This window comes from Ictidomys tridecemlineatus, chromosome 3 (assembly GCF_052094955.1).
Source record: "Ictidomys tridecemlineatus isolate mIctTri1 chromosome 3, mIctTri1.hap1, whole genome shotgun sequence".
NCBI lineage: Eukaryota > Metazoa > Chordata > Mammalia > Rodentia > Sciuridae > Ictidomys > Ictidomys tridecemlineatus.
In genome coordinates this window covers 52,321,897-52,443,792 of record NC_135479.1, presented here as the reverse complement: position 1 = coordinate 52,443,792, position 121,896 = coordinate 52,321,897, and the positions used below count along the sequence as shown (strand labels likewise).

At 48.6% G+C, this 121,896-nt stretch overlaps 6 protein-coding genes and 7 non-coding genes across 19 annotated transcripts; 8 read left to right on the top strand and 5 right to left on the bottom strand.

The window, feature by feature from the left end:
• The first annotated feature begins 1,452 nt into the window (after positions 1-1,452).
• Positions 1,453-5,272, top strand: Vamp2 (vesicle associated membrane protein 2). Its single transcript, XM_005332842.5, has 5 exons — positions 1,453-1,603; positions 2,120-2,240; positions 2,714-2,872; positions 2,952-3,003; positions 3,622-5,272. Coding segments are annotated over exons 1-5 (351 nt in total). The 5' UTR covers positions 1,453-1,601; the 3' UTR covers positions 3,639-5,272.
• Positions 5,273-8,797: 3,525 nt separating this feature from the next.
• Per1 (period circadian regulator 1) lies at positions 8,798-24,090 on the top strand. 4 transcript variants are annotated; one of them, XM_021731383.3, is made up of 23 exons: positions 8,798-8,913; positions 14,516-14,929; positions 15,057-15,155; positions 15,250-15,404; positions 15,499-15,620; positions 15,709-15,910; positions 16,062-16,113; positions 16,243-16,385; positions 16,772-16,850; positions 16,927-17,033; positions 17,208-17,361; positions 17,470-17,578; positions 17,666-17,797; positions 18,030-18,135; positions 18,240-18,405; positions 18,493-18,617; positions 18,853-19,032; positions 19,664-19,906; positions 20,796-21,406; positions 21,827-22,013; positions 22,203-22,392; positions 22,686-22,836; positions 23,208-24,090. In XM_021731383.3, the coding sequence occupies exons 2-23, from the start codon at positions 14,655-14,657 to the stop codon at positions 23,496-23,498; spliced, it is 3,879 nt and encodes a 1,292-aa protein (XP_021587058.1). In that variant the 5' UTR covers positions 8,798-8,913; positions 14,516-14,654; the 3' UTR covers positions 23,499-24,090. The 4 variants fall into 4 exon arrangements, with proteins under 4 accessions (XP_021587058.1, XP_013217209.1, XP_040125347.1 ...); XM_013361755.4 differs by having other exon boundaries at positions 18,234-18,405; XM_005332841.5 differs by lacking the exon at positions 8,798-8,913 and adding an exon at positions 12,893-13,045 and having other exon boundaries at positions 18,234-18,405.
• Positions 24,091-24,634: 544 nt separating this feature from the next.
• Trnat-agu (transfer RNA threonine (anticodon AGU)) lies at positions 24,635-24,708 on the top strand. Its single transcript has one exon. It is a non-coding gene; the product is annotated as a tRNA-Thr (tRNA).
• Positions 24,709-25,153: 445 nt separating this feature from the next.
• On the top strand, positions 25,154-25,235 carry Trnas-cga (transfer RNA serine (anticodon CGA)). Its single transcript has one exon. It is a non-coding gene; the product is annotated as a tRNA-Ser (tRNA).
• A 7,900-nt stretch (positions 25,236-33,135) lies between these two features.
• On the bottom strand, positions 33,136-33,206 carry Trnag-gcc (transfer RNA glycine (anticodon GCC)). The gene has a single exon. It is a non-coding gene; the product is annotated as a tRNA-Gly (tRNA).
• Positions 33,207-33,227: 21 nt separating this feature from the next.
• On the top strand, positions 33,228-38,314 carry Hes7 (hes family bHLH transcription factor 7). Its single transcript, XM_040269407.2, has 5 exons — positions 33,228-33,435; positions 33,800-33,866; positions 35,800-35,895; positions 36,509-36,596; positions 36,916-38,314. Exons 1-5 carry the CDS (start codon positions 33,374-33,376, stop codon positions 37,365-37,367), a joined length of 765 nt encoding a protein of 254 aa, XP_040125341.1. The 5' UTR covers positions 33,228-33,373; the 3' UTR covers positions 37,368-38,314.
• Positions 37,901-37,987, bottom strand: Trnar-ucu (transfer RNA arginine (anticodon UCU)). Its single transcript is given in 2 exon segments — positions 37,901-37,936; positions 37,951-37,987. It is a non-coding gene; the product is annotated as a tRNA-Arg (tRNA).
• A 186-nt stretch (positions 38,315-38,500) lies between the features above and the next one.
• Trnal-uag (transfer RNA leucine (anticodon UAG)) lies at positions 38,501-38,582 on the top strand. Its single transcript has one exon. It is a non-coding gene; the product is annotated as a tRNA-Leu (tRNA).
• A 436-nt stretch (positions 38,583-39,018) lies between these two features.
• Positions 39,019-39,090, bottom strand: Trnaq-cug (transfer RNA glutamine (anticodon CUG)). Its single transcript has one exon. It is a non-coding gene; the product is annotated as a tRNA-Gln (tRNA).
• Positions 39,091-39,576: 486 nt separating this feature from the next.
• On the bottom strand, positions 39,577-39,649 carry Trnak-uuu (transfer RNA lysine (anticodon UUU)). Its single transcript has one exon. It is a non-coding gene; the product is annotated as a tRNA-Lys (tRNA).
• A 299-nt stretch (positions 39,650-39,948) lies between these two features.
• Aloxe3 (arachidonate epidermal lipoxygenase 3) lies at positions 39,949-61,395 on the top strand. 2 transcript variants are annotated; one of them, XM_040269406.2, is made up of 16 exons: positions 39,949-40,261; positions 40,842-40,943; positions 41,508-41,712; positions 42,754-42,835; positions 43,356-43,475; positions 43,757-43,882; positions 46,753-46,856; positions 47,383-47,555; positions 48,328-48,471; positions 48,558-48,761; positions 48,855-48,941; positions 49,517-49,686; positions 50,271-50,392; positions 54,756-54,856; positions 55,404-55,574; positions 60,504-61,395. In XM_040269406.2, exons 1-16 carry the CDS (start codon positions 40,256-40,258, stop codon positions 60,681-60,683), a joined length of 2,097 nt encoding a protein of 698 aa, XP_040125340.1. In that variant the 5' UTR covers positions 39,949-40,255; the 3' UTR covers positions 60,684-61,395. The 2 variants fall into 2 exon arrangements, with proteins under 2 accessions (XP_040125340.1, XP_005332895.1); XM_005332838.4 differs by having other exon boundaries at positions 39,949-40,943.
• A 7,407-nt stretch (positions 61,396-68,802) lies between these two features.
• Positions 68,803-80,302, top strand: Alox12b (arachidonate 12-lipoxygenase, 12R type). The gene is made up of 15 exons (XM_005332837.4): positions 68,803-68,949; positions 69,912-70,116; positions 73,331-73,412; positions 73,548-73,640; positions 73,743-73,865; positions 74,163-74,266; positions 74,571-74,743; positions 74,967-75,110; positions 76,141-76,344; positions 76,536-76,622; positions 76,865-77,034; positions 77,477-77,598; positions 79,317-79,417; positions 79,759-79,929; positions 80,118-80,302. Exons 1-15 carry the CDS (start codon positions 68,803-68,805, stop codon positions 80,295-80,297), a joined length of 2,106 nt encoding a protein of 701 aa, XP_005332894.2. The 3' UTR covers positions 80,298-80,302.
• A 22,291-nt stretch (positions 80,303-102,593) lies between these two features.
• Alox15b (arachidonate 15-lipoxygenase type B) lies at positions 102,594-111,016 on the bottom strand. 3 transcript variants are annotated; one of them, XM_005332834.3, is made up of 14 exons: positions 110,870-111,016; positions 110,556-110,781; positions 110,250-110,331; positions 107,678-107,800; positions 107,293-107,396; positions 105,939-106,111; positions 105,573-105,719; positions 105,278-105,481; positions 104,225-104,311; positions 103,915-104,084; positions 103,633-103,754; positions 103,435-103,535; positions 103,186-103,356; positions 102,594-102,801 (listed from the first exon to the last, which is right to left on the bottom strand). In XM_005332834.3, exons 1-14 carry the CDS (start codon positions 111,014-111,016, stop codon positions 102,622-102,624), a joined length of 2,037 nt encoding a protein of 678 aa, XP_005332891.3. In that variant the 3' UTR covers positions 102,594-102,621. The 3 variants fall into 3 exon arrangements, with proteins under 3 accessions (XP_005332891.3, XP_077897399.1, XP_077897400.1); XM_078041273.1 differs by lacking the exon at positions 104,225-104,311; XM_078041274.1 differs by lacking the exons at positions 103,633-103,754; positions 104,225-104,311 and having other exon boundaries at positions 103,435-103,536; positions 103,929-104,084.
• Positions 111,017-121,896: the final 10,880 nt, after the last annotated feature.

The window sequence follows — 121,896 nt, the reverse complement described above, 5'->3', positions numbered from 1 at the left end:
ACAGCCCAAAATTATGTCAGTGCAAAAGGACCACGGACATGGCTGCTCCTGGGAGGCAGAAGGAGCAGACCGCATTTTAGATTTGGCTGAGCCCCGGCACCCAGCACATACACTAGCTGCTCACTCACCTCCCCCAGACAGCTGGGAAATGACACCTCTGGTGACAGAGCCAGTCCCTGGGCTTCTGCTGGGAGGGGGTGGGGCACTGCAGTGGAAGAAGAGCACAGATTCTGAAGCCCTGGAAAGCCTGGGTGGGGGAGGGAAGAAGCCAGCTCCTGTTTGGCTCAGAGATCAAGGCCACCAATCTTCCTCCCCAAGACTCCAGGGATGTAGTGAGTACCCCCCAACGCAGGGACACTAGGCCTCCTCCAAAATGCCTCCTTCACCCTGGCTTTGACCCACCAGTAACTCACTGGTTAAATCTTCTTTGAGAAGCTGGATGGGAGTATTACAGCTGCTGGGTCAGTTTAGAGGACCCAGATGGATGTCAGGGATGGACTAGGCCTGAAATAATCTCTTCCCATTACCCAGGTCAAATCATTGAACAAAGTTGATGTCTACACACATAGTTGCTCCAGAGAGAGGATGTCCAAGGTCACATCTGTGATTGGAATCCCCATGTAAAGTAGGATGTATAATCAGAGTATTGCAGGTGTTGCCCTTGCCCTCTCCTGCCTGGACAGTCTGGGAAAGAACTATGTGTTGGCTAGCCTGCAACCACTATGTGAAGCAGCCCTACGGGGCAGTCTCTGCCCTCCTCTCTGGATTCTTTAGCTTGCTGTACCTCAGTTACGTTTGCTCCAGCTTTGCTTACAGAATACCCTGGGTCTGAACTTTAACTTTGAGGATCCGCAGCTTTCACGGGCCTGCAGGCTCTCCTAGGAATTGGTTGGGGATAGGGTTTTAGTTCATACCCCTTAGTGGCCGAGTATCCCATATCTCCCTTGAGACATCTACTTGTCCTATGATGGGGTAGGATCAACTCCCACCACTCCACTCTACCCCAGCAACAGGGTCTCAGCTACACACATTTCCGGGCCACCTGCACTGGCCCTTTCTTATTTCCCATCCTCAGCCTATTCCAGGTGCTTGAAGTTGGTTACCAGGTGTTGGGAGACTTTGTGCTGTGAAGGGTGCATGCAGACTGGTTTACTGGATTCGCAGATGAGGGACGAAGTAGTTTAGGTGGAGGAGTGGGACCTATAGTATGTGAGGAGTGTGGTATGCCATACATAAGACACAGGTGGCAGAGGGCTTGGGAGCGGTTGAACTAGTGGTTAGACAAGGTGTGGCGGTGGGTTTAGGGGAGCCGCAACAGTCACCTGGGGGCTCTCGAGGGTGCTGAGGCAGGTGCGGGAGCCCCAGCAACACAAGACCCCCGCCCGCCGCGCCCTGCTCCGCCCCGCCCCCGCTCCCGATGTGTCTCCAGCCTAGCCCCGCCCCCTCCCGCAGTGCCCGGATGCGGGTGACGCGCGGCCGCCATCTTCCCGTCCCGGGCAGCCAGCGCCAGTCCGAGCCAGCGCGAGCCGCTGCCGCTGCTGCTGCTGCTGCTGCTGCTGCCATCACTGCCGCTGCCAAGTCCTCCGCCCGCTGCCCCCGCCATGTGAGTCGGCCGCCCGCCGCCCGCACCGCGCTGCCCGTGCCGGCCGCTGCCTTTGGAAACCGGCCGCGGGGAGTGCCGGGGTCCCACCCGCACCCTCCGCGCCCGGGGGCCCGGCTGGCTCCATGACTGCGCGCGGGCGGCCGGGGAGACAAGCGTCCCCGGCAGGCCCGCGCGGGCGATGGCCGCGGGAGGCAGCGGATCCCGCGTCCTCCCGCCTTGCCCCACCCCTGTCACCACGGCCTTCAGTCATTTCTGGTGGACCCCGGACTGTGACCGTGAGGTCGCCCTCATGTGACGGGCGGGGAAACTGAGGCCCGGAAGGGGGAGGGGGGGCTCGTTCAAGGTCACGCAGCTCTTCCGCGGCAGGGCGGGATAGAGACCGGTGATCCCATCGGGTGGCCTTCCTTCCGAAAAGGAGGACTGGAGGGACGATCCGTGGACAGGTGGATGGGCGGAGCCCTGACCGTCGTGCTAGCGGCCTCAGGCCCTGGGTCTTAATCCGTTCCTGCTCCTCAGGTCGGCTACTGCTGCCACCGCCCCCCCTGCGGCTCCAGCTGGGGAGGGTGGACCCCCTGCGCCCCCTCCAAACCTCACCAGTAACAGGAGACTGCAGCAGACCCAGGCCCAGGTGGATGAGGTGAGTGTGGGGGACGGGTGTCAAAGACAGTGGGTGAGACTGGGATTGGCAAACAGTTGTGGAGGGCCAATCTTGGTTTGAAAGCGATGACAGTCTATGGCCTGTGGTTTTTGAGTCAAAGACATACCATGCCCCATCCCTATCTCCCTGTCAGCACACACTTGGAAGGGTGCTAGCCTGGGGTGTGCCTGCCTGGGCAGGTGTGCTCTGATGATGGATAGCCTGCTTGAGGCTCCATAGATATAGGGTGTTGCTTTGACAGCTGAGATGTCTCTGGCTACCAGCACACCCCTGATGTATGCTCCTTGCATGTCCCCAGGTGTGCTAGGCATGTTCTGTGTGTGTCCTTGGCATGTTAGCCTGGCAGCATCGGGGTGCATGTACCATGTGTGGCACAGTGGGCATATGTTCGAGGAATGCCCTCGTTCAGGGGGGACTTGGCACACTCCTTGCCTCGTGGACCCCTCCCCCAGGTGGTGGACATTATGAGGGTGAATGTGGACAAGGTCCTGGAGCGGGACCAGAAGCTATCGGAACTGGATGACCGTGCAGATGCACTCCAGGCAGGGGCCTCCCAGTTTGAAACAAGTGCAGCCAAGCTCAAGCGCAAATACTGGTGGAAAAACCTCAAGGTAAACGAGGGGCAGGTAGGAGGACTGGGTATATGGGGGTATCATGGTTTATCTTACTGACATCCCTTCTTACCCCCAGATGATGATAATCTTGGGAGTGATTTGCGCCATCATCCTCATCATCATCATCGGTGAGTGGGGCAGGAGTGGCCAGGGCCCTTTCTCTGGAGAGATTTCCCCTGTGGATTCTGGGTTTTGAAGGTCATTAACCTAGTTTTGACTTTTCAACAAAAGACATATGTAGCTGCTAATTGCAGTTCTGGTTCATCTAGAGCTGAAAACCTTTGTGTTGTTTAGCCTTCACTTTGCCTGGATACGGGCAATTTCTAGTATGATTTTGAAAATAGGAAATCCGGTGGGTCCCCAGTATTCTATTGAGGACCCTTTGGGCCTAAGAGCCCAGTCTGGGAACTCTAGAACTGGGGAGAAGGAGATGGGAAAGGCCCAGAGACTTAAGATATGACCAGGAAGCCAGCTACCCCACTGTTTGAGAGCTTGTAATTTCAGAGGCCCACAGAATTAGGGGTCTTTGATTCTAAGACCATGCTATAGAGTTAAAGGGACTTTGGAACCCACCATCCAGAGCTTTTGCTTTATAGATGGAGATACTGAGGCCAAGAGAGGGGAAGGGACACCAAGCAGCTGGGGAGTGGAGTGGGGAGGATTGGAACAGGGCCAGGCCTGACACACTGCTTTCTTTCTCTTTCTCCCCTCTCCCTCTTCCTCCTTCTCTTACCCTCTCTCCACAGTTTACTTCAGCACTTAAATCCCTGAGGAGTCTGCCCTGCCTAGAGAAGGGCCTCTCCCCCACCCCCAGCCGTTCCTTCACCTCTCAGCCATATCTTTCAGCACCCTTCCCCTGGATCCGTGTGTGTGTGTCCGTGTGTGTGCCCCCTTGTAAATAGCCAGCTGTTATTTATACATATATAATATTATATATATTTGGTCTGTTTGTAGTTTTATTACTAGAAGATTTTTCCGGTTGTCCTTAATACCCCTTCCTGAGGTTCCCATCTCCGCTCTCTTCCTCTTCCCTTTCTTCCTGAACAGTCCCAAGTCCCTACATTTGCATCTGCTATGCAATAGTCCCTCTCTCCTTCTCCTTCCCTTGGATTTAACTGACCCTCTCCCCTCACCAGTCCCCCATGCAACACCCCAAAAGATAAAAAAGTACCTGTCCAATCCTCCCTAGGTGCATCTTTGCACCCTTTGGGAGGTTCTGAGACTGGCCCTACTTGGTCCTAAGAATCCCAAGGTCTTCTGGGAGCTTCCAGCATGTTACTTAGCATATCATTTGCATACTGACATCTCTTTAGGTTTCCTTCCATTTTTCTTCTCTCAACCTGTGTTTCTTTTTTACTGAGGAGTTAGTCCCCATTGGTCCTTGTATCACACTTTCATTTGCACGACATTACATGCAGGTGGTGGGGAGTCTGGGCTTTTGGGGAACCAGGCGGCCCTGGTCCCCAGTATTGCCCCCTCCTAGCCCCCTCTAGTCCAGTTTGCCTTCCCTATCCTAATTTTCCAATCCTCTTGTACCCTCCTCTCCCTCCCCCCAGCTGGTGTGTAAGTGTCTTGGAGTTCAGTGTGTTATGATGGACCAATAACTCTGCCACTTGGGGTCTCTCCCTACATTCCTGCTCCCCAATTTTCACGTGGGGCACGCAACTGACATTCCCAGGGGTCTCCCTCCTTCCCATCTGCCTGATCTGCCTCCTCCTCCCACCAGGAGAGTTGGGGGTTGGCAACAATCTGATCTCTTTTGGGAGGAGTGGCTACCAGTGTGTGTGGGGGGGTCATCACTGCCTTGGGGAGGAGTGGGACAGGGCAGAGAATCCCCCCAAATCCTGCCTGAAATCTCTGGCCTCATCCCTGCTGGAGGTTGGACTGAAACCTTCCTCCCCTGTTTGGGGGGTGTTGCCCCCATCACTGCCCAGCTCCTCTGACTGCCCCCCTGTATTCAGGGTGGGGGTATTAGTCACTGCCAATGTATGTATGGGACTTGCTGGATGATGGGGAATCCTTGCCCTTTTCTGGTGCTGTTGAGCCCCAGAGAGAGCTATCCCCTCATTGGGTGAAGTGATAGAGGATGGGTCTAATGTCTTTTTAAATGGCACAATTTTAGGGGTCTGAGGGTGCAGTCCCTTAGCCTGCCACTGGAGGGGGCCCCCAAACTCCCCATGCCCCCACCACCACTCCAGGTTTTCTGTGTGGAGGGGGAGCAGGGAGATCTAAATTGTGGTGTGAAAGGGTAGGAGAGATGCTGGGGGTGGGGGTGCTGTGTTCTAGACCCCCCATATTATCCCAGTGTCCCCTGCCTTCCCTCTTCCCCCATCCCGTGCCCCCAATTCTGTGGCGCATCCAGATTGTGAAAATGTACAATAAATGTGTAATGAGTAACCAGGTAGTGTCTGTATTTTTGTGTGTGTGTGTGTGTGTGTTGTTGTTTTTTTTTTTTTTTTCTCTCTCTCTGCTAAGGATTGAACCTAGGGCCTAGCACATGCTAGGCAAGTGCTCCAGTACTGAGCTGCATCTCCAGCCCTTTTTATTTTATTTCCAGACAGTCTGGGTAAATCACCCAGGCTGGCTTTGAACTCAAGGTCCCCTGTTGCAGATTCCGCAGATTCCCACAGACTCCGGAGTTACTGGGATTAATCCTTTGTTAACAAGTGAGAAGGATGTTGGATCTACAGGTGTAACTGGAAGCAGCTGGGCTTTGCAGGAGGCCCTGATCTTTAGCAATGCAAATTGTGATTCCTAAGGTGGCCAACAGAGGGGCATCAGGAATTGGTAATGGCTGCTGAACTTTTAAGTTCTGGGGTTCCCAGCTTACCCCTTCCCTTGCCTGGGGCGTGCTTTTGATGTTGGACTCCTTTGCCCTCTCCTAGATGTACTCTGTAGTTGCTCTCAGTGGTTATTCATTCCTAGGTCTGGAGTAGATGGTCATGTCGTGAATCATCTCTTTCCCCTTTGTGCTCAGCAGTATACCAGTGTCAAAGGGATTAATAAATACTTGATTTTGTCTGGTACTAGATATTGAACCCAGGGGTGCTTTACCACAGAGCTGCATTTCAGCCTTTTTTATATTTTGCAGGGACAAGGGATTAAACCCAGGGGTACTTAACCACTGAGTAACTCCAGCCCTTTATCTTATTTTGACACAGGTTCTTGCTAAATTGCTTAGGGCCTAAATTGCAAGGCTGGCCTTGAACTTTCAGTCCTCCTGCTTTAACCTGAGTTGCTGGGATTACAGACATGCCAGTACTCCCTGCTTTAGTTTTTTGAAACAGGGTCTAAATTGCTTAGGACCTCACTAAATTGGTGAGGCTAGTCTTGAACTTTGGATCTACTGCCTGAGCCTCCTAATGCTAAATACTTGTTGAATCAGCTCAGGAAGACCCAGATTTATGACACACAGCAAACTGTAGTATTGACACAGTACATATACATAGTATTGACATACTACATACAATAGATGATGTATAGCTCTTGAGCAATATTCCCAGCTCTTTTTTATTTTGAGATATGTTGTTGATAAATTTCTTTTTTTTAATATATATTTTTTAGTTATACATGGACACAATATCTTTATTTTGTTTATTTATTTTTATGTGGTGTTGAGGCTCAAACCCAGTACCTCACATGTGAGGGTCAAGCACTCTGCCACTGAGCCACACTCCAGCCCCTGTTGTCGATAAATTTCTGAGGCTGGCTTTAAATGATTCTCCTACCTCCTTAACTGCTGGGATTATAGGCATGGGCCACCATATCTGGCTCATGGATGCTTTTAAAGCCTCATGATCTACTGGCTGAGCTAGCTGGCCATCTTTAGAGCTGCTTTCAAAAACAGATTTTTAGAAGACACAAATTGGTGTGAATATACTTTATATACGACCAGATATATGAAAAATTGTGCTGTATATGTGTAATAAGAATTGTAATGCATTCTGTCATTTATTTTAAAAAACCAATAAAAATAGATTTTTAGGCCCTTTCTCTAGAGATTTTCATTATGTGTTTTCTTTTAATAATTTGTTTTTTAATTTCTTATTTGTTGATGGACCTTTACTTTTGTTTATTTGTATGCGGTGCTGAGAATTGAACCCAGTGCCTCAGGCATGCTAGGCAACTGCGCTACCGCTGAGCCACAACCCCAGCCCCTAGGTAGTTTTTAAAAAAATATGTATATATTTATTTTTTCCTGTACTGGGGAATGAACCCAGGGATGCTTACCCAGTGAGCCATGTCCCCAGCCCTATTATATTTTTTAATTTAGAGATAAGAGTCTCACTGAGTTGCTAAGTGCCTCGCTAATCTGCTGAGGTTGGCTTTGAACTGGTGATCCTCCTGCTTCAACCTCCCAAATTGTTGGGGTTACAAGTGTATACCACTGTGCTTGTTTGATAAGGTGGTTCTAAGAGGCTCAGGTAATTCTTGTAACTAGGTATACAGTCTACCTAAACTTCCACCTTACAATATGCTAAGATTTTGTGTATGTTAAAAGCATCTCCTTTGACCCAGTCATCCCATTCTTTGGTATATGCCCAAAGAAGTTTAAATCGGCATACTACAGTGAAGCAGCCACATCCATGTTTATAGCAGCTCAACACACAATAGCTATGCTTTGGAACCAACCTAGGTGCCCTTCAAAAGATGAACGGATAAGAAAATGTATATATACACAATAGAATATTACTCAGCCGTAAAGAAGAATGAAATTATGTATTTGCCAATAAATGGTTGGAACCAGAGACTATCATGTTAAGTGAAATAAGCCAATCCCTCCCCCCAAAAAGCTGAATGTTCTCTCTTGATATGTGGTTTCTAACATAACAATGGTGCGATAAGGTGGAGAATAGAAGTTCATTGGATTAGACAAAAGAGAATGAAGGGAAGAGAGGGAAAATGGGAATAGGAAAAAAAATAGAAGTAATCAGACATAGCTTTCTTAGGTTCATATATGACTACACAACCAGTGAGACTTCATATAATGTGCAATTACAAGAATGGGATTCTAATTACAATAAGTTATACTCCACGTATGTATGTCAAAACACTCTACTGTCATATATATAAAGAACAACAAAAGTCCTCCTGAATCCCTTGTAGATTTGTTTCCCTGGGCCCTAGAATATTCTTTCTTTGTGATTTCAGGGGCCTGACTTCAAATTTTAGCTCCACTGTTGGCTATCCTATTACTTCGTACAGATTATGTAATCTCTGAATCAGTCTTATTTGTGAGGAAGTGGGTAGCAAGTGTATTGGCCTCCTTGGTGTTTTTGAGAAGCGCTTGGCCTGGCTCACAGAAAATAATCGAGGCATCTGTAATGTTATTCGTTATCACCATGATGCAGCGGTGAGATCTAAAGACTGCTTCATCCTAGGGCTCGCGTCTTCCAATTTTGGGTAGTACCAGGGACATAGAGCCGCAGCTAAGCCCCAGTCACGCCAGGGCCTCTGTACAAACTGTCCCACCTACGCCATCACCGCTTACATCTGCGCCTGCGTGCAGGTCACGCTCGATGCGCCTGCGCACACAGTCTTGGGTAAATGTCGTCAAGGAAAATCCCCAGTTTCTGGGTAAACAAGTTGCCGCGTGAGATCTCCAGCACGTGTCACCTACATCTCCACGACCTCAGCCTATGAGAAAGTTTGGAGGGCCGGACTGGCGTTTGCGTCAACCGATATGGGTAGGTCGCGGGTTGTTGTTACAGCCAATAGAAATTCCGGAAACGGATGGAGGTGTGGCTTCCGGTCAGTCTCCCAATCAACGCACAGAGGCTGTCCCTCCCGCACGTGGATCTATCACTACCGGTTGTCACGCTGACCAATGGGAAGACGACGGCGGCTGAAAATTCCAATGGAGGCTTTGCGAGGGCGGGGCGGCTGCACGCGGCGCGGGGCATGGGTCGGTGTCTCTGAGCCAATAAGATGGGGAGGGCGTGGTATCCCTGGCGGTGGGAGGGCCTGGTGAAGCCAGTGTAATCGCTACCTCACGTCCCACTGGTGAAGAAATTTGGATTCTGCGTGCGCTTCGAGCGGTGAGTACCCCGGGGGTGGAGAGAAATGAGGAACAGACTATATGTGTTTTTCTGGAATGGTGTGTTCGGTCAGAAGGGGTATAGTGGAGTGGAGGGATCTTGCAAATGCATGACTGTCGCTCTGGGAGGTCTTATGGTTGTGGACAATAGAGACCGCGAACTCGGCTTAGGACATGGGTGGGAGTTACTAACATCAGTTCCCTCCACCACCCTAGGGTACCTAGACTCGACTGTCAGGGAAGGGTGCCCAGAAGCTCTCAGCGACTCGATGGAAAGGAAGCCCCTTTTCCGGGGGAGGTATGGGGATGGTACCCCTGAGAATTGATGGGGAATGTTCCAGTGCATGACTGCGGTTTGGATAGGTGCCTTCAGCACTTGAAAGAGGCAGAGAAGAGGTTTTGAGGCTGGAGGGAGGTCCTGATAGGGCGGATGGGAGGGTACCCAAGGGCTGGCCTGGGATTTGAGAAAGGGTGCTGTGCTGATTAGTGTGACCTAGAGCCAGTCTCATCATACAGTGGTTGTCTTTCTCATGTGTCGAGGGGAGAATTTGGGTGTAGGAGCCATCCCTGGGAACAGAGGTGGGGCAGCAATTGTTGGGTTATGAGAGGAGGACAAATTAGGGGTTTGTGCAGATTGGCTGTACGTGCACAGATCCTCCTGAGCCGCCTGAAGTGGGGAGGCACCAAGAGCTTGCTCTAGTTAGTGTCTGTACAAATAACAAGGCCTATGGTAATGTGGCCTGGAGTAAGGTGGAAAAATGAGGAAGTGAGGTTCCTAGGAAACCTTTGAGGGGAGACTACTGGCTTGATCTCAGCATGGGAAAATGGGATACAAAAAGTGTGTGGGGAGTGTAAACAATGTTTGGCGATTGAACCTAAGGGGAAGAAGGGGTTAGATGGAATCTGTGTTCCAGGCACCAAACTTAGCTGGATATTTGAGAGGCCCAGGTTTGTCATTTTTTGCTGGAATGCAGCTTAGAGGTTGAATAACACCTCACAGGTTCAGAGGGTAAGACGTCAGAAAGACCAGCCATCATTTAGAGCTCAGACTTGAACCCTGAGCTGAGACCGGGCTGGGAATGTGGCTCAAGCGGTAGCGCGCTCACCTAACATGCGTATGGCCCGGGTTCGATCCTCAGCACCACATACCAACAAAGATGTTGTGTCCTCTGAGAACTAAAAATAAATATTAAAAAAAATTCTCTCTCACTCTTTCTTTAAAAAAAAAAAAAAGAGGCTGAGACCATGTTATAAGGCAGAAAATTAGACAAGTTTAATAAATTCTTAGTGGTCCCCCCATAAAAATGGAGGTAATAATGCCTATTTTTTTTTACAAGACTTTAATAAAAAAACTCAACAAAAATATATAACCAAGCATTTTATATAATGCATAATAATACCTATTTCACAGGGTTTTTTTTGGGGGGATTAAATGAGATTAATGCATGTATAGTGCTCAGTACAAGGCCTGGGTCATTTTTTTTTTTTTTAATATAGCTTAAAAAATGGCTGTAGGGTGACAAAACAACTGTGACAGGGTGAGATTTATGTGAATGTTGTGACTGGGAATTATTCTCATGTTTTTCTGCAAGTTTTGATGACTCCCCATTTCCCTTCTTCCTGGTTCTTCTGGTCTTCAGGCACCAGCCCAAATTTCTTCATTCCTCCCTGTCCTTCTTCCAAGATCCAGGCCCCAGACTGGGCTACTTGCTCTGTCCCAGTTTGATTTCCTCATCCTAGACCCATTCACCTCCTTGCCCCTCCTCCCTCTCCTTCTCCCCGCCCCCTACCCTGCTGCCATAGTAACAAGAGATTCGGGCTCCGAAGGGGACCTCTGGGAGGGAGCAAAGGTGCGTCTTCTCTCGCAGAACTTGGGCCTCCACTTCTCCGCCCTGGCTCTTTGGTACTGGGCCAGCAGCAGCGTGTAGTTTGGGAGAGGGGGAAAGCCAGTGCCAGGAGCTGTTAGGAGCGAGCTGAGGGGCCAGCAGATGCGAGTTCCAAAAGGAGAGCCAGGCGTGGGGGCGGGGAAGGGGGACCCCCTCCTCCTAAAGCTCTCTCCAGGAATCCCTGGCTTTGGGACAGGACCGCTGTCGTTGGGTTGGGGGAGGCGTCCAGGCTGAGTGTATGTCCTGGGCCAACAGCCAAGAGAACACGATGTTCCCAAGTGCGCTAGCCGCCGCCCTCTTGGGCTGGCCGCCTCCCAAACCGCTGCCTTTCCAGCCTCCCTGCCCCACATTCCCCAGCTGCTTCGCCCCGCCCCCTTCCTCCGCTTTGACGTCACCGCTGTCTCCCGCCCCCTCTTCTCCATTGACGGCAGCAGAGCCTGGTTGCTGTGGGGACCGCGAGGCAGGACAACCGGGGCCTTGGGAGCAGGTGGGGGCTGCTGGAGCGCTGGATCCTTTCGTCTATGCAAAATACAGATGTGGAGGTGGAGGTGGGCGAGCAAGAACTGCCTGGGTCAGGGGAGATCATACCTAAATCCCTGAAGAGAGCTGGAGAGGGAGAAAATTGTTTTCATAGAAGAGGATCTGAAAATGAGACAAGGGCAGGGACACAGTAGGGGCGGGTATGTTGGGGGGAGGCAGGACCATTTTCAAGAAGAGGAGGCTGAGAATCCAGGATCCTGTATCCTTTGTTTTCTGTGTTTTCCTGTCTTGGTTTTTCTGGGTTATTTTATAACAGCCCTGTGTCCCAGCTTTCCCTCTAGAGGCCTTGCCCTCACCCCTCAATGGGAAACACCATTGTTAAGAAAAGCTTAGGCCACGTGACAGGGAGGGGTGTGCATCCACAGCTGATTATGTCAGTAGTTGCGTGGGGGCCTCTTCACTTGCTACCCACGTTTCCAGGGAGTCCTAAGAGGGACTACTCATCACAGTGCTGGATGGAGGGGCTGTGTAAGAACAGCTTTCCTGGACCCAGACTGGCACTTTATTTCCCCAATCAAGTCCCTGTTCTCTTTTTTAGCACTCAGTACTCTGCTCTTTCCTTCTTTAAAAAAAAAAAAAAAAAAAAAAGTAGCTCCACTTCTCAGGTTCCTTCACCACCTCCCACATTTATATCCTTAGAAACAAAAATTATATTTATTGATCACCTACCATGTGTCAAATCCTTTCCTGGGTGATGGAGGATACAGCAATTGAGATGGATGAGATCCCTGTTAGGCTCCTGTATCTTGGCTTTCTCTTTTTCAAGTAGTGGGGATATGAATTGATTGCCACCCCACCTTTCTCTGTCGAGGGCTCTAGCTATTCTCTTTTAACCTCTACTCCCCCTTCATCTCTCTGTTGCCCTGGCTTCCTGGCCCCCCACTTTGGGGGCAGCCCTAAATGTGGGTGGCTGTATCCTCTGAAGAAGCACTAGTCACCATGTAGGCTGCCTGGAGACCTTTTCTCTGATTGGTTATGAAAACACCTGCCATTGTTTCCATTCACAATTCCTATTGGCTCTGGCTGCCCCTAGCGTTGTTGGCATCCTCCCTCCACCCACTCATCCCCCAGTCACACGTGGACCCTCAATTGACCTCCTCCCAGGATTTGGATTGTCAGAGGAAGGGGTTGGTTCATTATGTATGATGACAAGATTGAGGAGGAGAACCCAGGAAAGGCCAAGCGGGGTTTCTCTCTCCCCTTCCTCTCAGGGTCCAGCCAGCTCATCTAGCTTCATTCAGGTCCCAGGGTCTACATTCTCATCTCGGGGCAGGCCAAGATATTTTGCTGGTTAATCCAGCAAAAGTAGACATCTCTTGAGTACCTACCTACTGTGGCTTGGAGGCATTTTCCCTGAAGAGAGACAGCTTACTTCCTCTTATTTCCTTCCTTTATTCACTGTGCAAAGCGTTCTGCATCCATTGGCTGGGCCGTGTCTGGGGCCCTTCAGCCCAGCTCCAGCACCCAGGTCCACGTGCGCCGGTGTGTGTGACACAGCCCTGACCTCAGTGGGGGCCAGTAGCCAATCAGGGGCCGGGAAGAGATACCCAGCCAATCGGGGGTGGGGCCGACAGCTCTGCGGGCAGGGGGCCAATGAGGGGCAGTGCCTGGCATTATGCAACCCGCCTCCTAGCCTAGCGGAGGTTCTACTCCGCAGAGGGCTGAAACAGCAGCGGGCAGGCAGCTGGAAGGCGCTCGCACCGCCAGGTAGGAATCTCCGTCGTCGCCACCCTGGCTAGTCTCTGTTCTCTGGCTAGTCTCTGTTCTCGAGTCAGGCCGCCGCCACTTCCAATCTGATAGGACACTCAACCCGGGCACTCAGCACAACAGCAGTCCACTCTCCTTGTGGCTGTTCGCTGGGACCTAGGTGCTCCTCTCAACCCTACACCGGGTGTCCACACTCCTGACCCTTTCATATTATCTCCACCTTTGCTCCCCGGTCCCAGCCACCCCAACCCCACAACAGAACCTCAGTGGGCATGTCCCATGTCTCCTTTCTTATCATACAGGGCTCCCCAGGTTTGCCTTGGCCCCAGGACCTCTTCAGGCTTTTGGAGCTCTTTGCCCTCCCCCTTCCAATCCCTGGCCTCGAGCCGGCCGTGATGTCAGCCCGCTTCAGGCTGGAACATCCCGTTCCCGGTGCTAGTTCCTGCTGTTAGCCAAAGCCTTCCCTTTTCTTCTGGCGCTCAGAAAATGCTCGGGATGGGGGTGTGGTTGGACGGGGAGCCTTGGAAGAACTATCTGTTGGCTGTTTAGCGTCCCCTGCTCCAGGCTTGGAATGCAGGGAGGGGGAGGGGCGGTTGGAAAAGTAGGGAACTGAGGGGAGAGGATTCCTGGGTCCTTGATAATGGCAGGTGCCGGCTTCAGTCCGGCGGTCCGGAGGGGGGTCAGGAGCCAGAGAAAGAAAGGATGTACCGTAGTGACCATAGTGACTGGGATTCAGGCGCTAGCCAGGTTGGTGGGCTTTTTCGCAAAGGGGCGGAGGCGGTTGTGTTCGATTCTAGGGAGGCCTGGACCAGCCCCTGGAATCTCTCTAGGCCATTCCTGTTCATCGGGCTATCCGGGGACTTGGGTTATTTTAGGGTGGGCGACCCCCGGCTGTGACCACCAGTGGGGGAGTGGGTCGTTCCCTCACTTCTGCGGGGGGATATGGGGGAGGGTCGCCCCTCCCTCGCTCCCTTGGTCCCTCCAGCAACCGCTGAGCTCAGCGGCTGACGTCGGTTTCCCTGGCGACCGAGGCGGCGGAAGCGCGTGGTGGGGCCGTGCACTTCGGTGCGCATGTGCAGCGGGAGTAGTGCCGCCCCCGGATAAAATTAGCCCGGAAGCCTAAATTTAGGAGGCGTTCGGCTCGTTTTCTAGCTCTGCGGTCTTGGAGTCCCAGACCGACTTGGAACTTGATGGGAACTTGGGAATGGGAAAGGTCCAGGTATTGGTCCATAGCCATAGGTCTGTCTAGTCGACTGCTCAGGCTCTGTTTACCCACGCCATAATGGCTAGGGAAGTGGAGCGTAGTCTTGACTCTTTCCACCTGTAGCACCCGTATGGGGATAGGAAACAGAAATATCTTGCCCGCCCCCATTGGGAGCCCCAGGCAGGGGAGGGTCGCATAATGTCAGAATTCTATGATGTTAATAGTCCAGCTTTCTCCAAACCTTTCTTCCGGTTCTTCCCCTTCAGGTACTGGCTGTGAACGAACTTCTCAAACTTCAGAAACACTTCTTCCACCTCACTCACAAGCCAGGCCTCAAGGCCACCTTGTTCAACCGTTGTGGCCTCTGCACCTTCCCTGTTCTCCTGTCCTTCCCATGGCCCAGACATGAGTGATCCCCTAGAAGAGGCTGATGGGGGAAGGGACCCCAGGCCCGGCGAATCCTTTCGTCCTGGGGGAGTCCCATCCCCTGGACCCCCACAGCACCGGCCTTGCCCAGGCCCCAATCTGGCTGATGACACTGATGCCAATAGCAATGGCTCAAGTGGCAATGAGTCCAATGGGCATGAATCCAGGGGTGCATCTCAACGGAGTTCACATAGCTCCTCCTCTGGCAATGGCAAGGACTCGGCCCTTCTGGAGACCACTGAGAGCAGCAAGAGGTATGTATGTATTTTTGTGTGCTGCAAAATCTGGGAGTATTTTGTGAATGAACTGAGGTAGGTAATAAAGGCTTCATGCTGCTACTAGTCACCTGCCCCTCATTTGGGGCTGTTGCTTCTCCTCCAGCACAAACTCTCAGAGCCCATCCCCACCCAGCAGTTCCATTGCCTACAGCCTCCTGAGTGCCAGCTCAGAGCAGGACAACCCATCTACCAGTGGCTGCAGGTTTGTGAGGGTGAAGGCTGGGGGAGAGATCTGGAGGCCTGGGCCACACTCTTGGACTAATTTCTTTCCCACTCCTTTCCCATGGGCCCTGCAGCAGTGAACAGTCAGCTCGGGCAAGGACTCAGAAGGAACTCATGACTGCACTTCGGGAGCTCAAGCTTCGACTACCACCAGAGCGTCGGGGCAAAGGCCGTTCTGGGACCCTGGCCACACTACAGTATGCACTGGCTTGTGTCAAGCAGGTGCAGGGTGAGTGATGTTTCTTAGGAGGAAATGCCAGGGCTTAGGTCATTGTGGAGGATCAGTCTTCTTACTGAACCACACATGTGCTTTCACCTTGCAGCCAACCAGGAATACTACCAGCAGTGGAGTCTGGAGGAGGGTGAGCCATGTGCCATGGACATATCCACTTACACCCTGGAGGAGCTGGAGCACATCACATCTGAGTATACACTTCGCAACCAGGTCTGTAGTAGCCTAACTCCTCTATCCAATACACTCCCATCCCACTCCCACAGCTCCTAATCCGTTCTTATTCTCACCCTCCTGCTAGGATACCTTCTCGGTGGCTGTCTCCTTCCTGACAGGCCGAATTGTATACATTTCGGAGCAGGCAGGAGTTCTGCTGCGTTGCAAGCGGGATGTATTTCGGGGTGCCCGCTTCTCAGAGCTCCTGGCTCCCCAGGATGTGGGTGTCTTCTATGGCTCCACGGCCCCATCTCGTCTACCCACTTGGGGCACTGGGGCCTCTGCAGGTGAGGTGCCCATGTGCTTGTGGGGAGGGATGAGCAGCCCCAGGATGCTTTTGCTGGGAGGGTCAGGGGACCCAAGCTTTCCCATGATGGGTTCTTCTTAGCCCAGGTAAGAGATAGGAAATGTGCTCAGTGCTTTTCTCATCTGTCCCAGGTTCAGGCGTCAAGGATTTTACCCAGGAGAAGTCTGTTTTCTGCCGTATCAGGTAGGTGTGGCAAGTAGTAGTAGGCTTCTCTTTCCTAATCCTCCCCATATCTTTGCTGTGTGGGCCATGACTTTGAGGGGCCAGTGACTTTCCATTGCAAGTCCCTAACACTTTTCTCTACTTTGCTAGAGGAGGTCCTGACAGAGATCCAGGGCCTCGGTATCAACCATTCCGCCTAACTCCATATGTGACCAAGATCCGGGTCTCAGATGGGGCCCCTGCGCAGCCGTGCTGCTTGCTCATTGCAGAACGCATCCACTCGGGTTATGAAGGTAGGTGGGCCAGGTCCCTAGCCTGGTGGGGAGTAGGAGGAAGGGTTTTTCTCTAGGCTGTGGGTAGGATACAGGATGTAGGACTGGGAGGGCACCAGCCAGGTCTTTAGAAATTTGGAACAGAAGGTGGTGTTATTAGGAGAGGGGTTGACTCTTTTTTGGGTGTTGGGTTGGATAAGGGCTTTGAGCTGGGGCAGAGTGAAGAAGCTTTGGTGGTTTTCAGTGTTATTACTAGTACAAGGCACAAGAATGGCCCAGAGCCTTTTAATGGGCCATAGCCCCTGGAGCTAACTGCCAGGAGGCCATCCTGGCCCCAGGTAGAGAGGAGGGCTGAGGAGCTGGACCATTCTGGATGAAGCCCAACTGCAACACATTCTGTGCCACAGCTCCCCGTATCCCCCCTGACAAGAGGATTTTCACCACACGTCACACACCAAGCTGCCTCTTCCAGGACGTGGATGAAAGGTAGGGTCAGCACCTAGATGGAAGGGTGTGGCTAGGTCTGAGGTCATAGCTATTCTGACACCTCTTCCCATTGCAGGGCTGCTCCGCTGCTGGGCTACCTACCCCAGGACCTCCTGGGGGCCCCAGTGCTTTTGTTCCTGCATCCCGAGGACAGACCACTCATGCTGGCCATCCATAAGAAGAGTAAGTTTTTCTCAGCGTGTTCTCCTCTCCTGGCTATCTCTTGGGCTTTTTCACTGCTCTCATGGTGGTATCTCATGGATGCCTTGGTCTCTTGGATCTCCAGTGGGGTGGCCCATTACCTTGCTCATCTCTCCCTCCCACTAACCACCCCACCTCATTTGTCACTCCCATTAGTCCTACAGCTGGCAGGCCAACCCTTTGACCACTCCCCTATTCGCTTCTGTGCCCGTAATGGGGAGTACGTCACCATGGACACCAGCTGGGCTGGCTTCGTGCACCCCTGGAGCCGTAAGGTGGCCTTTGTGTTGGGCCGCCACAAAGTACGCACGTGAGTGGGTCATTGAGATAACTTTGGCGGTGGGGAAGTGTGGGAGGAGGCAGGGCTGAAGACTGGACTGGGGACACACGTCTGGACTCAACTTTCTGAATTCCTCAGGGGACCCCTGAATGAGGATGTGTTCACTCCTCCGGCTCCCAGTCCAACTCTGTCCCTGGACTCTGATATCCAGGAGCTCTCAGAGCAGATCCATCGGCTACTGTTGCAGGTAAGAGCTGAAGAGAGGGGCTTGAGAGGCATGAAGAGGGTGGGAAGCAGACCATAGATATCTAACCTGTCCTTCTCTCTGCCATAGCCTGTGCACAGCTCCAGCCCCACAGGACTCTGTGGAGTTGGCCCCTTGATGTCCCCAGGCCCTCTCCACAGCCCTGGCTCTTCCAGTGATAGCAATGGCGGTGATGCTGAGGGGCCTGGACCACCTGTTCCAGTGAGTGACCATCTCCAGTTCACCTAATTGCCTGATCTCCTGTCCTTGGAGTCAGCATTGCCGTATCCAGAGCTTTCCCTTATGCCCTACTCCCTCTTGCTTCCTTCCTTTCTTTGTCTGTTCGTGTCCAGGCCTCATGCTTTTTTCACTGACACCTTTTATTTTATTTCATCCTTGGTTTTTGGCACTAGGTAGGTACCCTAGTATGCCCACTGCTCTGCTATGCCCACAGGTGACTTTCCAGCAGATCTGTAAGGATGTGCATCTGGTGAAGCACCAGGGGCAGCAGCTTTTCATTGAGTCCCGGGCCCGGCCTCTACCCCAGCCTCGCCTCCCTGGTGAGTTGGTGGTACTATGGGTAGGGGTGAGGAGTGAGACCTGAGGATCCCCTCTCCCTCACCACAGACCCGTTTACCTTTTTCTCTCCTTGTGCCAGCTACAGGCACATTCAAGACCAAGGCCCTTCCTTGCCAGACCCCAGACCCAGAGCTGGAGGCAGCCCCTGCTCTGACCCAGGCTCCACCACCCTTGGTCCCTGAGGAGGCTGAGAGGAAAGAAGCCTCCAGCTGTTCCTATCAGCAGATCAACTGCCTAGACAGCATCCTCAGGTAAGGCCTGTCTGGCACCTTCCCCCTCAGCCCTTGGTCTGCCCCACCCAGGCCTTGCCCTGATGTCCCTCCTGCATCCATCCACAGGTACCTGGAAAGCTGCAACATCCCCAGCACAACCAAGCGTAAATGCGCTTCCTCCTCCTCCTATACTGCCTCCTCAGCCTCTGATGATGACAAGCAGAGGACAGTCCCCATAGGGGCCAAGAAAGGTAATGACCCAGTACATGCCCAGCTCCCATTGCCCTGTCGTGGCCCAGTGGTCCTGGGTCTCTACACTTCTGCCTTGGGGGCCCCCACCTCGCTCTGCCCTACCCTGCCCTCTTCCTTTGCCTCCTGATCTTCAAACTCCTCCTTATTGTCCCTCTGTCTCCCTCCTCCCTGGGAACCCCTCTTCTGACCTCCCAGTGGGGTGGGGGTGGTAACCAGTGCCATCTCTCTGCACAGATCCATCATCAGCAGTGCTGTCTGGGGAGGGGGCCGCTCCACGGAAGGAGCCAGTGGTGGGAAGCACCTTGAGCCCGCTCGCCCTGGCCAATAAGGCGGAGAGCGTGGTGTCCGTGACCAGTCAGTGTAGCTTCAGCTCCACCATCGTCCATGTGGGAGACAAGAAGCCCCCGGAGTCGGGTATGGGCGTGGAGTGAGGGGGGCATTGCCTGGGCTCCACTTGATCCCCCACCCCGTTTCCCACTTCCTTTTCCCTGCCCTTCTCCCTCCATTCCCAGTGGAGAGAAGAAGGCCTCCCTCTTAGCTTGGGGCTCCTGCTGCTTATTTTCCACCAGCCCCCTGCTACTTCCCCTCCCTTATTCTGCTTTCTTTTTTTTACTGTCAGTTGAAATAAAAATATGGAATGTGGAAGGGGGTTTAGCCTCAGGGTACTGACCACAGAGGTCTGAGGCAAGGAATGTTGAAGTTCCCTAAAGGGCCTTTAAGTATTGACTTTAAAAATGTATGAAGAAAGGGCAAGGGGTGGGTTTCATTTCCACCAAGCTGTGATGATGTCATCCCTAGGGGTTCCTGGCACAGTAGTGGCCACTGGAAGGGATTGAATATCTCTCTGTCCTGGAACAACTTTGCATGGAGAGGTTGGCCTTTGGCCAGCCCTCAGCCGAGAGATGGCCAGGAGATGCACATGGGCCCAGGCTTGGCTAGGGTAGAAGGCCGGGGTGGGTGGGGTCATTGCACAGGGAGGGTGTGATGTGGATGTGTTGCCCCCTGAGATGGTTCTGATGTCCCTTCTCCATCTCACTTTCCTTAGACATCATCATGATGGAGGAACTGCCTGGCCTAGCTCCAGGCCCAACCCCCAGCCCGGCCCCCAGCCCCACAGTAGCCCCTGACCCAGCCCCAGATGCCTACCGCCCAGTGGGCCTGACCAAGGCCGTGCTGTCCCTGCACACACAGAAGGAAGAGCAAGCCTTCCTCAACCGCTTCCGAGACCTTGGCAGGCTGCGTGGACTTGACAACTCTTCCACGGCCCCCTCGGCCCCTGGCGAGCGAGGTAGTCACCTGGGGCTTCCCTGAGCTGCCCTCAGCCCAGACTAGGGCCAGACGGTTGCATGGTGGGCATTGAGGGAGATGTGCCTGCTCCAGGGACCCAGGCTGGTGCTGCCTTCACCACCAGGGCCCTGTCTAGGGACAGGCCCCTCGCTAGCCTCTCCCCCTTAGGCTGGGGTTCCGGGCTGCAGCCAGAGGAGGGCAACCTGGGGGGCTGGCACTGAGACAGGAGGGCAGAGGTGCTCTGTTCCAGGTAAGCTACTTTAGGCCTAACCTGGGGGCAGGGGCAGGAAGTATGCTCACCTAGGTCTCAGATGTTGCTGATCAAGAGATCTGCGTAGACTCTGGGCCAACTCCCAGTGGGGTTGGAGCTTCAAGGGCAGATGAAGGGCAGCCCTTCCAGGGGCCTGAGGGAGGTCCTGTGCAGATGGATACAGGACTGAGGGCTCAGTCCTGGGGTTTCCCACCCATCTCTTCACTCCACTGCAAGCCAGACAGCACAGCCTCAACTGGCAGGAGGAGGACCTAGGCTGGCAATGCCTGCGGGATTTTGGCAAATGGACTGGAGCTGCCTTCCTTTTCGTCTGTGGACCTACTCTGCCTCCTCCCATCTGCCAGTGTGCCTCTGTCCTTTGCACATCCCCATCTTGACCCCTCATGTAACCTTGCCTTTCCCTGGCTCCTTTCTCAATAAACCCCCCTCTCCCTGGCTCCTGTGATTCTTCCCTGAAGGTGCCCCTACCTCCTGAGTCCCTTCTGTTCTGTCATGCCTGAGAAGCTCTTTCTGGGGCCTTTCCCTGCCCTCTCCCTGATCAATGTGTCAGGGCAGTGGGAGTGGCAGGGGCACTAACTGCCAGGCTGAGGCACTCACTAACCCTAGTCTTTCCCCACAGGCTGCCACCATGGCCCAGCACCCCCCAGCCGCCGACACCACTGCCGATCCAAAGCCAAGCGCTCACGCCACCACCAGACCCCACGGGCCGAAGCCCCCTGCTATGTCTCCCACCCCTCACCTGTGCCCCCCTCTGGCCCCTGGCCCCCTCCTCCAGCCACCACTCCCTTCCCAGCAGTGGTCCAGCCTTACCCACTCCCAGTGTTCTCCCCACGGGAAAGTCCCCAGCCTATTCCTCCTGCTCCCACATCTGTGCCCTCTGCCACTTTCCCTACCCCCTTAGTAACTCCAATGGTGGCCTTGGTGCTCCCTAACTATCTGTTCCCGACTACATCTAGCTATCCCTTTGGGGTACCTCAGACACCAGCTGAGGGGCCTCCTACCCCTGCCTCCCACTCACCCTCCCCATCCCTGCCCCCACTTCCTCCCAGTCCCCCACGCCGCCCAGACTCCCCACTGTTCAACTCAAGATGCAGTTCCCCACTCCAGCTCAATCTGCTGCAACTTGAGGAGCCCCCCCGTCCTGAGGGGGGCACTGTTGCAGGGGGTCCTGGGAGCAGTGCTGGGCTCCCACCTCCTAGTGAGGAGGCCGCTGAGCCTGAAGCCAGATTGGTGAGCTTTCACCCCATATGCCCTGCTACCAGTCCCCGACCCTTAGCCCTTGCCCCTCTTCCCCCTGGTGCTACTTCCTGCCCTAGTGGGCTGGTGTCTCGGCTTCTTGGAGATGGGAGACGGGTAGGAAATCCTAGCTGAATTTCTGAATGAGGCAGAAATGGGCTGCCACCCCCATGAAGGGACAGTCTTGTCTCTCTGACAGGTGGTGAGGACATCTCAATAAGTGCTGAAAGGGCATTTGCCACTTGGAAAGGGTCTGGTGTCACATCCCTACTCTTTGTTAGCTTTCCTGTCTCAGTTTGGCCCTGTGTCATGGAATGGGGAGCAGAACTCTTGGTTGGATGTTCCTCCTCTGGCCCCTCCAGTAGAAGCAGTTGAAGGGAAGCCCAGGTGCTAACCCCTTAACCCCTCCTTCAGGTGGAGGTAACTGAATCCTCCAATCAGGATGCACTCTCTGGCTCCAGTGATCTGTTGGAACTGCTACTGCAAGAGGACTCGCGTTCTGGTACAGGCTCTGCAGCCTCAGGCTCCCTTGGCTCTGGCTTGGGCTCTGGATCAGGTTCAGGCTCCCATGAGGGTGGCAGCACCTCAGCCAGCATCACCCGTGAGTGCCCACCTTCCAACACCTCTGGGATTAGGACAGTAACTGGGGAGTTGGTAAACCAGGTCTCATCTAGGCTGAGCTTGCCAAGGACAGTGGGCTGAGTGTGTGACCTTTGAGGGTGGTATGATGAGACCCTGGGTTGGACATGATGACTAGACTGGCTCCACTGGCCTGCCCCCTACCCCATAGGCAGCAGTCAGAGCAGCCACACAAGCAAGTACTTCGGCAGCATTGACTCTTCGGAAGCTGAAGCTGGAGCTGCTCAGGCCAGGGCTGAGCCTGGGGACCAGGTCATTAAGTATGTGCTCCAGGATCCCATCTGGCTGCTTATGGCCAATGCTGACCAACGTGTTATGATGACCTACCAGGTGCCCTCCAGGTGAGTTTCAGAGGCCACTTCAGCATCCCTCTCAGAGGTAATAGAGAGACTGGCTTTCCTTCATTGCCCAGAAAACTTGGGGTTCCCTTTCCTGGAATGGCTCCGACTTGGATGTTCCCATACTACCCTCAGTCCCTTCTTTCAACCTGAGAGCAGGTTGACTGAACTTGGAAGGTACCTGTGGTTCAGGAGAGGAGCAGAAGACTGTGGGTGGGGGCTTTGGTAGAGGAAAAACATCAACTGGTCCTGGCCTGGATCCCAGCGTCTGCCTTCTGAAACCTTTCCTTGTGCAGGGACATGGCATCTGTGCTAAAGCAGGACCGAGAGCGGCTCCGAGCCATGCAGAAGCAGCAGCCTCGGTTCTCAGAGGACCAGCGGCGGGAACTGGGTGCTGTGCACTCCTGGGTCCGCAAGGGACAGTTGCCTCGGGCCCTTGATGTGATGGTGAGAGAAAAAAAAATGAGCTCATGTTCAAGGGATAGAGGCTAAGGGCTATCCTTAGTGTCCTTGGATCATTGATTCTGAAGGATGTTAATCCCACTAAATTTGCTGCCAAGTTATATGGTATTAGACCACATGAGCTTTTGCAGAACCTTTCTGAACCCCTCCCATGCTAACGTACATTGTAACTGTCCCATGGGGAGTCTGGGTGGAGTGCAAAAGGCATTTTCCAAGCTTGTTGGATCCCAGGTGCATCCCAGGACTGGTTTCTTGGGAGCACCTTTTGGGAAGTACCATAGGGTTGAGTGGGAAATTGGGCTGTTGATTAGCAGTGAGGACTCTGCTTAACTCACTTATCCCTTTCTCCTTCCAAGGCCTGTGTGGACTGTGGTAGCAGCTCCCAAGACCCTGGCCACTCTGATGACCCACTTTTCTCGGAGCTGGATGGACTGGGGCTGGAGCCCATGGAGGAGGGTGGAGGCGAGGGTGGCAGCAGTGGTGGTGGTGGTGATGGTGATGGTGGCATTGGTGAGGGTGGCGAGGAGGCCCAGGCCCAAGTTGAGGCCAAGGTCTCAAGCTCTCAGGACTCTGCCATGGAGGAGGAGGAACAAGGTGGGAGCTCGTCCAGTCCAGCCTTATGTGCAGCAGAAAATGGCACCAGCTAAACTCCATTTTGGGGCCACTTCCTGGAGTCCATGCAAGGCATCCTTCTTCAATGTTACAATTCTCAGAACTCAGATGTGGCTGGACCAACCAATAGAAAACTGCCCCAGCTTCTCCCACTTTAGGGAGTGGGACCCCCATCACCAGCCTGGGATCCAAAGGCTGCCTCTGGCTTCTTAGTGAACAGAGGGTGGAACTTTTCAGGCCAGCCAAGAGGAGGGTCACCTCCCACCCCTGGTGGAGGCCCTTCTGGATAAGGTTGCTGACCCGCTGCTGAAATGGGCTCGCCAAATCCCAGCTGAGCCTGAGTCCCAGTCCCGAGGTTTGGGGCTGCACTTATTTATTGGGGGAGACAGCTCTCTCTCCCACCTCCTCCCTAAGTGGGGGGAGGGGAGCCTGGGGCCCAAGGAGGACCCAGGGGTTTGAACCCCTAGCTGCTCCAGGGTGGGGGAGGTTGGTGGACCATGGAGTCCCTGGTGCTGCCCCTCAGGTGGGACCCAGGCGTTCTCAGCTCTACCCTCTACCAATGGCATTTGTGTTTTTGATATTGTGTCTGTTATTATTTTTTTAATACAAAAAGAAAGAAAACAAAAACCCAGGACTTTGTGAAATGAAGTTTGGGGTTTGGGTGAGGGGAGGAATGTGTCTGCTTCCAGGAGGGTTGCAGTGAGGGTGGCCACTTCCATCTCACGCCACTGTATGAACCTGTTCCTCTCTCCTGCACATACCTTCATTTGAAAGGCCCTACTGAGACAGCTAAATCTGCACCTAACTCAGAACTCTCCACTCACCTCTACCATTACTTACGCTGGGTTTGTCCTGGAAGGGGGCGGGGAGAGAGATGTAAAAGGACCTGGGCAAGCTTCAACCATGGGTCATGGTGTTAGGGGCAGGAGGAATCGCTCTTAACTCCGCGGTGTCCTGAGGCAGTAGAGAGTTTAACTTTTAGTATCTTGGTCATCACACAGGAGATTAGATAACTAAGGCACATGGTGTAAGGTACCCATTCAAGGAGGGTGGAGCGGGGCTCAACCTGAAAAAGAAATCACTGGAATTCCATTAAAGTAGGGAGTGGTTCACCACGTGCTGGAGTCCACTAACACCTGATCTATCACGAGGCATGACCCATGTTCTGGGTGGCGCCGTGGCTTAGCTGGTTAAAGCGCCTGTCTAGTAAACAGGAGATCCTGGGTTCGAATCCCAGCGGTGCCTGACCTATGAGTGCGTGGTATATTATTGCTGCGATGATAATGAATAACCCCGGTCTTGCAAACACCTTTCTGTCAAGAGATTCTTCTTCTTACCAAGTCTTTGGGATTCTGTTCCCGTGCACTTTTAGTGTGTATTTAGAGGCTAAAACACTCTTCGCCTTCGAAATCCATAATCCCGTGGCCCTCTCGTCCCATTATCTTCCCCCAAGGACGTGGGGCACAACTCTGACTTGGGCTTGTTTTGTTGAGGACATAACTGGCTGCAGGAGGGGAGGCAGGTCAAGGGAAGCTACCGCTGCAACCCCTATGGTAACTTGGTCAAGGCGGGAATCTGCTCCTCAGCCTGGGCGCACGCGCGCAGTCATCTCCAGCCAGAGGGACTGGGCAGGCAGGAGGCGGGCACGTTGATAGGCAGCTATAGTTGCGCAGGGCCGAGGCCGCACGCGGCTGTGATGGCCGAGTGGTTAAGGCGTTGGACTCGAAATCCAATGGGGTCTCCCCGCGCAGGTTCGAATCCTGCTCACAGCGTTGGTAGTTTTGGCAGTGGGTATAGCCTCCTCTAAAGGAGGTAACTAGTTTGTTTTCTAGGCCTTTCCTTCCCTTGAAGAAGGTTCCCAAAGTCTTGAGAAGATCACAGGTAATCAACCCCGGACCAGCCTGCCAGCGCCCTCTTCCGAGGCTCAGCCTCCTACCGACCTGCAAAAGCCTTTTTATGGACTATTTCGATTCATAATTCAATTTTCGATTTCTTGGCTGCTACTAAGCAATTAGATTACATTTCCCTAATCCTTTCAGCCTCCTTCTGATCTATACGACTATTTCATTTCTTCTCTCACTACAGCCCACGATTCTCTTCGTCTCTCTTCGGCTTTAGCTCCCGTGTCACTGAGAAGATAAAGCATTCTGAACAATTTCCCACGGACATCCTCAACCCCGCTACTTACCTACCCACTTGCCTAAGCCTGACCACAGACTTCCTTTCCCTCTCGGACCTGGAGAAGAATCCTTCCACTGAACTATGGAACCTCTAGACCTATTAGATTTCCCATCCTCTTGGGCCCACTCAAGAACATTGTTTTTTTTTTCCCTATACCATCAAATTTCCCTCTCTCCTGGATTTTCCTACCAGACATTGTAATTTCTCTCATTTAGAACAAGCAAGACAACAAAAACCATCTACTGAGACTTAAACGTGTCCCCCAGAAGTGCACGTGTTGGGACCTCAGTCCCCAATTTCACATGTTGATTGGAGGTGGGGTCTTTGGGAGGTAATTAGGATTAGAGAAGGTCATGAGATTGGGGTCCCAACAGTGACATTAGTAGCTTTATAAAAAAAGGAAGAGAACCATCGCGGCCTAGGAGCACACTTGCTCACTTGCTGTCTCACCATATAATGGCCCTCATCAGATTGCCCAGCAGATGCCAATGCCACACTCTTGCACTTCCCAGCCTCCAAAACCATGAGCTAAATAAAACTTTATAAATTATCCAGTCCGTGTTATTGAAGGATAGTAACAGAAAACAGACTCTATCTTGTCGCCACACGCTCCTCCAACTACCACTTAATTTCTCTGCTCCTCTCTGCAACAAGCATAATAAGATATACTGTCTCCAGCCTTCCATTCTACTGTGAGCCCTCTCCAACCAGGTGTTCTTTCCTACACCAAGGCTTCCCTGGTTAGTGTTACTTACCAAATGACCATCACATTGCTAAATCCATCCATCTCTAAACTAGTTAGCAACACTTGATACAGATGCCTCTCTCTTTTCTTGGGGTGCTAGGAACTGAAGCCAGCCCTTGCACACACTAGGGGAGTGCTAAAGCAACAGCCCCAGTCCTCTCTTTTAGTAATACCCTCTTCTCTGGCCTTGTAGGCCGCCACACCCCTCTGACATTCCTTCTTCACTAGCAGCTTGATCACAGCCTCCTTTGCTGGTTTCTAGTCATCTGCATCTGTAAATGTTTGATTCCAAGGCTCAATCTTTCAACTGCATCTTTTCTCTACCTGTACTCACTACCTTGATGATCTCCAGGCCTGTGGCTAAATCATCCCACATTTGCATCTCTAGCTCCAGAACGCTCCCCTGACTTACAGATGCTCTGTCCCATATACTTAGATATCTAGTAGGAACCACAAATTTAAAATGTGTAAATTCCACTCCTGGCCTTCTCCCCAAAAGCTGCTTCATCCGTAGTAGTCTTTCCATTTGAAATTCCAATCCCTCCACTGGTTAGACTAAAATCTCCATAATCATCCGATTTCTTCTTTTTCTCACACTCCACATTTAATCAGTTTTCAGTTTCTTTTCAAAATGTGTCAAAAATCTGACTACTTGTCACTACATTCACCACTCTGCCCTGGTCCAAATCATTCTCCATTCTCACTTAGATTATTGCAAGATCAGCTAAATTATTTTCTGATTTCCATTCTTATCCCTAGTTACATGATGGTGTGTTTGTAACACATTAGGCAGAGAGGTTGATCCTTATAAAAAATAAATAAGATTCTGTCATTCCTCTCCTAACTTCCCAATGGTGATGTCAATGTGAATTAATGGTTTTAATGTGCACATAGATATAGAAATAAATACACACACACACACACACACACACACACAAACACACACACACATATTCACACGTTCCCTAGCTCTGAACACTGAATGAGTCTAGAAGCAATCATACACCAGTAGCAATGAGCACACCAAGAGCCTCCATCTTAGCTACCAAATACTGTTCTCTACTAAAATGAATTTGGAGAAAAGGTTGATTCCAGCCCTGGGTCTGGAGAATTATAAGATTATTTTGAAACATTTTGTTGCAACAGAAAGCAAAGAAGTGCTCAAAGAATAAATATCAAAAAGATACAGTATCAAGGGGCTAAAGCAGGCTGGGTCCCACCTGAAATCCCAGGAATTTCAGCAATCCCAGTGACTGGGAAGTTTGAGGCAGGAGAATAACAAGTTCATAGGCCAGCCTGAGCAATTTAGCAAGACTCTTAGCAACTTAAACCCTTTCTCAAAATAAAAAATAAAGTGGTCTGTGGATATAGTTCAGGGGTATAGTGTCCCTGGTTTCAATCTCCAGCACTAAAAAAAGAAAAGAAAAAATGTTAGGGTTCTTTTGTAGAAGGGGACTCTTCACAGCTTCTGCCCCTTGTCTGCCTGGGTCTCCTCTCTTAGTTTTTTTATTTGTTTTGGTACTGGGGGTTGAAAGCAGGGTGCTGCACCAATGAGCTATATCCCCCAGCCCTCTCTCTTTCTTTCCCTCCCTTCCTTCCTTCCTTTCTTCCTTCCTTCCTTCCTTCCTTCCTTCCTTCCTTCCTTCCTTTCTTTCTGGTACCAAAGATCAAACCCAGTGCCTCAGAAATGTAGGCAAGCTCTCTACCACTGAGCTACAACTACTGTACGATCCCTGGTGCTTTTACTTTTCATTTTGAGACAGGGTCTCTCTGAGTTGCCCAGAGTAGCCCAGAATTTACAATTCTCCTTTCTCAGCCTCCAGAGTAACTGGGATCACATGTAAACCCACCACACCCAGCTCTCCTCTTAGGTTTGACTCCTAAGGTAAGTAGAGAGTGACAGGACATCAAAAGTTTGCCTGGTGGGCTTTGAAATCTCTCTGGATTCAGCCCTTGGCTCAGGACACTAGTCCTTCTACTTCCCAGTCCCTACCCTCCAGACTCTCCTACCCAGGATCCAGGGGGTCCTAGGAAACTAGCCTTCCCTTTGAAGAACTGAAGAGGGAGGAGCAGAGCCCTGAAACCCAGGCTTGAGGAGAAGCACAGTAGGAGAGGGGAAGCTAGATCACTTCACCAGCTGTCTCTGTTCCTTCCCACCCTCTGCTGCCCCATCGCATGTGGGACTCCAGCTCTCTTCCCCAAGCCCCAGTGTAGCCCACTGTTGGAGGGCAGCCAGGGAAAGACCACTGTGTTTACAGACTTAGGCCCTTGCTAACAGAGCCATTAAAACCCACTTGGAAACACACCCTCCCCAACAGACACTCTCACACACATACATGCTGGGGACAGGAATAGGGGGCATCCTCAGAGGCCATGTCTGGACCTTACCCAGTCCATTCAACTCATTTCACCCTGCAGCAGCTCTAGGGTTTTTTTTTTTTTTTTTTTTTTTTTTTTTTTTTTTTTTTTTTTTTAGAGAGAGAGGAGAGAGAGAGAGAGAGAGAGAGAGAGAGAGAGAGAGAGAGAGAGAGAGAGAGAGAGAGAATTTTTTTAATATTTATTTTTTAGTTCTCGGAGGACACAATATCTTTGTTGGTATGTGGTGCTGAGGATCGAACCCTGGCCGCACGCATGCCAGGCGAGCACGCTACCGCTTGAGCCACATCCCCAGCCCAGCTCTAGGTTTTTAAAGATTTTTTTTTTTTTTTTTTTTTAGTTTTAGATGAACACAATACCTTTAATTATTTATTTTTTATTTTATTTTTTAAAGAGAACGAAAGAGAATTTTTAACTTTTATTTTTTAGTTTTTGGTGGACACAACATCCATTGTTTGTATGTGGTGCTGAGGATGGAACCCATGCCTCACATGTCTTGGCAAGTGCTCTACCACTGAGCTACAACCCCAGTTCCAGCTCTAGATTTTGAGGGCCTGAAATTTGCATAATAATAATAATAATAATGTATAAAAAGTAGCATTTAGAATAAAAAAGAGCACAACAAGCTACCAATTTAAAAGGCTAATAAATAGCTGGGAAATGGTGTGCTCCTGTCATCCCAGCTACTTGGAAGACTAAGGTGGTAGAATCGCTTGGACCCAAGAGTTAAAGATCAGCCTGGGCAATATACCAAGGCCCAGTATCAAAAATAATAATGAGCTGGGTGCAGTGACACATGCTTGTAATTTCAGCAGCTCAGGAGGCTGAGGCAGGAAGATCGAGAATTCAAAGCCATAGGGCCAAGGGGTGGGAGAGGAAGGGAGAGAATGGGGATTAGAAATGATGGTGGGATGTGATGAACATCATTATCCAAAGTACATGTACGAAGACAGAAATTGGTGTGAATATACTTTATATACAACCAAAGGTATGAAAAATTGTGTTCTATATGTATAATATGAATTATAATGCATTCTGCTATCATATGTTAAAAAAATAATAAATAAAAAGAATTCAAAGCCAGCCTTAGCAATTTAGCAAGACCCTAAGAACCTCCCTGTCTCAAAATAAATTATAAAAAAGGGCTGGGGATATGGCTTAGTGGTTAAGCACCCTGGGTTCAATCCCTGGTTATAACAACAACAACAACAACAACAACAACAATAGCAACAACAGCAAGGTGTGGTGATGCATGCCTATAACCTCAGCAACTTGGGAGGCTGAGGTAGGAAGATGGCAAGTTTGAAGACAGCTTGGGCAACTTTGCAAGACCCTGTCTCAAAATAAAAGATAAAAAGGGCTGGGGATGTAGCTTAGGGGTAAATTGTCCCTGGGTATGATGCCCAGTACCACATAAAAAAAAAAAAGATAATAAATTAAAAATAAAAGCTGACAAATTCTACAAAGTCCAGAAAAACAACTTACTTGTATTAATTAACTGTACCTCTATACTTTCCAAAGACTAGCTACTGCCTCTATGTATTTCAAATCTTGCTACTCCTCTAACTATCCAGGTACTTAGAGTGCTAAGAACTCTTTCATATCACATGTACCCAATGGCCCTGCACCCCACAGGCACAGATGACAGGAATATTCTGGAAGCCATTTCTACACCAGAGGTCTAGGCTAAAATAACAATGTGAGAATAACTACAAATCACAGAAACATAACCCAGGAAACTGCAAATCTGATGTTTGCCCACCTTATCTTCTCCATAACCAAAACTCCAAAATGTACACAGACACTCCAACACAATGGAGAGGATGCAATGGAGGGGCAGCTGGAGTAGAAAAAAGATTGGTCTTTACCACTTGCACTTAAAATATATGTTTGCAAAAATTTACAGAAGCCTATGACCTGGTGGACAGCTTGCTGGAGTGCTCCCAGAGTCTGTGTAAGTGAGCAATCCTGGATTTCATTAGTTTCATGGTGAATGGCATGTGCACTTGAAATTCTTGGTTGTATATTGCAAAGCAGTTGTCAGCCTGCTTAGAAAGCCATAGTCTCCTAAAGGGCTTGGAAGCTTATTTTTCTGCTTTTCAAAACGAGAATTTCATAACTTTTTTTTCTCAAACAATCTGTAGCACTTTGGATGCTGATGGGAATAATGCCGACCCCAGGGTTGTGAGTAGACCCAGTGGGGGTGGAGAAATCAGCCTGGGTAGCAGGGAAGACCCCCTCCCATAGTGAGGTGGGGGAGAGAGAGTATGGCAAATAGAAGAACAAGGGATCCAGTTAGGATGCCTTTTTTTTTTTTTTTCCCATTAGGGGGGTCTCATGTTGCCCAAGCTGCCCAAGAACTAGAGTACCTGGAACTATATATAGGCCTGCACAATTACAATCAGTTCAAAACAATTTTTTTAGTTGTCGTTGGACACAATATTTTTATTTTATTTACTTATTTTTATGTGATGCTGAGGATTGAACCCAGTGCCTCCCACGAGCTAGGCAAGCACTCTACTATTAAGCCACAACCCCAGCCCTCAAAAATGATCTTTTAAACATAAGTCGGAGAATATGCCTGTCCTGATGAAGATTCTCCACTGGCTCCCCATTGCACTTAGACTAAAACCCAAACCCTCTGGGAGCCTCCAAAATTCTGTTTGCTGGGCCATGCCTGACCCTCCCATATTATTTCTGCCACTCCCAAATTTTCTTTCCTAGGTTCTTTGGCCCTCTTTCTCTAGCTGCCTCGATCACAACACTTTCCTATCACAGGGACTTCGTATTTGCTGTTCCTTTTGCCTGGATTCATGGCCGGGTCAAATTATCACCTCTTCATAGAGGCTGTCTCTGACCACCTGTACAAAACTTAGCACCGCACTCTCATTACCAAAAATCGTCCTCCACTCCCCACAACTTTATAACCATCTGAATTATATTTTCTTCCTTCTTGATCATTTTCTCTCTCCTTGTCCCCCACTATAATGCAAGCCTCAGGGGAGCCCAGATCCAGTGGGCTCCCAATGCCCAACATAAGAGGCACTGTATAAATACAGGCTGAGTGAATGAATTATAGCAGCTGCGCTTATAGACATACAAATGCTCAGATTGTTTTACAGTTCCCTCCTGGGGCCACTGTCACAGCTCAGTGCTGAGAAGACAGTGTTGCTAGTTACTGACACCATCTAGACGGAGACTCAGACCTCTGCTTAGATGAAATATGCTGAAAGAGACAGGAGACAGAAAGCAGAGAAAAGAAACGGACCGAGAGAGACTGAGATAGACAAAGACCCGACCCAGACTCAAAGAACAGGAAACCTGGGCCCACAGAAGCCCCAGCAGCCGTGGGAGACACTGTCAGGAGGAGGGACGTGGAGGGAGGCGGCGGAAGGCGCTGGAAGGCGGGACGCGCTGGAATCGAGCGGAAAGCTAGCTCGGCTAGTCCCGGAGACCCGGGCCGCCCCTGGCCCGGCTCCCAAGTGGCCGCGGCAGGTGGCCGTGCGCCCGCCAGCCCGCCTGCTGGCGCGACGCGTGCGGGATCAAAGCAGCCGGGAAGGGGCGGGGCGGGGGGGTGTCAGGAACCTGGAGGTGCGAGCGAGCGAGCTTCCCGGGCCACCGCGGGAGCGTGGGAGCGCAGAGTCCCGGGAGGCTACAGAGATCTGGAGAGACGACGAGACATCCCGAAGAGACCCAGAGACAGGACGAGAGAATCCCAGAAACCCGAGAGAGACAGACACAGAGGCAGAGACCGGAGAGACCACGGAAGAACCCAAGAAATCGCTAAGAAACCTGAAAGAACGTGAGAGATCCAGAAATAGAGTCACCAAGAGGCACTCGGAGACCCGAAAGACAGCAAGAAAATTAAAAAAAAAAAAAAAAAAGGCTCGACTTCCCAGGGACACGGGAAAAGGAAGCATGTTTTAAAGAACAGGAAATAAAGCGAAAGGAAGAGAAGTGGGAAGAGGAGGAGGGCGGGGAGACCTCGTCCCCCCCGCCCCCCCCCCGCCCCCCCGCCGAGGGCCGCTTGGACCCCCGGGGTGGGGATCCGAGGGCCGGGTCCTTTCTCAGGGTCACGCCTGTGGAAGTGCAGGCCAGGGGAGGAGAAAGGGGTGTGGAGGCAGCAGGATCCCCAGTTGAGAGAAGGGAAGTATGAGGACGTGCGGAATTTGGGTCTAGAGAGTCAGAGGCTGCATTTAAATGTTCGGTAGAAAAGTTTAAAGAAATATGTTTTTTAGAGATATCATCAAATACATTCTTCCTTCCCCTTCGGAGACAGAGGAAAAGGAAAAAAGGAAACACTATGTATTGTGCTTTTTAGAAATATCAAATATCATCCTTCAGAGACAGAAGAAGGAAAATAAGTGCTATGCATTGGCCGGGAATCGAACCCGGGCCTCCCGCGTGGCAGGCGAGAATTCTACCACTGAACCACCAATGCAGACAGGAAAGCAGCTTGCGATCATCTTATTTGAGCTTGGAAAGATTGATGCAACTGTAAGCCCTGGGCTCATGGAAGGAGAGGCCCCTAATGGTTAACGTGGGTGGAACGCCAGGTCATTCTTCCTCCCGCCTGGATCCGGCCACCCGGCCATAAAACCAGTCCATATGGCCAGGGGCGGCCCCACACCCGGGTGCGAACAGCCCAGGGCCCCGAGCCTCGCGTGCAGGTGAGAAAAACTCAACCCGAGCCCAGGTTCCCAAGGAGGGGGGCGGCGGGGGCGGATGGGGCCATACATCTGCTTTCCCATTTGGCCCAGGTAGGGGGTTGTGGGGTGTACTGGGAGGTGGGGAGCCCTGATTCCAAATGGAAGCCCCCTTCTCAAGGTCTTGGCCCGTTCAGACTAGGACTTTGGTAAGACAGGCTCCGCGAAAATACCAAGATGTGGAGGGGCGCTGGAAAGGTTTGGAGGCAGCTCCACTTGTCTCTGATTCCACAGCTATCTTCCATCTCTATCAGTAACCCTGTCTTTCTGTGTCCTTGTCACTGTCACTCTTGTGATGGCTCATCAAATTTTTGATTTTTCTTCTCAGGTATTTCGTCCTGAAATCTCCAAGTGTTCACCGATCTTTCTGCAGAGGGTCATGTTCTTGGTTTGAGGTAGGTGTTGATTCTCTTTTTGTATCCTTTTCTTTCTTTTTTAGGAAAACTTCCTGCTCCCCTATAGTCAGGAGGGTCCTCCAGAAGCAGGCAACTCAGGCACACTTGTGTAAGGTGTCCGGGCAGTGAATTTAGTTTTAAACCAAATACTTGTAAGTGGAAAGATCTTAACTCCTCTCCATACTTTAAAGATTAAATTCTTTAAATAATAGATTTAACACTTTAAAGACTAGATTCTTCTTCTTTGAAGTCCATCTTCAGTCAAGGTATTTTTTCTCAGAGTACCTACTTCACTTTGTTTCTATAATGGCTGCTTTTCCACTAGATCTGCGGGATAAACTAGGCCTCTTGTTATATGAACTGTCCAAACCTAGATTAGTAGCCCTTGTGCACAATGAGGGCGCAAGATATTGGATAAGTGAATGTAATTGATTTAGAACAGAGCGCTTTTTCCACTCCCAGGCAGAGGCCCAGCACAGTTGGGTTGCTCTATGTATGAAGCAGGAAAGGTACTTGGGGGGGGGGGGAAGGTGTATAATATTCAGTTTGGAGGCTGAGAAGTGCTTTTATTTCAGTGCTAGTGGGGGTACAATGAGCCTACAGAAAGGCTGCAATTCTAGGAGAACTCCGAATTTCATCCTTAAGTGAGGTCTGTCCTTAATTACTTAAAACTCCCTCTACCCCTAATAGCCTCCTCCTTTCAGCTGGGTCCCGCCTCTTTATACAGCCTTATGGTCCTTATACCAGCCGGTGCCTCATTCCCCCATCACTTCCCACACTCCCAGGCCAGTTCCCCTCCCCCTTTCACTCCTAGTCTTTCCGGGAGCCTCGTGCCGGGGTCTTTCCCGGGTGGGATCTAGGTGCTGAAGGGGGCGGGGCCGTATTCTATCCCTCCTACCCGGGCGCTGCGGGATATAAGGATCCAGACAAGCAAAGACCCGGTCCGCGCCAGGGTCCGGAGGAGCAATGGTCACCCGGGATCGAGCAGAGAATAGGGACGGGCCCAAGGTGAGAGGCGGGAGGGGTGGGAGCAGAGGTCCTTGGTCTGGCCGGGGGAACCTGGGCACTGAAACAGTGGGTCGGTGGTGAGGCCGGGACATAGGGCTGAAATAGGAGAGGTGTCCAGGGGACCCAGGGACCCAGGAACTGGAAAGGAAGCTGCAAAGTGTGAAGGAGGTAGTGTCTGAGTAGGACCTGCGTGGGCGGCGGAAGGAGAGTTTTTGGGGTCTGGGTAACCTGGTCATTCAGCACCTTATGGCCTAAGGGAGTGGGAGGGGGCCAGATTTTCAATAAAACCAAGAGGATATAGTCAAGGGCTAAGGGTAGGAACAAAAAGAGAAGAGGATGGGCATTCTCCACTTAGGCCGCGAGCCAGGACTGTCTCAAGGCGGTCTTGGAGAGAAAGCCCTGGGTTTTTGTTCCAGAGGTTCGAGATCCGGTTGAAGATTTTAGGGTGAGCAAGTGGAGAAGGGTGACGGCCTAGACGGGTTTGAGGGAGAGGAGGAGGCGCGGTCGCGCTAGGTGTCTCCCTTTCTACACTCAGGGCCGCCAGCTCTGAGCCCCGCACCGTGCGGCCCACTTGCCTGGGCGCAAAGAGGGTCTCCAAAGTTCTCCACTGAGACAGAGACCGCACGAGATCGAGACGTAGAGAGAAAAGAGGAGAGACACAGAGAGGGGAGGAGGGAGGACGAGACTGAGAGGAGAATGCAGAAGATCCGGGAGAGAGAGGAGGCGAGCTACAGAAGCGGATCCTAGGGGCGTCGGGGTGGGGGCGGGGGGAGCGGAGGTGGAACGAATGGGCTCCGCCCTAGTCAATCTGGGATCCTGGGCAAGGGGTGGGAGGGGGCTCTCCCAGCGGCGGGATCCAGACGCCGGTGCGGCTGCGCTGAGTCTTGGTCCGGTGGGCCCGCTCTCCCTTTCCCGCTGGTCGCAGATGCTCAAGCCGCTTGTGGAGAAGCGGCGCCGGGACCGCATCAACCGCAGCCTGGAAGAGCTGAGGCTGCTACTGCTGGAGCGGACCCGGGACCAGGTCAGTCCCTCCACCAGTCCCGGACCCCCAAGCAACCCATTCCCGCGTCCCAGGGATTCCCACTGGGGTTGCGGGGGGGGGGGGCGCATAGGCTGGAATGGTGACCCTGGCCCCAAGACATCCTGACCCGAGCCCGGTCTTTGGAATCCTATCCCAGACACCCCCCACCCCCCACCCCGCCTCTCATTCTCAGAGGGCAATCTTCTTCGCCACCCCTCGGGTCTGTAAGTTTCCTTTCAAGTTCTGTGAATTTCGCTCCCAGGGTGGGTCAGTTTCACCTTCGGGTTTCTAAATGTCCCCTTTCCAAACATTCCCCAAATCAGCCAGCGTCAGTTCTACCGGTGGTTTTCACTCGCTGGGTTGCTCTTTCAAATCTCCTCACATATTGGGTATTGGTTCCATCCCCTGGGGCTGGACAGTTTCGTCTCAGGGTGGGACAGGACCATTCGTGGTCATCTCACTCCACATTCGGTCGCGCGTTCTATGGGCAGCGCGCAATTGCGTTCCGGGGGCACCCCCAGCTCCCGTATCCGCCCCTCCCTTCTTCCCCCTGCCACTTTCCCCCTCTCTCCCCACCCCTTTCTGTCTCTGCGCCCTCCCCTCCCGTCTGTAGAACCTCCGGAACCCGAAGCTGGAGAAAGCGGAAATACTGGAGTTCGCCGTGGGCTACTTGAGGGAGCGAAGCCGGGTGGAGTCCCCGGGTACAGCGCCGGGGTCGGGTAGCTGAGGGAGGGAGGGAGGACCTTTGGAGGCTCGGGACGGGGAAGCTGGGGAGGGCCCTGCGGTGGACGGTGGGCTTGGGGAGTGGCAGACTCTACTCCTAGGCGAGGTTAATAACACCCGCGCGTGTCTGTCTCTGTGTCTCTGTCATTTTCTCCCTCTGTACATCCATCTGGCTTCCTGTCTCTATGCGCCCGTCTGATCTCGGTATCTCTGCGCCCGCCCCTTCCCTCACCCCTGCTGGGCCCCTGCCCTGCCCGCCTGTCCTCCCGCCGGCCGCACCCGCCTCTGCGGCTCCAGGGATTCCCCGGTCCCCAGCCCAGGACGCCGAGGCGCTCGCCAGCTGCTACTTGTCCGGTTTCCGCGAGTGCCTGCTCCGCTTGGCGGCCTTTGCGCACGATGCCAGCCCGGCCGCCCGAGCCCAGCTCTTCTCCGCGCTGCACGGCTACCTGCGTCCCAAACCGCCCCGGCCCGAGACCGTAGATCCCAGGCCTCCAGCGCCGCGCCCACCGCAGGACCCCGCCGCACCAGCCCTTGGCCTGGCGCTACACCAGCGCCCCCCAGTGCACCAGGGCCCCCCTAGCCCGCGCTGCGCCTGGTCCCCATCCCTCTGCTCCCCCCGCGCCTGGGATTCCGGCGCGCCGGCGCCCCTCACCGGACTTCTGCCGCCGCCACCACCGCCTTACAAACAAGACGGGGCGCCCAAAGCCCCGCCACTCCCGCCGCCCGCTTTCTGGAGACCTTGGCCCTGAGCTTTTGGGGGTGGGGTGGGGGCGGGGGCTGGGGGAGGGGTAGAGACTCCAGCCGGAGGGCAGCAGAGGGACCCGGGCATCCGGGCGAGGTGTTGGGGAGGGCGGCGGGGCGCGCGGGCTCAGCGCGCGGGTGAAATGTGGTCTATATTAGAGTATCTATATAAATATATATTTCCCTGGTTCCTGTCCCTTTCCCTGCCCCCAACCCCGCGTCTAGGATTGTACCTTTCTAACCCCAGCCCAGCCCCAGCCCCTTCCCGAGTCCCTAGTGCATGGAATAAAATGATTATTAAATCCCGGTGTGTCCCGGAGCCGGGGGCCTGCCTTTATCTCGGCGTCCACGCCCACTTTCCCTTCCCTTCTGTTTCCCACCCCCAGTCCTACTCTCCAAGGCCCAAGCTCCGGGGTAGACAGGTAAGTAAAGAAGAGAGCAGAGCGGATACTGAGGTTGGAGCTGAGACCAAGACGAAAATGCAGATAGGGCAGGGGGAAAAGGTCGGACAGAGAGAAAAGAACAAACCTTGAAATAAAACCGACTCTGGTGGGATTCGAACCCACAACCTTTGAATCGCTCTTTCGTCACTAGAAGTCCAATGCGCTATCCATTGCGCCACAGAGCCACCTGGCGGGCGGTGGCGTCTCGTAGCTTACGGGTAGTAGCATGGGGGAAGGGGCAGAATGACAATGTTGTTGATAGGAAATTGGGCGGGGCGTGTTAGGAGCCTATGGTTAGGATCTCCGAGGCCAGCCGGGGAAAAGTATGTTGCTCAAGCACGTGCGCCAGGTGGGAGTGAGGGCGCACAAGTGTTCCAGAAACAGAGAGGGAAAGCCAACAAACAGGAGCGAGCAAACAAGTGCAGAGCTTCGGCTGCCGGCTTGGAAAGTGCTTCCAGCTCAGGTGCAGTCCAGTCCCACGTAGCCCCACTAAATAAACGTGTTTTGCTATACATTTCTGAGTCCCTGTCTTTTGGTTTGTATTGCCATTGTCACGATGCAGTTCAGAGGCTCGACGGTTCCCTGTTCTTGAGTTTTAAATGTGAAAAGGGAAACTAGTCAATTTAACGTTATCGTCTCCAGCCCCATTTTCCTTCTGCTCTCTTAGGAGGACAACGAAGACAACAAACTCCCATGCAGGTAGCGTGGCCGAGCGGTCTAAGGCGCTGGATTTAGGCTCCAGTCTCTTCGGAGGCGTGGGTTCGAATCCCACCGCTGCCAGGCCAGAGTTTTTCCCTTGAGCTTTATTCTCGTGAATGAGTGCCAAGAGCACACCAGTGGTGTGTAATTTTACAATGACCATCGAGGTGTTTTAACTGCTGACTGTTCTCTTTGGTTTCCGAAGCCGATAGTGGATATACATCCATACCCCAAGCCAAGATCTGACAGAAACTGTTTGTGTAAACCTGTATTTTATAGTTGGTCTTCATTTTGACATCGTCCCCAAGTATAACTATCTCAAGATTAATACGACTTCCAAAATATCTCAATATCCAGTAAGTTATCCTTGGATGTCTGTTATAGTGGCTGCAACTATCCTGTTTGAAGACTTCAGAGAAAGATCTTAAGTAGCTTCTCTCGGGTCGCACTAGAATGTCACTTACAAAATCAGCAAATAATACATCGGATGTAGTGGTATCAAACTTAAGAAAAGTTAAGGTTCCACCGAGATTTGAACTCGGATCGCTGGATTCAGAGTCCAGAGTGCTAACCATTACACCATGGAACCCCTCTTTTGGGCTCTTCTTCGAAGATTATATACATTACTTAACACCCTATTTTGTCATTTACGGAAGCCCGAACAACCGCTCCCGGTTACTGAGCATCTGAAATATTAATAAATATGTACTGTCAATGTCTAACGCTTAAGGCTGTACGAAAAAAGAAAAAATTTATTAAAAATGCATATTAAAATAAGAATCGGGAGATGGGGTTAAGTAAATATACTATTAAGATACTTCACCCTATTCTTTTTACTCTTTTTGATGTGGTTACTAAAAAATTTAAATATATGTTTGCGTAGCTTTTGCTACCTTCCCTCGGTCATTCGTTCGACTTTCTTGAAAATAAATCCCTGACCCACCTAACACCATTTCCTCTTAAAAGAAGGTACTGTATTTTCCTTTTTATCATGCTTTTGTTCAAAGGAGAACTGTTAATATATTAGCTGTATTCGAAAACAAACCTCACAGATGGGGGGAAAATAAATTTCAGACGCCCGAACAGGGACTTGAACCCTGGACCCTCAGATTAAAAGTCTGATGCTCTACCGACTGAGCTATCCGGGCTCTTGTGAGCAGTGCTTTCTCTTATCTACAAGAGGTTTCTGATACGAAAGCGCAGGCTTGTAGAACGGTTTAAGAACTGTGTGCTTTTAGGCAAAGGACCCTGACACCCACTTGGAGAAAATGGTTGCGGCGCACCAGCTGCTAATTGAACTTTTTTCACTTTCCTTCTTTAGAACGCTGTGAAGGCTGAAACTCCAGCAGGAGCTTCGCGGAGTCTGAAACCTTAGATGCCCGAACTGGCCGCGCGGGGCCGCTGCGGGCTACAGCCTTTCCTTCCCAAAAGGTTCCTCTCTGGCCCCTGTGACCTGCATCCTGGAAATCTCGGGCTCTCGGGCTCCCAGGCTCCCGCCCACCGGCGGCAATCTGAGGGCGAACCAGGAGCGAAAAGAATGCCACTTGAGCTCTTTAGATGCTGTGCCCTAGGACTCTATTTTATTCTCTCCATCGGCCCTTTTCCAAGGGAGAAACTGAGATCGGGTGTGCCAAAGGCTGGAGATAGGGCTGAGTGTGCGGAGAGTTGGAGAGCTTTTACTGACCTCCCCGTGGTGTACTGTGCTGGGATGAGTATGCGTCCCACCTGCAAGTGGCTATAGTCACGTGTGACTTATGACCGTAAGCGGCTCACCTGTGAATAGTGAGTGATTCACATAGATGATTCACGTGTAGGAATTCGGATCCTCTGTGCTCAGTTTTGTCTGGGAGATAGGAGAAAAGGGTCTTGGAGAAAATTGAGGAGCGGGTATATAAAGGCCTCAGGGATCAGTCAAGTCTCCTGAGTCCCAGGAGAAGAGCAATGTTCCAATGATACAGGCATCATCTCCTCCCTAACTTTGTTCCTCCCTCCCCAGTGGACCCAGGCTTCTGATATTCATCTGGGTGAGCCAGCCAGAGGGACCGGCTGTGCAAGCAAACAAATATTGGGGTGCAAGTCTGTGGGCGGGGAGAGGAAGTCCAATCCATCAGCCAGAATCTTCGGTGAGAGAGGAAAGCAGGTGCATCCCAGAGAGAGCTGGGACCTTCCTCAGGCCTATCCTTCCCTAGCCCCTAGCCCTCAGCATCCCACCCTGCCGCGACTGTTGGTCACCTCCTCCAGGCCATTTGCTGCTGTGTCCAGCGTTGCCTGGGCCATTCTTCCTTTCCTCCCACCATGGCAGTGTACCGCCTGTGTGTGACCACTGGTCCCTATCTGAAGGCAGGTACACTGGATAACATCTCTGCCACACTGGTGGGCACGTGTGGTGAGAGTCCGAAGCAGCGGCTGGATCGAGTGGGCAGGGACTTCGCCTCTGGATCGGTAAGTACAAAGGAGAAAGAGAAAAACCTCTGAGGGGAAGGGCCCCGCAGGCACCCTGAAGAAGGGGAGGGGATGGTTATCCCTGCTGGACTCTCCTGTTTTTGCTGAACTCGGGATGCTCGCCCTGACCTCTTTTCTGGGATGATAAACCTTACCTAGGCACTACGGTACAGAGGAAGGAGTACAGGCAGAGGTTTCCTGGCTCCTCCCATAATGGACAGTGGGCTTTGGGCAAGTCTCTTTCCCTCTCTGAGCCAGTTTTCCCTTCTCTAGAGCAGATCGCCTGCCTTCATCAGTCTCAAGGTTATTTGCTAGTGGCCTACGTTAGTGTGTCCCACCAACCAAGGTGGCTAGGGAAATCCAGTGCCAACTCTTCTCACACATTCCCTGCTTCTACCTGGATGAGGGGCTGCATTTTTCTCATTCACAAAGGAACTGCGTGGGTCAGCAGCAGCTCAGGTTTATAAGTTGGCATAAGCCGAGATGTGGATGCACCTTGCAGAGTGCAAGGTTGGCCTTACCAGTTACCTGCCTTTCACCAGCTTGCTCCCTTGGTCACTCCAGGTACAGAAGTACAAGGTGCGCTGCCCATCAGAGTTGGGCGAGATCTTGCTGCTGCGCCTTCACAAGGAGCGCTACGCTTTCTTCCGCAAGGACTCCTGGTACTGCAGCCGCATCTGTGTCACTGCCCCAGATGGTACCATTGTCCACTTCCCCTGTTATCAGTGGATTGAGGGCTACTGCACCATGGAACTGCGGCCAGGAACAGGTGGGCCAGAGAGTAGGGCTGCTCTGTACTCCAGAAAGCATCTTTTGGGATTAAGGGTGGTGGCTCCCTGTGTGCAGGATGTATGACATAGGGATGGGATTAGGAACTGTGCTTCCACGAAGATGTTTTCTGAAAAATGTGCTATTAATACTCTGAAATGCAAAGTCTTTCTGGGCAATATTTACTCCAGGCACACACAGACATACACTCTTACACACACACACACACACACACACACACACACACACACACACACACACACCCCTAAGCAATTTGTGTTCCACAGCCTCCATCTGCACTCTTAGATAATTCATCTGGAACCCAGAAGGAACTATCAAGCTAATTAGATTTCAATAGGTGGAGAAGCCCTGAATGTATAGACTGTAGCTGGAGAGTCCCAGTCCCCCATTTTTAGCTTTTCTAGAGTGAATGAATGAAATCCCTGAGAGGTGAGTTTGAATCCCTTGTTGAATTTGTGGGGTCTTTTCAAGGATATTGGGCTTGAGTCCCTCTTGACTCCAGAGCTGGCATCTCCACAGAGGAAACAGCAGGCTTGCTCTGTTTGTTGAGATGAGTGTCAAGGATGAGTGATGATATTCCAGGTCAAGGGTAGTTGAATGAACATGGCCTCATATACTTCACTATGAAATGCCATTCTTCCGTACAGTGCATCCATTAATCCACAAATATATTTGTTTATTAGTTGTTTCCCAAGTGCCTGTTATATGCATGGTGACTGAGGCCATGCCAGATGCTGTGAATACAAAAAAATGAATAGAGTGTGACCTGCCTTCAAAGAGACAACAGTCTAGAGATGATTTTTTTTTTAAAGGAAAAAGTTAGAAAAGTGTTATAATTTGGGGATGTAGTTGACTCAAATCCCTGATGAGTGCATGAAGAACATGGGAGCATTCCCCACTTAATGCACATGAAGATGGCTGTGAGATTGGTCTCAAGTGTTAGGAGGTGCAGGCTATGTTTGTAGGAGGAGGTGTTATTTGAAAAGAGACTTATAAGAAGAATAATTTTCATTCCCTGCAGCAAAAACTATTTGTCAAGACTCTCTTCCCCTTCTTCTGGATCACAGGAAACAGGAGCTCCAAGCCCGACAAGAATGCTACCGGTGAGGGTGGGCTAATTTGACTTTTTTGCCCGTCTGTATTCTGACTTCAGTTTTAATCAGATCGTTCCTAACTCTGACATGGGTTTTAACCTCAGGGGCCCAATTCTGATCAGGACCTCATTTAAATCTAACCCCAAGCCAGGCAAAGTGGCACTGGCTTATAATCCCAGCAATTACAGAAGCGGAGGCAGGAGGATTGCAAATTTGAGGCCAGCCTGAGCAAATTAGGGAAACAATGTCTCAAAAAAAAATAAAAATAAAGGACTTGGAATGTAGCCCAGTGGTAGAGCATGTGTTGAGCATGCTTGAGGCCCTGGGTTCAATCCCTAGCATTGGAAAAAAAAAAAAAATCCTATCCGGATCTGAAGCCCAGTGCCTTCATTGAGAAATTTCCAATTCTCTGTTGCTTGCCCCCAAAGTGAGTGGTTTCTGGAGTTTTAATCTGAAGTCATATTTTTAAAAACTCAAGCTTCTGTTTATCCCAAGTTTGATCTGCCACTTCTGGTCTTTCTCTGGGCAGCTGGAAGATCTATGCCCCTGGCTTCCCCCGAATGGTGGATGTCAGCAGCTTTGAGGAGATGGAGTCAGACAAGAAGTTTGCCTTAACCAAAACGACACCTTATGTAGAGCAGGAAGACAGGTGAGGGCCAGGGCTTGGGAAGGAGGTGGAGGGGTATGAAGTTGGGAGTATGGGGGCCGAGTGGCCTAGAAGGAGGAGTCTATAACAAATACAGTTTAATTCAAGTATCAGGAGCAGAGGGGGACCAGGGATGGGCCTGAGGGGTCTAGTAGAGAGGGCAAGGGAGGAGCCAGGAGTGAGGGGAGATGTGAGGTTAGGACTGAGTGAGGAAATTAAAGGGAATGGGTTACAAGTTCTACTGATTGGTTTCTGTCCTTCCTCCTCCCACCATCTCTTCACAGTCCTGGGAACCGTTACCTGCCTGGCTTCCCCATGAAAATTGACATCCCATCCCTGCTGCACATGGAGCCCAATATTCGATACTCAGCCACCAAGACCACCTCACTGATCTTCAATATCATCCCTGCGTGAGGCCACCGCCCTCTCTGCACTCCTGCTTGCTGTCCCTTCTGACCCACCCCTTTGATGCACATCTTGCATCTTTGCCCCAATACCTCTCCCTGCCCTCCATTTTCATCTCCCGCTGATCCCAGGCTCCCCCTACCTGTTCCCCACCTCCCTTTTCCTTATTTCTCAGTCTCCCCACTCTTTGCCACCTCTACCGCTCTCAGAGCACCTACTCTGAGTGTAGACTGAGGAATACTGGTGAGACCACTGAGCAGGACCCAGTCCTTAAGCTCTAAGTAGGTGGAGCCAGACCACCTCCAGCTCAGAACCCATAACCAACACTTTCTAGTTATGTGTCCTTGATTTCCACTTTAGTCTCTAAAGAATCTCCTCACTTGTAAAATGACAATAATGCTGGATGTGGTGACACACACCTGTAATCCCAGCTACTTGGGATGCTGAAGCTGGAGGATCATTTTTTCAAGGCCTCCTGGGATTGTGTCCTTACTGAGACACTTACTGAGATTGTGTTTCAAAATAAAATGAGAAAGGGCTGAGGACAGAACTCAGGCAGTAGAACACTTGCCTAGTATGTGCAAGGCCCTGGCTTCCATACCCAGGACCACAGGGGAGAAAATATTATCCCTACCTCATAGATTTTGAGGAGCATTAAGTAAGACATCCAGCATATAATAATCTCTCAATAGATTTTCCTTAGTAGTAGTATTCAGAGACAGCCTTTGGAGGGAGGAACTCACAGGGTCACTAAGGAGGCATTCATGCAGTTAATTAGCCATCAAAGGAGTCAGCAGTTTAAGTCAATAGCTGGAACTCTAAGTGTGATATGGCTGGAATCCAGTTAACCCTCTGGGTTCCTGGAGAGGAGAGGGGTCAGCTGAGTCTAGGCAGTTCCTTTTGGGAAAAGAGGTGGGATTGAAGCAGGCTGGGGAGAGAGATGAGGGGAGAATAGGTGGATCCTGCCAAACCTAGTTTGGGGACAATAAGCCAACAGCTTTGGCAGGAACTGGAGACTTAGCTGGTCACCTATGCAGGGGCTGTATGTGGCCTTCCAGAAAAGGCCAGGACAAGGAGCTGGGCCTCCATCTCTTGAACCTCTGTGTCCAGGATGATTCTTTATAAAAGCAATAGATGGAAGGGAGTGCAGAGGCGGGGGAGTGGACACTTTGGAGTGTGTGCAATGCTTGAAGTGTGTAGGCAGTGTGTCCTGACTTGGCCTTCAGGACAAGAACACCTTGAGAGTCCCAGTTAGGACTAGGGACCAGAGGAGCATCTGAGAAGGCAGAAAGAGTCCTTTTGTTGGTTCTCAGATATGCAGGTTTAGGCAGAAAAGGGTACAGGAATCCACTGGAAACACCATTCTGGGGCTCAGAGAAGGGTCAGAGGGACAAGGGAGCTTATGTTTTGCTCCATCCAGGAGTTTACAGGGAATTGAGCATGGGGTGACTTCAGAGTGTTGTGAAAGAAATTTGTGGCAGGCCCTAAGAAAGGAAAGATCTCTCTCTCTCTCTCTCTCTCTCTCTCTCTCTCTTCCTCCTTCTCTTTCTCGCTCTCTTTCTCTCCCTCCCTCCCTCTCTCCCTCTCTCCCTCTCTCCCTCCCTCCCTCCCTCCTTCCCTCTCTCCTTCCCCTTTATTTGCCTCCTTAGCCTCTACTTTCATGATTATCTTCCTGCCAGTTTTTTTCATCTTCTGGGTTTTGATTGGCAGGCTTTGAGCAAATATTTGTGGGATGAATGAGCAAGTGCTTAATGAGTCCAGGTGGTTATGAATCCCTCCTTCTCCTCTGCCTTCCCCAGTTGCTCATACTCTTTAGGGCACATTAATGTCCTTTTGTGGGCTAACTTATTGACTGATTGCCACATGCTAACCAGTTCCATGCTCCATTCCCTTTATTTTGGTTCAGTCCACTTGATGAGTGCTTATTAGAAGCTGGATATCTTGGGGCATACAGACTGAGTCTTGCCCTAAGACGCTCACAGTCTAATGGGGGTGAGATATATATCCCATCCCCTGACACACACTATGTTGATAATGAATGCAGGAGATAGTGGGTGTTTCGTGCAAGATCCAAGGCATATTTTGGGGAAGCTGAGTCAGGTAAGACTTCATAAGAACTTCACATCAGAGATGCACCTAGCAGAACAGATAGATCTCATAGTAGGTAGAGATGCAGGATATGGCTTTTTAGGAGAGGCCCAGCTTGAATGAAGCTCAGAGGCAGGGGAATTTAATCTCAAGCATTTCCCCCCCTGATTGTAAAATAATGTTTACTGTAAAAAAGAATTTAAACAGTATACACATTTACACAAAGTCCTCTCAGCTTGCCAATTCCACTTTTACTAGTCCATTGCAGAATGTTCATCTTTGAGCCAGGTGTGGTAGTCCATGCCTATAGTCCCAGATACTCAGGAGGCTGAGGCCAGAGGATCACGTAAGCTCAGGAGCTCAAGGCCTTGGCTGGCCTTGTCTAGTGCACAGAAAAAGCTGGAAAGGTTGATTGAAACTGACTGATGGGGAACTTCATGGACTACTCAGGCTTGACACTTGGAGCTTTGTTCTGTTGGCAGAGGGGGGCCAGTGAGGGTCTTGGACAAGATGGAAGGTTAAATAAAGTAGGCCAAAGTACCAGTGAGCATGACTTCTCTGTATCTGGGGCGAGGGCAACACTTTTGCATCCCTGCCAGGGATGTTTGCTTTTGAACCAGGTACCCCCCCAGGCTACAGAGCCTCACTGACACCTAGACTTTTTCCTCTCAAGCAGATTGTTAAGCACTTTCTACTCTGGGAAATGACTTTGTCAGTTCTCTCCAGGCAGGAACCCGGTGGCCCCCAACAGACCCCAGGCCTCACTCTCACCTTCCCCATCCTTAAGGTCCTTGGGCATGAAGATTCGAGGGCTACTGGACCGCAAGGGCTCCTGGAAAAAGCTGGATGACATCCACAAAATCTTCTGGTGCCACAAGACCTTCACCTCAGGTGTGCAGAGCTAGGCAGGGGATGCCCACCCTTCAATTTACCTCCCATTCAGACCTCTTCCTCCCCTTCCTGGGACACAGTCCTCTCCCAGTTCTCCCAGGGAGACTGCTGGATTCAAGTGGGAGAAACTCCTGGTTCCACTGATGGTATCCTCCAGATTCTCTTCTGAGGAGATAAGAATAGGGAAGTGAGAATAGAGGGACACTGTCTTCCCCAAATAGGTTCATGGTCATTTAGGAGTTCTGATCTTGATCAGGGGCACATAGTTCACTTCCTTACTCCTGCTACCAGGTGTTCTGAGCTTTGGGTTCAGAAAGTCTTAGGTTCAAATCCCTGCTCTACCATTCAAGTGGACAAGTCACTCCATCCCTCTGACCCTCTGTATCTAGCATTCAATTGAAGATGTAATTGTACCTACCTCATAGAGTCGCTGGAAGAAAAACCTAAGAATGAGCCAGGGCTGGGCAGGACCAGAACCTAGGGAAGTTGTTTTGAGACCTACTGGTCCCTTCTCTTGCTCCCCTAGAGTATGTCACAGAGCACTGGTGTGAGGACAACTTCTTCGGGTACCAGTACCTGAATGGCGTCAATCCTGTCATGCTCCATTGCCTTTCCAGCTTGCCCAGCAAGCTGCCAGTCACCAATGACATGGTGGCCCCCTTGCTGGGACCAGGCACCTGCCTGCAAACAGAGTTAGAGGTTGGTGAGGAACTTAGCAGTGGGCCTAATAAGTGGGACATGGGTGGGTTGCCATGATGGACAAAGGGTGTGTGTGTGGAGGGTAAGGTTGGGATGGCCTAGGCCTGTGAGCCTCAGCTTCTGCACAGCCCTGGGCCCTGCCCATTGTTCAAACAGAGCATATATGGACAAGAGCCAGATGGGCTTGGGATGGTTTGAGGACTGTTGGGGAACTCCAAGATCCCTGGTGTGAGAGAAAGCTGCTTTAGGACAGGTCAATGGCAGGGCCAACAGAGGTAGTTAAAATAATTATGAAGGACTAGGAGGTTCGAGAATGTAGGAGTAACAATGATTCAGTCTTTCTAGGGCAGCCAAGCCCTCAGGAATTGTCCAGAAGGTTAGAGACGACGTTGGTTATTTATTTATTTATTTTGAGTGTTGATTTGCTGTTATTGGATACACAGAGGTCAGACCTCAGAAGGGAATTACATCTGAGTTGAGAGAGTAGAAGGACCAGGTATGGTGGGGAGGAGGAGAGGATATTGGCTTGTCCAAGTCGAGAGGCCAGGTGAGAGATTGCTCAAAGACAGACTCATCTCGACCTCATTCCGAACATTCTGGGAAGGGTGCGGTACCCAGTTTAGGGCTACCCACTTGGCCGTAAGTGCAGGCACCAAGAATTACTGAGGCTGGAAATGGGGACATCAGCTCCTCCTTGAGGTGGGCAGAGAATGGAGAGGGAAGATGAGCACTGGTGGGGAGGATATGCTAAACCTTTGTGCGCCTTCTCCAGAGGGGGAACATCTTCCTAGCGGACTACTGGATCCTGGAGGAGGCCCCAGTCCATTGTCTAAATGGCCGCCAGCAGTATGTGGCAGCCCCGCTCTGCTTATTGTGGCTCAACCCCCAGGGGGCGCTGCTGCCCTTGGCCATCCAGGTGAGCCTGAGGGTGGGGCTTCGGAGGTTGGGGCCTCAGGGGGTGGACAGTCTGGAGTCTCGCCTCCTCTTTATTCTTGAGTGCAGCTCAGCCAGACCCCGGGGCCCAATAGCCCCATCTTTCTGCCCACTGACTCCGACTGGGACTGGCTGCTGGCCAAGACGTGGGTACGCAACTCTGAGTTCTTGGTGCACGAAAACAACACGCACTTTTTGTGCACGCATTTGTTGTGTGAGGCCTTCGCCATGGCTACGCTACGTCAGCTGCCACTCTGCCATCCGATCTATAAGGTCGGTAGCAAAGCTGGATTGGGACGAAGGGGGCGTGACCCGGGCGGCAGTTCCCCCTGATCTTTGGCTCACGTGACCTCTTTCCACTCGCAGCTCCTGCTTCCCCACACTCGCTACACACTGCAAGTGAACACCATCGCAAGGGCCACACTGCTCAACCCCGAAGGCCTGGTGGACAAGGTGCAGCCTCCCTGCCGCAGCTCTGAGGCCCCACCCTTGAGTATGCTTTGTCCCGCCCACAAGCTTTGTTCAGCCCCGAACCATTCCGCAACCGGGCTGGCGGCTTTCCACAAGCCCCGCCCCTCTGCGCCAGTCTCCAACTTGCCGGGTTCATAAACCGTCTGCGTTTGCCAATTCTCCCACGAAATCTCAAAGTGGAAGAAATAGCAGTGGGGATCTGGGGGGGGGGTCCCCACTAAGACTCCACCTCCACCCCAAACCACCGTTCTCTAGGTAGTACACCTCCAGCTCCAGCACTACCCTCATCTGATTGCGCTCAGTCAGGCTCTTAACCTCTCTATTAGGTCATATTTTTAGTTATCAAATATCTTACGATCTTCCCCCTGTAAGTAGCGAGGCTGCAACCTGGGCAGCTAGTGTCAGGGAGGCCCATCTGGATGCCTGATCTGTGGTTGTGGAGGGTTTGGCTAACCTCAGAAGCCCTTCCCTGGGTCAAGTCGCTAGCCCCATCTCATATGCAGGTCCTGGGGTGGGGTTTGGGCAAGCCTGAGAGCCAAACTGTTCTGTGTCTGCAGGTCACGTCCATCGGGAGGCGTGGTCTCCTCTACCTCATGAGCACAGGTCTGGCCCACTTCACCTACACCAATTTCTGCCTTCCCGATAGTCTGCGGGCCCGTGGCGTCCTGACCATCCCCAATTACTATTATCGAGACGATGGCCTGAAGATCTGGGCCGCCATTGAGAGGTGCGGTCCCAACCCATCAGCCCCTCCAGACCTAGCTCCTGGTGTCTGGGCAGTGTGGGGCCCCTGTGTGTTCCTTCCAGTTGAGACCCTTGGGGCTGGGGATTCCAGATATTTTCAGACTCCAGACTAGGGAGGAATTGGAATTGGGGTGCCTTGTGAAATGGCAGCTAGAAAGGTATTGAGTGTAGTGAATGCAGTGGATGAAGGGAAAGGGGGGGTGTCCAGAGGAGGAGTCAGAGATCAAGACTTTATCCAACAGCTCAGGATGGCTGTGACCTCCACACAGGCAGGCTCCCTCCCGAATGGTGAATGAGGAGGAGGATGCAACCTGAGGCTGTTGGTGCATTCTCCCCCAGGACCCTGTGCAGAAAGGAGGCCCAAAGCCTCTGTGACTTAGGACAGGAATGATATTTCAGGGAATACTGGGCACTCAGGACCCCACCGATCTCCCCCCAACCTGGGGGGGACTCTCATTGGACTCTGACAGCCTGCCTCTCCCTAGCCTAAACAACAGTGGACCTTGGTGTTCTGGCTAGGCTTGTGCCCAAGGTCACTTCAGAGACATCATCATCTCTTTCCTGCAGCTTTGTCTCAGAAATCGTGAGCTATTATTATCCCAGTGATGCGTCGGTGCAGCAGGACTCCGAGCTGCAGGCCTGGGTCGGTGAGATTTTTGCTCAGGCATTCCTGAACCGGGAGAGCTCAGGTATTCCTTGTCCGTTCCCATCCCCACCCCAAACCCCTACAGGTTCTTGATGATCCAGTTCTCCCTCTGGCTTCCCGGCTTCCATTAACAAATTCTTATTTATTACTGTCCCACTTAGCGGATGAGAAAATCGGTTCAGAGAAGCCTACAGAGGCAGAATTCTGATCCTTCCACCTTTATACAAACTCATCCATTCACTTTCACTTACTGAACTCTGAACTTTGTCAATGTGCAGCATGCAGTGGTAGGAGCCATCTCTGACTTAAAAGGATTCTTGAAACTTCTCTCATATCTTCTCATGCCTGTCCTGACAGGTGTTCCTTCCAACCACCAATGTCTCTTCATTTCCTGTGGCCACAAACTTCTTCATGGTGTGGGTTGGTCTTGTTGTTGCCTGACTCCTGACTGACATTTGTCACCTAACCTTAGCTGTCCCCTGTTTTCTGGCACTGCCTGAAAGGACTCTCAACCACCAACACCTTGGTGCCTCTCAACCTCCTTTCCTTAAACTCAATGCCAAGCAGATGCCCCCACACCACCCTAATTTCTTTAATCTTCTATTAGCTCCAGGGAGGTTATGGCCTCCTGACACTCCTACTTCTTCCTGAAATCTAGCAGTCTCCCCATCCCAGAATTTGGCTTGCCCTGGCTCTCTGACTTCTCTTTCTACCCCTCTGCGATGGAATGAGCTCTTCTCCTATTTCTCCTTTGTGACTGATTTTCAGAAATCCCATATTCCCTCTCTCTGAAGGACTTTTCTTTTTGGCATCCCACTGTTGCCCTTTATAGAGGAACTTCTGACCTTGCTTGGGTTAAAATGGTTCCAATGTCCATCCTTCAATTTTCTCAGCCCAGCCTGAGACTTCTCTCAGCAGGGTTGTAGCTTTCAGCTGGCTTACTGCTTCTGGTGGCCCCACAGTGGAGTTCCTATCTTTGGAGACCCAGGGAGGAGAGGTGGTCTCAGATCACCTTCATATGGAGAGAATAGCTGTTGCAGTTCTATCTGGGATGGGATGGGGCTTGGAGCTTCTTTTTTTCTTTGTGGTACTGGAGATTGAACTCAGGGTCTCACATGGTAGGCAAGTGCTCTAACACTGAGCTACATCCCCAGCCCCTGCTTTCTTTCTTTTTTTTTTTTTTAAACAATAACAACAGAATTTTTTTTCAAACATATAGCAATGTATAGTATAATCAGCATCCATTTACCCATTTGCCAGATTCAACAACATGATTTCTTATGAATCTGTTGCTTTTTGTTTATTGATGACTTCCAAAGTCACCCCACATCTAGTCCACATTCAAGTTTCCCTACCTGTCCAGTTTTCCCCCAGTTGATTCCATTGATTCAGGAATCAATCAAGGATCACATGGTACACATTTTGTTAGTTTTGCCTTTAAAGTTGTTTTTAACTCAGAAGGGCACCGCTTCCCCCTCTGCTTTTTTTTTTAAGAGAGAGAATTTTTTTAATATTTATTTTTCAGTGGACACAAATCTTTATTTTTATTTTATGTGATGCTGAGGATCGAACCCAGTACCCCCGCGCATGCCAGGCAAGCGCGTTACCACTTGAGCCACATCCCCAGCCCACCCCTCTGCTTTTTAAAATCATATGACATGGGCTCAGGGAAGAGCCCAGACTAGTTGTTCTGCCCAATGTCTCACCTTCCAAATTTCTCTCATGGTTTTCTCTTGATGTCATTTATCTTGTTCCTTTGTCTCCTGTGTTTTTTTGTAAACTGGAAGAAATACATAAAGGTTGTACATTTTTTGGCAAGAATATTTCTCAGGTGATGCTGTGTCCTCTGCATTGCATCATCCTGGGAGGTGCTTGATGTCAGATTGTCTCAGTGGTAGTGATGCCAACAGTGATTTCTAGGTTAAGGTGGTGACAGCCACATGTTACTTGGATTTTTTAAAAGGTGACCTTTCCTGGTGTTCTGCCAACCTAATGTTGATAGGAGTCATCCTGATCTGCTTCTCCACCCTACCTGGTGTTGTTTTTTTGTTTGGTTTTTGTTTTTCCTGTTTAAAAACTAGACCAAGTGGGCATGATGGTGCACACCTATAACTCCAGTGGCTCAGGAGGCTGAGGCAGGAGGATTGCAATTTGGGGGCCAGCCTGAGCAACTTAGCAAGGCCCTAAGCAACTTAATGAGACCTTGTTTCAAAATAAAAAGGACTGGGGATGTGGCTCAGTGGTTAAGCACCCCTGGATTCAATCCCTGGTAGCAAAAAAAAAAAAAAAAAAAAGTTTACAGGCAGAGGTATAGAGGTATAGTAACGCAGATACCCTGAGGCTGGAGCCTTTTGGTGTTTTTGAGGGCTATCAGGAAGGCCTGAGAGGCTGGAATAGAGTGAGAAGAAGAAAATTTGAGAAAGAAAAGAGAAGGAATGGGAGCCAGATCAACTAGGGCCATGATAAGGTGAGTGAGAGGGGAACCCCTTAAAAGGTTCTAGTGAAAGGCAACATCATCTGATTTATGATTTCTTTTTCTTTTTTGGGGTAGTGAGGATGGAACCCAGGGCCCTGTGCATGCTATGCCATGCAAGTGCTCTATAACCAAGTTACACCACCAATCTCTGATTTATGGTCACTTTGGCTGTCATGTAAAAAACTGGCTAGACAAGGTGAAACGATGAATCCAGGAGAGAGATGATGGTGATTGGGTATGGTGAAGATCGAGGAGAGATGAGATTCTGAAAATCTTTGCCAATATGATTAGTATGAGATAAAAAGAGGAACAAATACATATGTTTTGACCTGGGCAACTAGATAAAGAGTGCAGTTATCAGGGGATTGGTTCCAGAATCTCCTCGGAGACAAGATCCTCAGATGCTCCAGTCCCTCATATGAAATGGTATAGTATTTGCATAGAACCTACACACATCCTCATGCATACTTTAAATCATCTCTAGATTACTTTTAATACCTAATGCAGTGTAAATGCTATGTAAACGGTTGTCATACTATGTCTTAGGGAATAGTGAAAAGAAAAAAAAGTTTGCTGTTCCCCGCCGCCCCCCCAGATATTTTTGGTCTAAGTTTGGTCTAAGTTTGGTTGAACCCACAGTTGTGGAACCCCCTGTGCCGAAAGGGAATCACTGAGGGAGGGCTAGGATGAAGAGTTGGGGGAGTCAATCATTTGGTTTTGCATAGTTAGGTTGGAGGTGCTGTGGGGATGGGGGGACATCAGGGAAGCAGCTGCAGATTTATGCCCACTGCTAAGTCAAGTTCAGGAGCCAGGAATGTGAATCTGGGAGTTGTCAGTGAGTGGGAGCTGGGCAAAGCCGCAGACTGGGGTGAGGTTAGTGTGGTACAGAGAGGAGGACAGAAGGCTGAGCTCTTCTCCCTCCAACTCTGACAGGGCTTCCATCTTTGCTAACCGCCCCCCCTCCCCCGCCCCAAACACACACTTTTTTTGGTACTAGGAATTGAACCCAGAGGTACTTTACCACTGAGCTACATTCCCAGCCCTTTTTATTTTATATTTTGAGAAAGGGTTTCACCAAGTTGCTTAGGGCCTTGCTAAGTTGCTAAGGCTGGCCTTGAACTTGCAATCCTCCTACCTCAGACTCCTGAGTCACTGTAATTACAGGCATGCACCACTGCACCTACTCATCTTTGCCAATTCTTTTCAAATTGTATTTATTTACTCATTTTTGAGATGGTGTCTTGCTATGCTGCCCAGGCTGACCTTGTATTCCTGGGCTCAAGCAATCCTACCTCAGCCTCTTGAGTAGCTGGGACTACAGGCATGCACTATTGTGCCCAGCTTCTGTCATCCCTCAAATTTGGGAGACCTCCTTTTCTTCCTCCAGGAAGGTCTTTCCTAACCACTGTTGCCCCAGCGCCTATTTCCGTCCTAGCTGTCTTCTCCTTCAAGAGTCAAATCCTGGCCTTAGATATTTCTTTCTTCTTTCATCACTCTGTGCTTTTAAATAACACTTGGTGGTCATCTGTTTCTGCTACCAAGCAGAAGATGATCCATTATGGGGTGTTTGGACAGATCTTGATAAATTGAGTAAATTAAGTCATTAAGTGCTAATATGGGCTGCAGAGTTTTAGAGGTCAGAAAGAGGCAGCTTGGTGCTGGGCTTGAACCTAGCTTCATCATGAACCCTGTCAATCAAACATCTCCTTTTCCCGTCTCAGCACCCAGCTCCTATCTAGATCCCCTTCAGAAACCACAGACCTTGGTGATGGCCATCCCTAACTCATCCCATCCAAAATCTTAGTCTATAGACAGGTGTGGTCCATGTCCAAGTCCTTACTCTCCATTTGCAATGGGCTCCAGCTCTCAACTGCCCCTAGGAATTCAGTCCCTCCCATTCCCACCCTCTTCCTTTCCTCTCCACACCCAGGCTTCCCAAGCCGCCTGTGCACACCAGGAGAGTTGGTGAAGTACCTCACTGCAATCATCTTCAACTGTTCCGCCCAGCACGCTGCTGTCAATAGTGGGCAGGTAAGGTTGCAGAGAGCAAGCTTCATAAAAGGTGTGTTAGGCTTGGCAATGGATTTGGTGCCAATGTTCAGGTTGAAAGCATGGGCAGATCAGGTTTGGGTGATTTTATGATCAGGGTTGGGGCTGGAATGGCAACTGGGCCAGTGATGGGTGATGGCTGGGTGGAGCTAGGTCCAGGGTTACAGAGGAGACTCAAGTTAGAGTTATGTTGGGAGTAGAGTTTGTGGGCTCCTATCTTGGTCAGGACTGGACCAGGTGGAGTATCAGGTTGGCTCTGTGGCATGACAGCCCAAGGCCCTTTTCTAGGATTACCTACTCTCTAGGTCCTCCTCCCTCCCTGGTGACTCACCCCACCCAGTCCTGGAACATTGGGTAGAGAATGACAAGTGGTGAGCTGGGCTCCTGTCCCACTCCTGGGATTTTCCACAATCCCCTAATTTCCCAACAGCAAGACCTGGGATGGTGGAGGTGGGATTGGCAATGATGAAAAGGAAGCTAGCCCTCATCTTCTGGCCAGCTGATCCAATTGGGGTGGGTGTCTCCACAGCATGACTTTGGGGCCTGGATGCCCAATGCTCCCTCATCCATGAGGCAGCCCCCACCTCAGACCAAAGGGACCACCACCCTGGAAAGTTACCTGGACACCCTCCCAGAAGTGAACATCACCTGTAACAACCTTCTCCTCTTCTGGTTGGTCAGCCAAGAGCCCAAGGACCAGGTGTGTGTATAGTAGTGTGGATGGGGAGTGGGTCTTGCAGGGCCTGGGCTGTGGAGAAGGTGAGCAGTGGATGATTCCTTCAAAGACACACATTAAATCAAATACCAGTTTAGTGGCTGTGTTATAACTTCCATCTAATTCAGAAGTTTACCAATCCATCCATCCATCCATCCATCCATCCAATCTTTCCCTCCCCATCAGTTACTCATACATTCTCCCAAACATGAAACAAAAATGTTTGGGTACCTCCCATGTGTCAGCATAGCATTGAGTGCCAGGCATTTAAAATTGAGTGAGGACTTTCCTGCCTTTTAGAAACCTGTGGTCTAGTTGAGGAGACATGGGTAAATGAAGAAGGGCTGTAGGAAGTACACACATGTTAACTCCTCCATTTAACACGTACTTCCTGAGCAGTGTGCCAGATACTGGTGGACAGCCACAGGCACCTTGTCCATGAGCTTTAGGGTTTAGGGACAAAGTAAAGATAGGGCCCTGTGGAAGCTAACAGGGTCTAGAAGAACCTGAGAAAGTTTCTTGGAGGAAGTGACATTGAAGCTGAAACCTGTGGGACAGATAGACAAAGGAGGGGCAGGGTTGGTTTCTAGTCAGAGAGAAGGACACAAGCAAGGAGTGGAGGGGAGATTCCACTGGTGTGTTTGTAGGATCATTATGGTTTAGTGCAGCAAGATGGCAGGTGGAGAGGAAGGTGGGTCTTTGCAGAATATTCGTTCAGAGGAAGATGGACAATAAGGGGGTCACTCAAAGGCTTTAAACCAGCTATGACATGACTCAATTTGCTTTAGCAAGGGTGCTTCTGTGGCCATGTGAATGGGTGACAGGGACAATTGTAGACTCAGGAGACAGAGAGGAGGCAGTTAAGTATCAGAGGTCAGATGAGTAGCCCTTTAATCACCAACTGCTGTCATTGCTATTCACACATTATTTTATCAGTCATGACTCTGTCTTCCAAGTCTTGCTCACAATTTCTTCTCTGACATGTGAGCATCTTCTTTTTCCTCATGCTTAACTCCATTTGTTGGTAGAAAGATTGCAAATATTTTATCTCCCTAGAAAGTTTTGTTTTTGTTTTTGGAGACAGAATCTTGCTTTGTTCAAGGCTGACCTTGAACCTCTAGACTTAAGCAACCCTCCTGCCTCAGCTTCCCAAGTAGTAGGGCAGGCAGGTGCCACAACCCCTAACTAAGAACAATTGTTTTTTCAGTGCCAGGGCTGGAACCCAGGGCCTCAAGCATACTAGGCAAGCACTCTACCACTGAATTACACCCCAGTCCTTCCTAGCAAGTTTTAACCAACCACCTTCTATCCTAGGAATGGCAGGATCTTGTCCCTGAATCTTACCTTTTTCTGTTCCCAGAAGAATGAGTAGGCAGGAGGATGAGGGTGGAGGGTTCCTTCCTCATAAGCCAGTGAAAAGTTTAACTTGGAAACTTATAAGGACAGTAATAGCAGCTGTCACTTACTGAGGATCCATCACTTAGTCATTATATCAGATACTTTGCACACACTGTCTTAAAATACAAAATAAATTGTAGCTATATTTAAACTGTTTAGTGTAGTGCTGGCATATAAATGTTCAATAGATGGTAGTTCATTTATGGGGGAAAAACTGAGGTTCAGAGAGATTAAGTAATTTGCTCCAAATCACTTAACTAGGAAGCAGAGTTTGAATACAGCCTGTTGTATTTTTTTGTTCAGCTCATCTGGTGACTATGCTACACTTTTAGAAGTTACATATCAGTCTGGTAAATAAGACATAAAACTGGTTCTTTGAAAAGACCAATAATATAAAGAAGCTATAGAACTTAAATACACAATATTAGGAATGGGGAAGGGAATACAGAGTTTTGTTGTTATTGTTTTTTAGGGTACCAGGGATTGAACTCAGGGGCATTCGACCACTGAGCCACATCCCCAGCCCTATTTTGTATTTTATTTATAGACAGGGTCTCACTGAGTTGCTTGGCACCTCACTTTTGCTGAGGCTGGCTTTGAACTCGAGATCCTCTTATCTCACCATCCTGAGCTGTTGGGATTACAGACATGTGCCACCACAGCTGGCCAGAGGTTTTTAAACTATAAGAAAGTACTGATTACAAATTACATGGCTACGTTTCATAGAGGTGAACCAACCTTTCCTTCTTAGAATAAACTAGACTCCATCACGGCACATTATAGTTTTACTATCCACTATTGACCTTCATTGGCTGGTATACTTGCTTACAGTTTTACACAAGCAAACTTGGAAATCTAGATGGAAGAAATGATTTTTCTAGGAGAATGTAAACAATTGAAACTTTGGAAGAGATGAAAACCAGATTTAAGTGTAAGTTTGTAAAAGAGGGGCTGGGATTATGGCTCAGTGATAGAGCTCTCATCTAGCATGTATGAGGCCCTGGGTTCAATCCTCAGCACCACATAAAAATAAATAAACAAAATAAAGGAATTGTGTCCAACTACTTCTAAAAAAATAAATATTAATAAAAAAGTTTGTAAAAGATCTGATCTCCTGGAACAAGTTCTTCCTAAGTCATTCAAACTGCTTGAAAACATAGAAAAAGGTGGAAGCCTCCTGAATAATTTCACTGAATTATGGAACCCTGACTCCAAGATGGGCAAACGCAATAATATTTTTTAAATATATATATATTTTTAGCTCTGCATTGAAACAACACCTTTATTTTATTTATTTATTTTTTTAATGTGGTGCTGAGGATCGAACCCAGTGCCTCATACATGCTACCACTGAGCTACAATGCCATCCCCCAAAGACAGCAATCTTTTTAAAAAATATCTTTATTTGTATTTGTTTTATTTTTATGTGGTGCTGAGGATCAAACCTAGGGCCTCATGCATGTGAGGCAAATGCTCTACCACTGAGCCACAACCCCAGCCCAAGACAGCAATCTTTAAGAAGAGAGGAGGGTCTCATTAGAGGGCTCCAGTCTCAGATTGACTTACCACCTATGTGACCTCAAATATATAATTTGTCCTCCCTAAGCCTCAATTTCCTTATCTGTCAAGTGGGCATGGTAAGAGTACCTGTCTTAAGATTGATGTACCCTTGTAATGGTGCATGTAAAGTGCTTTACATGTTAGCTGTTATTAAGAAAATGAAATTATAAATTCCTTCTACTCAGCTACCACAATCTGAAAAACATATCAGCCAATGAAGACCATAATGTCTAGTAGAACAATAATGTGCCATGACAAAATCTCCTTTATTCTAGGAATGAAAGGTTGGTTCAACCTTACGGAATGTAGCAATGTAATTTGTTACATTAACAAAGAAGCATACCATATAATCATTTCAATATATGATGAAAAAAGCATTTGATCAACGTGAAAAACATTTTAATAAAAACTCAGTTTAAATGAAACCCCCTTAGTGGTTTTTTGTTGTTGTTGTTGTTTTTAATTGGTTTTATTTTTTTAAATATGTGACAGCAGAATGCATTACAATTCTTATTACACATATAAAGCCCAATTTTTCATATCTTTGTATATAAAGTATGTTCACGCCAATTCATGTCTTTATGCATGTACTTTTTTTAATAGTTTTTTTAAAATACCTTTATTTTATTTGTTAATTTTTTATGTGATGCTGTGGATTGAACCCAGTGCCTCATGCATGCTAGGCAAATGCTCTACCACTGAGCCACAACCCCAGCTCCCCCCACAAGGGGTTTTGATGAAAATATGTTTAAGAAAATGGTGGGGGCTGGGGTTGTGGCTCAGAGGTAGAGCACTTGCCTGGCATGCATGAGGCACTGGGTTTGATCCTCAGCACCACATAAAAATAAAATAAAAAGATATTTAAAAACAAAAGAAAAAGAAAATGGTGGGACTGGGGATGTAGCTCAGTGATACAGCACTTGCCTAGCATGTGTGAGGCCCTGGATTTGATCCTCAGTGAGGGGAGGGAGGAGGGAGAGACAGGGAGGGAAAACTTATGATGAAATAATAGAGGTCTCCTCATTAGAATCTGGGACAAGAAAATAATGCCCACTATTACTGCTATTATTTAACACTGATCTGAAGAGCTTCATTAGAGCAATAAAAACAAGAAACATGAGTAGTACTGACAGCCAGTTTGTATGAAGGTTATATCAGGCCGGATGAGTGTACTTGTTAGGAGGCTGGGCCTGGGCATTGTGCTGGTGCACTGGTTGTATGAAGTGATGTGGAGAGAGGGACAGTTCTGCACACGGGTGGCATTGACACTAAAGGTCATTGTTCATTGTAATATTTTTTTTTCTTTGCTCTTTTTGGGGGTTAGGGATCAAATCCAGAACCTCATGCACATGGGGAAAGCATCTACCCCTGAGCTAACACCCCAGCCCTCCTGGTGACATTTCTTGATAGTGGTTAGCCATGTCGTAAAGTGTGACAGTGTTATGGTGATTGTGTTGGCAAAATTTCCATTATGTCAGTTCATTGTGAGGATGCCTCACAATCAGGATTCTGGTTGCTCTCAGGGGCTGTATTCTTGGATCTATTTGAGTACGTCTGTGCTTATCTCAGTTGCATGATGAACATGATGGTGCTCTTCTACTTCAAAGAACAGCTCAGGGCACTGGAAAGAAACTTTAAAGAATATCTAGTTCAATTCAACCACTTTGAGATGCAGGAATTAAGTCTCAAAGAGTCAAAGTCACACACAAAAGGTCAGCAAAGGGAACACTGAATTTAAGTTGGCTGGCTCCCAAATCTGTCTCTTATACCCTGTGGGCTCTGGGTGTTGGGAGGCTGTCTGGAGTGATGATTTGGGGTGGTGGTTTGAAGGGTTTATTTGCAATGGCCATCATGGGGTCGTGCCTGTGACTGCAAGGGTTGCCACATGTGATCCTTCTTTATCGTCCATGCTATCTGAACATCATCCTGACCTGTCACCTGTATTTTTTTTCCCAGAGACCTCTGGGCACCTACCCGGATGAACACTTCACTGAGGAGGTCCCACGCCAGAGCATTGCCACCTTCCAGAACCGCCTGGCTCAGATCTCAAAAGATATCAGGGAGCGGAACCAGAGCCTGCCCCTGCCCTATGCTTACCTGGACCCTCCCCTCATTGAGAACAGTGTCTCCATCTAACCCCCTCCTCAGACCACCCCAGAAGAAAGGAAGATCCAAGCTTGAGGAAGTCAAGTTTCTCAGGGTCTTCCAGACCCTTCCATCCTCCCCATTCTCAGCCTGAACCTTCTTTTCTGCCAGTGGGGACCTTTTCAGCCAAGATGGCTCTAGAATCATATGAATGGGCCATGAATTGTGAGGGATCGGGATAACAGTGTGTGTGTGTGTGTGTGGGGGAAGCCGCTGAGTAAAGCCAAATGCACAACAGACTTCTAGAAAAGGAAGGAACCCTTGTGCCCCTTGCCCTACTTTGGGCACTTCCTGTTCCAGTCTCTTGTGGGAATCTACCTCCTCCCGTTGGGATGCCCAGCTTGGGTTCCCAATCTCTCCTTCCCAGTCCTCCCTATGCCCATCCTCTTTCTCATACTGTGGCTGTTCGATTCCCCTTGTCTCCATCCCTAGGACCAACCAACCCAGCTTCCCTCTCTGGAAGAGTCTGGAAACTAGACACAGATGGGATGTGTGCCTGGATCTGTCCTGTGGTCCCCTCCTAGTACCTTTAAGGAGAGGGGAAGAATCAGAGCCCAACTCACCTGGAGTAACTGCAGTTCTAGGGGACAGGCCCCTGGGTGTGTATGTGGTTTCCCTCTCTTTCATCCTACTTCAATCTAATCCAGTTTTGTTTTTTTTTGTCTTTGAGCCTATTAAGTTCAATAAAAGCTAACATATTTGGCTCTTGTTTCATTTTTGGTGTGTGTGTGTGTCTGTGTGTGTGTTGTGTGTGTGTGTTAGGTGATGGTAGAGCAGCTACAAATCCATGGGTTATCCTGGAGACAAGAACTGCCCCCACCCGCCAGCTCAGTTAACCAGCCAGCTGAAACCTGTATTTCTGCCTTCACTTCCTAGAACAATATCTGGGCTTGAGATACTGGTAGGAAAAAAAAAATGGGCATTTTGCAAAGACTCAAAATCGAGCTTCTGGGTGTGGTACTTGTTAGTGTTACCACTGAAATCCAGTTCTACTCCTGGACACATGGAAGACTCACTCCTGGTCCTCTTGTGGATGGGTGGAGTCCTGAGATGAGTTTTGGCTGAGTTACGTGCAGAAGTGTGGTTATCTTCAGGTTGGAGTGGAGGCCCTCCGGAGCTCTCTCTGCCTCTCCATTCTGGAAGCACATGTTGATATGGCACTTGCAGCAGTTCATGTGTCCAAAGAACTAGAGCAGAGGCTCTGCTGAGTGAGCTGGACATGGAACTGAATGAGAAATAAGTGTTTGTTAGGTGAAGCCATTGAAATTTTGGAATTGTTTGTTATTGCAGCATAACATAGCCTCTCCTGACCAAAATGACCAAGGTCTAGAAAGTCTGATTTTCCTCCCTTCTAGTCACTCATCCCTTAAAAACAGAGATTTGTACAACCCTCAATCAGCCATCCACATCTCTCCACAAGTGCCCAACACCTTTCTTGTCTCCTGCTTCCCTAGACCTCATACCCAGTCCACCTGAGTCAGACTCTGTGCCTGACCAATCTCAAGTCACGGCCTCTCTCTGGCCAGAGTCACAGTGTCTTTGAACAATGACAGGGTGATGGTTCTTCCATCCCTATGGTCCTGGCAGTAGAGGAATCAGCTTTAGGATAAAAAATAATAGGTGTACAGGTGATTCCCAATCCTCAACCTCACATGGTCAAAGCTTTTGCCTGGGATGCCATCATTTAAGGAACCAAAAATTGTTCTCTAAATGACCACAGATCCACAAAAAGCTCTGGATCTTTGCTTTTTAACTCATTTGTTACTCCAGAGCCCCTGCTATGCTGAAATTTTGGAGCAGCTGTTGTCCCAGAGATTCAGGAAAACACACTTTCCATCATTTCCCCATCCCCTTCTTACCCCACACTCTTCTCCCTATACAACCAAACCCCCTCAGTCTTTGTGACTGTGTGTGTGTGTGTGTGTGTGTGTGTGTGTGTGTGTGTGTGTGTGTGTGTAGGGTCAGGGGACGTTTTTGCCTATACTAAAGTTTGAATTTTCATTTCTGGCATCTATGATGCTTGGAGAAGAGAATCCCAGTGCCTCTGTGCATGAAGAAGTGATTTGGGGGATATCAAACCGTCAGATCTCAGTCCAAGAATTTAACCACCATAACCGGGACTAAGAAATACCCAGTGGTGCCTCCTTGTGGCCATCTGGGCTGTGGTCAAAGCTGGAAATGTGGACCCCCTAAACTGTCTTGACTAGAGCACTGCCCCACCAGGGTGACTCCCCAAATGATGAACTCTTCTCATCCTGCACAAAGGTTCCATTGGAAGTCATGCTCATCCTAAAAAATGCTCCCAAGCCGGAGAGGGAGGGACCAGGGTGGATCACTGGAATCTAGTTTCCCAGAAAGCCAGCTTGGAGGGAGGTTTATTGGGAAGACACACCCAGCTGCACACAAGATTTCTGCCTTGACTTTGGTCATGTCTGGACATGGGATGTGCGAAAGGGGCTACCATGGCAGGCTGCTGGAACGCTGTCAGATAGGGGGTTTCTCCCAGCATGCACTTTGGATCCCTCCATGCTTTTTGATCTATCTGGAAGGATGATTGGCACAGTGGGAAACTCGCCAGCCCCTTTCCCCGATGGCCTTGAAAAAATTCCTCCACGTCGATGGCCCAAATATGTCAGATAAATGGGCGGGACAAAAAGACCTGGAAAGTCCCTTCCTGCATTGACATTCTAGGATCTGCTTGCATCCTGGCTCCTGCCTCCTTAACTCTGTTCTTGACCTTGGAGAAGCAGCTGTAAAAGCCCCAGACAGGATCCCTGCTTGCACCAGCTTCCAGGTGGAGGGACACAGAACACACCAAGAGGCACATTGAGAGAAATCCTTCCATGGGGTGGCTAGAGCGGTTGGGAGATACAACCAGGTGGTGTGTGCTATTGTGATTGGGGGGGGCATTAAGTGTGGTAATTAAGGTAATTATTTCCTTTCTCTGAGGAAGCTGCACTAGAGCTGAGACCTAGATGCCAAACACAAAATATTCCTGAAGAAGCTTCAGGGAATGATGTTATATACCAAGTCAGGGTGAGAGCAAGGTCACATCTTTGAGGAAGGGAGGGTGGCTAAAAAAATGTGTTGGTCATTCATGGTCACGTAGTCCATGGCAAAGTTTTTGGATTTAATTTCTTTTCTTTCTTTTTTTTTTTTAAGAGAGAGAGAGAGAATTTTTAAATATTTATTTTTAGTTTTTCGGTGGACACAACATCTTTATTTTATCTGTATGTGGTACTGAGGATCGAACCCAGCACCCCATGCATGCCAGGGGAAGCGCATTACTGCTTGAGCCACATCCCCAGCCCCTTTGGATTTAATTTTAACGATAACCCTCTTTTAAGCTCTGGTGAATTTTAAGCAGGGGAGTGACCTAATTTAGTTTTTTTCCCCCCTCTGTGTTCTAGGAGAGTGGGGCCCCAGGGGTTGCTCTCTGCCTTCCAGGGCATGGGGTTGAGCAAGGTAGAGGGTGTCCCAGCAGTGACGACTTGGCTTCCAGTGTGGGTGGGTGACATGAACTACCCCTGCGTACCTCTGTACCAGGGGCCTCTCATACTCTCTGGGTCCCACCCCTGCTCCAGGAGAACCAGTTCTTCAGCGAGTGCTTACCCAGAGTTATGTGTCCACGTTTGGGTCACAACTGGGGAGTGCCCCAATCACATCCGTATAGCTAATCCTTAATCCTAGCCACATCCTCAGCCCTAGCCCTGGCCCCACCCATATCCCCACCAGGCCCAGGGAGAGGGATTGACTAAGAGAAGACTTATTGCTAGTGGGTCATGATTTAGGAAGATGGTTTTCCCCATCCTCTTGTACACCTAGGTCCTCTTTTCTGTGTCCTTAGAGCCCTCTCCTACCCAGTCCTCTGGGCTGCCTATGTGACCTGCTTCCTCCCTACCCCCCATGCTGAGTCATCTTACCCATGGGTAGAAAGGTTAAGGGTGGGTCTATCCTTCCAAATGCCCCTGGACCCTGCATCCCAGAGGGGCCCGCAGGACCGTTTCCCAAGTCCCTGAGCTCTAATATTTCCTCTTCAACACTCTGCTCTTCACTATACTTTAGCAGCCCCCTGGAGGCACAGTCTCCAGGATAAGGGAGAATTTGCATGTGATTTGTCTCTTGATGTGAAAATTTGCATAATCAGTTTCCCAGCATCCCCCAAGAGTCATCAGGGTGACTGAGTAAAGCCCAGGAGGGCAGGCCTGACCAGCCTGGCAGCTCCTGACCTCAACCCAGGACGGCATTGTGCCAGGGGAATGGGAAAGCCTGCCAGCCAGCCAGAACTTAAGCATAACCCTCATCTTCATGTTTCTTCCTTCCCTCCTTCCATCTCCTTGGCTTACATCACTTCCGGTACAATCACCCTTAGCCCAATCCAGTTCTCCTCTCTGAATCTTCACCTGAATTCTGAACCCATCCATGATTCAGTCCCTAACCCTAATTGTTCCTATCACTACTCCCCCGCCCCCGACCATTGAGAATCATGTTTCAAGAGCTGAATGTGGTGGCTTGTACCTGTAATCTCAGCAATTTGGGAGGCTGAGACAAAAGCTTCATAAGTTCAAAGCCAGCCTCAGCAACTTAGGGAGACTGTATCTCAATATTAGAAAGAAAGGAAGGAAGAAAGGAAGGACTAGGGATGTAGTTCAGTGGTAAAGTGCCCCTGGGTTCAATTCCCAGCACCAAAAAAGAAAAAAAAAAAAAGAATTATGTTTCAAGAATCTCCAAGGCGGCTGTGGTTGTAGCTCAGTGGTAGAGCGCTTGCCTGGTGTATGTGAGGCACTGGGTTAGATCTTCAGCACCCCATTAAAATATAAGTAAATAAAATAAAGTTATCATATCCATCTACAATGAAAAAAAGAGTCTCCAAGGTACAGGTACTATTCCATGAGATGGGAAAAAAACAAACCAGATTATGGACAGTCTCATCTAGTAGATAAAATAGACATCAATCAAAGATATTAGTTATAGAGCTATGAGAGCCTCTAATCGTTAAATTTGGCCTTCCTTGGAAAAGTAATGATTAAGTTAAGATCAGAAAGAAGAAGAGGCTTTAATTGAGTCCAAGAAATAGTAGGGAAAAGCATGTGTAAAGCCCCAAATGTAGGAAGAAGCAAATCTCACTTCCTTTGTCTTTATTCAAAATTTTCATTCCTGGCCACTCTATATCTAAAATTGCCACCCTTCTCTCTCTCTCTCTCTCTCTCTCTCTCTCTCTCTCTCTCTCTCTCTCTCTCCTCCTCTCTCTTCTTTTTTATATTTTTGGCACTAGGGATCAAATCCAGGCGCCTTGGCATGCTAGGCAAACACTCTACCACTGAGTTACACCCTTGTACTTACATAATTGTTCTCTGCTTTGTTTTTCTCTTTGGCCCTTGTCACCATTTAACATACTATTTAATTTATTTGACTATTAAGTACTATTGTCGATTTCCCTCACTAGGATACAAACTCCAGGAGTTCAGGGGCTTGTTTTAGTTATGTTGTATTCTCTGGGTCTGGTAAGTGGTGTGCACACTGTAGGGGCTTAGTTAGCATCTGCTGATGAATGAATGAAAGGCACATCGTATTATCCCAAAGGCAAGAAGAGTCACAGCTAGGTTTGATCTGGCTTGGGGCAGAGTAGGGATGACATGTGCATTTTGGGGTCTTGAGAAGATTGTTTTAATACTTAACTCCAACCACATCCCTATTCCTAAATGAAACCTGAATTGCAGTCTCATCCCTATTCTTCTTTCAACACCCAAACCTACAGGAAACTTCTCTCCATCTTGGAATCCCAACCCTCTTCAGCCCTAACTCAGCCTGGGAACTGCATGACCTTCCCTTGATGGTGACAGGTGGGTGCCACCAGGGAGGAAACCAGGGCTGGTGTTTCCTGGTTGGCAGGAGCTGCCCTTGGGAGGCGGAAGGAAAGAGGGCAGGTCCGGAAAAAGGGGACAGGAACGTGACTCTCTCCTCACTCTCCCTGGATCCAAATACTATCTGCCGAAAGTAGAACTTGGACCCTCTCAGCTGCTCCCATCTTAGTCCTGATGACTCTTCCCTATCTCAGGGGATGACCCCATCCCATGCCTTATGACTGTGGCTGCTGGGGTTCTATCAGAAACCAGTCCCATGCGGGTCCCGACCCTGGGGTTTGTTTTCTTCAGAACACTTAATATTCAGAATTAGAGCGAAGCTCCATGCATCTTTCATTTCTTCTTCATTTTTGCAATACTGAGGACTGAACCCAGGGCCTTGTTCATGGTAGTCACATGCTTTTTCCCTGAGCTACCTCCCCATCCTTGCATTTTTAAACTTTATTTTGAGACAGGCTCTCACTACATTGCTCAGGCTGACCTCGAACTTTCTGTCCTCTCCCTGAGCCTCCTGAGAAGCTGGGATGCCAAGCATGCACCTCAATGCCTGGTTACTTACTTTCTTCTTTGTATCTGCAGTACCTACAACATGGTGTTAATCCTGCTCAATATACATCTGTGGAAGGAAGGAAGGAGGGGTCTGGTTCTTGACAAACACAATTCCCTTGGAGACTATCCCTCATTTGGGCTTCCCATTCTTAGCTTTGTTCTTTGATTTTTTTTTTTCTGGTAAGGGTGTATCCTTTATAAAATCAAAAGATAACACAGATATAGTAAAAATGCATTGAGTGCCCTATATATCACCCAGATGGAGAGAGAGAACACGTCCAGCTGCCTACGTGTTCCCCCATTCCAGAGATACTCATTAATCTGACTTGTGTAAGATGTGTTTAGTTTTACCTCTTCTGGAACTTGATGTTCAGAGAATACCTGGCTGCTTTCTTTCCAGATGATCTTTGTGGGATCCATCCACAATGTAGCCTAATTCTATTTTTACTTTGTTTGGAGGTGGGATTTCATTGTATTGTCCAGGCTGGCCTTGAACTTGCGATCCTCCTGCCTCAGTCTCCTAGGGCACTGAGGTTGCAAGAACTTTAGTTTAATTCTTTTTCTTTTCTTTTCTTTCTTTCTTTCTTTCTTCTTTTCTTTTCCTCTTTCTTTCTTTCTTTCTCTCTCTCTTTTTTCTTTTCTATTCCTCTTTCTTTTTTCTTTTCTTTTCCTCTTTCTTTCTTTTCTTTTCCTCTTTCTTTCTCTCTCTCTTTCTTTTTTCTTTTCTGTTCCTCTTTCTTTTTTTCTTTCTTTCTTTTTTCTTTTCCTCTTTCTTTCTTTCTCTCTTTCCTTTCCTTTCCCTTCCCTCCCTCCCTCCCTTCCTTCCTTCCTTCCTTTCTTTCTTTTCTTTCTTTCTTTCTTTCTTTGTCTGGGGATCGAATTTGGGGGCTCATGCTGGCCAGGCAAAGGCTATATTATTGAGCTCCATCCCAGCCCTTTAGATTTATTCCTGTGCCCCAAATTTCAATTGGATTGTCTTCTAATTGTATATTCAACCCCAGTCCATCCTCAGCTCATCCTGACCTCAAAGGAAGCAACACATACCCCTCTCTGACCTGCCATCATTTCTTCTTGTAGCATATCAAGAGCTGTTATGCACATATGTGGTCCCTGGGCCTGGGCTTTAACACCAACTTGTCATGAACTATGGGCCCTAGGGTTGAAGGACGGACTCATTTTCCACAGCAGATCATCTGAATGTCAAGTTTGTTCCACTCCCCCTCCCCTCCAATACAGGTCACCTCTACCCAAGGTGCTGCTCAGCAGGGGTACCTGGCAGCCAATGGGGGCAAGCAGGAGGAAGGAGCTCATTAGTCTGATAAAGATCTGGGGGCCCGCCCCACCCCCTCCCCCAACTTCCCTGGGGCCCTGGCTCAGGCTGGACTGGCTCCCACACCCTGAAGGCTCCTTGAGCCTCCTTCCATCCGCCCTCTCAGAGGCAGGCCCAGCGCCCTACCTGCAGTTCCTCCCTGCCAGCACCCACTGGGCTAGAGCCCAGACGCCTGCTCACTGTCACCAGCTCGCTCCACCCGGAGCAGCTCACATCCCAGCCCGCCAAGGGCAGCTCCCGTGAGCCAGTGGTTCCTGCTGTCTAGCCACTCTGCTAACAGAGGCTGGCCTTATCCACTCCTCTCTGTGCCTGGGACCTCCACACAGTGTCCAGGATTGAGTCCCCTCTTGACTCCTGAAGAATATCCATGGCCACCTACAAGGTGAAGGTGGCCACAGGCACTGACTTCTTGTCGGGAACCCTGGACTCCATCTCGCTGACCATCGTGGGGACCCAAGGAGAGAGCCATAAGCAGCGGCTGAACCACTTTGGGAGAGACTTTGCCACTGGGGCGGTGAGTGCTTGTGGCCCAGGAGGGATGGAGGAGTGAGGAGGAGAGCCAGGGACACAGCTTGACCAGGAGAGGCTGCAGCATCAAGGCTCAGCTCTGAAGGCTGTGGGTTCCTAGGTGGCTCTGGATGTCTCACCCACACGTCTCCTGACCCTTCCCACCTTGCTGCTCTCTGGGCTCTATCTCCTCTGCTCCCTCATCTCCTATCTCTCTCATCCAATTTCCAATCCTCTCACCTCATCTCTCTTCCTCTCTCTCTCTTCTGTCACTCTCTCCCACCCCATCCCTTCCCAGGGCCTCTCTTCCCCTCCCCATCCCTCTCCCCTTCGACCTCACTCTTCCTAAACCAAGTTACATCATCACTAGCTTAAATTTGCATTGGATTCTCTGTGACTTAAAATGGCATCAGACCAGCCTGTCCAGTAGGGACCTGCTTGCCCCATGATGGAAGTCCCTCTTTGCGGGCTCTCACACCGGATTTTGAGTCAGGCCCAGCCAAAGGCTACTGTGTGATCTGATTGGTCCCTCTATCTTTGGGGTGATTTCTGAATTCCCACATCTTCATGGAGAAGGATGAGAAGGGCTGGCTGGACCATCTCTCTCCAATCTAGGATTGTAAGAGGTTTAGGAAGTGCCAGTCCCTCTTGGACTGCTCCTGGGGCTCTTTGTGGTCCCTGAAGCTTCAGATGACTAGGAAAGGGGATGGGAGAGGAGGATAGGACTTTGGGAACTGGGGAGGGAGGGATGAAAAGGCCTGGCCCAGGGTAAATGGACCCAGCAGAGAATAGTTAAGTTGGAGGAGTTAGAGGAGAGCCTAAAGATTGGGTCCATGTCCCATCTCTCTGCCACTGCAGTCCAGAAAGTGAACAGCATGAGCAGAGCTTGGTTTAGGGGCCCATTCAATGGGAGGCTGGAGGAACCAGAGTCCAGTCCAGTATGCTCAGTGAGGCCTGTGTCCTGCCCAGGTGGATGAGTACACTGTCCAGTGCCAACAAGACCTGGGGGAGCTTATCATCATCCGTCTGCACAAAGAACGCTACTCCTTCTTCCCCAAGGACCCCTGGTACTGCAACTACGTGCAGATCTGTGCGCCCAATGGCCGTGTCTACCACTTCCCTGCCTACCAATGGATGGATGGCTATGAGACCCTGGCACTTAGGGAGGCCACAGGTGAGCCCACATCACCTCACCCCTTGCCGGGAGGGCCCTCACTTTAGCCTGACCACCCCAGCATGGTCACCCTGGGCTCCCATCAAGCCAATCAGGCAGCAGGGACTCCTGAGATCTCCTACTACTGTCATAAATTACCACTGCTGCTCTGGGCTCAGCTTGGGACTGCATTCTGGCAGAACTAAGATACATGAGGCCCAGGGGTCACCCTCAGCATCCCAGAGACAGGCAGCAGAGAGCATTTCCAAATCATGCTTCCTCTCACTGCTCCCAGCCTCACTTTGAATCCTGCAGGGTGCCCAGCCATCCTGAAATTACCCCTTTCTCCTCTGTGCCCAGGCTGCTCAGCACTCTTGTAGGATGTCCTGTCTATTATGCCAGAGAGTAAGTCCTGCAACCCCCAAAAGCCTGATTCTCCAGTAGGATTCTGTTACGACAACAAGATGCCCTGTTACTCTAATAAGTAACCCCAATATTCCAGCTGTAGCCTTCTTGCTCCATTCAGAAGCCCTGTTACTTCAACAGCTCCCCAGGGCACCAGGGCCTTGTATATGATCTTTTTTTTTTTTTTTTTTAAATATTTATTTATTAATTAATTTTTTAGTTATCGGCGAACACAACATCTTTGTTTGTATGTGGTGCTGAGGATCGAACCCGGGCCACACGCGTGCCAGGCGAGCGCGCTACCACTTGAGCCACATCCCCAGCCCTGTATATGATCTTGATTATATATATATGATTCCCCCCAACTGCTGGGGATGAAACCCAGGGCCTTACAAATACTAGGCGAATGCTCTACCACTGAGCTACATCCCCAGCCCTATGAACATTTTTTTAGACTGAGGGCTATTCTGTTGCCCTAGAGGACACTTTATTTCTCTAACAGGACTCATTGTTATTTCAAAAACCTCCACTAAGGGCCCATCCACCCCTCTAGGAGGTTCCACCAGGGTAGTGTGGAATTTTCCACTTGTATCATGTTGGCACTTAAAAAGTTTCAAATTTTGGAGGATTTCAAATTTTGGTGCAAACTGTCAGCTTCTCCTGGCAGTGGGTCAATACTGCCTTGCTGTTTGCTGTTTGTTTGTGGTTGCTCCCATGGGACAGGGACAGGATCTGAGTGTCTGAGCTCCATGCATCAACCCTTGCCAGAATCCTCCATCTGACTGGGTCAGCTGCCTATATGTGGCTGCAACATGAAGACTGGAGGTTTATCCTCTGTAATCCCCTTGGCTCTACCCCAAGCCTCTGCTAGCTTTCCTTGAGAAATGTGGAAGGGAGGACAGCTTTGAGGACCAGGGGAGTCCCATCCTTCTCTTCTTTTTCATATTTCTGTGCTGGAGTCTTTTCCAGAGGGGGGGGGCAGGGAGGGAACAGGGACTAAGCCGGGGAAAGGAGAGGCAGGGGCTAAGGGAGGCCTGGGGAAGGGTGGGGCTGCCAAAGAAAGAGTCTCAGCAGAGATGCAGAAGTGCCTTCCCACGGTGATAGGTCTGTGTGGCATGGAAGCAGGGGACGGGCAGGGTGACACTTGGTGGCTGTGCAAGAATGGGGTTGGGTAGGGTGGCTGCGATGCAACACCAGGGCAGGGAGACTTGAGTCACCTGTTCGGCCCTCGAAGGAGTGAGGCTCCCGCCCTGGGACAAAGCCAAGTTGGGGTTCTGGGTTATACCACCCCAGGGGGCGACATCCACCCAGAATGTAGCATGAGCTGAGGCAGATGGAGGATGGACAGAGTGGCAAAGTGAGGACCTTGAGGGGAAATGATAGGGATGTGCACAAACTAGCATGGGGACAAGCAGTCAGAATGCTGGAGAAAGATAGGCTTGGATTTGGATGTCCATCTCAGTGCCACCATTTATTCTCAGGACATTTGGGCACATTTTCACATTCTTCTAAGCTTTGGGACCCTCATCTGTAAAATGGAGCTAACTATAGGGTTGATGAGAGAATCCAATGAAATAAAGGAATATCAGGAACAACTATTGTGGGTGCTACTTGGGGAAGAGGGGGAGGTCAGAACAGTCTACTTTGCACCAAATCCCAGCTTGACTGCTTTTTTCTTGCACAATAGTCACTCTTTTATCCTTGTAAAATGGGAACAACAATATAGTCCTTTTGTTGAAACTGTTGGGGCCAGGGGCGTTTTGAAATTTGGGTTTACTTTTGAGGCTGAACACGTGAATATGTTCATATGTGTGTATATAATAGATATATACAAAATGTGTATAAATATACCCATATGCATATTTATCTCCTCCATTCATCTACATGCAGGTTGAGTATCCCTTATCTGAAATGCTTGGGACCTAAAGTGTTTCAGATTTCAAACTTTTTAAAAAATTTGGAACATTTGAGATATTTTAAGGAAAGGACCAAAGTTTAAACGTCTAATTCATTGTGTGTGTGTGTATGTATATATGTATACACACACACACACTTTATACACAAGGACTGAAGGTAATTTTATACAATATTTTAAGTGCTTCAGCACTTTAACTGTGACCCACCACACGGGGGCAGTGTGGAACTTTCCACTTGTCTCATATTGGCACTTAAAAAGTTTCAGATTTTTGGAGCATTTCAGATTTTGGATTTTTGGATTAGGGATACTCAGCCTGTCATGTATACAGATGTACCACATATCCACCTCTGGGTATTCCCCATTCAACACACTAATATCTCTCATCGAAAACTGAAAAATGAAACCAAGCGAGTTAAATACTGTATCTAGCCTCAGGTAAATTTAGAGCACGCTTGGCTCACCAATGAATTTGTTATGAAACAAACTTGGATTTCCACAGCCTTTTGTATTTCGGAATTGCAGGAGAGGGCTGGGGACCTATAATAATTAGTGACTCGCCTCATAAAGTTGTTCTTGTCTGGCTTGAATCATTAACACAAGGGCAGTTTTTAGGAAGTGCCTGATACCTAGTGAGTCTTCCACAACTGTCAGTTATTAATATAGTTCACTAGTGTCTAGAAGAGGCACTTTCCCTAGCAGCAGAGCCCAACTTGAGGATAGAGTAGGGATGGGGTCCACTATTATTGGCAGGGGACGCACCCTCTGTCTTCCAGAATGGGCCTTCCCCATCCTTAGCCACGCACCCCTTAGCTCACCCAGGGGGCTACAAGCCAAACTCCTGCTCTCTAAAGTGGGCAGGAGCAGGCAGAAAAGGGGGTCAGTGCTTGAGCATCCTCCTTGGTTTCCCTACAGGAAAGACAATGGCGGATGACTCACTCCCCATCCTTCTGGAACACAGACAAGAAGAGATCAGAGCCAAGCAGGACTTCTACCAGTGAGGGGGAAGGTGGCAGGGTCTGGGGGACCTGCAGGGCTCATGGGAAGTCAGGGGCCAGTGTGGTCTCTGGCCCCTTGTGCCCTAGGATGGTACCTAGACATCAGGGCTCACCATCTTGGCTTGTTCTTGCAGTTGGAGAGTCTTTGTACCTGGGCTGCCCAACTATGTGCACATTCCCAGTTACCACCCTCCTGTCCGGAGGTTCCGCAACCCCAACCGGCCTGAGTAAGGACCCGAGGCTCTGCTAGACCCCTCCCATGGCTGCCCTCTGAGCCTCTGCCCCCTGAGCCCCAGGTGCCAAGCCCCAACCCATGCTTCTCCCTGCAGGTGGAATGGTTATATTCCAGGATTCCCGATTCTCATCAACATCAAGGCCACCAAGTTCCTGAACTCAAACCTCCGTTACTCTTTCGTCAAGACTGCCTCCTTCTTCTTCCGCCTGGGGCCCATGTGAGTGGCTGTAGTGAGGGGAAAGTGAAGGCTCTGGGGACTGTCCCTCCCTGCTGTTCCATGTCCACCTCCAGGACAGTCTCACAGTTGGAATGGCCAGGGAGGCAATGGGAGGCAGATAGAGTGTAGAAGACCTGAGACTTGACACTCAGAGACCTAGATGCACAAAGACTTTGGGACTTTGAGACTCAAGAGACCCTGAGACCCAAAGACCTCAGTGGGTAGGCAGCTCTGCCACCTGTCCCAGCATACCTGGCAGCCACTCTGACCACCTTCCTCTGGCATCCCACCTCCTAGGTCACTGGCATTCAAACTCCGGGGCCTGGTAGACTCAAAACGTTCATGGAAGAGACTAAAGGACATTAAGAAAATTTTCCCTGCCAACAAGACTGTCATCTCTGGTATGGGGTGGAGCATCCCAAATCAAACCAGGGGCATCCAGGTGGTCTCTGGTGTAAGAGGCAGGCCCCTCATGTGGGGTCAGTGGGTTTAGGGACCAAGAGAGCAATCCAGAGTCAGGTGTGTACACCCTCCTGGGGCTTCTCAAAGCGTTATCCTGGGCCCCTCCAGCTACTCAAGACAAAGATGAGGGCTTAGTTTTCCTCTCTGAGCCCTCTTGGTGTCCATGGTCTTTTTCTGTCCCATGTCTCTATGTCCCTGGGTGGGGCTGGATCACGTTGTGATGCACCTGCACCATCCCCCTAGAGTATGTGGCTGAGCACTGGGCAGAGGACACTTTCTTTGGGTACCAGTACCTCAACGGCATTAACCCAGGACTCATATGCCGATGTACAAGGATCCCAGACAAGTTCCCTGTCACAGACGACATGGTGGCCCCGTTCCTGGATGAGGGAACATGCCTGCAAGCAGAGCTAGAAGTGAGTCCCTCTCTGGCAGAGGTCCTGGCCGGCCTCCCGGCCTCCTTCTTAAACATCCTTGTGTCTCCTGAGACCCACCTGAGTCCCACCCATGCCCACGTGCCCCACTTCCTCAGCCCTGTCCAACCACCGAACTCTGAGTCCAGTGCACTCCACACACAAGGCGTGGGTCACGTGCCCCGTGTGGGTGCCAGCCTGCCTTCCCACTGTGGCTTCCCTGCAGAAGGGGAACATTTACCTGGCAGACTACCGCATCCTGGAGGGCATCCCCACCGTGGAGCTCAATGGCCAGAAGCAGCACCACTGCGCCCCACTCTGCCTGCTGTACTTCAACCCCCAGGGCAACATGATGCCCATCGCCATCCAGGTGTGTGGGGTGCAGTAGAGGCTGCTGTGTGGGCGTGATGCCAGGGCAGAGCCCCTCTGAGCCCAGGAACGTTCCTCTGTGTGTGTGCATGCACCTATGTGAGCATGTGAGCCCGTGTGTGCACTCTATGTCCTGTGCATGTGTCCCTGTGCAGAAGTTGTGTGTCCACAGGAGTGTGTACCCCTCTGTGTGAATCTGAGTCCACCTATGCTAATGCATGTCCCAATCTGTGTGTGTGGCCGTGGTGAGACTAGGGGGTGACCCTTGGGTGTGGCCCTGTGTGTAAGCCTGGTGTGAGAATATGCATGTCCCTATGATAACAGGCACATCCGCGTTATCATTGTTTCTATACACCCATGCATGAACTTGGGTCCCTGTGGTAAGCTCATGGTCACATGTACATGGTGACTGGAGGGGGCACTTGGTGGCTTGAGCTTGTCTCCTTGACTTCATTCATGCATTTACTTGAAAAAAAATGACCTCTACTGTAGGCCAGGCCTCTGCTGGGAGTACTGAGCTACTCAGACTTAGCTGCTGTCTGGCAGGAGAGGAAATTGAAGTATTCCCTTATCAGAGGTCCCTACAAGCATTGTGATGCCCCTCTGGGGCTATCAACCATGTCCTAATGCTTCTGGTTTATTACTGGAGCAGTGTAGGCTGGATTTTAGTGACAGCCCCCCATCACCCATGGGCTAGGCACCCTTGCCCTTGTACAGTGCACAGCCTGCAAAACTGAATGTGGCAGCCTTGGGGATGAGGGAAGAACGGCTTTTTAAAAGCTGCATCTCAAAGAATGAGTGGAAGCTGCCAGGTGGAGACAGAGACTGGGCAAAAGTACAGGCAGAGAGCGCAGCAAAAACAAAGATGGGGAGGAATGTCATGGTGTGCTCAGGGGACCAAAGGGTACTGCAGTACAGTGGGTGTGGTTTTTACCTCCTTGAATTTACTTCTGCCTCTTTCCTGGAGGGGCAGCTTTTGTGTGTGAGGGTCTCTACGCTCCACCTAACCCTCCTTCTTTCCCTGCCCCCAGCTGAGCCAGACCCCTGGACCCGATTGCCCCATCTTCCTGCCCAGCGATTCTGAGTGGGACTGGCTGCTGGCCAAGACGTGGGTGCGCTACGCTGAGTTCTACAGTCACGAGGCCATCTCCCACCTGCTGGAGACCCACCTCATCGCTGAGGCCTTCTGCCTGGCCCTGTTGAGGCAACTGCCCATGTGCCACCCGCTATACAAGGTGTGGGCTTGGGGGGAAGGGGCCCCATCTCACTGCCTTGTAAGCCCTGGGAGGATCTGGGGACTCACCCCAGAGAGGACTTAGGGAGGGGACTTTCCAAAGTCAGGGGTCTGATGTTGCAGAAATGGGGATGCTGAGGTCCTCTGGGGGCATCCTCAGTCCTGTCTTGTCCTCCTTGCTTTCCCGCCCAGCTCCTCATTCCCCACACCCGCTTCACGGTCCAGATCAACAGCATCGGGCGGGCCCTCCTCCTCAACGAGGGGGGCCTCTCTGCCAGGGTAAGACTTCTGCCCCCAGCCCCAACAAGAAACTTGCTTTCTTTGGGTCTTTGCAGTTAGACTAAAAGCAGGACTCCCCACTTGCTTTTGGATCTTGGGGCGGGGGGCAGAGAGGGGACTGGTTAGCGTGGGCGCTGGGACTAGAATGGTGCAGAGGCAGAGGGCCTGCCGGGGTGTGGTTCTCAGGGACCAGGGCCTGCAGGGATGCCATCCAGCTCTGGGCTCTCCCCCCTCCCCCACAGGCCATGTCCCTGGGCCTCGAGGGCTTTGCTGAGGTGATGGTGCGGGCTCTGTCTGAGCTCACCTACGACAGCCTCTATGTCCCCAATGACTTTGTGGAGCGTGGTGTCCAGGACCTGCCTGGGTATTATTTCCGCGATGACAGCTTGGCAGTATGGGACGCAATGGAGAGGTGAGGTGGGGACAGCAGTGACGGCACTTAGGGTGGAGATCCTGGGCTGTGGAAGGGGGTGTGGGAGCTTTTAAGAACCCGAACTTGGACATCTTACGGGAGCTTGGCCTTGCGGATGGGGTCTGGGCTCTGTGTCCATCACACACCTGCTCCTTAGGCCCACAGGGCCTCTTCCTTGTTTTGGACTCCAGCCCTCCTTTGCGGGTCAGTCCCCTCTGGGCTCTGAGCTGCCTGGGGGCCTTGTTGATCTATATTGGGGATCACGTGAGTGTCTTCTGACCTTGCCAAGCCACCTTGTCTATCTCCGTCCTGAAGGACTGGCTCCCTGTAGGTCTGAGCCAGCTAAGGCCAGAATGACCTGCAGGAGGTGGGAAGCATGGTTATGGAAGGAGAGAGGAGGGAGAGATGAGGTTCTAAACTGAGGCCCTGTCCCCTTGATCAGGTATGTGACAGAGATCATCACCTATTATTACCCGAATGACGCAGCGGTGGAGGGTGACCCGGAATTGCAGTCCTGGGTGCAGGAGATATTCAAGGAGTGCCTCCTAGGGCGTGAGAGCTCAGGTACGGGCCTGAGAGCCCAGTGGGGACTGGCCAAGGTGTGGTTCCCAGGAAGCTCCACCAGGGCCCTCCTGCTTCTGGGCCAGACAAATCTTGTGGGCCAAAGGATACCAAAGGGCTATCCAGGATATTCATAGGGACCTGCCCTGGACCCTGGAGCAGTGGCATCTTGGGGATGACCTTTGGCCTTTGGCGCCTGTCTGTTAAGTCATCTCTGCAGAGACCAAAGGGGGCCTCTATGGACTGAGAAATGGAGCGTGAGTTCTAACAGGAAAAAGTATGCTGGAGGCTGAGGAGGTAAAGGGAGAATCGGCAAGCTCCAGGAAAGGGGTGGGAGGTGTCCTGAGGTCATGCTACTTGGGCACACACTCAGCAAATATTTAGGGAGCATCTATAGTGTAATGCTGGGCTGCTTATTGAGGGGACGAAAGGGAAAAAGACAGAGGCAGGTGCCCACCCTCAAGGTGTTTGATGCCTGGGGCTGAGGTATTTCACTCAATGAATGAGCAGTGTGTTAGAGCAGAATTGGGACAGTTTGGGGAAAGCTGAGGAGGGGCTAGAGAAGCCCAGGGAAGGTTTCTAACCTAGCTAGGGTTGGGCTGGCAGAGACAGGGAGTGGGGAACAGTAAGCTAAGATCTAGCTGAGATCAGACTTCTTGGTTAACACCTAAGATCTGCCAGATGAGGTTAGCTATGAGATGACTGAAAGGGGCTTGTGGCGGGTGGTGGAGATGGAGTTGCTGATTGGGAGCTGCATGTGGAAAGGTCCAAAAGCTAGAAGCAGCCTAGTGAATTCTGGGAGTTGCTTCCTGGGATCCAGTTCCCTGCAACTAGAGCTGAGGGTGGAGGTGCTCAGGCTCCTGAAGTAGGGCCAGGCTGCCAGGCAGATAAGGAGTTTGGAATTACCCTTGGAACCTAAGGGGCCCATCAAGGGGTTTTACAAGGAGATCAGATGTTACGTTAAAATATCAGGCTGCAGTGCTGGTCAGGAGAGTTTAGGAAGCTGGTATGGTGTCCAGGAGGGAGGTGATGGGGACTTGATTAAAATGAGGGTTGTGGGGACACAGAGAATTCCAAAGCTAGCTGAGAGCTAGAAATGACAAAACTTGGTGATTGGTTTGGGTTTGGGGGTTAGGTAGGGTGAGAGGTGGAGGGGTGACTCTCAGGTTTAGGGCTTTTGCAGTTGGTAGGATGGTGTGTGTCATCCTTTGAGCTGAGGGCCTTGAAGGGGGCCTTTGGGAAGAAAATACTGAGTCTGTTTTGAATGTGTGGGTCTTTTGTTATGGGGTAGCTATAGCAACCAGGGCTGGCTGCTCACCTGGTATGATCAGAAAGAAGCCAGCAGCTTAGTTGGGAACAGGTGTGAGGAAGAGGGCCAGGCTACTGAGAAATTTATCTGGAGTGAGAAAAAGTCTCAAAGGAGGTGGGGAGAGAGTGTGTTGGGGTGTTGTGCTGAGTCACAGCAGGATTCTTCCCAAGGAGAGAAGCCTCTCCACTTCCTAGGGGAGCTGGAAGAGAGATCCAAGGGTGTCAATTTAGCTGTGAGCACAACTAGCCAAGGCCAGTCAAGCCCCTCCCCCAGCCTTGTCACACGGACTTGGGGAGAAGGAGTTGTGGAGCTTGGAGTGTTGGCAAGAGTGTGACCTGGGCTTGCAGGCGCCCTCTGCTGGACGCCCAGGACTGGGGCAGGACTGACACTGCTTGGTCCATCCACCCCTCAGGCTTCCCCACTTGCTTGCGAACGGTGCCTGAGCTGATCCGATATGTCACCATCGTCATGTACACCTGCTCTGCCCGGCACGCAGCTGTCAACACGGGCCAGGTACCTGTGCTCACCAGCCCCAACCCTAGTCCCAGACTTTCTAAATTTAGCCCTAGCCCCAACCTCAAACCCTACCTCAGCCTTTATCTCTGGTCCAGCCTCAATTTGTCTGAACCCCTGATTCAACTCCAGTCTCAGCTGAAATACTTTCAGCTTAACTCAAATCCACCCCAACTATACCCCCAACCTAGCCCCAATCTCCATTGGCTCCAGCACCACCAGTCTAACCCAACCCAGCCCATTCTCAGTCCCCTGGGGCAGGAGTCGTGGGAGAGAGGCATCAGAGCCTGGTGAGTGGGAATTTTGGGGGTACTCTCTGAACCCCTGTACCTCATCTCCAGTTGGAGTACACCGCCTGGATGCCCAACTTCCCATCTTCCATGCGGAACCCTCCGATGCAGGCCAAGGGGCTGACCACGTTGGAGACCTACATGGACACGTTGCCCGATGTGAAGACCACTTGCATCGTGCTCTTGGTACTCTGGACCCTCAGTCGTGAACCTGATGACAAGGTGCGGCGTGGGGCTCGGGGACTCTGAGCTTGGGCAGACTGGGGGGTTGGGGAGGGCAAGGATAATTGGAGCTGTCAAGGGGCTGAGAGTTTGCAGTGGGCAGCGGCTGAAAGGAAGGTGCTAGGCTGTGGGTTGGTTGGGGGGGGGGAGGTCTGGCTTCATCCCTGCGCCGGGTTCTGTGTCCTCAGCGGCCCCTGGGCCACTTCCCAGACATTCACTTTGTGGAGGAGGTCCCGCGGCGGAGCATGGAGGCCTTCCGCCAGCGCCTGTCCCAGATCTCGCACAACATCCGACAGCGCAACAAGTGCCTCGCTGTCCCCTACTACTACTTGGACCCCGTGCTGATTGAGAACAGCATTTCTATCTAGGATGGCCCTCCCTGCTCCATATTCTTTGTTTTCCTATTTTCGAATAAAATTACTTCAAACGTTCCCTGGGTCTCTGAGTGCTGGGAGCTGTTTTCGGGGTGCTGGGGGCGCTGGGCTGGCGCTGCGGGGTGCAAGCTGAGATGCTCACGCTGTGAAGCTGTTCGTCACCACCGCCAGCTCCAGGTAGGCCTAAGACAGCGCTAGGGCCCCATTGCACTCCCAGAGGCCTCTCATATCAAAACCGAATGGCTTTGCTGAGGGCCTCCTTGGTGAAGCGCTCCTCTGGGTTCAGAAGCCTCTGGGGATGCCGCAGGGTGGGTAGTGGGGTAGGGGCAAGGCTAGGACCTAGACTCTTACCGATGATTCTGGTCCATCTGAATTCGTCCTACCTGGGGACTTAGTCCCACCTAGGGGAGCCAGATCACCCAAGAGCCAACTCCAAATGTAAAATATCAGGCTCCAGTGCTGGTCAGGAGAGTTGGGGGAAAGCCATCACCCTGTAAGAAACCTAGACCACACCAAGATAAAGCCTGCTTTGCAACCCAGACCACTCTCTGAGCTCCACCTACTAGGAATCCTTACCACCCTATTCCATACCCCCCCAACCAAGGAGTCACTCCGAGCCCTGTCCACCTAAAAGATGCAGCCTGCTAAGTGCACCCTCCAAGAAACCCTTTCTCCCCAAGATCCTTCCTCACCTCACCCACTCTCCTGAGACTTGAGCCCCTTCTCCCTGTATCTCTGACCTTGGTTTTATTGCTGATGCTCCAAAGGATCACCAGGGTGTGGCATGTGGCATTGACCTCAGGGATTGACGCTATCAAGTCTGGTCTTTGATGGTGGGTGGGGGAGCCACATAGGGCAGGAATATTGGGCATCTAGGAACTGACTTCAGACCAACGTCCCCCTTCCAAATTCAGTTAGCTCAGAGCTGCCAGTTCTTCTGTTAGGCCCCCTCCTCCTGACCCTATTTGTCCCTGGGGTCTGGCACTGGCTCCCCTGGCCACTGTTGATGGTAGCATATGGGGCTGAATAGGTGAAGATGATTGTGGTGAGATACTACCTGGGGTCAGCACAGCTGTCCAGGGTGGAGGGACCCCTAGATGGGAGTGAGATGGGGAGAATAGAGCTGAGACCTAAGGGACTGATGCCCTGGGGAAGTGGGGCCTGGAGGACAGGAAACAGGGGTGGACCCCTCACCTGAGGTCATGTGGCTTAAAAAACCCTCGTGGAAGATGTCCCTGACTCGAGCCTGGAGCTCCAATCCCTGCTCTTTGCCCTATCATCATTCCAATAGTAGATGTTAACATATTGGTCATAAAGCTGGGGATCCAGGAATACTGGTCACTACCAGTTGGGGGTCAGTGCTGCCCAGGGCTGTGGGTGGGAAGAGGCCACTGAAACTTTCCCCCAAAAGGAGAAACCTGAAACCAAGCAAAGAAAATAGCCAACCACACAGAGTGTGAACTTCAGGGCTGAGTTTCAAACCTAGAGGCTGTGATCTTCATTAGGGTGAAGGCCTGAGGGCCTCATGTGGTCTATAAATGTGGTTTTTTTTTTTTTTTTTTTTTGTCTTAAAAAGGCATGCTAACAGGGGCTGGGGTTGTGGCTCAGTGGTAGAGCACTTGCCTCACATGTGTGAGGCACTGGGTTCAATTCTTGGCACCATATATAAATAAATAAATAAAATAAAGGTCCATCAATATCTAAAAAAGTATTTAAAAAGAAAAAAAGGCATGCTACCAGAATCTGGTAAGCAAGTGAGCTTAGGCGGTCCACTTTTCATTTTTTTTTTTTTTTTAGTTGTAGACGGACACAATACCTTAATTTTGTTTATTTTTATTTTTATGTGGTGCTGAGGATCAAACCCAGTGCCTCATACATGCTAGGCAAGTGCTCTACTGCTGAGCCACACAACCCCAGCCCTACAGATGTGTTTTGATTGGCTGGCAAGTTCTGTTGTTTATTTTTGAAGTTAAATCACCAACATTTAAATATTAGAAGATGTCTGATTTCTCTTGAAAAATCTGAAGATCTAGCAACAGTAATGCTGTTTCAGTCAGCTATTTTGCTGCTGTGACTAAAAGATCTGACCAGAACAATTGTAGAGGAGGAAAAGTTTATCTAAGGGCTCACAGTTTCAGAGGTCTTAGTCCATCGAAGCCTGGCTCCATTCCTTGGGGCTTCAGTTCGTGAACTAAACATCATGGCAGAAGAGGGTGGTGGGAGGGAAGCAGCTCACATCATGGTGATCAAGAAGCAGAGAGAGAAAAACACCACCCTCCGGATACAGATATATACCCCAAAGCCATGCCCCCTAAGACCCACCTCCTCCAGCCACACCCGATCTCTTCAGTTACCACTAAATTAATCCCTATCAGGGGATTAATTTGCTGATTGGGTTAAAACTCTTACAACCCAATCATTTCTCCTCCGAACCTTCTTACATTGTCTCACACGTGAGCTTTTGGGGGACACCTCACATCCAAACCATAACACATGTCTATGTGTCCTTTGTCCACATCAGACACACATGAGTTCTTTCCACTGGCCCCAGTCTCAGTTATCTCTGGCCCATGTACCACACGGGCGGTGGAAATGGGGTTCACCTCGGTGGAATGGGCTGGCTGAGAAAGAAAAGCTAGGAGAAATAGATCAATGAAAAAAACCACGGGACTCACAAAGTAGTTTCAAAAGCAGGGGCAGGAAGGGCAAACTGATCAGACGGACGCAGCTTCTAGACTATGGCAAAATGGAGACCAGCACCTGCTTTATTTATATCAGGAAACACCAAAAGCCTTCCATAGAATGTTCTTCACCAAAAAAAGTTAAAGTTGGGCTGTCCATTTCCCAATGAGTTACACCCATTTCCAGAGCTCCTATGAAGGATCTTCCTTAGCAGAGTGGAGATAAAGATCACATGCATTGAGTAATCTATTGCTGAGGGAGAGCCACAGCTAGTTCGCAATGCCAAACCTAAATCTCTCTGGCTTCCATACCGAGAGAAGATCCTCGTGTAATTCACGGATGGCTTCCCACAGTTATCCCCTCCTCCCTAGCATTTTCTACTTGCCGGTCCTTTAGACACTGGAGTTCCTGCCTTTTGAGCTAGACCAAGCCACAGCAAAGGGATCAGACACTAACTAGGCTGGTGCATTGATACAGTCTTAATTGGGTCCAATTCCTCCATTGATTCCTGAAGGATCATCCATCCTTAGCCAGAGAAGGGTTCAGGAAGGACATGCAGAGCCACTGATGAGAAGGCAGCTCCTGCTGGGGGCATTCATACAGGTGCAGTCCTGGAGGACTTCAAGGGGGAGGTATGGTATGAGCTGAGCTCAGAGCATGGGTAGTGTTTGAACAGGGCGAGAGGGAGAAATTGGGGGTGCCTTGTCTCTCTCGATCTGGTGTGTGCTGCAGAGGAAGAATGGAAAAGGAGAGATGAGGCAAGAAACTGGGAGCCCTGTGAGGGTCATGAGAAGCAGCTGCATTGTCATAGACCCCAGTGCTCGAGGGAGGTCATTATCAACCAAGAGGTGGGGACCTACTGGAGGCCAAATGTCAGGAGGATCTGACCTGTAGAGTGGAGGCCAGGGCTATAGCCCAAGGAGACTTCCTATGAGGAAGGTTTAGAAGGAAAAATTGGAGACAAACTGATTATTTATAGGACAAACAATGGTACTAACAGCTAATGCTCTTCCTATTTGCTGAGGTTTGTTCTTAGGGTTTAACATTTAATCCTAATAAAGACCTATGAGGTAGGGGCTCTTATTACCCATATTGTTGGATGAAGAAATAGGCACCGAGATGTTAAGAGACTGGCCCAAGATCTCACAACTAGAAAAAAGAAGTGAGGCAGGAAGGCTCCGGGAGTCAGCAGGGGTTCTGGCAGGAGGTGTTGGGAGGTGATGAACAAATCAACAGAGGAGTAGTGGAGGGCCAGAGGCGCAGGCCCCAGAGAGCTTCATCTATCTGTGGCTGCCAGATTTGGAGTGCATCTTCCAGGTAGTAGAAATGGGGGAGGCCCTAAACCTCATGGTCAGCCAGCTGGTGAGGCAGGCGGAGGAGGAGCCGTAGGTGACAGTTCTAGGCCATCCATTCCAGCCTCATTGGCTGTAATGAACAGAGCCCTCTGCTGTCAGGGGTAGAGGCTCACAATGAACCCAGCTCCTTCTGGCTCCTTCTGCCAGACATCGGGATCCCAGGGCTCTCAGGCCTTGAGCTGGCATTGAGCTTTCCCTGTGCAAAGAGCTCAGTGCAGGTTTGGATGTTGATGTGAAAAGTGTAGCGGAAATGAGGAATGAGCAGCTGGAAAGAGCCAGAGCCGGAGAGCAGGTGAGGAAGCCCCTGGTCTCCCACAGCTCCAGGCCCTGAGATGGAGGCTCCTCCCTACCTTGAAAACGGAGCAGCACACAGGCAGCTGCCACAGCATGCCCAGAGCAAGGGTCTCTGCCACAAAGTAGATTGGAAGTAGATCCGTGAGCATCTTGTGTATGATGAACTCTGAGTGTTGCACCCAGATTTTGGCCAGGAGGCCGACCTTAGCTGGGTAACTGGGCAAGAGGATGGGACTGTCTGGGCCAGGTGTCTGAATGAGCTGAAGTGACTGTACAAGGGAGGACAGGTGTCAGGCAGAATCTGGGAAAGCGTAGCCCAGGACTATGGCCGCGGGGCCAAATCACATAGTCTACTCTCGGACTAGCTATATGCCCTCAGGAAAGTTAATCAATCTTTCTGTGACTCAGGTTCCTCACTGGCAAAACAGACTTAATGATAATCTCTCTGAGATGTGAAGTGAATCAAGGTTACCCACTTCCGACCAGAACAAAGTCATGCAGATCTCTAGTCATCTGCAGCCGGGATTGGAAGGATAGGAAGGGATGACGCAGAGATACCTTCCAGAAGGGTCATGGTTTGGACTGTGGGTGACATCATCAAACTGTCAAGGGTGTGTTTTTCAGTAGAGTTGATTTTGACACCCATGTTAAGGTGCAATTTTTTCTCTGACACTATCAGAGCCTTTGCATCAAGATGGAAATCAAAGAGAACAAAATAGAAAAAACAGGAAAAAAACAAAACAAACTAGGGGGGCTGGTAAGATTACAGATTCGATGTCTCCCACTGGGAATGGCAGCAGTGGGAGGAGACCACCTTGAAGTTGTCCTAAGGGTGTGATGTGTTCCCCACCCAGCCTACCAATCCAACAGTTCCAGGGACCCTGGCCTGTTGGCCTGGATAGCAGGGGGCAGCAAGGGCTACTGCTGGGGCACTGGGTACAGCAAGATCAGGGCTTGGTCATAAATGGGGCCTCCCATTAATGATGCTGGGAGGAGGCCCAAGAGGATGGATGACCTTCTCCACCAGGTACACAGAGCTCCTCTAGGAGAGGAAGGAGGAGGAGGAGGATGGTTGAGGGAGGGGACAGCCCTGCGCAATTCTGGGAAGATTTGGGAATGGAGGGAGAATTATTTAGAAGCTGAAAGTATTTCACTTAAAGCATTTCATTCTCTGGAGCCAGTCGTCTGGCCTCTGGGTTTCATCCCAGAGCTACCTTCTGGTTCCAGAGAAAGAGACTTCTTGCCCAAGTAGGGGAGATGCCTCTGCTATAACCAGACCCAGCCACAATGACAGGCAATGAGGGAAGGGAGCCCAGCCGGAGGTCAGCGCTGCAGGATACAAAGGTTCTTTGCTGGGCTTAGGGCCCATCTCATTCCAGTAGCTCAGACTGGGGTGTGCTCTGGTGACCAGTTGCAGGGTATGCTCAGTAACCATGACAACCAACTCATCACCAAGATTTCTGAGCCTTGGGGCCACTGCCAATGTGTGGAGTTGGACAAAGTGCCAGGAGAAGGCATTCTCACCCAGCCCTCACCATCTGAGGATTATGTGTCTTCTTCAGGTGCTGAGCAAGAACCACTCATGGTCCAGAGAAAAATGGTTAGCAGGCTGCGAATATGGAGGCTTGACAGGAGTGAGAAGGGATGAAGAGAAGCCAGGGCTTGGTGAAAGAGAAAGGACCAGGACCTGGATAGTGTGGGTTCCTGTTTTAGCCAGTTTTTTCCTTGCTGTGATCAAAAGATCGGACAAGAACAACATGGAGAAGAAAAAGCTTATTTGGGGATAACAGCTTCAAAGGTCTCAGTCCATTCCATTGCTTTGAGCCCAGGGTGAGGCAGAATATCATGCTGGAGGAAAGTAGCTTAGGACATAGCAGCCAGGAAGCTGACAGTGCCACTCATCAGGGAGGAAATGTAATTCCCAAAGGCATGCCTCCAGTGACCTGCTGCCTCCAGCCACATCCCACTTGCCTCCAGTTACCACTCAGTTGATCCATCTGTGGATTAAACCACAGACTACGTAATACCTCTCGTAATTTGATCATTTCTCTTCCAAATATTCTTGCATTGTCTCACACATGAGTTTTTTTTTTTTTTTTTTTTGGAGGAGGATACCTCAAACCATAATAGCTCCTAAAGGCACCAGGAGATCAGAGAATGGAGACTGGGTCCCTGGTCCCCTCACCTCTAGTTCAGCCTGCAGCTTTGCTAGGCTACCACTCCATCAGTGACATGAAAGTTCTTTTGGGATGCAGTGATAGTGATGGGTTAGGACAGGGTTGAGGCTATTCAGGACTGTCGGTGCTCAAACACATACTCCACAGGAATGGACAGAGGGATGAGCACCCTGGTCCCCTGCCTCCAGCCCTGCCATTCTGGGACCTATCTCCAGCTTCCCAGTGTGGTCACTTCCTGATGCTAATGAGTTCTCTTCCTCCCTCCTCAATTGGTTGAATGACCACCAGTGAATGGTTTCTCAGAACAAAGAATTAGAGGTTTGGGTTCTACTTGAGAAGTCACCTCATCTCCCTCGGCCCCATCCATTTTGGGGAAGTCTAAAATGTAATGTGAAAAAAAAAAAGAAGAAAAAAAAATAAAATGTAATGTGCATTGAGACTATCTCCAGGATGAGAGCAGAGTTTGAGAGCCCACCCCATCCTTCCCAGTTTCCACTCCATAGGGGTCCTTCCAATTCACTGTTAAAAATCACCAGTCCTGGGGCCCATTCTCCTGAAACTTTGCCAAGAGACACTCTGGGGAATATGTTAAACCAGAGTGATCATTCAAAAAGAGTTTTTGTCACTTTGGGGCAAGGCACTGGTGCTAGGGATGTTAAACTGACAGTTCAACATGCCTACTGTGAACACATAATGCACCCAGTAGGGAGAAGGATATTGGAAATGGACACACCTGAATCCTCTGCCATAGTTTCAAGTCTGCATCCCAAGACTCCAACTAAATGAGTGCAATTTTGAAAGAGCTTTTATTTCCCTAAATTGCTCAGGATATTCCCGAGATAGTGTGTGTGTGTGTGTGTGTGTGTGTGTGTGTGTGTGTGTGTGTGTTTTAATCCCCTAGTTGTTCAGTGTTGGGGACAGCTTGAAGAAATATATATGAAGTTGGAGAGGAAATGTTTTAGGAAGTTTTCATCACTTTGACCAAAATACCTGACAAGAACAACATAGAGGAGAAAAAGTTTGTTTTGGCTCCCAGTTTCAGAGGTTCAGTCCATGGTTGGTGACGCCCTGGCTCTGGGCCAGGGGTGAGTCAGAACATCATGGCGGAATGGGTAGAAGAGGAAAGAAGCTCAGGATGTGGTGACCAGGAAGCAGAGAGAGAGTGTGCTTGCACTCATCAGGGACAAAATATAACCCCCAAAGGCACACCCCAGTGACCTACTTCTTTTAGTCACACCTACCTGCCTACAGTTACCACCCAGTTAATCCATATCAGTGAACTAATCCTCTGATTAGGTTAAGGCTCTCATGACCCAATCATTTCACCTCTCATAACCTAACTGTGTCACCTCTGGATATTCTTCTATTGTCTTAAACATGAGCTTTTGGGGGACACCTCATACCTAAACCATAACAGGGTGTGATCAGCAAACAGGCTCCAAGGCTCTCACTTAGTTTCCCCAGCTTTAGAAGCTTGGTTGCTGCATGGGACAGAGGTTGCTGGTGTTCAGACAAGGTGAAAAGGAGAGTTGCACCAGGAGGTGCATGTAACTCCTGGTTTGAAGTGAGGCATCCTCTTGGGGTCCCTAAGTCCCTGCCACCTGTTTTCCCCACATTAGGGGACAGCAACCAGCCCTGGGTGACAGAAATGGGATTCTGTACAGGACAGGGAAGGGAACTGGTGGCTGTGAAAGACATGGTCTGTAATTTCCAGAAAGTTTCCATTCTGGGCCTCTAGTTCCCAGTCACACAAGGTGACTGCTGAGGACCCTTTGGTCCTGCCACATTTCTGCGCAAATGACAGACCTGACACTGGGATGAGGAAGAGGAAGAGTTAGATGCACTGAATCTTTTTTTTAATATTTATTTTTTAGTTTTAGGTGGACACAATATCTTTATTTTTAATTTTTACATGGTGCTGAGACTTGAACCCAGTGCCTCACACTTGCTAGGTGAGCACACTACAACTTGAGCCACATCTCCAGCCCGATGCACTGAATCTTATTCTGGTTTCTCCAGGGCTGTCGACTGTTCCACTGTCTCTTTAACTTCAGCACAAAGTTCCTGCAGAAAATCAGCAGACACCAGCTGGGGAGGGAACCAGGTATAGAGAGGAAGATATCTTGTGGCGTGGCAGGGCAGGCACATGGGGAGGTGAGGTAGAGTTTCTGGTCTACTTGTTCTGTTCCTGAGTAGTGCAGTTTGGGATCAAGCTCCTTGAAGTTCTCAGCATCCAGCCAGTGAAGCATCCCTAGGGAAAAACTCACTCCACCTGGGCAGGGGCAGGTAGTGATTGGCTGGTGGCTGGACTCCACACTTTGAGGATTGGAAAGGGATACAAGAGCTGGTTCCTTGGGCCTGGTTGTATAGGGAACATTCTAGGACAGGGATTCTTGAAGGAAATATGCCAGGGTTCCACATATGCTGTTCTTGGTCAGATCTGAGGCTCAACTGACTTCAGAGGGCAAGAGCAAAGGAGTCTCTGTTTCCCTAAACTAAGAAGGTATGTGCAGGAGTTGGGGACTCCAGGGATTATTAGTCCAGAATTCTCCTGCTTCCAGATATTTATCCTGCCTCTCCTTAATCTCAGTCTGGTGCTGGACATAGCGTGGCTGGCTGTCTTGCCTGCCAGATGATTTTGTCTGGGAGAGAGAAGGAGTGAGAAAGGCACTTGCCCCTAATCCCTCCAACATATCAACCTCTTCCCCTTCTCTTCTCAGGCCTGGGGCAGAGGCATCTCTGAATTGGAACATAGGACCCAATCACCAACCTCCTTCCACTTCTTCCTCTAGGGAAACAGACCATTCCCATCACCTGCTCACTCCCCCTTCCATCCAAGGCAGACCCTGCCTCCAAAACAGGAGTTTGCCCAATATCGTTCATTGACCACCCCCAACTCAACAGTGGACAGCAGGTGTCATGGTGTTGAGAACCACAGCCGAAGGGGCCCCAGCAAACTTCCAGCTGCCAGCTGGTGATTGGCTCACAGCGGCCCCAGCAAACTTCTAGCTGCCAATTGATTGGCTCCTCTGTGGTGATGCTCACTGGGCTGTTTCCCCGCCCTTTCAGACCACGGAGCTGCTCATTGGGGGACTTTTTTTGGCTCCGCCCATGCGACCCAGCCAATAGGCCTCAAGAGCAGGAGGAGTGGGGGAGGTTGAGAGGCTTGTGGGAAGCTGGTGGTGGCAGTAAGGCTCTGAGGGAATTCCTGAAGAGCTGTGTGGTGCTGGTGTGTGTGTTCTAAAAATAAAGTTCGTTTCTTTTGACAATTGGCTCCTGAATTGTGCCCAGCCAAACTGCGGTATTTGGTGGCTCATACGGGGAACAACTGAGGGTAAGTGATAAGGTAAACTTCTTGCCCCTGAGGGCAGGGCGAGAGGATGGGTAGCCATTTTAAGATTTTTCTTTTGTTTTGTTTCACTTTTGTTTTAAGTTGCTTGTCCCTGGAGATGTGTAAGATGGAAGAAAAACCGCTCACATCTAAGGAACAGATAGGGAGAAAGGATGGATGGACATTTCAGGAGGCTATTATAATGATTTTTGTTGCTCCAATTTTGTTTCACTCTGTTTCAGTTTTGTTAGGCGTTATCTTGTTGGGTTGTATTATAGTTATAGTAGAAATATTCAAGTAAAAGAGAAGGTCTCTTGAGCTAGTCAGAGGAAGAAAGTTTAGAGCAGAAAAAGCCATCAGGGGAAAAGTTACAACAGGAGACTGCTACTAACACCTTTCTACCACCAGAGGGCATAAGTGTCCAACCAACAGCACCACCTCTACAGGAGACTGCTACTAACATCTTTCTATCACCAGAGGGCATAAGTGTCCAACCAACAACGCCACCTCCATATGCTGGGAGGCCCCCAACCCCCGCAGTTGATAGATGGGATCCTGAGACAGGATCTCAAATATTAACATGCCCTGTATTTGAGGCAGGAGGGCAGCGAATTCACCATGCTTTAAATTTCAAAACAGTGAAGCAGCTAAAAGAGGCTGTAACAACCTATGGTCCTCAAGCATCCTTCACTGTAAGCATGGTCGGATCCATTACCAACTTGAACATGATGCCAGCAGATTGGGCTAATATGTGTAAAGCTATGCTAAATGGAGGACAATACCTGTTATGGAAGGTTGCCAATGAGGAATTTTGCAAGGAGACGGCTAGGCGAAATGCAGCAGCTGGTTATCCTCAGAGAAATCTAGATATGTTGTTAGGAAAGTGACCTTATGAGGATCAGCAGCAACAAATTGCATATGATTCTGGTGTATACTTACAAATTGCTGTTGATGCGGTTAAGGCATGGAAGACTTTACAAGGACATGGAGGTTTACAAGGTCAATTATCTAAGGTAATACAAGGAGCTAATGAATCTTACGCTGAATTTTTAGATAGACTTATTCAAATAGCTACCAGAGTTTTTGGGAATACAGAACAAGCAATGCCATTAATAAAACAACTGGCTTATGAGCAAGCGAATCATTGGTGCAGAGAAGTCATTAGACCATGGAAACATGAAGATTTAAACACATATATTAAATTAGGTAGAGACATTAATGAACAAGGGCAAGTCGTGGCAGCTGCAGTACAACAGGTTTTAGATGCCAGGCCAAAAACATGCTACAATTGTGAACAAACAGGACATTTTAAAAGGAATTGCCCCATAGAAGGAGGGTTTAACAAAACTAGGTATCAAAGGAGTAGAATACTGGGTATTTGCCCACGATGCCATAGAGGGAGACATTGGGCTAATGAATGCTGTTCTCAAACCACCATAGAGGGTACTCCATTATCAAAAAATGAACAAGGACCAGGTGTTTATCCACGATATCATGGAGAAAGGCATCGGGCTCCATTGCCAAAAAATGGACAGGGGGGCCCAATGCTCCGGGGCACAAGACCACAAATATATGGAGCACTGGAGGAACCCAGCAACCCCATCAGGGTAGTGCCCAGGACACATTGTCCATTAAATCCCTCACTAGACAAACCAGAGGGAGCGCAGGGTTGGATATCTGCGCCTCCACCAGATCAGTACTAACTCCAGAGATGGGAGTTCAAATCATTCCCACAGGAGTAAAAGGACCTCTTCCCAAAGGAACAGTAGGCTTATTATTGGGACGCAGTTCTTCTACTCTAAAAGGACTTATGATAAATCCTGGGGAAATTGATCCCGATTATGAAGGTGAAATAAAAATTATAGCCAGTTCTCTAAAGGGTATATCAATAATTTCACCAGGAGATAGAATAGCACAGTTACTAATAATACCCAGCCTACATGATAAATTTTTCAGTCATACTGTAGAAAGAGGTTCCAGGGGATTAGGCTCCACAGGTGTAGATTGGGCTATGCTTTCTTTAAATTTAGATTCTCGCCCCATGCTAAAACTAAATATTCAAGGACATGAATTTAATGGACTACTGGATACAGGTGCAGACCTTAGCATCATCTCTCGTCAAGAATGGCCAAAACATTGGCTATTACAACAAACCACTCAAATGCTTTGAGGCCTAGGAGTGGCAACTAATCCCCATAGAAGTGCAATGGTATTAGATTGGAAGGATCCTGAAGGATGTGAAGGAACTATACAGCCATATGTATTGGATCATCTTCCCGTAAATTTATGGGGATGAGATGTCCTAGATCAATTAGGACTAACATAAACAAATAATATCAATCCAAATGCGCCCACTATTATGGCTAGACAAGGTTTTAGGAAAGGAAAACGATTAGAAGAACAAGAACAAGGTATAGCAGCACCAATACAAATAGATCAAGGAACGGACAGACATGGGTTGGATTTTCAGAAAGGGCCACTGAGACAATAAAAATTACTTGGAAATCAGAAAGACCAGTATGGGTTCCTCAATGGCCCCTGACTAAAGAAAAGATACAAGCAGCCCATGACCTGGTCAAACAACAATTAGCGGAAGGACATATACAACCTTCTGTATCTCCCCATAATACTCCCATTTTTGTCATCAAAAAGAAATCTGGTAAATGGAGATTATTACAAGATTTAAGAGCCATTAATAATGAGATGGTTGTTATGGGACCTGCTCAATCAGGGATTCCTCAATTGTCTGCTTTGCCAAAAACCTGGTATGTTTTAGTTATAGATATTAAAGATTGTTTTTTTTCAACTCCAATTCATCCTAAGGATAGTCCACGTTTTGCATTTATTATCCCTGCACTGAATCATGAAGGTCTTGACCAGAGATATGAATGGAAAGTACTCCCTCAAGGGATGGCTAACAGTCCAACTATGTCTCAAATTTATGTTAACAAAGTAATCCAGCCACTTAGAAATCAAAATCCTGAACTGCAAATATTTCACTATATGGATGATGTATTATTAGCACACAAAGCTAAAAACACATTGCTAGAATGTTATGCCACACTTACAAACTTATTAAAAAATTATAATCTAGAGATAGCAATAGATAAAGTACAATTAAATTTTCCAATTAATTATTTAGGAGTTTTATTATCCTCAACCATGGTCTGTCCACCAAAATTTCAAATACGAGTAGATCAACTCAAATCACTTAACGACTTTCAAAAGTTATTAGGAGACATAAATTGGATAAGGCCTTATCTAGGTATACCAACAGGAGAGTTGGGACCTTTATTTGATATCCTAAAAGGTCCATCAGATCCAAATTCACCCCGAATGTTAACGCCTGAAGCAAGAAAGGCATTAAAAATCATTGAAACATATATGGAAAATATGCATTTGGATAGAATTGATATAAGTTTGCCTTTATTATTTATTGTACTACCATCAAAAAATATTCCTACAGGAGTATTTTGGCAAGAAGGTCCATTATTATGGATACATTTATCTTGTTCTCCTAACACTATTCTTACTAGGTATCCTGAGACTGTAGGACAATTAATACTCAAAGGAATAAAAGCAGCAAAGGGAGTGTTTGGAATTTCTCCCAATAAAATTATTACTCCATATACTATGGATCAAATTGATGAGTTAGCTAATGAGTTAAATACTTGGGCAATAATCATGTGCAAATCTAATGTTTCATTTGATAACCACTTACCATCTAATCCTTTATTGTCTTTTTGGTCATTGCATCCTGTAATTTTTCCAAAAATGACAAGAAAAACACCTATCATGAATGCTCCAAATATATTTACTGATGAGTCAAATAATGGTACAGCAGCAATAGTTACACCTGATCAAACTTTTACATTTTTAGTACCCAAACAATCACTCAAAAGGTAGAGCTTAATGCAGTATTACAAGCTTTTGTGATGATTAAAGATTCTGTATTTATTTTCCGATAGTCAGTATATAGTTAATGCTATAGTATCCCTTGAAGATGCTGGTAGGATTTCCCCTTCCTCTACTATTTTCTCTTTGCTTTCCACTATACAAAGTCTAATCTGGGACAGAAAAGATCATTCTTTAAAGGACATATCAGGGCACATACAGGATTGCCTGGAGCCCTTAGTTTGGGCAATGATTTAGCAGATAAAACTACACATGACATCCATATTTTCTCTACACTAGAAGAAGCTACAAATTTTCATAAAAAGTTCCATGTCAATGCTAATACTTTACAAAAGCATTTTAAAATAACTAAGGAAAAATCTTAGACAAATAATAAAACAATGTCAAAATTGTGTGACCTTTTTACCACAAGTTAATCTTGGAGTCAATCCTAGAGGACTGATACCTAACCATATTTGGCAGATGGACGTCACACACTTGCCAGAATTTGGAAAATTAAAATATTTGCATGTTACAGTTGATACTTCTTCCGGATTTTTGATGGGCTCCCTTCATGCCAGAGAAAAAAACTAAAGATATTATAGCTCATTGCTTAGAAAATTTTGCCACTGTGGGCATTCCAAAACAGTTAAAAACAGATAATGCCCCTGGTTATACTTCTACCTCTTTTAAACAATTTTGCTCAACATTTGGCATTACTCATATAACAGGAATCCCATATAATCCACAGGGACAAGGCAGAATTGAAAGAGCTCATCAAACTATTAAAATGTACTTTTTAAAGCAAAAAGAGGGAATTGGGAAGGGGTATATATTCCCCAAAGATAAACTTAAAATAACTCTTTTTACTCTAAACTTTTAAAAGGACTTAGTGCTGCAGAAAGGCATGTGTGTCCAAAAAATGTACATAAGCCCAAGGTACTTTGGAAGGATATTCTAACAGGACAATGGAAAGGTCCTGACCCAGTAATTGTCTGGAGTTGGGGGTCTGTTTGTGTGTTTCCACAGGGAGAACAGCAGCTGATTTGGATTCCAGAGAGATTAACTAAGGTCCTGACCCAGTGATTGTCTGGAGTGTGGGGTCTGTTTGTGTGTTTCCACAGGGAGAACAGCAGCTGATTTGGATTCCAGAGAGAATCCAAATCGGCTGTGATTTCTACAGACCAAAAAGAAGATGATTTGGCTCAAATCCATAACAGCTGATATCCAAAATTCCAGTTTGGCTATCCTTACATCTGCGACAGAACCAGGATGCTTTTTTCAATATCTATTTTATTATTACCCTTTCCCACATCATGAAGTTCTATTTTATTTTTTGAGCTCATACAGACCTAGGTTAATGTTTTGCTGATCAGTTCTATTTTTTGACTATAGAGTTTTTAAACATTGCAATGGAGATTTCACCTGTAAAAAGTTATAAGGCCTTTACTATTATGTTATGTGTTGTATGTATTATATTATGTGTGCACACTGTGTTTTATGTTGTATGTTTGCATGTCCATATGTCCATATATCATATATGATGAGCACTCATGAAAAAATGGATCCTAATATTTTTTTTATTCACGTGATTTAAATGGTTTAATTTAAATTGGGTAAACAGCTGTTGAGGATTGTTTTAATATGTGAACAAAAAAGGAGGTTAACAGATCTGTTTGTTTACTTTCACCTTTCCTTTTCATTATATTTAATAATTCTGTTCAAGATAATGTAAATTGTTCAGAAAATTGTTTTCTTTTAGTGCCTTCTGGAATGTTACATAATTTTTTCTTTAGCCATTATTGCCAGAATTCCTATCTTCATCCCAGTGCCGGTGAAGACAAAGATAAAACCAATCTACAGCTTCTGCAATAGCTATCACTGAACTGCTTGCAGAACTTGCCTGGACTATGTATCACTTGTATGCATTGTGAACTATCTGTTGGTGTATCGATTTGTGGTAGTGTTGGGGTATTTTTGCTGATGGTGTCATCGGTGGTACAATTTTCCCAAAAGGAGCCGTCAATTGGCTTGGTGTATCTTCCTTCCTTCTGCTTGTCATGGTCGTTCAGCTAAATTTGGGGGCCAATCCACAGGTGTGGCTGTATGCTGGACCCGTAGTCAATGACAGGTAAGATCCAATTGCAATGGTACCAACCTAAGACAGGAGGCTGATGCCTTGAGGTCAGCTCATCCGATTATGGGTAAGAACCATATGTAGTATTGGACAACCTAAGGCAGGCACGGTCCCTAAGCCACATGCTTGTTGTTTAAACAGAAAGGGGGAGATGTTGAGAGCCACAGCCCAAGGGGCCCCAGCAAACTTCCAGCTGCCAGCAAACTTCCAGCTGCCACCTGATGATTGGCTCACAGCGGCCCAGCAAACTTCTAGCTGCCAACTGATTGGCTCCTCTGCGGTGATGCTCATTGAGCTGTTTCCCCGCCCTTTCAGACCACAGAGCTGCTCTTTGGGGGACTTTTTTTTGGCTCCGCCCATGCCACCAATTGACCTCAAGAGCAGGAGGAGTGGGGGAGGTTGAGAGGCCTGTGGGAAGCTGGTGGTGGCAGTTGGGCTCTGAAGGAATTCCTGAAGAGCTCCTGTGGTATCCCCCCCGCGTGTTCTAAAAATAAAGTTCATTTCTTTTGACAATTGGCTCCTGAATTGTGCCCAGCCAGACTGCGGCATCCTGGGGCCCCAAGAACAGAGATGTTAGGAAGAGAAAAGAAGGATCTTAGCCACTCTCCATATTGGGCTGCATCCTCACTCTACCTCTACCAACTTCACCTGAGCTTTCCTTAGACATGGTCTTCTTGGGGCTGGGGATGTGGCTCAAGCGGTAGCGCGCTCGCCTGTCATGCGTGCCACCGGGGTTGGATCCTCAGCACCACATACAAACAAAGATGTTGTGTCCCCCGAAAACTAAACAATAAATATTAAAATTTAAATTAAAAAAAAAAAGAAATGGTCTTCTCCAGCAGCCCCATCCCCAAGTATGATTCCTCTCAGCCATCCCATCTCTTGCCCTGTCCCTCTTGTTACCATTAGGCCAGACCCCCTCCTGTAGCTCTGGCCCAACATCTGCTGCTCATATGCTCCGCCCTTCATAGCTCCAGGTCCCGCCCCCTCCAGCTCCAGATTGCAGGGGCTGCGAAGGGGGCCTCCAGCCACTGCCTCCCCAAGGAAAGCGCAGAACCCTGAGTCAAGGACTCAGAACAGCGTGGGGGGGGAGCTTTGTGCGCCTGCAGCAGCAGCAGCATCCGGCCTATGTCTTAGGGAAGCGTCACCTTGAAGTCATCCTCCTGGGGCCAGTGGGCAGAAGGAGAAGGCCAGCGTGGGTGGAGGGCTGTTCAAACGAGCAAGCGAATATCCCTGGTGGCGCGGGTACTCAACGAACCCGGGTTGAAGTTCTCCAAGTTGTCCAACCGCATGGCACGGCTTTCTCCTGCAGATTCTATCTGGAGCATTGACACGTTGTCCCAGTCCCTGAACCCAGAAAGGAGCCAGTGGCCACACACAGCTGCTACCCACTGGTAGCAGGCAGTCAAGGGGAACAGGGGTACAATAGGAGTTGAGGCAGGGCTAGCCCGGCCGAGGGATCAAGAGTACTGGGGAGGCAGAGCAGGCGTCTAGGAAACCTGTGCGCTTTGCTCAGGCTCCGGTGACCTGCACTCTCCAAATGTGCCCACATCCAGAGGCATCCTTGAGCGCACAGGGAAGCTTGGGTGGGACCCAGAAAGCTCGCTTCCTGGCTCAGCCCGAGGAGCTGAAACCCGAGTCTCAACCTCAGCTGCTTTCGTGCTTGCTCCCACCTCTATGAACCTTAGAGATCTGGGTCTCTTTTTAGTTCAGAGGAGACTCCCTATCCCCTCTTCAGATAGCTCCAGTTGGCTCCCCACTAAGAGAACTGGTGCTTCCTCCTCGGTTGTCTCCACCCTGTCCATGCCCACCCATGGAGAAGTGTCTCTGTAAATCACTAGAGTTGCAGACACTGAGGTTGTCGGTCTGACCTCCCACCCCTAGTCCTTGCTTTTAACTCGGTCCCAGGTCTGAGCCCTTTCCAAGTCAGTGAGGGAGGGAAGGGGTGGGTATGGGTATGACCAATTTTCCACCCTTCCCTGGGAGTGACCAGAGACATTTGGGATGGTAAGGAAAGGGAGGAGGCTGGAAGAGGGCCCAGCAATGACCAAAGAAAGAACTAGGTTTCTAGTTCCTCATCTGGGGTGACACATGAACACTCCCTCCCATCTGTCAAAGTATTATTATTTTTTTAAAGATTAAAAGCACAATTTATACAAATTAAACACAAGTCAAAGATTTTATTCAACTCGCTTGTTCTAAGAATAATTGAGGGGCTGGCCATGTGTAGGTGATGTAATAAAGGAATGTTAAGATATAATTGCTGGCTTAAATACAAAATTCTCAGTGTCCTACAGGGCAATAAACTGTAATCTTTGGGGTTATCTTTGTAAGCAGAAATAACTAACATGGTTTCAGCACCATAATGAAAATACAAATAACCAGGAGTTAGCAGACCTCAAACGGATCAGCAAGCTCTATTCCTCAGCAGTCAATCAATCAGGCAAGGGAAAGCTCAGTTTCTGAGTATGGAAGTGGCCACCAAATTACAGTTTTTTATAGTTTCTGATGAGGGTGAATTAATATTAGAGACTGCAGAGGTGCTGTCCCGACAGTCAGGGACCTAGCTGTACAGGTTACAATTTTAACTCAGGAAGGCAGTTGTAAAAAGTTTGAAATTCATTGTCACTGGGTAAAGCTCAGAACTAGGTGTTCACTGCTTATCTTCCTTCCTTTGGGACCCATTGTTACCTACTGCTTCACTAATTGCTTTTCTCCTTCCAGGACAAAATGGCAATGGGCAAGGGTAAAAGTCCAGGGCTCAGTGTTTTAGTATCCCCCTCCTCCCTTCAAGACCCATTGTGGTTGGGAAGAGGTGAATATTTGCTTTTGCTGGAGATGCAGGGATAAACCCAGGAAGGGAAGAGAGTTCCCTGTGTCCCTCAGGGCTGTCTTGTAGGAATAGTATTTTCCATAATCCCTTCAATCTTTTTAAAAATTTATTTTAATTATTTATACATGACATAGAATGCACTTTGATACACCGTATATAATGGAGTATAATTTCTCATTCTTCTCGTTATACATGATGTATTCCTTCAATCTTTTTGCCTGAACAGAAATCATTTGCATTTTGGCTGGAACCAAATTACATGAACTTTACAAAACCCGAGACCTTCCTTAATAATAGCAAACAATGGTACAGTCTCCTAGAATGTTAAATATTCTTAACAGAATGGGTGGTTGTCCTCTTGATTTTATGTATGAGTTTTATATATATATATATTTATATGCCTTTATTTTTATGTGGTGCTGAGAATCAAACCCAGGTCCCACCCGTGCTAGGTGAGCGCTCTACCACTGAGCCACAATCCCAGCCCTATGTATCAGTTTTTGATAATTATTCTTTTTGGATAATTTTTTCTCAACAAGGCTATTTCCTGGAAGTATGACGGGAAATCAAATAGATGTCCTTTCCTGAATTCCTGTTCTCTTTCTCTCAAATTAAATTCCCCTCTCTATGCTTCTCACAGGCCCTGCTATTCTGTCCACCATTTTTTTTTTTAACATCAAGTAGGAATGCATTGTCCCTGTTTTCCTTTCAATTTGACTTGGTTTACATACTCAGCTTTTTTTTTTTAACCATAAAAGGAGTCTTACGCTTATCATTGTGTGACTTGTTTTCCACTTATGTAACCATTTTCCCATGTCAGTATTTATAGATTGACCTTATTAACAGCTACATTCGTTTTCATAGGACTGTTTCTTAATGTATTTAATATTTCCTTCCAGATGGGTGTTTAGATTTTATTATTTTTTAACTTTATTTTATTTATTTTTTTATGTGGTGCTGAAGATGGAACCCTGTGCCTCACATGTGCAGGAAGCGCTCTACCACTGAGCCACAACCCCAGCCCAGATTTTTTTTCCATATTTTTTTTGTGCATTATAGTTATACACAATGATTTGTTTGCATGCACACAATATAATGATATAATTTGGCCATCATCACTCCCCAGCATTCCCCCTCCCTCCCTGCCTTTCACTCCTTGGGCCCTTTCCTTTATTGATCTCTCTTTGGTGTTTAGGAGATCCATTCCCACCTTTCTTTTCCTTTTTCCTCTTTAGCTTCGACATATGAGAGAACACTATAACCCTTGACCTTCTGAGTTTGACTTATTTTGCTTAACATGATCGTCTCTAGTTCCATCCTTTTCCTGTAAATGCCATAATGTCATTGTGTATATATACCACATTTGCTTTATCCATTCATTTGTCGATGGACATTTAGGCTGTTTCCACAGTTTGGCTATCGTGAATTGTGCTGCTATAAACATGGGTATATATGTGCATTATAGTTAGACACAGTGATTTGTTTACATGCACACAATATAATGATATAATTTGGCCAACACCAGTAGTACAACTGTAGTAACAGGTCTTTAATTCTTCAGGATAAAGTGTATTTAGATTTTAAAAAGCATTTCTCCCTCATCTTATAAATAATACTGCATAGAACATCACTGTAAGCATTTCTTTGTACAAATATGGGAGTGTTCCGTAGGATATCTTCAAACTGGCTTTTGCTGGATTCATTTTTTTTTATTACTAAGGGATTGAACCCTGTCCTCCTGAGCTTCTAGTCCAGTGATGGGACTAAGGATGGGGCTCATGTCATCTGAAACATGTCTGCAAGGTGGCCTCAGCAGAGCAGTCAAAGGCTGAAGAAGGCACCATCTCACAACTGCAACTCAGAAGCGACAGACATCACTTCCTCTCACGGTCCATTGACCAGAATTAATCACATGGCCCCAACCTAAGCAAAAGGTTGGCTGGGAAACATTGGGAAGTATATGATATACTTCAGAACAGAACTCTCTATGGCTCCAGGAGTTCCTAACATTTCAAGCAGAACCTTCCTCAAGGAGTTTGAATCCTGAGGCAAATGAGTCAAGGACAAAAAAAAAAAAAAAAAAAAAAAAAAGGTTATTCATTATTTCTACTGCACTGCCTGGGAAAGTGTCCATTGGTTTTTGTGGTCTGGTTGCCCAGAGCTTTCTGATCTTCTGGTCTTTTCTGAGACAGTAAGGTTTAACTCTTTAATTCCTCAAAACACTCAGTTTCATTCCCATGAACTCCTTTATTGACTTAAGTGAGCAGGAATTATTTATTGATCGAAACCAAAGAAGTTTAATAAATGCATAGCTCTTTTGGTACACTGGTTCTGAATGGGGAAGAATAATTCACGTTACCTGCCAGCCCACACTGTTCTTTCTGAAGCATTTGCCCATTGAGTTCCATGGTTAAATTTATGCAGATATAGTATATGTTTTGTATTTTGTTCATTATTTTGCAAAAATTAGTAAAATTATGGTGCATAAAAATTAGTAAAACTAGTATTTTTGCTTACAAAGATAATCCCTGTAATTCCAGTGACTTGGAGGTTAAGGCAGGAGGATCACAAAGTTCAAGGCCAGCCTCAGACACTTAGAGACAAAAATCTCAAAATGAAAAATAAGAAGGACTGGGGGTGTAGCTCAGTGGTAAAGCACCCATGGTTTCAATACCCAGTACAAAAGAAAAAAAAATAAGATTAAAGAATATTAGTGAAGAAGCTCAAAATCTAAAGCACTGATACCTATAATATAAGTCAGAGATGAAAATCATCAGGTGAATTCGAAAGAACTTAATTGTTTTAATGAATGTTCGCTAAATCTGGACCACCAAATAAATAAATAAATAAAATTGAAGAATTTGGAATTCCATCATTGAAGATGGAATCAGGAAGGCAAAGTATGATTAGTGATACATCAATAGTTTCTAATTCCCTGGAAATAGAAGCTGCTTTAAAATACACTTCGGGGCAAGTTCTGAGAAACAAAGGAGGGCACGGCCTGCAATTGGCCCTTGGGCCATGTGTCCTTTTCCTTCTATCTTCTAATGATCCTTTCTCAAACATTCATTCATTTTTAAACTGGGACAGTAGGCCATGATCAACCTGTTGGGCAGTCTTCAGGCTGAGCCACTTCTTGTGTGGTCCAGCAGCCTACATGATGGCTGCCCTTGAGTCAGGTGACCATGATGCCTGATTGGCTGTGGTCAGTAGGCCAGGATCCTTTCCTGGTTACAGTCCAAGGTAATGGAAGGCAGAACAAAACTAGTAAAACCCTCAAGGGAGCTGTGCAGGCACTTTAAGGCTTAGAGTCTCCCAAGGTTTGTCATCCTTGTGCCACAGAATTCTGTTCTCTGTGGATGTTTTCTCTGTCTTTTGGGGGTCTGGGGATTGAACCCAGGGCCTCACCCATGCTAGGCTAGCACTCTACCACTGGGCCACACCCCAGCCCTTTGTTTCTCTGTTTTGAGGAGGAGGAGGAGGGTGAGTTACACAGTTGTCTCAAGAGAGGCACTCTGGGGCCTGTTTCTCTTGGGGATCCTTTTCTGTGGGTCTTAGTCTAGAGTGATGTGGTCAGAAGGACATATGTCACATGGGACTATGTTCTCCAGGGATTTAGATGGAGACGCTGTTCTCAATGAGGGGAGGGTCCAGGTAGGGGTAAGGTAATGCTAACTTCTGGTTCCTCTCCTTAATGTCCCTTGAGATCTGGGTGAGGTGGTTCTGGAAGGCGGCAATACTCCTCTGTGGGGCCTCTTCTGTGAAGTGTTCATCTGGATAGGTGCCCAGGGGCCTCTGGAGACCAACCACAAGGTTGGGTGAGGAAGCCGCCAAGGTCCCCATCTCCTGAGAACCTGTGACCCACCTTAGCTTGTTCTGGCCCCAGTCCCCACTGAATCTCATCCACACCCCTCCCCTTAGCCCATCTTCTTAAGTGATGATATCTGCAGGAAGCTTTTGGGAATTTTTAAAGTTTTAAAGGAACATATTGCCTTTGAAGCTAAGGGTGACTCTATACATCATCTCATTTGGCCACTTATCCTACATTGTGAGGTGCTCAAAGCTTGTGTGTCCCACTGAGGGAGGTTCTGTGGGGTGAAGGGACTCAGCTCCTGCTGGCACCATTGGGTCTGTGCCAAGGAAGATAAACACAACACCGTCCTCTATGCCCCTACTCACTTGGTCTCCAGGCTCCCGACTCAGCAACCAGAGGGCAATGATGATATCACATGTGGCATTGACTGGTGGAAGGGTGGCTATGAAACCCTCAGGCTGTGCCTGGCCTTTGGAAGTGGGTGGTGGCAGCTGCATAGTGGGCGGCAGGTTGGGCATCCAAATACTGGAGTCAAACTGAAGAGGGAGAGGGAGAATAAGGTGGAGGAGCCCCCACCCTCCACCCTGTCACCCCTTGTACTGATCTTCCCTTACCTGGCCTGCACTGACGGCTGAGTGCTGGGCTGAACAAGTGAATATCACCATGGTGACATATTGCACCAGAGCTTCCTGGGTGTCCAGTGAGGAGGGCACACCTGTGGGGACAGCTGAGCTGGAGCTGGGGCTGCTAGGGTCCTGAGGACCTCCCTGCAGAGGCCAGAGGGTAGGGCCTAGGGGTTGGGGGCCCCATACCTGAGCTCTCTCGGTCTAGAAAGCCCCTGGAGAAGATCTCCCTCACCCAGGCCTGGAGTTCTTGGTCATCTCGGACAGATGCATCATTTGGGTAGTAAATGCCCACAATTTCAGAGACGAAGCTGCAAGAGGCACCAGGTCAGTCCCTCTCTGAGAAGTTCCTCTTACCCTAAGAAGCATCCTGCCCAGTGTCATTCATGACTTGGCTTCTCTGGACCCTCCCTCTCTTTTCTAGTCTTCCTGCTTTTCCTATCCCCTGGTTCCCTGGGAATAGCCCCTCACCGCTCCACTGCCCCCCAGATCTGCATCCCATCATCCCGGTAGTAGTAGTTTGGGATGTCTTCAACTCCTCGGGCCCGGATGTCTTCGGGCAGACACAGCACAGAGTAGCTCAGCTGCTCCATATTCCTTTGGATCAGCTCAGAGAAGCCTCCAATGCCAAGGCCTGTGGACTGAGAGACAGGGCTCCTGGGCACTAGAACTTTTTGGCTCCAGAAGCAGGAGGCAGCCCTGATACTGGAAAATCAGGGCCACTCCCACCTCAGAACCCTTGATTCTTCCAATTGAAAAAACGTCCGAAGGCAGTTCTTACCCTGTCTACCACCTGGCCAGGGGCGATGAGCAGCTCACGGGCAAGCGTGTTGATATGCAAGGTATACCGTGTGTGTGGAATCAGCAACTGGTAAGGGGAAGGAGAGGGCAGAGCTGCTGATGGCCCCAGATCTGCCCCACAGAGGTACCCACTAAATAAGTCACTGAGAAAGAGACTACAGGGACCAGAACGGGCAGCTTGGGACAGGGGTCAGTGCTCCAGACCCAGACACCAAAGCATAATTCCCTTAGCATCTTTTTCTAGGCCTCCAAGTAGCATCCTTCCTCTCTCTGAGCACCAGATCATTTTATCAAATGAGCATTCTGATTTGGATGAGGCCCGTGAGCTTCCAGTTCTGGCAGCCTGTGGTTTCCAATGTCTGGGGCAGGAGAAGCACCATAGGCCTGACAATATAGAACTGTCCCCCAGAGCCTATTTCTGAGTGCCAATGCTAGAAAACTGCATATAGTCAGAAAAAAAAAAAAAAAAGCAGCCTGGATTGACTAGAACAGAGCAGGGTCTGCGTCTGGGGCCCAGGATATCATCTCAGTGGGAATAGAGTCTGTGCTGCTTTGGGAGGAGGAAATCTCAGAAGAGATGCTTCAGGTCCATGGAGGAAACAGATTTATGTCATCTGAAGGCTCAGCAAGGCTCAGGGGACCTACACAACAACCTGAGAGAGTCCCTAGCCTTGGAACAACCTGCAGAAAACCTGCTGGTCCCTCAAAGCGATGTTCTCACTTTGGCTTCTGCCAGCCCCTTTCCTAGGTCTGGGGCTTCTCTGGTGATCTCATCTGATCTGCTTTGAGTAGAGAGCCTCTCTGAGGCATGCCATCCACTTTGCCCTGGCTCAGGGTTTTCCTAGAAGGAGGTTCCCAGAAGAGCTATGCAGGGAGACACTGCTGAAGTGGGATGGGACCTCTGCATCCCAGCCTGGGAAGACAGGAATGCCTGAGCAAAGGCCACTCAGAAGAAGCACTGCAAGGGGCAGGACAAGGTGCAGGGACCGATAGGCTTGGAACACAGTCTGGGCCACCCTGATGAGTCACTAACCTTGAAGAGAGGGTGGCAGGAGGGCAGTTGGCGCAGTGTGGCCAGGGTGAAGACCTCAGGCAGTAGGTGCGCATGCAGTAGATGTGTGAGGGCCTCGTGGACAGAGAACTCAGCATTGCGCACCCAGGTCTTGGCCAGCAGCCAGTCCCACTTGTCATCAGTAGGTAAGAAGATGGGACTGTTGGGACCCGGGGTCTGGCTGAGCTGGGGGTGGGAAAAGCAGCGAGGAAAGAGGCAGCAATGAGTGTCTGTCTGCGATGGTGGGACCTGCCCATCTCTATCCCCAGGTACAGACCTGGATGGCAAGGGGCAGCAGAGGCCCATTCCCTGGGCTCTGGTATAGCAGGGTCATTGGGGCTGCAGAGAACTGAGGCTTTCCATTGATGACATTGGTACGGACGCCGGAGAGGATGCCGTGATCCACCAAGAACAGGGAGCCCTTCTGTGGAGAGAGAAGGGGAGCTGGGGCTAACACTTGGTTTTTCTAAAGAATGAGGGGTAGGAAGCAGGGAGAAGATTTAGGGCTAGGAGAGGAGTGTGTTTTGGGAGAGGATGTTCCAGGCATGCAAGAACAAATGTGAGTGTACCCCTCCCTCTCCAGCAGGGGACAGGCCTGAAGGCACTGAGATGGGGCTGGCAGAGCTTAGGCTCTGGGCCCCACCTCCAGCTCAGCCTGCAGACTGGTCCCAGGGCCCAGTATTGGGGCCACCATGTCATCGGTGACTGGGAAGTTCTTTGGGAGGCTGCGACAGCGTTGGATCAGGACAGGGTTGAGGCCATTCAGGAACTGGGAGGCGAAGAAGGTGTCATCCTGCCAGTGCTCAAACACATATTCTGCATGGGGATGGGGGACACAGGGACCAGTCACCCCAGTGCCAAGAGGTTTCCTCCTGACCTTACCTTTGTAATTCATCATGAGCAACCTAAAGTTTTCTCAGGGTGACCTCTCCTGGCCCCTTGGCACCAGTTCCTGCCCATTCACCAAACAGAAAATCTTAGTGCCCATCCCACTGTTCCCCATCTGCTTGACATTCTCTGGGATGACTTGCCAGCTTCAATTACAAAATATCAAAGACAGAGCACAGGTTCTTCTCCAACTCTGGACCCCCCCACTGCCTAGCATCCTGGGGAATGGCAACTCCATCTACCTGGTTGTCTGCAGCAGAGTCCAGGATCTCTCTTGGCAGTCCCCTCCGCTTCCTCCCATCAAGTCCCTTTGATTTTTCCATCCTCAGGGCCTTTTGACCCACCTGTCCACTCAGTTCTTACTGCCACTGCCTTGCTGAGGCCATTATCCTCTGCTGACCTTAGCCAGAGACTCGGCTGATCCTCCTGCTTCCACTCTGACCCCCAACCACCCCCACATAGCACATCTGGCCATATTAGTCCCTATCTGGCCACAACTCGATAGTCTCGCACTGAACTGTGGAAAGGCACAAGTCCTGTCATGGCCCACACAGTCCTGCACCATCTGGGCCCTGGCTGCCTCTCCAGCCTCCTCTCTGACCTTCCTTCCCTCATTCAATCTGCTTTGGCCACAGAAGTGATTTTGTTCCCTCTGATCCTTCCATCTTCAAGGCCTTCCCTTGGTCGTAGAGAGCTCTCCGCTCCACACCCCATCCTTGGCACTGTGAATGCCTACTCAACCCTCTTGAGAGAGCAAAGCCCCTTTCTAAGCCAGGGTGGGTCCCCCTTTTACATACTCCTGGAGATAAGGGTCATGTCTCACAAATGACCCTAATGATTTGCTTTTGAGTCTAATTAATATCCACCAGTTCTATGTCCACAGCCCCATGCCAGTGTCTGATGGGTAGTAGCTCTAGAAATGCCTGTTGTATTAGCACATCAGGGATCCCCCGAAGTCCACATTCTCTTTTTGTCTCTATGGGGAAACATAAGGTCTAGGAAGGGACAGAGTCCCACAGAGAACTGGCATTTGGTTTTCTCAGATTCCTAACAGTCTTGGGAGCTGATGTCCTGGGAAGAGGTCAGGAGCCCTGTGCCAAGTTCCTCACCAGCTGCTGGACTCTTCCGGAAGTTGAACATCCTTCTCATCTCCCTCAGACTCCTCCAGAGCCCTGTGCGGTCCAGAAGTCCCTTGATTTTTAGCTCTGCAAAACTACCAGCGGATTCGAGGGATGGGAGGGAGCAAGAGACCCTGGAAGACCCTCCCCAGTCACCTGGCCTTATCCTTTCTAGAATCCTAAATCAGCTTTCAAGTTTAGGATGAGACTCAGAGGTGATCAATGCCTCTAAGGTAGTCACTGCCTATGGGAAGTGGTAGTGGGCAGGAAGCTGTGTGACCCATATCACCAATGGCAGGGGAGCTGAGTAGGGGAGGGCAGAAGGCAGGGGTGGTAGGGCATCTAAGCCAGTGTAGGAAAGGGTGGGCATCCTCACGCAGAGCTGCCTTTCATGTAGAATTTGGTGTTCTTGACTACAGAGTACTTGATGTTGAGGTCCAGGTCTTTCGCAGTCGGCTGGTCAAGGCAGTGAGGCCAACCTGGGCTGTAAGTCTTCCAGCTAGAGGGTGGAACAGGCAGGTGATCATTAGGAGACCTCAGGAAGCCCCTGGACTAGGGCAGAGGAAGTCCCCTTGTGGGTCCTGGTCAAGCCAGCCACCTTTTGCAAGCAAGGACCTTCCTGAGATCTGCCCTTCTCCTTGGACCACAAGGCTCAAGGGAGCTGCATATTCCCAGTGAGATTTCTCCCTGCTCACAGTTGAATGGTCTAGAGTTGAGCATCTGAGCAGAGCGAGGCCAATCAGAGTCCTTCCTAGGGAATTTGAGATTGGGGCAGAGCCAGAAAGGCCATCTAGATTACATTACAGCGTATATATAGGGATTGTCAGCTATGGTCATATCCTACTGTGTGGACTGGGAAACAGAGAAAGCTGAAAGAGAGATGAGAAAGAGAGGAGAGAGAGTGGGGGGAGGCAGAGAGGGAGGGAGAGAGGGAGGGAGAGGGAGGGAGGGAGGGGAGCATCTAGGAGGGAGTTGCCTTGATTTTTGGTCCAAGATCTGGCAACCCTCTTGCCCCTACTTCTGAAACCACCCCTGTGTCCTGTTGACAAATTCTCTCTTTATCCGTCTGCTAGTTGGAGTCGGTTTCTCTTCATGCAAGCACACAACTCTTGACTAACACAGATGCATCTTGCCAAGGGAAGGTAGTCATGAAGCTGGGGCTGTTCCTAGGGTTTCAGTTACCCTTGGCAGGCATCCCATAGAGAGAAGCACTTCAGCCTTCACAGCATGTGGGAGTCGCAGTAACTTACTCTGCTTTGGTCTGAGGCATCTCTAAAGCTCATTATCAAGGAAATCACACAGCCAAAAACCTTTGAGTGATCTGGTAAAATCATGTTCCAGAAAACTGAGGACCCCTCCAGCCAGTCCTTCTGTCACTCATTCATTCTTTGGTTTATTCAAAAATTGAGCTTTCAACTTCAAAGAACAATTTGCAATTAAAGCATACTGCCACCAGGTGGTGGCCAAACCCTACTTCTCAGATTTTAAAGTGAGTGTGATTCACCCCAGGATATTGGTAAACTGCAGGTGCTAACTTAGTAGGTCTGAGCTAGGCTTAAGAGCCTGCAGGGAGGCTCTTAATTAAAAAAAAATTATTAGTTGTTGATGAACCTTTATTTATTTATATGTGACGCTGAGAATTGAGCCCAGTGCCTCACACATGCTAGGCAGGCTTCTACCACTGAGCCACAATCCCAGCCAAGACCCTGTAAGCTCATGGATGGCATGGATCTGAGGTCTCACTTTTAAATATTAAAGGCCTAGACAGTGAGGGTAGTGTAAACTAGAAACATCAACACTAGTAATAGTGTAGGGCTTGGCAGTTGATTAGCTGCATTCGTAACCATTTTCTCATTTGTTCTACTTAATGACTGTCAGGAGACTGGTATTCTTGGTCCCTTTTGCAGAAAAAAAAAAGATCAAAGAGATTAAATGACTTGACTAAAATCTCATAGCTCCTTTTGGAAGGGTCTAGATTGACTCTGGGTCTCTATGATGCAACAGACTTCAATATCTGCTCCCTGGGCTGGGGTTGAGGCTCAGTGGCAGACCACTTGCCTAACATGTGTGAGGCACTGGGTTCAATCCTCAGCACCACATAAAAATAAACAAATAAAATAAAGGCATGCTGTCCATCTACAACTACAAAAATTTATATATATAATTTTTTAAAATCTGCTCCCTTTCCCAGGGCTGTGGCTGTAAGATTTAGGGCAATGATTTCTCTTGGGGGTGTAATTCATAACATATGTACAATCACCAGAAACCAAATAAGCTTGTGGCTGCCTTGTCCCCAGAGATCTTGGGCAAAAGCATTCTGTCCAGACTTTGGACAGCAAAGACCAAGATCAATATCTTTTAAAAAGCTGCACCTCAGTGTGGTTCCTGACTTTCTGCTTCAGGAATCCTTAACAGCAGCCCTGGCTTCTTTACAATTTTCACCATATGCCCACTGAGCACTTTCCCAGGCAAGATTCTCCTCTTGGTCCTTAATGCTGAGCCCAAAGCAAAGAGTCCCATCTCACCCTTTGCCTGCCCTGGAGCCAGAGTCTCCTGGGGCTTGTGTGGTGTGTTTCTGGTTCTACCCACATTTCTGGAGGGATACAAGGTAATGTGTAAAAGCCCCAGGGTAGGGGACAAGCATGCAAGGGTATGGTTTTTACAGGAGTGATTTTCAAACTTCAGTGGGCACCAGTCATCTGAAAGACTTGTGAGACAAAAATTGTTGCCCACCCCACACCCCACGAAAAGTCCAAGTCAGAGGTAGGAGGTGCCTGAGAATTTGCTTTTCTAACAGGTGCCTGGGTGATACAGATGCCGCTGGTTCCAGAAGCAGCTTTCATAGGAGAGGACAAGACAAGGGCATTAATCTGTGTCATCAACAGCAATTCCAGGCTGTCCCTCATCCCTTAAGTGTCCCCTCCCTGCAACAGTAGCTCTCTCCTCACCAGTACATCCGCTGCCTGGACTGGAGCTCCTCCTGGCGTTGTCGCCGGAGGATAGGATGGTGGTCCGCCCAGGAGACCTTGGCTGTAGAAGGCGCGAAGGAGAAACCCTCCTATCTTTGATCTCAGCCACCCTCTCCTCCACTGTTGCCACCCTCCCCCAGGTCCCTTTCTCCCATTTTTCTCCCAAGCCGGGCTGCCACTTCCCCTTGCCCATGGCCCCTTGCCCACCGCCCCCACCACGTTCTGCTGCAACGATCCCCTTGCCCTTCCCCCAACACCAGCCCCCCCACCCGCCCCGCTCTTCACCTGCCCCTTCTCGTAGCAACAGGTCCCCTGCTCCCTCCAGCCACTGATAGCAGGGGAAGCGGAGTGGGACTCCTCCTGGTGGCTCCAGCTGGAACCAGCGGCAGAACCAGGCGTCGTTGGGGGCCAAGGGTCCAAGTGGGCGAGGCAGCGCAAGGGGTGCCTTGTGCACCCGCAGCAGCAGCACTGGGCCCACGTCGTGGGGGAGCGTCACCTCGAAGTCCTCCTCCTGGTTTAGTAGGTTTAGTCTGAGGAAGGGTAGTGCCTCCTGCTCTCCCCGCTCCAGCTCCATCTCTGCCCACCCACCACGCACTCACAGCGCCCGCAGTGAACTCCTTGCCTAGGTGGTCCAGGGGCAGCAGGGAGCTCTCTCCCCGCATCCCCACGATGCTGACAGATACTTTATCCCACGTGCCAGCCCCGCAGGCTTTCCCAGTGGATACTCTTATCCTAAACTTGGCCATGGTGCCAGCCCGAGCCTGCATCTCTGCTGCGTGCACAACTGCAGAGCTGGATGGCTCACCGTGGAAGCAATGCTCTGCCTCTACCTGGCTGGGCCCTATTTAGGCAAATCTGGTTGTTGCCAAGTCTCCAATGGCCCATGGGGCCACTTCTCCGCCCTAAAGAGCATGACTGGATTAGGCGGGGAGGGGCGGGGTTGATGCTGAAACCTGACCCAGAGGGAAATGGGTTGAGCAGGGGAATCCACAGAGCTGGGACAGGGAGGGACTGGGCATCCTGAGATTTGGGGAACAGGATCTTTCGGTGATGGCACCTATCCAGAATTGAGACCGAAGAGGGATGGGGAGGGTACATTCTTTCTTGCCGTTCAACTTTAAAAGTCTGCGCATGCCCTCCTCTTGGCTTCCTCCAACTCTTCTTGAACTCTATGTATTCTTTTATTTGCTTCAGTAACTAATTTTGAGAACCAACTATTCCAGGGACTAAATTAGGTGTCTGCAGGCCCAAAGAAGACCCAATCTTGGCCCTGATGCAGATTAAAAACAGTTGTAAGAGGGCTGGGATTGTGGCTCAGTAGTAGGGTGCTTGCCTAGCATGCATGAGGCCCTGGGTTCCAACCTCAGCACCACATAAATGTAAAATAAAGATATTGTGTCCACCTAAAACTAAAAAAATAAATATATAAAAAGCAGCTGTAAGAAAGAATAAATACGTATACAAATATTGTACATACTAGAATTTCATATAATGATATTGTACATACTAGAATTTCAGATAATGATGAGTGTTTTGAAGAAAATCAAATTGTTGTGAGGGCATGAGAAGTGGTGGGGTGAAGAAGAAGGCCCTCAGAGGTGCAGAGGAGGTGACGTTGGAACAGAGGTCTGTGAAAATGTAGGACTGGGGGAGAGAATTTTGTGCAAAGATCTGCCTGCACAGAAGTCCTGAAGTTAGGAAGAATTTGGCTTGTTTGAAGAGAGAAAGGAAGAGTTGGAGTGAAAGAGAGAAAAAAAGATGTAAAGGAGGAGTTACAAATTTTGGCCTTGGAGGCAAAACAGATTTGGGCTCTCTGATCTGGAAATTCTAAGTTTAGACTTCCATTAAGTAACCGTTTCAAACCCAGGTTTAGAAGCTCATCTCAAGATGTGGTGGTGCTTACCTGTAATCCCAACTACTGAGGGAAGAGAAGTTTAAGGCAGGAGGATGTAAGCTGCAGGCCAGTCTGGGCAAATTAGGGAGACCTTGTCTTAAAATAAAAAATAAGGAAAAGGCTGGGGAATGTAACTCAGTGGTACAGTGCCCCTGAGTTCAATCTCCAGTACTGGAAAAAAAAATGAGGAAGAAGCTCATCTTACAGAAAAACCAAAGTCTGAGATTAGTGTTGGAGAAAAAGAAAACTTTTCTCCAACAACTTCTCAATTTCTTGGGAGTTGAGGGGTTACAGACATGAGACAGGAATAGTGAGGGAGAGAGATAGGCTAATAAAGGGGAAGAATATGTCTTTTTCTGGAAATAAGCAGAGATCTTTCAGGTGCTATTCCTTTCATGGTCTCTTTTTTCCCATTATGGTGCCTGGTAGGTGTTTTTAGTCTTCAAGCAGGGAGAGAGTGAGAGAGAGACTAAACAAGTCTAGTTCAAGTTAACCTTATAAGTTTTTTTTAAAGAGAGAGAGAGAATTTTTTTTAATATTTATTTTTTAGTTTTTGGCGGACACAACATCCCTGTTTGTATGCAGCGCTGAGGATGGAACCTGGGCCGCACGCATTCCAGGCGAGTGCACTACCGTTTGAGCCACATCCCCAGCCCCTAACTTTATATATAGTTATAGATAAGACATTTCTCAGATTATCAACTGGTGTACACGTAGAGCTGAGTAGAATCTAACCCAAAAGCTAGGGCAATAAGAGACATACAATATGAACACAGAGATGCCAAGTGTTTTCATCCCATTCCAGGCACCCCTCAGACATATGTAGGCCCAAGTGAAGAGTCAGTGTTTTCAGCAAAAGCAGGCTTCGCTTCCCTGAAGAGTAATCTAGGCAACCATTACTATCATAAACCACACTGGAGATATTATCTATAGCAAATCTAATGGGAGATGAATAATCAATTGCCCAGCGGTGTGACCTTCAAAATTAGTGATTTTTAAGTACCTTAATTAATTTTAAGTCAATTAAGACCAAGTGAAACTAGTGGGTTTATTTAGATTTTTTCCAGGTAACAAAACCTCATCTATGTTAAATGGTCAGGACTAGCTGGTGTGTACGTGCGAGTCAGCAGCATACAGGTGTGTCTAAGCCACAGACTAGTGATCTCTAAGCAGGAAATATAGGAAGAGAAGAGTGAGCCATCTGTGTCCTGAGACAAATCCTCTGAGATTTGGAAGTCATGCAAAAGAGGAAGAAGCAACAAAGACTGGTCATGGAGCATGTTGGACAGCATTCTATTACTGTAACAAATACCTGAGATAATCAACTCCTAAAGGGAAAGATTTATGTTGGTTCATGGTTTTTGAGGTTCTAGTCCATTATCAGTTGGCTTCATTGCTTTTGGGCCATTGTTGGCCCAATGATCTAAAAGCCTCCCACTAGGCCCCGCCTCTTAAAGGTTGAACCACCTCCTAATAGAACCTCTCTGGAGTCTAAGCCTCCAATACATGGACTTTGGGGGGATATTTAAGATCAAAACTATAGCAGAGAGGTAGGAGAAGAACCAGGAGAAGCTGTTTCATGAAAGCTGAGAAGAGATTGGGCTATTGTGTTGCTAAGAGGCTGACCAAGAGGAAGACAAAGAAATGCTCACTGGATCTGCCAATCAGGAGGTCTTGGAATTTGTGTTCCCAAAGGATGAGTGCAGTTGAAGGAATCAACCCATTTCTCTGCAGTTGAGTCAGGCTCAGATGACAGAATCTCACCGTAGATTAGGTGGCCTTGCTCAGAGCAATATCAGTGTTGTGATGGGGATGGCAGCCAGGTTGGAGGGATTGAAGAGTGACTGGGATGGAGTTCCAGCTAAACACACACACACATACACACACTTATCTCTACCCTCCTGAAACCCCACTAAACACCAGGTTTAAAGTATAAACTTACAACAAGAAAATGAAATGGTGATAACAGCAACTGATGGAACAGGAGAAAGGTAAAAGCCCCAGTAGTCAGTTCCCACTTGAAAACCGCTCAAGGTCTTAGGATTGAGAGTCAGACACCTCTGGGAGCGGTGTGTTTGTAATGCTGAAAACAAGGGTGATCAAATGAAATTATTAATTAGATGCAGATGGGATCTCTTCCCACACCCTACTGCACCTCTCACAACCAGTAGGTAACGACCCTGTCCAACCTCACAAAGACTTATTTTCTAGAGATTGAACTGGAGCAAGTCTAGACTTGCAGAGGACACCAGCTAGAGTGGAAGGTGGGACATGAAACTTAAAATCAGAGGCTGAGCGGAGTCTTCCACTGAACAGTGGGAGCCCCTATCAAACCTCTTTCCTGTGTGGACTCTGCTTGAATCCCTGCTTTCAGTTCTTTGGGAGTATAAACGTAGAAGTAGAATTGCTCATCATACCAAGAAATGGTGACACTATTTTCCACAGCAGCAGCACCATTTTACATTCCCACATCAGTCAATACCTGTTGCTCCCGTTTATCCACATCCTCACTCAGGTTATTTTCTGTTTCCTTGATAATAGCCATTCTGATGGACATGAAATATTGAGGTTTGATCTGCATCTCCCTAATGATTAGTGATGTCCAGCATAAGTTTCATGTGTTTGTTGGCCATTTGGAGTAATGTCTGTAAATGTCCTTTGTCTAAATCGTCCATTCTTATTTATTATCCATTGCTAGGTCAAATTTTAGATTTAGCATATGAATCATTAGAAAGAATGATTTTTCACATTTAATTCACATGTGGAATACATTTGTGTAGACATTTGCATATGGAATACATTCATATATGTTAAATATTTTTATTTGTGGATCACTCATAATACAAATCGTTATTATGTGTATTCTAGTCATGTACCCATGCGCAATGAGTCTATGTGGGCAATAGTTTTTTTTTTTAATAGACATCTCATTCTAGAATACATTATTGGATGTTCTGTTTTTGTCTCCTTTTCAGTTGTATAAATTTAAATGCATCCATTTTAAAGGAGAGTTAGTATTATTACTGTTAATTGATATATGTTTCACTTCCCATAATAGAATAGAACAATAAAGGTGAATGTGGTGGGTATAATTAAATTCCAGGTAGATTCTGTTGCCTGCAGCCAGCTCCCTGTTCCAGAGGAAGATAATCTAGTGCTAAAGTCTTGGTGCTAAAAACAGAGCAACACCTAATTGACCCTTCTGCCTGAGGTAGTTAGGGTTAAAAGAGAACTGATGTGTGGTTTTGTGTCAATTAAACTTGAGATCCTGTGCTGAGCATTGTAACTTGCATTGGAGTATTTGGGTGCTTGTCAAAAATGCCAGTTGCCCAGCTGAACCTCACAACAGGAAGGCAGCATTTCTGGAAGTTCTGGGGATGAATGTACATGTTAAATAGGCACAGATGGTGATTCTTCCTTAGAGTCACTGCCCTTGAGCATTTAATTCTTTTTTTTTTTTGGTGTGTTGGGGATCAACCCAGGGTTTCACACATCCTAAGCAACTAATCTACTACTAAGCCCTAGCATTTAGATATTGGATTCTGTTCTACAGCCCAAGATGGTCACAGATAAATCAAATGGGAGGTATTATCCAACCCATTGAGAGATGAAAAAATCAGAACCCTGACTGGGGAAGGGACTTACGTGATGTTTAGAAATGTCAATCAAATTCTGTGTACCCCTGCTTTGAATCTCTGGATGATTTGAGCTCCCCTCCCCTCCCTTCCCCTCCCTTCCTCCATTCATTCATACTTTCCTTTCATTCTTCCTTCCTTCTCTGAGTTCTCTTTTTCTTTTTAAGTTCTAAAAATTCAGAGCAAAGTTATAGATGCAGGGCTGGGGGTGTAGCTCACTGGTAGAACACTTAGCCTGCCTAAGGCCCTGGGTTTGGTCCCCAGCACTGGGAATTTTAAAAAGCTACAGGTGAGTGTTTTTTTTTTTAACATTTATTTTTTTGGTGTAGATGGACACAACACAATGCCTTTATTTTTATGTGGTGCTGAGGATCGAACCTGGGTCCCACCTGTGCTAGGGGAGTGCTCTACCACTGAGCCGCAATCCCAGCACTGATGAGTGTGTTTTTTAAGAGTCAAACCATTCTAGCATATTACCAACAAGAGCTGCTCCCTACTCTACTTCTGCCTTTTCTATCTCATCAAAGCCAGGAATTCTCACTCACTTGTTGATAATCTTGGTATTACTAAATAAATGATACTTGTATACTATCTGAAAATAGTATACAAGTATCATTTATTGAAAAGCTTTAGTCACATTTTGGCTTCCCACCACGGAATCCAGGATTTCATTCCTTTATCTGGTGTTACCTCCATTAGATTTGCAAATCCTTCTCAACTCCTGTTCTTCTAGTATAGTTTCATTAGAACTATGTGAACTGGCATTCAATGTTTGCATAATTTTACTTTTAATATTTTATATTTAATTTTTATACTTCTGGGAGATTGAACCCAGGGCCTTGCACAAGCTAGGAAAGCACTGAGCTATGTCCCCAGCCCTTTTTATTTTGAGACAGGGTCTTGTTAAGTTGCTGAGGTTGGCCTTGATTTTGCCATCCTCCTGCCTCAGCCTCCTGGCATGCCAAGATTATAGGCGTGCACCATTTTACTTGGCTGATTACATGATTTTGATTCTGTACCTGCTATTTATTCATAGGGGAGCCTCATAGTATATTATAGTAATTATTTTGCCATCCCTGCAAAACCTTTTGTCACTCTAGATAATTATGTTTATTATTCATAATCTTGTTTTCTATATATCTTTCATTAATTGAATCCAAAACTTCATCTCTCTCTCTTTTTCTTTTTGTACCAGGGATTGAACCCAGAGGGGCTTAACCACTGAGCCACATCCCCCACCCTTTTAAAAAATATTTCATTTAGAGACAGAGCCTCGCTAAGTTGCTGAGGCAGTCTTTGAACTCAGGATCCTCCTGCCTCAGCCTCCAGAGCTACAGGGGTTGCAGTCCTGCACCACTGTGCCTGGCTCATTGTTTGTCTCTATCGCCCTTCAATATGTTCACCTTAAATACTGGATCAGTTCCGTCTTGCCGAGAAGTCTCTCCCAACCCCTCAACAGGCTGCACTGTTTGCTGCACGCAGCTGTTTGATTGTCATTCTGGGCTCTTGCTTCAGGGTTATTCACTGAGTTCCTTTTACCTCTTTGATGCTAGAGCATCTGTTTCCTGTATCCCATGTTTTGTTCTTTCTTGGCTGTTTCATGAGCATTTTCTGTAAGGGTGCATGGGAGGGAGAAGTTGTCAAGACTCTCATGTCTGGAAATGCTTATCATGGATCTGAATACTTGCGCAATAGTTTGGAAATCTTTTTATTCAGAGTTTTGAAAGCTCTGCTCTACAGGAAAAGCAGCATTGCTATAAAGAACCTAAGTCATTTGAATTCCTCATTCTTTTCATATAACCTGATATCCTTCCCCATAAATTTTCAAGATCCTTTGTCCTTAGCTTCCATTATGTCCAAAGGCAAGCCATGATATGGTCTATTTTCATTCAGTGGGCCCTTTCATTTTTTCTTTTCTTTTTTAATTGTAGATGGACACAATATCTTTACTTTATTTATGTATTTTTATGTGGTGCTAAGGATGGAACCCAGTACCTCACAAATGTTAGGCAAGCACTCTTCCACTGAGCTACAACCCCAGCCTGGCCTTTTAATCTTGAGACTCACATTCTTCATTATATGGAAGATATCTTGAATTATTTTATTATTTCTCTCTCTTCCTTTTATCTATTGTCCCTTTTTCGAATTCCTATGATTGAGATGTAGGATTTCCTGAACTGGTCCTTCATTTCTCCATTTTATTTTATTTTTGTATGATTTATTTTAAAATTTTTAAAATTTATTTTTAGTTGTAGGTGGATACAATAACTTTATTTTTATGCAGTGCTGAGGATCCAACCCAGTGCTTCACACTTGCTGGGCAAGTGCTTTACCACTGAGCCACAATCCTGGCGCTCCATTTTATTTTTATTTATTTAACAGCACCTGGCCATTTTCCATTTTATTCATTGCTTCTCCATTTTATATTCTCTCCCATTTTCTATCAAGTTGCCTTTTTCTCTATTTTCTAGTGGATTGTCTCAAATTTCTCTCCTAATCTTGTAGAAAATTATGAAGTTTTTTTTTAAGGAATCCTAATTTTTTTTTCCCACACCATTCGTGTCTTCATACATGTACTTAGGCTAATGATGTCTAACTTATTCCACCATCTTTCCTACCCCCAAGTCCCCTCCCTTCCCCTCCCTCCCCTTTGCCCTATCTAAAGTTCCTCCATTCCTCCCATGCTCCCGCCATCAACATTATGAGTCAGCATCCTCATATCAAAGAAAACATTTGGTCTTTGTTTTTTGGAGATTGGCTTATTCATTTAGCATGATATTCTCCAACTCCATCCACTTACTTGCAAATGCCATGATTTTATTCTCTTTTAATGCTGAGTAATATTCCATTGTGTATATATACCAAAGTTTCCTTATCTATTTATCTACTGAAGGGCATTTGGGTTGGTTCCACGATTTAGCTATTGTGAATTATGCTGCTATACACATTGATGTGGCTGGGTCACTGTAGTATGCTGATTTTAAGTCCTTTGGGGTAGAGAATAGACCAAGGAATGGGATGGCTGGGTCAAATGGTGGTTCCATTCCAAGTTTTCCAAGGAATCTCCATACTGCTTTCCAGATTGACTGCAGCAATTTGCAGTCCCACCAGCAATGTGTGAGTGAGTGTGCCTTTTTCCAGGAATCCTAATTTTTAAGATAAAAATAATAAAATAAAACTATGTTGAGAAACTGGAAAAATCCACTATAATGCTCAACATTTTAAAAAAATTAAAAATATACGCATCTGTAAAATCCTTAGATTTGATGGAACTACAATTATTGGAAGTTAAAAAAAATATTTTGGAGCAATGAAGAAATTGCCAGGTAGCAAGTTTGGTGTTGTATCTGAAGAAAAAACTGATATTACTTATATTGAAAGTAGACTTAAAATATAGAAAGTATGGGGCTGGGGTTGTGGCTCAGTGGTAGAGCGCTTGCCTAACATGTGTGAGGCCTTGGGTTCAATCCTTAGCACCACATATAAAGTAAGTTAAAAATCCATTGGCAACTAAAAAATATTTTTTTTAGAAATAGGGAAAGTGTGAAAGCAGAGATAATCCAGCAGAGACCAAGTGGCTATTAAACAAACTCATCTCTTATGAAAATGTAGCAAGATCTCATTTTCCAGGTTGTCTTAGTTAAATTTAACAATGTGAATAAATTCTATTCAAGGCATAGGAAAAAAAATTTTCTCTGCTAATTCTTCCATTGAGTTTTAAAATTTTTCCTTTGGTATTTTTAATTTCAAGAGCTATTTTTTTGTTCTGTGTATATTTTAAAAATAGCATCCTGTTTGTGTTTCATGATTGCCAGAATTTCTCTGAGTATTTTGGATCTTTGTTGGTTTCTGATATGCTTCTTTGGGTTATCTATTGCCACAAGATAAACCACCTCAACTCATAGTAGCTTAAAACAATAAGAACTGTTTATTTGCTGCTGATTTTGCAGTTTGGGCAGGGCTGCTTTAAGTGTCAGCTGGAGTCCTGTACAGCTAATCCCCCTGGAAGGCATTCTGGCATAGACCTATTAAGAATGACTTCATTCTCCTGTCTGCAGTAGCTGGTGCTGGCTGGGCATTTCTCCCTTATTCTCATCATTCACTACATGGTTCCTGGATCCCAGGAGGCCTCTGTAGCCTAGGCCATAAATTGGCAGAGTCACTTCTGATGCATGGCATGAGTCAAAGTCGGTCACAGACCAGCACAGAACTTATGGGAAAGAAAAGAGGCTCTGAGCACCTCTTGATGGAAGGAAGATTTTTTTTTTTTTTTTTGGTGGTACTAGGTATTGAAAGGGGATATTCTATCATTGATCTACATCATTGACCACACCCCCCCCCTTTTTTTTTTACTTTGACACAGGGTCTTGCAGGCCTCATACTTTTGATCCTTCTGTCTCAGCCACCCCCAGTATCTGGGATTACAGGGGTGCATCATCACACCTGGTTTACAACACTGTTTTTAACTCATCTCTTTACTACCCTTTTTATGGGTGCTGGGAAGCGGGTAGAAGTTCATGTTTGTGTTAAATCTTCCAATTTTGACCAGAGTAGCTTACGATACCAACCTGTTGCATTTCTTCATCTCTAATTCCCCACAGGTTCCATCAATATCACCTTCTACTGCTGTCTGTGCCCACTTGGCCCTCTGTATCCGTGAGCTTTGCGTCTGGGATGTGTACTATGTAGTCAGGCCTATGATAGCTGCACCTGTATTGAACATGGACAGGATTTTTTTCCCCCTTGTCATTATTCCCCAAACAATATAAGAATTATTTTCAAAGCATTTACATTGTATTAGGTATTATAAGTAATCGAGAGATAATTTGAAGTGTACAGGAGGATTATGTAGGTTCCATGCAAACACTATGCCATTTACATAAGGGACTTACACATTCACAGATTTTGGAATTTGCAGGAATCCTAGATCCAATCTTTTATATGAATGTCAAAGGACCACTGTCCTTATGTTGAAGCTTGGGGTATCTTGACAGAGCTAACATCTAAGTTCTCTTGGCTGAATTTTGTGGAAAGTTATGAGAAGTTTAGGGATAAGCAAAGAGGTGGGCCCTGGTAAAATGATTGTTTTTAGTTTGTTGGTTTTACATCTATCTTATTTGTTTCTCTAAGCTTGCAAAAACTATTTGTTAAAAAAGAAGAGTGACAGAAGGTAGGGAAGTGGAAAGAATGAGGATGGATTATTATTTTAAAAGTTTGGCTGTGAAGGGGAACAAAGAAATGGGACCACAGCAGGGATGTGGAATGAAAGGAGAGTTTCTTTCAAGATGAGTGAGTTTTCTTAATGATTCTCTGTCCTGGCCTCCCAGTAGAATGACTAGGGGTGTTTCAAAAAAACAATGCCGAGGTCCCTCCACAGACTTTGGGAACTAGACCCAGATATTATGTTTGGTTTGGTTTTGTGATCTCAGGGATTGAACCCAGAGGCACCCTACTACTGAGCTATATCCCAAACACATTTATTTTTTAATTTTAAGACAAGGCCTCACTAAGTTGTGGAGGCTGGCCTCAAACCTGGGATCCACCTGCGTCGACCTCCCAAATAGCTGGGGGATTACAGGTTTGCACCACCCTTCCCAGCCCAGGTATCAGTAAAATCTTCTTAAAGCTTCCCTGGTATTAATCAGTTGACAAAACTATCTGAGGTGATCAACTTAGAAGGAGGAAAGATTTATTTTGGCTCACAGTTCAAGAGGTTTCAGTCCACCGTCACTCAACCCCCATGGTCACTTAGTCTTGTGGCACAACTGTACATCATGGCAGAAGTACATAGCAAAGGAGGATTGTTCACCTCATGGTGGCTGGGAAGCAAAGAGAGAGAGAGGAAGAGGCTGGGGTCCCAGTAACCCCTCCAAGGTCATTCTCCCAATGATTTAACTCCCTCCCATTGGTTCTTACCATTTAAGGGTTCCACCACTTCTCAGTAGTATCACAGACGAGGGACCAAATTCCTTTAACACATGGGACTTTGGGGAACATTCCAGATGCAAAGTACAGCACCTGCAGATTCTAGTATCCAGCCACCCTTGAGAACCACTGGCCCAGAAGCATTTTTTGAGTCATTAGGAATGAGGGAGGG

What these genes read in the sequence shown, in the direction of transcription:
- Per1 (XM_013361755.4), top strand. Translation starts at nt 14,655, where the DNA reads ATGAGTGATCCCCTAGAAGAGGCTGATGGGGGAAGGGACCCCAGGCCC. An exon ending in ACCACTGAGAGCAGCAAGAG is followed by an intron (nt 14,930 to 15,056) that starts GTATGTATGTAT and finishes CTTCTCCTCCAG; the next exon opens with CACAAACTCTCAGAGCCCAT. An exon ending in CACCTCAGCCAGCATCACCC is followed by an intron (nt 22,014 to 22,202) that starts GTGAGTGCCCAC and finishes CCTACCCCATAG; the next exon opens with GCAGCAGTCAGAGCAGCCAC.
- Vamp2 (XM_005332842.5), top strand. An exon ending in CCCAGGCCCAGGTGGATGAG is followed by an intron (nt 2,241 to 2,713) that starts GTGAGTGTGGGG and finishes CCCCTCCCCCAG; the next exon opens with GTGGTGGACATTATGAGGGT. An exon ending in ACTGGTGGAAAAACCTCAAG is followed by an intron (nt 2,873 to 2,951) that starts GTAAACGAGGGG and finishes TCTTACCCCCAG; the next exon opens with ATGATGATAATCTTGGGAGT.
- Aloxe3 (XM_005332838.4), top strand. Translation starts at nt 40,797, where the DNA reads ATGGCAGTGTACCGCCTGTGTGTGACCACTGGTCCCTATCTGAAGGCA. An exon ending in CCGAAGGCCTGGTGGACAAG is followed by an intron (nt 48,942 to 49,516) that starts GTGCAGCCTCCC and finishes CTGTGTCTGCAG; the next exon opens with GTCACGTCCATCGGGAGGCG. An exon ending in CCTGAACCGGGAGAGCTCAG is followed by an intron (nt 50,393 to 54,755) that starts GTATTCCTTGTC and finishes CTCCACACCCAG; the next exon opens with GCTTCCCAAGCCGCCTGTGC.
- Hes7 (XM_040269407.2), top strand. Translation starts at nt 33,374, where the DNA reads ATGGCCAGGGGCGGCCCCACACCCGGGTGCGAACAGCCCAGGGCCCCG. An exon ending in TGGAGCGGACCCGGGACCAG is followed by an intron (nt 35,896 to 36,508) that starts GTCAGTCCCTCC and finishes TCCCGTCTGTAG; the next exon opens with AACCTCCGGAACCCGAAGCT. An exon ending in AAGCCGGGTGGAGTCCCCGG is followed by an intron (nt 36,597 to 36,915) that starts GTACAGCGCCGG and finishes CTGCGGCTCCAG; the next exon opens with GGATTCCCCGGTCCCCAGCC.
- Alox15b (XM_005332834.3), bottom strand. Translation starts at nt 111,016, where the DNA reads ATGGCCAAGTTTAGGATAAGAGTATCCACTGGGAAAGCCTGCGGGGCT. An exon ending in TCCAGGCAGCGGATGTACTG is followed by an intron (nt 107,801 to 110,249) that starts GTGAGGAGAGAG and finishes TCCACCCTCTAG; the next exon opens with CTGGAAGACTTACAGCCCAG. An exon ending in CCTGCCACCCTCTCTTCAAG is followed by an intron (nt 104,312 to 105,277) that starts GTTAGTGACTCA and finishes TCCCCTTACCAG; the next exon opens with TTGCTGATTCCACACACACG.
- Alox12b (XM_005332837.4), top strand. Translation starts at nt 68,803, where the DNA reads ATGGCCACCTACAAGGTGAAGGTGGCCACAGGCACTGACTTCTTGTCG. An exon ending in GGCACTTAGGGAGGCCACAG is followed by an intron (nt 70,117 to 73,330) that starts GTGAGCCCACAT and finishes GTTTCCCTACAG; the next exon opens with GAAAGACAATGGCGGATGAC. An exon ending in CAACAAGACTGTCATCTCTG is followed by an intron (nt 74,267 to 74,570) that starts GTATGGGGTGGA and finishes CCATCCCCCTAG; the next exon opens with AGTATGTGGCTGAGCACTGG.